The following is a 122,476-nucleotide window of genomic DNA, read 5'->3' on the forward strand; positions in this document are numbered from 1 at the left end:
CCCCCATCTCCTGCTCTCTCCAGTCCCCTTTGCCTGCTAGCCCCAGGGAACCCCACTCTCCCCCAGGTGCTTCTCATTTGACTCAGTGACTAGGCCTTGCTGGCTGGCCTGGGAGTGCCTTGTGGAGGACCTGCAGGGCCTGGACTTCATTAGTATTAATTTCCCAGACTGCAGATACTATATGACCTTCACCTTAGTTTCCAGAGCTCCCAGTCTCCTCCCAGGCCTGGTCAGCTCCAAGTCAGGAGAGCTCTTGCTCAGGCACCAGGAGCCTACCACGGGGTCCATAAAGAGCCAAATCTTCCCCCAGTCCATTGGTTAGGAGGCAGCCTGGGGCATCTCCTACCTCAGACTTCCAGTATCTGCATCCTGTCCCAGTGCCCTAGTTCATCACCTTCTCCTTCAGGTAATCATTTCAGTCCTCTGCAGCTAATCAAGATGGAAATAGGGGGCCTGGATGGGTTTTAGTGTCAGGCCTCAGGCCACAGTTTCTTAAGGCAGATAAAAGCACTGGGTTGGAATAATTGTGAACTACAATAATCATTATTATTATCTTTAAGTAGTTGTACAAAGGTGTTTCAACACTTGGCAGTTTGTGAATACAATGCATCTTGATCAATGTCACTCCTTTTATCCTTCTAGGCCATCAATCCCAATCCTACCCATATTCTCAATTTACTGGTTTAATTTACATATATGTATATTGAATATTATGACTGCATATGCTCACCCTTCCTCTATCTGTCTTCCCTCTGCTGCAAACAATCATTATTATAGTTAAATAATCACCACAGGAGGCTAGGCAGTATTGGCTCACACCTGTAATCCTAGCTACTCAAGAGGCTGAGATCTAAGGATCACGATTTGAAGCTAGTCTGGGCAGAAAAGTCCCTAAGACTTTTTTTTTTGCCAGTCCTGGGGCTTGAACTCAGGGCCTGAGCAGTGTCCCTGAGCCGTTTTTGCTCAAGGCTTGCACTCTACCACTTAAGCCACAGCACCACTTCCAGCATTTTCTGATTATGGGGTACTGAGGAATTGAACCCAGGGCTTCATGCATACTAAGCAGGCACTCTACCACTAAACCGCATCCACATTCCCCTCTTAAGACTCTTATCTCCAATTCAGCAAAAACCTAGAAGTAGAGCTGTGCCCCAAGTGGTAGAATGCCAGCCTTGAGCAAAAACACCCAAGGGAGAGTACAAGACTGAGCTCAAGTCCCAGTATTGGCATGTGCATGCACATGTGTACATGCACATGTGTGTGTGTGTACACACACACACAATTGACATAGAAAAATAGCAGCTGATCTTGAGAGCCTGTATAGCTCTCTGCATAGGGTATAGCACACATTACCTCATTTCATCTCTTATTTTTCTCCATAATGTTGTCAGGCAGCCAACATGATGGTGACAGTGCAGGTCTGTAATTCCAGCACTCCAGAAGCTGAGGAAGAAGGATGCAAAGTTTGAAATCAGCCTAGCTACATAGCAATATCCCCATCTCCCAAAAAAACAAAAGTCTAGTGTGAGTAAGACTGTGTATGGTGGCACATGTCTTGGGAGGCTGAAACAAGAGGGTATCATTGAACCCAAGAAGTTGATACCAGCTTAGTCAACAATTTTTTTTTGGGGGGGGGGTCAGTCATGGGGCCTGAACTATGGGCCTGGGTGCTGTCCTTCAGCTCTTCAGCTCAAGGCTAGCACTCTGCCATTTGAGCCAGAGTGCCACTTCCAGCTTTTTCTGCTTATGTGGTGCTGGGGAATCAAACCCAGGGCCTCATGCACGCAAGGCAAGCACTCTACCTTTAAGCCACCTTATTTTTTGAGCCTGAGTGAAAAAAATAATTGAGGCTGGTATGTGCAGAAGAGTACAACAGGGCTACTTTCCATCATGTGTAATAAGGAACTAGTTTTCCATTTCCAATCTGCTTTTTTGGGAGGAGGGGGGTACTAGTCCTTGGGCTTGAACACAGGACCTAGGCACTGTCCTTCAGCTTTATTTGCTCAAGGCTAGTGCTCTATCACTTAAACCATAGCTCTACATCTAGCCTTTTTGATAGTTTAGTGGAGATAAGAGTCTCACCAGGGGCTGAGAAGGTGGCTCAGTGGCAGAGTGCTTGCCTAGCATACATGAAGCCACATAAACAGAAAAAGCTGGAAGTGGTACAGTGGCTAAAGTGATAGCCATCCTGGGCAGAAAAGTCACTGAGACTCTTACTTCCAATTAACTACCAGAGAACCAGATATGGAGCTGTGGTTCAAAGTAGTAGAGAGCTAGCCTTGAGCAAAAGAGCTCAAGGACAGTGCTCAAGTCCTGAGATCAAGCCCCATGACCAACAAAAAACATTACATTAGAGACCACCAACAACTCTTTCATATGGCTATGTTCTAAATCTTTATAACAAAAGCATTACAAAGCCTTCTTCCTCTACTTGCTTTTCTTTTCTTCTTCTCTCTCTCTTTCTCTTTTTCTATCTCTCTCTCTTTGTGCCAGTACTGGCTGGAACTTGCACTCAGGGCCTGGGTTCTCTTGAGCTTTTTAACTCAAAGTTGCCACTCTACCACTTGAGCCACATTCCACTCTCCTGGCTTTTTGCCAAACAGCCAGAAATAAGAGATTCAAGGACTTTCCTATCCAGGCTGGCTTTGAACCAAGATCCTCAGATCTCAGCTTCCTGAGTAGCCAGGATTATAGGAATGAGCTCCAGCAGCCTTCTCTGCTTCCTTGACCTCAGCCTTCCCCTAACAACATTACATTTTTCTCCCATAGGAACAGTCCAAGCAAACTCTTGAGTGGATTGTAGGGTACTTGGTTTCACAGCTGACACACAGCAGGGACAGGAACAATCATCACTGTTACCCACATAACATTGGATGAGGGATGAATAAAGAGGGAAAGAGGAAATCTATTTTTGTAGCTAATGTGCATCTGGCAAACAATAACCCTCTAGAGCCCTCTGACTCCATGCAGTGAAACGGTACACATTTGTTACAGGCCCAGTTGGAGAAAGACCTAGAATTGGAAATGTGGGCTCACCCAGGTGGGCATGTAAACAGCTCCCTGTTAAAGAAACTGGCATGCTGGATACCAGTAGCTCCTACTTACAAACTTAGCTACTCAGGAAGTTGAAATCTAGGATCACAGCTCAAGTCAGCAGAGGCAGGAAAGTCCAAAAGACGCTTATCTCTATTCAAACAGCAAAAAGCTGGAGGTGGAATTCTGGTTCCAATGGAAGGTAGATCTCTAACTTTGAGTTTAAAAAAAGTTAAAAAGGAGAACTGGGAATGTGGCTTAGTGGTAGATTGCTTGCCTAGCATGCATGAATCCCTAGGTTCAATTCCTCAATACTACATGAACAGAAAAGGCGGAAAGTGGCAATGTGGCTCAAGTGCTAGAGCATTAGCCTTGAGCACAGAGAGGCTCAGGGACAGTGCCCAGGACTGAGTTCAAGCCCCAGGACTAGCAAAAAAGGAAGGAGGAGAAGGAGGAGCAGAAGGAGGAGAGGAGGAGGAAGAAGAGGAGGGGGAGGGGGAGGAGGAGGAAGAAGAAGAGGAGGAGGAGGAGGAGGAAGTTAATGGACAGCTGGGCATTGATGGCTCATGCCTGTAATCCTAGTTACTCAGGAAGCTAAGATCTGAGGATCACAGTTTAAAGACAGCATGGGCAGAAAAGTCGAGACTCTTATCTCCTATTTAGTAAAAAGCTGAAAATTACTGTGGCTTGAAGTGGTAGAGTGCTAGCCTTGAGCACAAAAGCTCAGGGACAGTGCCCAGACCCTGAGTTCAAGCCCTAGTACCAATGTGTGCATGTGAACACCCCCCACTCAACCCCCCCTCCTCTGGCATTATAGCTCAAAGGTAGAGAAATGGAGCCTTTTGCAATACCAGTCATCCCTATATGAAAGTTTGGGTGAGGGTCAGGTTTCCGTTCTCAACCTTTCTACCCTTTCCACACTGTTGCCTCAGGACCCTGTGCTGAATCTCCCTTCCTCCTCTGAGTATGCTTTCTGTCTTTGGAGGGAAAGTTCCTGATTGATGAGAATTGCAAGGTTTCAGAGTTCTATTAGTCAAAATTTCAAAGCCAGAGAATTCTATTGATTGGCACCAAAGAAATATTGATCAACATTCCATAGCCACAGAATTCAATTACTCAGAGTTTCCTGACCTGAGGGTTCTATTGATTTGAATTTCATGGCATCTTCATGTTCCAAGGATGCAGGCTTCCTCCATCGAGATGCCTCTGGTCTCTACTTACACTATCATCTTTCCCAGGAGGCCTTCTCTGTCTGTCCTACTTCAATCGGCCAGCCACCTGATTTGTTTTTCTCCATGGTGTTTATCACCACTTAAAAATATAATTAGCCGGGGGCTGGGAAGGTGGCTCAGTGGTAGAGTGCTTGCCTTGCATGCCTGAGGCCCTGGGTTCGATTCCTCAGCACCACATAAGCAAAAAGAAAAAAGCCGGAAGTGGCGCTGTGGCTCAAGTGGTAGAGCACTAGCCTTGAGCTGAAGAGCTGAGGGATAGTGCCCAGGTCCAGAGTTCAGGGCCCATGACTGGACCCCCCCCAAAAAAAAAAATATATATATATATATATATATAATTAGCAGGGCACTGGTGGCTCACACCTGTAATCCTAGTTACTCAGGAGGCTGAGATCTGAGGATCATGGTTCAAAGCCAGCCCTGGCAGGAAAGTCTGTGAGACTCTTATCTCCAATTAACCACCAGAAAACCGGAAGTGGCACTGTGGTTCAAGTAGTAGAGGGCTAGCCTTGAGCTGAAGAGCTAAGGGACAGCACCCAGGCCCAGAGTTCAAGCCCCACATATATGTATATATATATGTATAATCAGTCAAGCTCCAGTGGCTCACACCAGTAGCAGTTACTCAGGAGTCTGAGATCTGAGGATGGTTTCTAGCCCGGTAGGGCTCTTCGCCTTGAGCAAAAGAAGCTCCAGGACAACATCCAGGCCCAAGTTCAAGCCCCAGGACTGGCAAACATATGTGTGTGTACATACATACAAATATTATATATGATATATAATATATAAACATATATAATATAACCAATGAATTCCTTGCTACTATCACCTTTACTTGATATAAGAAGCTCTATGTTATTTACTGCTGTGTCCTCAGGTTTAGGACAGTGCCTGGCACACAGTAGGATCTCAGTATTTACTGGAAGAATGTTATAAAAGAATTAACAGAGCCAGGTGCTGGTGGCTCACACCTGTAATCCTAGCTGCTCAGGAGGTTGAGATCTAAAGATCATGGCTCAAAGCGAGCCTGGGCAGGAAAGTCTGTGAGACTCTTTTTGTTGTTGTTGTTGTTGTTGTTGTTGGTTGTAGGACCTGAACGCTGTCTTGGCCTGGGCACTATGCCTCCGCTCTTCAGCTCAGGGCTAGTGCTCTACCACTTGAGCCACAGCACCACTTCTGGTTTTTTCTGCTTATGTGGTGCTGAGGAATCGAACTCAGGGCCTCATGCATGCGAGGCAAGCACTCTACCACTGAGCCACCTTCCCATACCTCCATGAGACTCTTTTTTTTTGGGGGGGGGGGATTAGGGGGTCCAGTCATGGGGCCTGAACTCTGGGTCTGGGCGCTGTCCCTCAGCTCTTCAGCTCAAGGCTAGCACTCTACTACTTGAGCCACAACGCCACTTCCAGCTTTTTTCTTTTTGCTTATGTGGTGCTGAGGAATCGAACCCAGGTCCTCATGCATGCAAGGCAAGTGCTCTACCACTGAGCCACCTTCCCAGCCCCTCTGTGAGACTCTTATCTCCAATAAACTACTAGAAAACTGGAAATGGTGCTGTGGCATAAGTGGTAGAGCTCTCTTGCCTTGAGCTGAAGAGTACAGGGACAGTGCCCAAGCCCAGAAGAGTTCAAGCTCCACGACTGACCAAAAAAAAAAAAAAAAAAAAGAATTAACGGGGCAGGTGCTGATGGCTCATGCTTGTAATCCTAGCTACTCAGGAGCTGAGAGCTGAGGATCACAGTTAAAGCCAGCCAGGGCAGAAAAGTCCTGAGACTTTTTCTTTTTGGTTGGTCATGGGGCCTGAACTCTGGGCCTGGGCACTGTCCCTCAGCATTTCAACTCAAGGCTAATGCTCTACCACTTGAGCCACAGTGCCACTTCCGGCTTTTTCGGCTTATGTGGTGCTGAGGAATCAAACTCAGGGCCCATGCACGCCACACAAATATTAAGCCACCTTCCTAGCCCATCCCTGAGACAGTGCCCAGGCCCAGAGTTCAGGCCTCACAACCGGACCCAAAATAAAGAAACAAACAAACAAACAATGTTCCAGGCACCAATGTTTCATGCCTGTAATCCTACTCAGGAGTCTGAGATCTGAGGATCACTTTTTGAAGCCAGCCTGGGCAAGAAAGTCTGTGAGACTCGTTTTTTTTTTGTTGTTGTTGTTGTAGTTGGTAGTGGGGTCTGAACTTTGGGCCTGAGCACTGTCCCTCAGATCTTTAGCTCAAGGCTAGTGCCCTACCACTTGAGCCACAGAGCCACTTCTGGCTTTTTCTGATTATGTGATGCTGAGGAATCAAACCCAGGGCCTCATGCATATTTGGCAAACATTCTACCACTGAGCCACCTTCCCAGCCCTGTGTGACTCTTATCTCCACTAAGACTACCAAAAAGTTGGAAGTGGCACTGTGGCTCAAATGGTAGAGCACTAGTCTTGGGCAAAAGAAGTTCAGAGACAGAGCCTAGGCCCTGAATTCAAGCCTTAGGACTAGCACAGTTGTCAGTGGCCCATACCTGTAAACCTAGCTACTCAGGAGGTTTATATCTAAGAATCATAGTTTAACACCAGCCCAAAAAGGAAAACCAGAAGACTCTAATCTCCAATGAACTACCAAAAAAGTAGCCTTCTGCAAAAATAAAAAGGGGGGAGAGTAAATAAAAAAAAACATATCATATTTAAAAATAATGATGCTAACTTATCTACATGCTTTATCTCCAGTTAGTACTTCAGCTCATGAGTGGATTGCTAAGTTGTGCATTCTGTCTAAAGAAAGATTTTTCATCCTGGGTATGGTGATGCATAGCTATAATCTCAGCTCTCAGAAGACCGAATCAAGAGGTTGGCAAATTTCAAACATATCGCAAAACAAAACATCCGGTGTGCTAGGTGCTAGTGGCTCACTCCTATAATCCTAGCTATCCAGGAGGCTGAGAATCAGGGTTTGAGGCAAACCTGGGTTGAAAAGTTCATTAGACTCTACTTCCAAAAAACAGCAAAATCAGACCTGGAAGCATGGCAAAAATGGTAGATTGTTGTCAGCATAGCAAGCATAAGACTTAAGCTTAAACCCTAGTACCAATACACACACACACACACACACACACATACACACACACACGCGCGCGCGCGCGCGCGCGCGCGCGCGCGAGAGAGAGAGAGAGAGAGAGAGAGAGAGAGAGAGAGAGAGAGAGAGAGAGAGAGAGAACAGATTTCTTCTATGACAAGGAGCTGGAAAAGAATTGAAATTAACAGGGAGGAGAAATCACTCTGGAAGTTGAGGGGAGGGGAAGTGTCCTCAGACCTGGAAGTTCTCATTTTTCCACATCTCAAATGTGACCATCACCTCCTTCAGGAGGTCCTTCCTGATGACAAGATGGATTTGACTCCCCTGTTAAAATGGTCTTCAAGCTCCTCTAGTCTGTCTGTACGTCTTTATGCTATTTGTATTTAGAGATATGCTAGTTGATTCTTTGCTTTGTGCAGACAAGGATCACACCAACTTTTTACTTCTTGCCTAGAGAGATGCCTGCCACACAGTAGCATGGATGCCAGCAGGAGAATAGGAAAAAAGCTCTGCAGGAATCTAAGCGCTGCCAAGGATCCATAGATGTCAGAGAGGACAATCTTCAGGGGACTGAGAGTCTGGGTTCCAGCTCACCTCTGGAGTCAGCTTCTGGGTGAGAGGCCAAGTTGATTTTGCCAGGGCTTTTGTTATAAAGGCACACCTAAAACCTAGGTTGTGCCAGCCATACAGTTTGTGGTTCCTCCGTCTGCTGACACAGCAATCAGCCAAGTACAACATGAGCCATAGACAATAACTGGACTATTTTTTTTGCAATAAAATTCTCCTAATCATACTGAAGTGTGTGCATTTTTATTTAAACTCTCAAAGGAGAAGGGAGAGGTGCCAGACCCTGGTGATAAAGGTTTAAGGTATTGTGGGAGTCTCAAGTGGAGGAACTCTTCCTCTCCCACCCCACCTCAGTGAGCCCCTTAACCATACTGATCCTGGGGCTCCTCATTTGGTAAAGGGCTGTAATAAAAGTCCTTGGTTCCCAAGGCAGTCATGAGGATTAATGCAGTTAACGCCTTCAGCTCCCAGCCACATGGGCTCAGCATGAGCCATCGGATTGCTATTGTTGATTGTAATTATTATTACTATTACCAGGGGGATTTAGGAAGATCGAACTAACGGAAAGACATATGCAAATCCACCAGTGTCTGGCCTGGCACCCAGGAGACCTTCAGAAAAGCTCCAAACGTCCCCCTCGGTCTCTCCTCCCACCCCCAGGCCATTCCAGACAGACCTTCCCAGAATCCTCCATCACCGCCCCCCCAACCCCAATTCTGCAGAGACACGGGAAGCTGCCCATGGCAGCTGGCCAAAGTCGGGAAGAGGACCTGGTGCCCAGGGAGGAGGGTTCCGGCTAGACCCCCTCCCATTGTCTCAGCTCGCCAGCCAGCTGATGTCCCAGGGTCGCCGACACCAGCTGGCCAGGCTTATCCCACCCCCTACCCCCCCCCCCACCTCCTAGTCACTAGGCCTCTACCCCCACCCTCCCACAGCCCAGAGAGACTCTGGGTGTGATCACGGAGTCTGAGCTTTTGTCCCTCAAATCAGAAGCTCATTTGCATTCTTTAGTAATTTGTACTCACCATTCAAATGCTGAGGCTGAGGGAAGGCCTTCCAGGACTTAGAGATTTGTTTAGTTTATTCTAATGAGGTGATTTTGGGTGTTCCCTTGCAGCCTTTGGCACTTCCTTATCCTGGGACTTTAGCCAGGTGACTTTGCCAGTCTGGTCCTCAGTTTCCTCATCAGTCCAGTGGAGACCAGGACTTTCCCTGTAGCACAAAAAGTAGGTTGTGTGCCATGTTCTTGGCATTAAGCCTGTGCTCAACAAATGATAGCTGTTATCATCCAAACTTCCTCCAGAGCCAACTGTTCAAACCTGGGCTGCCCAATACTGGAGCCACATGTGGCAATTGAAATTCAAGCTAATTAAACTAAAATAAAATTGCTGCTTTAGTTCTTCTGTCACCACAGCCATAGGTTAAAGTGCTTTATATATAGCCATAGGAAGAGCTGGGGGCTATAGTTCAGTGGCGAGCTTACCTGGTGTATGTGTGCAAGCCTGACTTTTCTTCCCCGTCCCTCCCCCCACCACGCCATATGTATTGGTGACCCTCATACTAGGCAACACTAATGTAGATTCTGAAAAGTTCTATGGACTAGGGTGTGTACACTCTAATTCCCCCTGAGTAAGTCTTCCTTTCTAGAACCAGGTTTCTCCTCTGCAGCCTTTCTCCCTGCCCCCATCAAGGTAATGACCTTGCTGAGTGGGTGTTCTTTTGTTCTTGGCCAGCCTGCACCTGGGCAGGCGGGTGGAGAACAGGTGTGGAGCTAGGCCTCTTGGCACCAAGGGGGTGGGCTCAATTGTTCCTCTTGTAAAGCAAACAAATAGCACCCAACTCTGTCAGGGGGCCTCAGCTTCTGCCTCTACTCCTGGGGGCAATAGGGGAGGGGAATTGTGGCTCCTGTCAGCACCACCAAGCACAGGCACTTTAAGGTCACACAACAACCAGTCTGGGCCTGGGGGTGATGGGGTTCCCAGCACAGCTGACACCTGGGGAAGGTGCACCAGGTGGGAGGCTTGGAGGGGAGGGGAGAGGCAGGGAGGATTGGCCACCTTCCAATGGCCCAGGCCCAGCTGCAGCTGAAGCTGTGGAAGGCTTGTGTGGGACACACATGGATACTGTTTTAAATCATCCACACTCCACAGCCACTGTGGCTCCATCTCTCACCTGGGGGGAAAATAGTTTAGCAATCCCAGTGGGGAAAATCTTTAGCTCCTTGTGACTGGCTCTTTGCATCCCAAGTTCCGATCCCCACACCAGAACCCTGGCTTTTGGCCCCAGGATGTCTTTGCTCATCTGGCAGCTGCTCCATCCTTCTAGCTGCTCTGGCTCCAAATCTAAGAATTAATTACCTTTTACCTTTGACCTTCTCATCCCCCCACCTCACCCCCCAACCTTACTGCCTCCACCTTCAAAATACCAGGGGAGTTCAATCCCTTCCCTTCTCACCATCTCAATATCTCTGCTCCCACCATGGTTTGGCCTCCAGGGACCCCCCTTCCCTTGCCTTCTCTGTCCTCTTTCCCCTGAGGAGATAAAGATCCAGTCACCACCTAGTCCATAATTGTCTAGTGGCTCCTAAATTGACTTAAAATAAAGCCAAATTCCTTACTATGGAGCAATGAGTCTCCAGCCTTCTTTATCTATCCACTGTTGTGTATCCCCTAGTCCTGCCTCAGGGCCTTTGCTCCTGCTACCCTCTTTTTGGGAGTCTCTTCAGCTCTCATTAAATCTCTGGCAGCTTTTGTTATTTTCTTCTAGTTTCTACAGTGTAAAAACCACCTTAAACAGTTATTCCCAGCACAGGTGGCTGACAACTGTAACCCTAGCCACTCTGGAGGCTGAGATTCTTGGTTTGAAGAGCCAGTCCAAGCAAGAGCATCACTCAGACTCTTATCTCCAATTAATCAGCCAAAAGCTGATAGTGGAACTAAGGCTCAAGTGATAACACGAGCCTTGAACAAAAAATTCTAGGGATAGTACCCAGGTCCTGAGTTCAGGATCTAGTATCAGTGCAAAACACAAACAGAAGTTTCTTTGCCACTTTATATAAAAGATCGCCTGTATCCTCCTTGCCTTACTTGCCTTTCTCTAGCCTGCTTTTTATTATTGTTTATTGACAATTCATCCTAATAGTCCTCTCAAGAATGCCAGCTCCAGGGGGCAGGGATTTTGCTGTCTTATTAATGGCTGCATCCCCAGTGCTCAGGGAAATCCCTGGTACATAGTAGGTGTTCAATAAAGGATGGAAAGGAGAGAGGGAGGAAACCCAGTAATGTGAAGCATGCTTTAGCATCTACTGTGTGTTTCTCATCTACTATCCAGAGCCCCTCTGGTGGGTAGTATTGATATTACAAATGGAGAAATGGGACTCAGAATAGACTTGCTAATAGATTTCTTCTCACTGTGTCTCTTGTTCCACTCTCACAGACAATTACAATGGAGAGCCAAGAAGGTATAAGAGATCAAGTTTGAGACCCCGGAGGATTTGCCTAAGAATGAAATCTCAGACCTACTTGCTCTAAGGCTGTGTGTGCAGCTCTGAGTAGATGAGTCTTTTTTTTTTTTTTTTTGTCAGTTGTGGGGCTTGAACTCTGGGCCTGGACACTGTCCCTTAGCTCTTCAGCTCAAGGCATGTGCTCTACCACTTGAGCTATAGCACCACTTCCAGTTTTCTTGTGGTTAATTGGAGATAAGAGTCTTACAGATTTTCCTGTCTTGGCTAGCTTTGAATCTCCATCCTCAGATCTCAGCCTCCTCAGTAGCTAAGATTACAGGTGTGAGTGACTGGTGCCCAGCCAAAGATAATTTTTGTGTTTATTTTTCAAAAATATTTACACACAGACCAGGGACCAGGATGCAGAAATACGTGTGATCTCAGTTCTGTAAATGTGTCATATCCACCAGTAGGAATAATTTTGAAGAATACACAGTAAAATGGTGACCACAATTTATTACTTATGGTAAAAATTTAATGTATTTCCACCAAGCAGCAGTGTTTCATGCTTGTAATCCTAGCTACTCAGGAGGCTGAGAACTGAGGATCATTGTTTGAAGTCTTGAGACTCTTATTTTCAATTAACCACCCAAAAACCAGAGTGGGGAAGTGGCTCACGTGGTAGAGCACTAACCTAGAACAAAAAAGCTTAGGGACAGTGTTCAGGCCCTGCGTTCAACAAGCCCTAGCACTAGCATACACATAAACACAAAAGTCTTTTCACTTTCCTCATAATCTTTTTGTAGAGTATGCAAATTTCTCATCCTGAGCATGTTAATATTCCAGAATGTAAACCATAATTGATAACTAGTGGACAAGAAACTTAACTTGCTCATTCTCTTCCATTGAGCCCTCTTGGGCTCTTTTGCCTTTGGAGAAAAGGCTTGTTTGTTGGAAGGGTGGCAGCCATGGCAGATATTCCTCTGGCATACATATATAGCCTTTCTAAAGTGCCATGGGTATTGCTGTCTCCTATTTACTTAGCAAAGACCATACATACACTTCTAAGTGGCTTTTCCTCACTGTCATCTGGCCTGGCCTGGTGTTTATCCTTCATTAATGGAAGGGGCATGGCTCGAGCAGATGGCAGGCAGTGTGTACCCCTCTCTTCTGCCACCCATTCTTATTCTGCTGTCACTAGGTAAAGAAAAACATTCATTTGGCACTGGGCACTTGTTTGGGACATGAACATTTCCCCCATCAAACCCAGTACATCCGCCTTGTTAGACAAATGATTTTTTTTTTTTTTTTTTTGGTCAGTTGTAGGGCCTGAACTCTGGGCCTGGGCACTGTCCCTCAGCTCGTCAGCTCAAGGCTAGTACTCTACCACTTGAGCCGTAGTGCCACTTCCAACTTTTTCTGCTTATGTGGTGCTGAGGAATTGAACCTACAGCCTCATGCCTGCAAGGCAAGCACTCTACCACTGAGCTACCTTCCCAGCCCACAAATGATATATCTTAACCTAATTCTCCAGCACTTGAGCCTATAATTTTTTTATTTTTCGGTCATGGGGCCTGAACTCTGGGCCTGGGCACTGTTCCTCAGCTCTTCAGGTCAAGGCTAGTGCTCTACCACTCGAGCCACAGTGCCACTTCTGGCTTTTTTCTGCTTATGTGGTGCTGAGGAATCGAACCGAGGGCCTCATGCATGTGAGACAAGCACTCTACCACTGAGCTACCTTCCCAGCCCCAGTTTATGAGACTGGGGACTCTTATCTCTAATAAACCACCAGAAAAGGTCTGGGAAGGTGGTTCAATGGTAGAAAGCTTGCCTCGCATGCATGAGGCCCTGTGTTCAAGGCCCAGAGTTCAGGCCCCATGGTGGAATAAAACAAAACAAAACAAAAACAAACAATAATACCACCAGAAAACCAGAAGTGGCACTGTGGTTCAAATGGTAGAGCATTAACCTTAAGCTGTAGAGCTGAGGACAGCACCCAGGCCCAGAGTTCATGCCTCAGAAACAAAGGGAGGAACAAAACAAAACAAAACAAAACAAAAAAACAGGAAAGGTGATGGTATATAAATCCATTTAATGAATTAAAAAAAAAGGCAACAAGGGGCTGGGAAGATGGCTCAATGGTAGAATGCTTGCCTTGCAGGCATGAGGCCCTGGGTTCGATTCCTCAGCACCACATAAGCAGAAAAAGACAGAAGTGGCACTGTGGTTCAAGTGGTAGAGCCCTAGCCTTGAGCTGAAGAGCTGAGGGACAGTGCCCAGGCCCAGAGTTCAAGCCCCACAACCAGCAAAAAAAAAAAAAGCCAACAACTTAAGCTACTAACACACAGAATAACAGTTGACTCCAAGTCTATGTTGGCCAAGAGGAACTAAAAGAGACAGGGTAATAGCTTTTGAATTTATTTACAAGCAGTTCCACAAACGCAAGCTGGTGCCCCATGACAGAAAGCAAATCAGTGGTTACTTGGATCCAGATAAGAGATGGAAGGATGATTGCAAAAACAGGGAAAAAATTATTCTTCTTATTCTTGTGCCGACAGTGAGACTTGAACACAAAGCCTAGGTGCTATCTCTGAGCTTTTTGTTTCACAAGGTTAGTGCTCTACTTCCTGCTTTTTTGGTGGTTAATTGGACATGAAAGTCTCATGGTACTTGCCCTGGATGGCTTTGAATAGTGATCCTCAGATCTCAGCCTCCTGAGTAGCTAGGATGACAGGTGTGATCTACCAGTGCCTGGTGAGTGGGAGGAATTTTATTTTACAACGGTCAAAGCTTATCAAATATCACTTTTTATTTTTATTTTTGTCAGTCATGGGGCTTGAACTCTGGGCCTGGGTGCTGTCTATTGGAGAGAAGAGTCTCACGGACTTTTCTGCCCAGGCTGGCTTTGAACTATGATTCTCAGATCTCAGCCTCCTGAGTCGCTAGGATTACAGGCATGAGCCACCAGTGCCCGGCTTATACTTCTTTTTGTTATTGTTGTTGATCCTGGAGCCTGAACTCTGGGCCTGGACGCTGTCCCTCAGCTCTTCAGCTCAAGGCTTGCACTCTACCACTTGAGCCACAGCGCCACTTTTGGCTTTTTCTGCTTATGTGGTGCTGAGGAATTGAACCCCCAGCCTCATGCCTGCAAGGCAAGCACTCTACCACTGAGCTAACTTTCCCAGCCTTTCGAATATCACTCTTTATTTTTATTTATTTATTTTTGTTTTTAAATCTTAAAAAAAAAAAAACAACCCTTAAGTTAGGCTGGCACCGGTGGCTCACGCTTGTAATCCTGGTACTGCGAAGGCAGCCTAGGTAGGAAAGTCCTTGAGACTCTTATTTTCAATTGACCACACAGAAAAAAAACTGGAAGTGGAGCTGTGCTCAAGTGGTAGAGCACTAGGCATGAGCAAAAAAAGTTAGGGGCAGTACCCAGGCCCTGAGTTCAAACCCCAGTACTGCCAAAATAAATACATTAATGAAAACACCCACATATTTATTCCCATGTAAATATCACTCTTTAATAGTTCATTATATCTAAAGTACAGCGGAGCCTGGTGTGGTGGTTCATGCCTTTATTCCTCACTGTGAGCACTAACTACATGGCGTGTATAAAAGCAGCCCTTGAGTCTAATTAAAGAGCTCGGTAATAATGGTAGCTAACAGCTATTAATATTAATATTTTAGACATTCAGAGCACTGTGTGTGGAAGTACTTGCACAAACGCTAAGGAAAAGGCAATCAGGCCTGTACCTGGAGTACTCAGGTGAGACCTAGTTCCATCCTCCGTAGCCTCGCCCCAAGACTCCGCCCTCGCGCCCGGGCGGCTGCTCCGGCCACATCCGGAAGCCCCAGCCTGGAAGGTGGGCGGTGATCGTGACGGGAACACGTAGCGCAGGAGGGGCGGGCCTGAAGATCAAGGAGGAACCGGGATAGGGCGTAGGTTCGCGCGGAAGGGGCGGGTCAGGTCAGGGGGCGGGGTTTAGCGTGAGCCCTCTGTGGTCCGGCTTCCGCGTGCGTTGGTCTGGCGAGCGTGAGCGCGCTCCAGGGGCGTGTTTAGAGGACGGGGCGGGGCTAATCAGGGGGCCGGGCTGCGCGCGGCCTAACGGCGGCGGCGGTGGCAGCAGCCGCGGCGGCGTCGCTGGTATTGGTGAGCTGGGCGCCTGCTGGTCGCGCGGCGGCGCTTGCAAAGGACCTCGGCCTTGGGTCGAGGCGTGTGGCGCGCGGAGCGCGACGTTCTGGGCTCGGCGATGGTGGGCGTCCCTGGAGCGGCCGCCTTCCAGCGTGAGTGAGGCGGGGAGGCGGGCGGTTGAGGGGGGCGTGTGAGGGGCCTGCTGTTCTACCGGCGCGACATGCCCAGGGAGCGGCTGGGGCTCGAGGCCGGGGCGGGGAAACTGAGGCCCGAAGCCGAGCGGGGGATCCAAGGTCACGCGACGTCCCGGTCCCTCGCGGGTCCCCAGGCCACCTTGGTGTTTTCTACGTCGCCGGAGGGTTCGGAGCTCGTGGTGCGAGAGAAACTGGGCACCGCGGCCTCGCCAGCCCAGGCCCGGCAGGCGGCCGTCTGACTTGCTTGCGGACAAGTATTGTTTTGTTTTCCTGGCGCGGGGGCCCCAAGTCCGGTCCGAGAAAGTAGCGCGCCCCTGGGTTTTGAGGGATGTGTGGTGGGTGTGGGTGGAGGGCGAGGCTGGCCTGCCTGAGGGGGCCTGTGAGTTGCAGGCTAAGAGGTGGCATTGCCGGGGTTCGAATACCGCCCCCCCTTTTACTGACCGTGACCTTGGCTCTCCCGGAGTCTCAGTTGCCCTGTCTGAAAAATGGGATTTGAAGAGTCGTTGTTTCCCATTTCCCCGGAGTTGTGGGGTTTAGGGAAGACCAGTCGGACGGAGCAGAGACCTCCCCCCCCCCTCCCGCTCACGTCCACGCGTGAAAACTGTCACCGTCCTAATCGCGTCCTAATCGATGGCATACTGTGTGAACCTGCCCGGGAAAAGTCCGAAATTAGGCTCTGGTTGTGTATTTGATAACGATTTGCATTTTGTGTACGGTTCTATTCTGCAATCCAGTTGTGTTCTAACCTCCATTTCGCCATTCAGGCATTTATCTAGTGTTTCTTCTAGAAATGTGAGATCTTTGGGGGAAGGGTGGTGGTATCTCTTAATAAGTACAATAAAATTTTAATTGCTTCTCGTTTCGGTGGTGGTAATAGCCAGCATTTTTTTTTGAGCACCAGGCATTTTGCCTAAGATTCGTTTAATATTTATTAAATCGCCTCAAGGAAAAAGTACCATGCTAGGCCCTGAGAATTGACCACTCTTTAGGAGAGGGAAGAGACTCACTAAATAAGGAAACTTATTTGCTAAGTCTGTTTCGCATGTTTTCTTCTATTAAAGCCTGATGACAACCTACATAACAATTAGGTATTTGAATGTATCCATTTGGCCAGGGAAGAAACTGAGGGGCAATAAGAACTCTGCTCTTGCCCCTGAGCAAAGTTTTTAAACATTTACATAGTATTGTTTGTTTGTCTGTTTGTTTGGACTGAGTAAATACTGGATTGAAGAAATGGAACGGTAGATCAGATTCATCCAGTTAATGGCTTTTCAAAATCAAGTCTACAGTTGCTGTGTTATAAGGTTTCTTGGTCCATTTCTTGTGGAATTTACCACTCCAGAGAGGCAGACTGGTAACCCTTTCGGTCTGACAGTACAGTAAATGGACTTTTCACTGAACTTAAAATTATGTCCAAATCTTTTGTTGTTTTACTTTTTAATACCCCCAAAGTACAATTTTTTGGTTCTGTTATGTAACTTAAAGAAAAAGTTTTCCTAAGAGAATTCTCTTAAATTCCTAGACAGTGTGCTTAGTGTACTTTTTCTTTTATTTGTTTATTTTTTGCTGTGCTGGCAAACCCAGGCCTTGTACATTCACCACTGAGCTAACATCCCAAACATTTTAACTTTGCCTTTTTTTGGGGGGTGGAGAGAGGAGAGAGGTTTCACTACATATTAGTCCAAGCTGGCATGGAACTCTTGACCTTCCTGCTTCAGCCTCCTGAGTGCTGGAATTACTGGCATGTGCCACCATGCCTGGCTCTACTTTTTTTTTTTTTTTTAATCAGGAAGAATGTATTACGTTACTTTGAAATGAGATGTTATTAACAGAGCTTTTTTTTTTTTTTTTTCCAGTGAGGTTCTTAAGCTGTATTTAAGTTCAAAATTGACCATATGGTAGTCACTCTGGAAGCCTACCTACATTTCCCCTCTTTCCTTCTTATCTTTTTCTTTCCCTTTCTCCTTTTAAGTTTTTTTTTTTTTTTAACGCAGGCCTCTAGTCTATGTTGGGCAAATGCTCTACCACTTAATTAGATTCCCCACTCTGATTATATATGTATATATATATATATATTTTTTTTAAATTTACAGAGGGGTTACAGTTACTTAGGTCAGGTACTGAGTACATTTCTTTTTGAACAGTTGTCACCTCTTTCCTCATTTCCTCACAGATTTTTCTCTCCTGAACCCCATCCCTCCCTAAAAGTGGTGTAAATTCATTTTCAGCATAGTCCTGTCTGGCTTTTATAATTATCTGTAGTGCTGGTGAGAGAGAATGTAAAAAGCAGCTCAGTCCTACATCCTAACTGATATCTCTTGAGAAGTAGTCTAGTGGGCTTATTGCATCAGGAAATATACTTTCATATGCATATATATTAATATTTATTTTGCTTGCTCCTTCCTTTTTTCCTTCTTTCCCTTCCTTCTTCCTTCCTTCCTTGGGTTTTGAACACCAGGAACTCCTTCCTGCTTCTTAGGTAAGCACTCTATCACTGAATTGCATTCCTTGAATATTTATTTTGTATTTAGTTCCAGAACTGGGGCTTGAACTCAGTCCCTTCCTGGGTGCTGTCCCTTAACTTTATTGTTCCAAGGCTGGTGTTCTAACACTAAGATGCAAACCCACATCTGGCTTTTGCTGTTTAATTGTAGATAAAAGTCTCATGGGCTTTTCCTGCCCGGACTGGCTTCTGACAGGGATCCTCAGATCTCAGCATCCTTAGTAGCTGGGATTATAGGTGTGAGCAGCTGATGCCTGGCTGAATATTTGTGTTAAATTACAGTTAACAGATTGGAATGTAGTTCAATGGTAAGAGCACTTTCTTGCTCCAGACCCTGGATTGGGTCCTCAAACTTGTACCTCCCCCCACAAAAAAAAAAAAAAAAATAGAAAAGCAATAAATGAGAAGAGGGGCTCCCCCAGGAAAGCACACTGACAATGTTTCATACTTTCCATTCGTCCTTATCTATTATGCCACAGTGATGTTTTTACCCCTAACCCCAATTACTGAATGAGGGGGAAAGGGGGTAAGTTTTTTTTGTTGTTGTTTTTTGGTCAGTCGTGGGCCTGAACTCTGGGCCTAGGTGTTCAAGGCTAGTGCTCTACCACTTGAGCCACAGCGCCACTCTCTGCTTTTTCTGCTTATGTGGTGCTGAGGAATGGAACGCAGGGCCTCATGCATGCAAGGCAAGCACTCTACCACTGAGCCACCTTCCCAGCCCCAAAAGGGGTAAGATCGAGAGCACTATAGCTGGGCTTTCGTCATTGGCTCACACCTGTAATCCTAGCTGTTTAAGAGGCTGAGATTTGAGTATTGCAGTTTGAAGCCAGTCTAGGCAGGAAAGTGTGAGACTCAATCTCCAATAAACTACTCAGAAAAAGCTGTGAATCAACTCGTGCTGTCCTAATTTGTGACTCTTATATCCAATTAAGCACTCTCCCCAACAAAACACCCTAAGTGGTAGAATGCTAGCCTTGAACAAAAAAGCTTAGAGACAACACCCAGGCTCTTGAGTTCAAGCTTCAGAAATATACAGGGCAGAAATGTACAGGAAACAGACATAATGGTAAGAGTTGAACAGAGTTTGAATTTGAGGACCAGTTGTATTGGGAGTTTTTCAATCTCTGAAACTGATTTTCTTGCTTAAGCTATAAATGGAGATAATTCTACTTAATTATAGTAATAATGTTAGGTGCTGGTATATCTTACATAGCTATTTTTTTTTTTTTTTGGTCAGTCATGAGGCTTGAACTCAGGGCCTGGGTGCTGCCCCTCAACTCTTCAGCTCAAGGCAAGCACTCTACTTCTTGAGCCACAGCACCACTTCCAATTTTCTGAGTGATTTATTGGAGATAAGAATCTTCCAGACTTTCTTGCCCTAGCTGGCTTTGAACCGAGATCCTCAGTTCTCAGCCTCCTGAGTAGCTAGGATTACAGGTGTGAGCTACTGGCACCTGGCACATAGCTCCTTTTTAAATTTAATTAAATTAATTTTTTTGGTCAATTGTGGGGATTGAACTCTTGTGTCTGGGCACTGGCCCTGAGCTCTTCAGCTAAAGGCTAGCACTCTACCACTTGAGCCACAGCACCACTTCCAGTTTTCTGGTGGTTTATTGGAGATAAGAGTCTCACAGGCTTTCCTGCCTGGGCTGGCTTTGAACCTTGATTCTCATACCTCAGCCTCCCGAGTAGCTAGGATTACAGGCATGAGTCATCTACACCTGACTAATTTTTTTTTAATTTTAATTTTTTGCTAATCCTGGGGCCTGGGTCCTGTCCCTGAGCTTCTTTTGCTCAAGGCTAGCAGTCTACCACTTTAGCCATAGCACCACTTTTGGCTCTTTCTGTACTGAGGAATTGAACCCAGGGCTTCATGCATGCTAGACAAGCACTCTATCACTAAGCCACATTCCCAGCCTGTATCTCTTTTTGTAAAGACCGAGTCTTGCTGTGTGTAGTCCAGGCTGCCTTAGAACTTGAGATCCTTCTGTCTCAGCCTCCAGAATTCTGGATTATTAACATTTGCTACAGTATCTGAAGGTATTTGTTTCAGAGAGGCTCCCTGAGGATACTTAATTTCCCATCTTCAACTTTCTTTCCCTAACCTCTCTTATTAATGTGTCCTAGATTTGGAATATGATTTAAAGGTAGCTATGCAAGATCTGTTTCAAAAATGTCTTAAATTGGCCACAGAGATAAATTGGGAAAGAAAAGGCAACAGAAACTTTTAGCAGCCCTTACCAATTCATCCCATATGTTTTCTGATCTTAACAATGAAGCAGATGATTGCAGTGAACATCAAAGGCTCAAGAAATGTCCACATTAATTTTTCATGACTCCATGAGGAGCTGTCAAATATGGATCATCAACTATGGTATATGGACTCTGCAGTGAACCTTTACCTTGCAATGTGCTCCTAAAGATTTGATTCTCCCCCTTTGTTTTAGATTGCTATAATTAAATACAGGAATCAAAGTAAAATTCAGTATAATCTAGAGCTAGATATCCTTCAGTCTGAATTTATAGCTTTGGAGTTGGTTAGACTTTTTAATTAAATTAGTTGATGGAGACAAATATGTAATCTGACCCCTTCAGCAGCTCAAGTGAAATGCTAATATCGGGCATTGTACCGCTCCCTTGACACTCTATTTTGACCTTTTCCTCTCATAAATGTTTCCCTTATCCCTTTGTTAATTTACCCAGCCATGCAGAGGTTCTGCCTGCTTTTAATTTTTTGAAGCCACATGAGAATAGACATTCAAATAGCACAGATTTGTTCATTTTGGCCTCATATCCCAAGAGTGACACTAACCACACCCACATTTCCCTCTAAATCACTTGCAGGGTTTTGTTTTGTTTTGTTTTTTTTGGCCAGTTCTGGGGGTTGAACTTAGGGCCTGGGCACTGTTCTTGAGCTTCTTTTGCTCAAGGCTAGTACTCTACCACTTGAGTCACAGTACCACTTCTGGCTTTTTCTGTTTATGTGGTACTGAGGAGTCGACTCCAGAGCTTCATGCATGTTAGACAAGCACTCTATCACTAAGCCACATTCCCAGCCCTGTTTGTAGTTTTTAGCTAGTTTTACTGATTCTTGACAACTACCAATTTTCCTCCCCTTTCAGATAAAAGCTAATATATACTAGTAACTAGTTCTAATATATATTAGTCCTGGTATTTAAACTCATGACCTGGGCACTATCCCTAAGTTTCCTTTACTCAAGGCTAGTCCTCTACCACTTGAGGTACAGCTCCACTTTTTTTTTTTTTTTTGTAGTTTCTTTTGAGATGAGTCTTGTGAACTGGCTTTGAAATGTGATCCTGAGCTCTCAGCTTCCTGAGTATCTAGGATTACAGGCATGAGCCATCAGTGCCCAGCCTACTGACATTTTTCTCTACTAAAAATGTGACATGGAGGCTCATACTTGTAATCCTAGCTTCTCAGGAGGCTGAGATCTGAGGATCATGGTTTGAAGCCAGCCCAGGCAGGGCAGGAAAGTCCATGAGGCTCTTTTTTTTGGGGGGGGGAGGTCCAGTGGTGGGCCTGAATTCTGGGCCTGGGCGCTGTCCCTCAGCTCTTCAGCTCAAGGATAGCGTTCTACCACTTGAGCCACAGAGCCACTTCCGGCTTTTTTTTCTGCTTATGTGGTGCTGAGGAATCGAACCCAGGGCCTCATGCATGCAAGGCAAGCGCTCTACCACTGGCTACCTTCCCAGCCCTCCATGAGGCTCTTATCTCCAATAAACTACTCAGAAAAAGCTGAAAGTGGCACTGTGGCTCAAGTGGTAGAGCACTAGCCTTGAGCAAAAGAAGCTCAGAGATAGCACTCCCAGGCCCTGAGGTCAAGCCCCAGGACTGGCCAGCAACAACAACAACAACAAAAAGCATCAATTGATTCTGCCACTGCACAAATATCACACAGAGTACTTAAACCTAAGTAATATAGCCCACTGCACACCTAGGCTATATAATATACCCTCGTATATACTAACTACTATTTTTTGTTTGTGTATGCATTGGTCTTGGGCTTGAATTTGGCGTGGATGTTGTCCCTGAGATTCTTTTTGCTCAAGGCTAACACTTGAGCCACCAAACCACTTCTGGCTTCTTCTGAGTACTTTATTGGAGCCTAGACTCTGGGCTGGCTTTGAACCACCATCCTCAGATCTCAGCCTCCTGAGTAACTAGAATTACAAACACGAGTTACTGACACCTGGCTTAATTACCACTATTGACTGAAATGTGTGTGGTATATGATTATTAGCCTTAAGTATGTTGTGTAGATATATGTAGCATAAAAATATTTAAGGAGGGCTGGGAAGTTGGTTCAGTGGTAGAGTGCTTGCCTTGCATGCTGAGTTCTATTCCTCAGCACTATAAGCAGAAAAAAAGTCAGAAGTGGTGCTGTGGGTCAAGTGGTAGGGGGCTAGCCTTGAGCTGAAGAGCTGAGGGACAGCACCCAGGCTCAGAGTTCAGCCCCATGACCAACAAAAAGAAAAAAAATTGAGGATGATGATGAACAATATACAAATACTTTTTATACTGCTTTCCTTTTTTTTTTTTTGGGTCCGGTCGTGGGGCCTGAACTCTGGGCCTGGGCGCTGTCCCTCAGCTCTTCAGCTCAAGGCTAGTGCTCTACCACTTGAGCCACAGCACCACTTCCAGCTTTTTTCTTTTTGCTTATGTGGTGCTGAGGAATCGAACCCAGGGCCTCATGCATGCAAGGCAAGCACTCTACCACTGAGCCACCTTCCCAGCCCCTCTTTTTTGGTACTGGGGATTGAACCTAGAACTTGTACTTGTTAGGCAAGCACTTTGCCACTGAGTTACATCCTAGCCCCTGTTTTCCTTTTTAAATTTTGTACTATGATATAATTTGGGGTGTATAATAAAGTAGTAAGAATAGTTTTAAATTTCTGCAAGCTATTCAGTTAGATTCTCCCAGCTTCTGTCTGTCTGCATATCTGTATGTATCTAGATATCTATCCATCCAATTTTTGTTTTGTGCTAGTACTAGGGCTTGACCTCAGGGCCTGAGCATTGTTCCTTAGCGTTTTCTGCTCAAGGCCGTTGCCCTTCAACTTGAATCATCACTCTTTCCTACTTTTTTGGTGATTAATTGGAGATAAGAGTCTTCTCCTGCCTGGCTGGCTTTGAACCTTGGTCCTCACATTTTTTAGTAGGGAAAAATGACACACACACACACACACACACACACACACACACACACACACACACACACACACACACACACACACACACACACACACACACACACACACACACACACACACACACACACACACACACACACACACACACACACACACACACACACACACACACACACACACACACACACTATTTACAAGTGGGGCTCTTGACTCACGCCTGTAATCCTAGCTACTTGGGAGGCTGAGATCTGAGGATCGAAGTTCAAAGCCAGCACACACACACACACACACACACACACACACACACACACACAGTATTTACAAGTGGGGCTCTTGACTCACGCCTGTAATCCTAGCTACTTGGGAGGCTGAGATCTGAGGATCGAAGTTCAAAGCCAGCCTGGGCAGGAAGTCTGTGAGACTCTCATAGATAGATAGATAGATAGATAGATAGATAGATAGATAGATAGATAGATAGATATCTCTATATCTCTCTATATTTTTATAGTGAAAATTCTGTACAGAGGGGTTACAATTACATGGGCAAGATAATGTGTACATTTCTTTTTTTTTTTTTTTTTTTTGCCGGTCGTGGACCTGAACTCTGGGCCTAGGTGCTGTCTCTCAGCCCTTCAGCTCAAGGCAAGCACTCTATCACTTGAGCCACAGCGCCACTTCTGGCTTTTTCTGTTTATGTGGTGCTCAGGAATCGAACCCAGGGCCTCATGCATGCAAGGCAAGCACTCTACCACTGAGCCACCTTCCCAGCCCAATGTGTACATTTCTTATCAAGCATTGTAGCCCCTCTTTTGTTTCCCTTTCCCATCCCTTCCCATCCTCCCCTTCTGTGAGACTCTTATTTCGAATTAACCACCAGAAATCCTGAAGTAGCTGTGTTCTGTGTGGCTCAAGTGATAGAACACTCAGGCCCAGAGTTCAAGCCCCGTGACCAACAAAAAAAAGAAAGAGAGAGAGAGAAAGAAAGAAAGAAAGAATATTTGCATGAAGTCACTATCTTTTTAGACAATTCATTCTAATAAAAAGAGAAAGCAAGTCAAGTGCTGGTGGTTCACACCAGGATAAAGGTAAGAGTGTGCTCAGGCTCTGAGTTCAAGCCCTAGTATTAGTATAAGAAAATTTCCTTAACTGTATTTATTTGTATGAATATGGGTTATCACCTTTATTGTCTCACTCTGGTCAGTGGAACCCCTTCAAGCTCATTTTTGTGTCCTTTTGACAAGTTCATGTGGGCTGGGAAGGTGGCTCAGTGATAGAGCGCTTGCCTTGCGTGCCTGAGGCCCTGGGTTCGATTCCTCAGCACCACATAAGCAAAAAGAAAAAAGCCAGAAGTGGTGCTGTGGCTCAAGTGGTAGAGCGCTAGCCTTGAGCTGAAGAGCTGAGGGACAGCGCCCAAGCTCAGAGTTCAGGCCCCACGACCGGAACCAAAAAAAAAAAGACAATTTCATACATTTCTAACCTATTTCCTTAGTTTCTTACACAAAAATGTAGTAGTTTGCTCTTTCTTCCTCCTGAGCCATGGAATCAGCCATTTTTCCAAAACTGTTATTCCTCCAAATTTTTTGTAGTGTAGTAAATAAAAACCAAGATCTGAGCCTGACACTGTGGTTTGTGACTGTAATCCCAGCATTCCGGAATGAGTCAAGAAGATTGCAAGTTTGAAGCTAGTCTGGACTACTTATCAAGACTGTCTGAAAAAACAAAATAAAGGTCTGTGTGCCATATGTCTTCATTGCTTTAGGGGTGTCACTTTTTCTGGCCTCTTAATGAGCAGAACATGGAAATGTGTGTGTGTGTATCCATTTTTACACACATACTTTCATATGTATCTAAATTTATTTTTCTACCTTTATCCATATATAGTAAAAACGATAAGTTCATAGTAATACCTTCAATTCCCACCTAATATCTTAAAGTTCATTTAGCTTTTCTCCTATTTATATTTGTCTTTTTGTATTGAAAAGTGACTCATATTATCAATTATGTGGAATATACAAAGAATAACTCCAAAAGTGCTAACTCATGTTACTGTGAAATACCTGTCAATTGACAGTCTTTCTCCCTTCTTCCCTTTTCTTCTGAATGATGTTATATAGTCAGTATATCATGAGACATCTCCTCCATCATAGTTTTACTAATTTTTTGTGCTGCTGGAGATTGAACCCATGGAGTCATGTAAGCTACCACCAATCTGCATCCTATCCTTAGACCTAAGAACATTTAATTAATGTAGTTATTTAGAGACAGGTTCTTGCTATATACCCCAGGCTGGCCTTAAACTCTCAGTCCTTTTCCTTAGCCTCTTCAATCCTGTGATTATGTGTACAACACCAAATTTGGCTGAAATTATTAATTGCAAATCTCAGTATTTTTGGTTCTTTTGGAAGGGCATTGGATTTTTAGCCAATGAGTGTCTTCTTTAACCTGGATCATCATTATTATTATTATTTTGGGTGCCGGCCCTAGGACTTTAAATTCAGGGTATGGATGTTGTCCCTGAGCTTTTGTGCTCAAGACTCGTGGTGCTTTACCACTTGATGTATCTCCTGATGCTCTACCACTTGTCCTATCTCCACTTTCAAGTTTTTGCTGGTTAATTGGAGATAAGAGTCTCAGGACTTTATTGCTCAGGCTGGTTTTGAACAATAATCCTCAGCTCTCAGCCTTTTGAGTAGCTTGGATTACAGCCACCAGTGCCCAGCTTTATGTGTAATTTTTCCCCCATGGGTCGTGGTGCTTGAACTCTTGGCCTGGGTACTGTCCCTGAGCACCACTTTGTTTTCTGGTGGCTTATTGGAGATAAAAGTCTCATGGAGCTGGGTGCAGGTGGCTCATGCCTGTAATCCTAGCTACTCAGGTGGCTGAGATCTGAGGATCTTGGTTCAAAGCCAGCCTGGGCAGGAAAGTCTGTGAGATAACTCCAATAAACAACCAGAAAACCGGAAGTGGTATTGTGGCTCAAGTGATAGAGTGCTAGTCTTGAGCTGAAGAGCTAAGGGACAGCGCCCAGGCCCAGAGTTCAAGCCCCATGACCGACAAAAAAAAAAAAAAAAAAAAGAGTTCAGGTAAGCAGGCTCTGAATTCAAGACCCACAAACAACTTCCCTACCCCCCCCCCCCAAAAAAAAACCCAAACAAACAAAGGTTCTTGTAGGCTAGCTGTTGGTGGCTCACATCTATATATAATCCTAGGAGGCTGAGATCTGAGGATTGCTGTTTGAAGCTAGCGTAGGCAAGAAAGTCCATGAGGGCTGGGATGTAGCTCAGTGGCAAAGCGCTTGCCTAGCAAGTGCAACGTCCTGGGTTTGATCCCCAGTACCAAAAAAAGAAAAGACAAAAAAAATACAGTTAAAAAAAAAAAAGAAAGTCCATGAGACTCTGTCTTCAAAAATCCAGAAGTGGACTGTGGCTCCAGTGGTAGTTTTACCCTTGCCTTGAGCAAAAAAGCTCAGGGACAGTGCTCAGGCCAAGTTCAAGCCCCATGACTGGTCCTCCCCCTCCTCCCCAATTTTTTTTTTTTTAATCTAGGCAGACAGTATGGCTTAGTGAAAAAGAAACATTGAGTTAATTTTCTTAACACTTGGAATCCAGTATTGTGGCTTTAACTAGTTACTTAAACTTTTGTGTGTGTATAGGCAGAGGCACGCTGCTCTGATGTCTTGAACTCAGGACTAAGACTGTGATGCTGAGCTTTTGTACTCAAGGCTAGGGCTCTATCACTTGATCCATAGTTCCACTTGTGGCATTTTGGTAGTAAATTCAAACTTTATTGGAAAGTCACACCAACTTTCCTGCTCAGGTTGGTTTCAAACCTTCCATCCTCAGATCTCAGCTTCCTGAATAGCTAGGATTACAGGTGTAAGCATCTGGTACTAGGCTCTTACTCAAAGATTTATTATATGAAGTTTTGACCAAATGCAGTTATAAAAATAATTTATGTGTGTGTACACAGCACATGGTTCAGTTGATAGGTTTTATATTATTGTCAGTTATGTTTAAGCTCTGTGTTTCCTGAGCAGTTTCTAGGAACTATATACCCACAGAAACCAAGAGTTTTCTGTATTTGTGTTTGGAGGATAAAAGGCATATTTTACTCTCCTTCCTATAAGTGGTGTTGGTTTTAATCTGGGTAATAATGAAAATGCTGACCTGCACTTGTCTGATTTGCTTCTAGCATTGTTCTAACTGTATGGGATGGATGTACTGAACCAGGTGTTTTCCTTTAACTGCAGCTGTACCATCTGTGGGAGCAGGTGGACAGATTCTGTGTCATCAGGAAAACACAGCTGGTGGGACTTAGGAGAAAAGTTAATTGATTGCTTTTCCAGCTCTTCCACATATACCTAAGCAAATCTTTTACCTTGGCACAGGTGTTGACTCTGGTCAGGATATTAAAAGCCAAAGTGTAAATTTAATAGCTTATGTGTGCTGTTTTTAAGATAGTGTCTTATTCTATATCCCTGGAACTCTGAGTCCTTCTGCCTCAGTCTCCCAAGTGCTAGGATTATAGGTAGGTATGCCCCACCATGTCTAGCTCTGTCCTTTTGGGCTGACACTGAGAAAGATAGTTTAAAATTGTTGTATATACATGCATACAATATAGAAACTTCAGTCTTATGGTCTTCTCACAAAACATAATCATAGTATAAAAAATCACCTTGTACAAGAGCTGGGAAGGTGGCTCAGTGGTAGAGTGCTTGCCTTGCATGCCTGAGGCCCTGGGTTCAATTCCTTGGCACCACATAAGCAAAAAGAAAAAAGCCAGAAGTGGCGTTGTGGCTCAAGTGGTAGAGTGCTAGCCTTGAGCTGAAGAACTGAGGGACAGCGCCCAGGCCCAGAGTTCAGGCCCCACGACTGGACCAAAAAAAAAACAAACAAAAAACCGCCTGGGCACTGTCCTCAGCTCCTCAGCTCAAGGCTAGTGCTGTACCACTTGAGCCACAGTGCCACGTCCAGTTTTGTGGTGGTTAATTGGAGATGAGTCTCATGGATTTTCCTGTCCAGGCTGGCTTTGAACTGCGATCCTCAGATCTTAGCCGCCTCAGTAGCTAGCATTACAGGTGTGAGCCGCTGGTGCCAGCTTACAATGTATTCTTTTTTGTTTTGTTTTGTTTTTTGGCGATTGTGGGGCTTGAACTTTGGGCCTGGGCGCTTGTCCCTCAGCTCTTCAGCTCAAGGCGAGCAGCGCTCTACCACTTGAGCTACAGCACCACTTCCGGTTTTCTAGTGGTTTATTGGAGATAGAAGTCTCATGGTCTCTCCTGCCTGGGCGGGCTTTGAACCGCGATCCTCAGATCTCAGCCTCCTGAGTAGCTAGGATTACAGGCGTGAGCCACCGGCGCCCGGCTTCAATGTATTCTTAAACTGTCAGGACACTGGTTTCCAAGTAAAGAATGTTAAAATGTAGCAATCATATAAGGAATTTATGACCTAGTTAAAGACAAACTTTGTAGAAACTTCATAGATTTTATAATAACTAGGCAAGGTAAAGATTAGCTGGGTTTTTGAAAAATTTCTCATCTAATTTCATAATACAGCTTTTATTTCTACCTGTTGATCTGTGGTCACAGCCACTTTTAGAGATTTATTCATTTATTTATGTATGTTGGTCATGGGGCCTGAACTCTGGGCCTGGTCTCTGTCCCTCAGCTCAAGGCAAGCACTCTACCTCAGCACCACTTCCAGCTTTTTCTGTTTATGTGGAACTCAGGGCTTCATGCATGGTAGGCAAGCACTCTACCACTAAGCCACATTCCCAGTCCCCCCACCTCACTTTTAAAAGTATACGCTTGTTCTCTTTTCATACTGGTATGAGCTTTGGACTCTGTGATAATGTTGTTGGAATCTACACTCTGAGGGTTTGAATAGAGAAGTGGTTTCCACATTCTGTTGCATACCATATGGATATGGTTTTGGAAATAACTAAGGGGTTTGCAGTTTGTGGATTCTCCAGTTATTTGATTGCCATGCTACAAACTAGCAAATGTTCTCATTTTCAAATACAATGTTGCAAATTTAGTTCTAAGAGTTACCTCCCCTCCCCACCCCAAGCTGGGAAGGTAGTTCCCTGGTAGAGTGCTTGCCTTACATGCACTGGGTTCGATTTCTCAGCACCACATAAATAGAAAAAGCTGGAAGTGACACTGTGGCTCAAGTGGTAGAGCTCTATCCTTTAGCTGAAGAGCTGAGGACACAGCGTCCAGGCCTAGAGTTCATGCCCCACAACCGATCCCCCCCCCCCAAAAAAAAGTTGCTTTCCCCTTATCCGGATGTTAATTTAAACACTGACATACCACACACACCCAGAATGAATATTCTCCCTTCCTTCCCCCTCTAAGACAAGCTCCTGCTATATATTTCCTATGCTGGCCTCGGGCTTGAGACTCTCCTGACTTGTCCTCTGAAGTACATGCACCACCATGCCTGGCTATACAGTGTTAATAGGGGAGAAGTGTTGCATTTATGCTTGATGTTAAATTACACTTAGGAATTAACACAGTATTGCTAGATTTTGTTTTAATTATTATTTGGTTGAGATAGAGTCTTAGACTTCTAAGTGGGATTATAGGTGTGCATTTCCATGCCTCGACGTTTGGTATTAATTTGAAAAGAAAGTCTCATATGTATAAAACATAGATTAGAAAATGATCTGAAAGCTGGGTAGCCAGTGGCTCATGCCTGTACTCCTACCTACTCAGGAGGCTGAGATCTGAGGATCACAGTTCAAAGCCAGCCTGGGCAGAAAGTCCATGAGACTTATCTCCAATAAACCACCAGGAAAACCAGAAGTGGCGCTGTGGCTCACATGGTAGATGGTAGCCTTGAGCTGAAGAGCTCAGGACAAGGCCCAGGGCCCAGAGTTCAAGACCCACGACCCCAACAACAGAAAAAAAGGTGTGAAAAGTAACTTTTTTTGGTCAGTTAGGGGGCTTGAACTTGAGGCCTTTTTTGCTACCACTCTACCACTTTGAGCCACAGCATTACTTCCAGATTTCTGATTTTTTGTTCTTGTCCGTTGTGAGGCTTGAACTCTGGGCCTGGGTGCTGTCCCAGCCTCTTCAGCTAAGGTGAACCCTCTACCACTTGAGCCACAGTGCCACTTCTGGTTTTTTGATAGTTAATTGGAGATAAGAGTCTCAGGGACTTTCCTGCCCAGGCCAGCTTTGAACCATGAGCTTCAGATCTCAGCCTTCAGAGTAGCTAGGATTACAGGTGTGAGCAACCAGTGCTCAGCTAACATAACTATTTTTAAGTAAATAAACTTATTGAGATGCAGTCTACATACCATACTCTTACTCTTTGGACTTATACAACCTCCAAGAGGTTTTGGAAACTCTCAGGCTTACATCCAACTCTTGAGCTCAAGTGGTTCTGCTGCAGTCTCCTGAGCTGCTAGAACTACAGATATGGTGTACCTCTTGGTGTACCTCTCTGCCTTTTTTGCGGGGGGGGGGAGGAGTCCAGTCATGGGGCCTGAACTCTGGGCCTGGGCGCTGTCCCTCAGCTCTTCAGCTCAAGGCTAGCGCTCTACCACCTGAGCCACAGTGCCACTTCTGGCTTTTTTCTTTTTGCTTATGTGGTGCTGAGGAATCGAACCCAGGGCCTCATGTATGCAAGGCAAGCACTCTACCACTGAGCCACCTTCCCAGCCCCTCTCAGCGTGGGTTTTTTTTTTTTTTTTTTTTTTGGGTCCAGTCATGGGGCCTGAACTCTGGGCCTGGACGCTGTCCCTCAGGCTCTTCAGCTCAAGTCCAGTGCTCTACCTCTTGAGCCACAGCGCCACTTCCGGCTTTTTTCTTTTTTCTTATGTGGTGCTGAGGAATCGAACCCAGGGCCTCATGCATGCAAGGCAAGCGCTCTACCACTGAGCCAACTTCCCAGCCCTCAGTCTGGTTTTAAGTGTACTTTCTATCAGTCAGTCAGTCAGTCAGTCAGTCAGTCTCTGTCTCTGTCTCTGTCTGTCTCTCTGTCTCTCTCTGTCTCTCTGTCTCTCTCTGTCTCTCTCTCTGTTTCTCTGTCTCTCTGTCTCTGTCTCTCTGTCTCTCTGTCTCTCTGTCTCTGTCTCTCTGTCTCTCTGTCTCTCTGTCTCTGTCTCTGTCTCTCTCTCTCTCTCTCTCTCTATGCCATTGGGCTTGAACTCATGGCCTGGGTACTGTCCCTGAGCTCTTTTGTTCAAGGATAGCATTCTCTTACTTTGAATCGCAGTGCCACTTCCAGATTTCTGGTAGTTAATTGGAGATAAGAGTCTCACAGACTTGCCGGGCACTGGTGGCTCATGCCTGTAATCCTAGCTACTCAGGAGGCTGAGATCTGAGGATCCCGGTTCAAAGCCAGCCCAGGCAGGAGAGACCGTGAGACTCCTATCTCCAATAAACCATCAGAAAACCGGAAGTGGCGCTGTAGCTCAAGTGGTAGAGTGCTCGCCTTGAGCTGAAGAGCTGAGGGACAGCGCCCAGGCCCAGAGTTCAAGCCCCATGGCCGACAAAAAAAAAAAAAAAAAGAGTCTCACAGACTTTCCTGCCCAGGCTGTTTTCAAACCACGATTCTCAGAACCTCCTGAGCAGTGAGGTTTACAATCGTTAAGCCCCCAGTGCCCAGCTGAAGTGTACAATTTAGTGGTTTTAAGATATCCACAAACCAGGCTTGTGATTCTATCTTCTTAGGTGGTTGAGATCTGAGGATCATGGTTCAAAGCCAGCCTCAGCAGGAAAGTCTCCACAGACTTTTATGTCCAATTAACCTCTCAAAATCCAGAAGTGGAGGTGTGGCTCAAAGTGTTAGAGCCCTAGTTTTGAGTAAAATACCTCAGGGACAGCACCCAGGCCCTGAGTTCAAGTCCCACAATCAATGAAATAACCACAAGGTTGTAACTATTAATACATCATCATCCAGCACCTAATCTTTCTGTCTCTATGGATTTGCCTTTTTCTAGATATTTCATTTAAGTGGAATCACATCACAATGTCATTTATTTTTTATTTTTTTTTAATTTTTGGTGACAGAGCCTGGGCTCTGTCTCTTAGCTTTTTTGTTCAAGCCTAGTACTCTATCACTTGAGGCACAGCTCTACTTCTGGCTTTTGGATCATTAATTAGAGATGAGAATGTCATGGACTTTCTGGCCTGGGCTGGCTTTGAACTGTGATCCCTAAACCTCCTGAGTAGCTAGGATTATACAGGTATGAGTCACTGGAATTGCACAATACTGTATGTGCCTTTTTTGTAACTGTCTTAAATGTCTTAGCATAATGTTTTTGAGTTTTACTCATGTTGTAGTACTACTTTGCCCTGTCCTCTAGTGCTGGGTGTTATATTCTAGGGTGGCAAGATTATTCTACCACTGAACTATACCCACAGCCCTGTTTGTAATCTTAGAATCAATATGTGGTGGTCATTTATGGACTTGATAAGAGTGGTAAAAAGTTTGAATGGTTCAACGCTCATGTTCCCAGCAAAAGCCAAATGAGGCAAAAACAAGCAAGCAAGCAAAAAACAAAGCAAAACGCCCAGCAAAACAATATATAATAATAATAAAATGAGTTGAGAGGCTGGGAATGTGGCTTAGTGGTAAAGTGCTTGCATAGCATGCAAGAAACCCTGGATTTGATTCCTCAGTACCACAGAAACAAAAAGCCAGAAGTAGTGATGTGGCTCAAGTAGTAGACTGCTAATTTTTTTTTTTTTTTGGTCTGGTCATGGGGCCTGAACTCTGAGCCTGGGTGCTGTCCCTCAGCTCTTCAGCTGAAGAGCAAGTGCTCTACCACTGAGCCACCTTCCCAGCCCTAGGACCGCTAATCTTGAGCAAAAGAAGCTCAGGGACAGTCCCCATGCCCTGAGTTCAAGCCCAGGACTGGCAAAAAAACAAAACAAAACAAAAAAAAAACAAAAAAAGTGAGAACAAGGGTTTAGGGAACTAAGTGTCAGGGCATAGTACAGTATCAATGCCAGGGTACAATGTTTGATAAATGTGCTGAAGGAAGAGTGTAATTGGACAGTCTAAGATGGAGAAATAAAAAAATGTATGCAGCTTGATCTAGACACAAATTCAGGTATGAGGGCAGATGGTTAGCAAAGGTTCAGGAATAGAAAAATAGAATGCTTACAAAATGGCAAGTGATCTCATTTAGGCCAGAATATATCTCAGTTATTATTTTTGTGTATCATTTTCATTTTGTGTTTGTGACTTTGAACTGCATTTTTGTTGCATTATTGCCTCACTAGAAAAAATCTGTTTCCTTGTAGTTCCACATTTGAAGCTGTTTCATCCTGGACTCCATATCATCAGTCCTTCTGAATTATAACAGTAGTCACACTGGACCTGATACGTTTCTGTGCTAAACAAAAGCACACAATCACAAAACTGTGTAGGCATAAATGAGAGGCATATGGGGGTGGTGTAAAAGGAACTCTTAAGAGTCTCATATGCCTGGGTGGGCGAGCTAAACTAATAGCTCCCAGCAGTTCTTCTGAATCAGACATTGTGGAGCCAGTAGTCTAGCGTTTGGAATTCCACTGCCTGTGCAATGGGGTCTGTCTTTTATCCTTGAAACCACCATTTGTTAAGTGGCTAATGACCCAGTGGACCTGTTGACAACAAAGGGAGAGACTGGCAAAGATCAAGTTAAAAGGAAAGAGAAAAGTTCAAAGGTAGGAAAGTAAGATCACAAACACTTTAGTCATATTTTCACCCATTCTCTCTCCTTCTTTAAAGAAAAATTTATTGTGCAGAATTTTAAATACCCAAAAAGTATAATAGTCTAGTGAATTCTCAAGAATCTATTCTCACAGCCCAGCCCAATGAGCTGCCATTTTATCAGACTTACTGAAGGGAAGGAAGCCCAGACTCTGTTGAGCCTTGGGTTTGGTCTATAGACCACACTAGCTTTTGTCACCTTGCTTTTTATTATTTTTTATTTATTTTATTTTTTTTGGGGGGGGTCCGGTTGTGGGGCCTGAACTCTGGGCCTGGGTACTGTCCTTCAGCTCTTCAGCTCAAGGCTAGCACTCTACCACTTGAGCCACAGCGCCACTTCCAGCTTTTTTCTTTTTGCTTATGTGGTGCTGAGGAATTGAACCCAGGGCCTCATGCATGCAAGGCAAGCGCTCTACCACTGAGCCACCTTCCCAGCCCTCACCTTGCTTTTTATGCCATTAAACATCTCTTTTTCTCTGTTTTAGGTCATAGTCTATGCAGAGTATTTTGTTGCAGACCTTGTAATAAAAAAGGACACTTTTTTTTTTTTTTTGGTTGGTAGTGGGGCTTGAACTCAGGGCCTGGGCGCTGTCCCTGAGCTCTTTTTAGAGCTCAAGGCTAACATCACTTGGAGCCACTTCCAGTTTTCTAGTGGTTGATTGGAGATGAGAGTCTCCTGGACTTTCCTGCTCAAGCAGGCTTTTGAACCATGGTCCTCAGATCTTAGCCTTCTGAGTAGCTAGATGACCGACGTGAGCCAGCAGTGTCTAGTTGATTCATCATATCTTACAACTCTCACACTTAGAACCCAGATCTCTTCCCTAAACTTAAGACTTGTTTGTTCAGTTGCCTACATAGCATCTCTACTTGGATATCATATGAAATAATGATGTCCATTTCTGAATTTTAGGACTTCCTTCTCCACATCTCTTCCTTCTCCACATCTCTTCTATCAGTCTTTTAAAACAATTTTATTGTAAAGGTGAGGTACAGAGGGGTTACATTTACATAAAGTCAAGTAATGACTACGTTTGCTCTTCAACAGTGACACCCCCTCACTTATTCCCTACCAGTTTTTTCCCTCCCAATTTCCTTCCCCTCCAAATTGTGTAGTTCATTTCCAATATAGTATCTAGTGGGTTTCACTGCTGAATTGGTTTACCCTTTGTCCCACCATTTCTGTGTTTCTCCTTCTGCTCCCCAAATCAGATCTAGGTCCTGAGTTCAAGCCCCAGGTCTAGCGCCCTCCCCCCGCAAAAAAAAAAATTGAGCTCCATCTGGGTATTGGCTCATACCTGTAATCCTGGCTACTTAGGAGGCTGATATCTGAGGATCAGGGTTTGAAACTAGTCCAGACAAGAAACTCCATGAAACTCTTTTTGTTGATGTTGTTAGTTGTGGGCTTGAACTCTGGGCTTGGGCCCTGTCCCTGCGCTCTTCAGCTCAAGGCGAGCACTCTACTGCTTGAGTCACAGCGCCACTTCCAGTTTTCTAGTGGTTTATTGAAGAGTCTCACAGACTTTCCTGCCCGGGCTGGCTTTGAACCGTGATCCTCAGATCTCATCCTCCTGAGTAGCTAGGATTACAGGCGTGAGACACTGGCGCCCAGCCTCCAGGAAACTCTTATTTCTAATTAACCAACAACAACAAAAACCTGGAAGTAGAACTGTGGCTAAATTGTTAGCGCACTAGCCTTGAGCACAAAAGCAAATTTTTGGCTTGTTAATGGGATTCACAAGTAAATGAAATTGTTTTTTTTTTTTTATGTCTATCTTTTCATAATCTACCAATGCATTGTATTTGAACTCAAAGTTTTGCCGCAGAAAACCAAACATGGAAGACTTGATCAAATATCCAATGTTGAAGCAAACGTAAATAGTAGATACCATATTGGTGCCAACTGAGGAAATATGATTAGACTTAGTCAATAAATAAATCTGTTAACATGATCTGTCATGTGCCAATTTGAATAATGAAACTATTACTGTAGGAGGATATTTCGTTAAATGTCCTACAAGGCCTGTATCTTTTTGCACAAGCCTAAGATGTCCTAGGTATCTTATAATCATTAGTTAATAATAATACTGAATTTCACACCTCTTAAATTGTTTATCTGAGAGAGGAGACATTTTTATATCACACACTAATGTGTCTTTTGGGGGGGAGGAGTGGTGCTAGGGATTAAAACAGGGCCTTGAATGCATAAGTTCTACCACTAGCTACACACACAATTCATAGTCTGCTATGGTCTTATTTGTATTTGTCAGTGCTGGGGTTTGAACTACGGGCTTCATGTTTCCTTAGGCAAGCACCTTTACCCTGTGATGATTTGTTTTTTGTTGGTCGTGGGGCTTGAACTCTGGGCCTGGGCACTGCCCCTCAGTTCTTCAGCTCAAGGTGAGCTCTCTACCACTTGAGCCATAGCACCACTTCCAGTTTTCTGGTGGTTAATTGGAGAACTTTCCTGCCCTGGCTGGCTTTGAACCATGATCCTCAGATCTCAGCCTCCTGAGTAGCTAGGATTATAGGCATGAGCCACTGGCGTCCGTCCAACAGAACCTATATTTTTAGCTCTGAAAAGTTAGTTTAGCTCACTGTGGCCTATCTTGGTACCTTTATTGTGTGTGTGTGTGTGTGTGTGTGTGTGTGTGTGTGTGTGTTTGCGTGTTTGCTTGCGTGTGCGCATGTTTGCATGCGTGCATGTGCGTGTACGCATGCGTGTGCACGTGCGTACTGGTCTTTGGGCTTGAACTCAATGCCTGGGCATTGTCCTTGAGCTTACCTGCTCAAGGCTAATGTTCTACCACTTGAGCCACAGCTCTACTTCCAGCTCTTTGGGTGGTTAATTGGAGATAAGAATTCCTAATTGGGACTGGGAATGTGGCTTAGTGGTAGAGTGCTTGCCTAGCATGCATGAAGGCCCTGGGTTCAATTCCTCAGTACCAATAAACAGAAAAAACCACAAGTGGTGCTGTGGCTCAAGTGGTATAGAGCTAGCCTTGAGTACAGAGAGGTTCAGAGATAGTGCCCAGGCCCTGAGTTCAAGCCCCAGGACTGGCCAAAAAAAAAAAAAAAAAATCATGCAAAGGCTCACCAACTTTTCTTTCTGGGCTGGCTTTGAACTGTAATCCTCAGGTCTTAGCATCCTGAGTAGCCAAGATTTCAGGCATGAGCCCTTCAGGCTAATGTTCAATTCAGCTCTATACCTAGTGGGCTCTCTCCTTTAATTTTTTTTTTTTTTGCCAGTCCAGGGGCTTAACTCAGGGGCCTGGGCACTGTCCTTGAGCTTCTTGTTTTGCTCAAGACTAGCAATATACGGCTTAAGCCACACAGTACCACTTCTGGCTTTCTTTCTGAATAGTTTATTGGAGATAAGAGTCTTATGAACTTTCCTGCCCCAACTGGCTTTGAGCTGAGATCCTTATATCTCAGCCTCCTAAGTAGCTAGGATTACAGGTATGAGCCACTGGTGCCCAGCTATGAGTACATTTCTTTCTTTTTTTAAAAAAATAAGTCTTTTAATTGTGAAAATACTATACAGAAGGTAGTACATTTCTTTTTTAAAAATTATAAATGTTTTTTTTAATTGTGAAAATACTGTACAGAGGGGTTACAATTACATGGGCAAGATAATGAGTACATTTCTTTTTTGGGGGGGGTCCGGTCATGGGGCCTGAACTCTGGGCCTGGGTGCCGTCCCTCAGCTCTTCAGCTCAAGGCTAGCGCTCTACCACTTGAGCCATAGCGCCACTTCCGGCTTTTTCTGCTTATGTGGTGCTGAGGAATTGAACCCAGGGCCTCAGGCATGCAAGGCAAGCGCTCTACCACTGAGCCACCTTCCCAGCCCCAGGAGTACATTTCTTTTAGGACCATGTATACCCTCTCACTCTGCTGTCTTAGAGTTGGTGCTCTACCACTTGAGCCATGTGTCCAGTTCTGGCTTTTTGCTTGTTTTATGGAGATAAGAGTCTCTTGGATTTATTGGCTTGGCAAATTTTGAACTGCAATTCTCAGATCTTAGCCTCCTGAGTAGTTGGGATTATACGTGTGAGGATCTTTTCATTCTTGGTCTTACCTAGGACTAAGCTAAGCCTCTCTTCCATTTAACTTTTTTTCTAAAATATAAGTTCACAAGAAGTTAAAAAAAAATGCCCAGAAAGAGTTCATAGACCTTTCACCTGATTTATTCCAATGGTAAAATCTTTATTTTTTTGGTTTCTCTTTAATTTTTTTTTTTGGGGGGGTCCAGTCGTGGGGCCTGAATTCTGGGCCTGGGTGCTGTCCCTCAGCTCTTCAGCTCAAGGCTAGTGCTGTACCCACTTGAGCCACAGCATCACTTCTGGCTTGTTTTTTCTTTTTGCTTATGTGGTGCTGAGGAATCGAACCCAGGGCCTCAGGCATGCAAGGCAAGCGCTCTACCACTGAGCCACCTTTCCAGCCCCTCTTTAATTTTTTTTAAATCAATTTAAGTTTTATGAAGCATAAAAGGGGACTGATACAAGCACATTTGAAAGAACTTCATTATCAATTGGTAAAATCTTTTTTTTATGGGGTATGTGTGTTTTAAATTGTTCTTATAAAGGTGCTGTACAGAGTGGTTACAGTTTCGTAAGTCAGGTAATGAGTACATTTCTTTTTGGACAGTGTCACCCCTTCCTTTGGAGTTTTTCCCTCCAGTCCCCCCTCACATGTTTTATCATAGACCATTTTCAACATAGTGTCCAATGGTAACATCTTATGTAAGTAAAATGCAATTTTCAGTTATCTTCATTCAGAAGAAATTGATTCAAGCAGTTATTATATACTAGCTCTTGGGTGTAAAGGATTAAACTCTGAACTCATATGGTTCAATCTCTGAGTTTTCAAAAATCTCAAAATAATTATGTCCAAAATGTCTTTTATTCTGGCTGTTCTTTATTGAAATTTATATTTGCAGTTCTTTTAAATGTTAAACATGTCCCTGACATTCTTGTTTGCTTGCTTTTGTAACCATTTTTGCATTGTGTCCTTACCTTTGATTTATAATACTTAACAGCACCAGAACCATGTTGCCTGCATTGTCTTATTTTAGTCACATGTCAATTTGCAGTGCTACCAAGTCTGGATCTGAGAGACAGCTTGTATGAGTCATTTACTTACATTTCTGTTTATATCCCCCAAATTCATTTGCAACTTTTTATATTTTTATGCAATTTACATTAAAAACATTTACAATTCATTTTGTGAAGTAATTTGCCAATGTAGAACTTAAAAATTGGCTCATAGAACAGAAGCTATTAAACAATAGAAAAACTAGACAAGATATAAGACTTTAAATGACAATTGTTAAACATCTCGGTGTTCCCAAAAATGTGAGTCTGTGTGTTTAAGTGTATCTCTACATGTTATTCCATTAAGGAGTTCATATTTAGGTTTTGTACAATATTCTTGCTGTTTTTGTCAGCCATAAACAAATTACACATATTTAACAAGTTAATGTCAGATTGGCCAGGAGCCACCAGGAGGTGTGTACTTAGTGACATCAGCTGGCAAAGAGCCTAGTAACAGGGAGGGCTGGAAGGGTAGTGGAGAGAGGAAGCAGGAGGGAGAGAGGGAGAGAGAGGCTGACTGTATCTGGGGATTCTGGCAAGGTGAAGAGCTGGTCTGTTTGGCAGGACCTTCCCATCTGGGATCCATCTGTGTTTCCCTGGAATGGGACAGGCAGCTCTAGTCAGTGAGAAATCGCAGATGTGAGAGAGCTGACACATGTCCAGCTAATGAAAGGAGGAGGAAGGCTGGTCTCGGATTGGGCTTTGAAGATTAGAAGGAGAAAAAGGAGCTTTTTAATATCTATTTCAAATAAATGTGGTAAAATAAGAATCTGGATTGTTATAATCTGGGCATTTGGGGTAAGTACATTTTACTTTAGTATTGGAGGATAAAATGCACAATTCTCTGCCTTTCCAAAACATGACGATGTGAAATGTTTGTTGATTGATGTTTTCTATGTGTTTAGCTTGTGCTGTTTCATTTTGATCCTTCATTTTGCTATGTTTCTATCTCATTTTTCAGTAGCTACTTTTATATTTGAACACCATGCTTTTTTGAACAGAAAGTTTAGTTAATAATCAGATGGAATATGTGAATTCTACAACTAGAAAAGTCCTACTGTTTTACATTATCCTTCTGTGATGTTTTGAGGGATTCCCCCCCCCCAAGTATGAATAGTACAAATAGAGAATATTAAAGAGCTCATAGAATACCTTTTCCTGTTGTCAGGTTTTATTCCAGTGTAATTTGGCAAATTACAACTAAAAGATTGCTTAATGCAATCTAATATTATTCATTTATTTTTAGATGCTTTTTAGCTATTAAAAAAATCACATTTTGCTCCTTTGTTATTTTCTGTTTACAAAGTAAACATCAAATGTGACTTGAATTGTGAGTTTGGGATATTCATACATATGTAAATACCATGTTCTATATAACCATATTAGTTGTAATGCATATTTATTTTGCTATTTTTGTAGTATATTCTTGTTTCAGAGGCTTCCAAATCTAAACAATCTGAAGAAGAGTTTAAAAGTAGTAAATACTGAATAGCCATTATTCACTAGTTCTCTCTTCTTGAGCAACATACTATATTCTTTTAGTCCCTAGTTTTGTACAGGAAAGTTTGCCTAGCATATAGAAGGCATTCAAATTGTTTCAAAAGTTCCTACATATTTATTTTTCTATTGCAGTAGGTTCCTAAGCCCATTCAGTCTTTGGACTAAGAATGGGTCTTGTCTATCCTGTTTTCAGGTTACCTTTCTTCTGGCTGCATCCACGTCTTAATTCATCTGTGTCTGTTATGTTATATGCCATCTTTGCCAAGTCTCTTTATAACTATTGTTTGGACAGCATACCACGTATTATAATGCAAATGAACCTATTAGACTATACCAGAACAGAAGAACTTTGAGAGTCAGTTTACAAGAACAAGTATGAGGATGGAATTGTATTATTTTGTAACTACACTATTCAAAATATACTCCTATTCCCACAAATGTATGTTTTCACATAGGAAATTAAAAATACTTTGATTTCTTAAGTTCTTCACTTTTTTTTTTTTTTTTTTTGGTCAGTCGTGGGGCTTGAACTCTGAGCCTGGGTACTGCCCCTCAGCTCTACATCTCAAGGTGAGCACTCTACCACAAGCCACAGTGCCACTTCCGGTTTTCCAGTGGTTAATTGGAGGTAAGAGTCTCAGGGACTTTCTTGCCTGGGCTGGCTTTGAACTGTGACCCTCAGATCTCAGCCTTCTGAATAGCTTGGATTACAGGAATGAGCCACCGGTGCCAAGCAAGTTCTTCATTCTTAAATTGAATATTGGATGAGAAAAACAGTACCAAGCTATTCAGTTTTATATCAGACATCTTCAGGTAGAAGAAAACTTTTCTGTGCTGATCTTGAGGCTTAAACTCAGGGCTAGGCTCTGTCCCTGAGCTGCTTTTCCTTAAGGCTAGAGCTCTACCACTTGAGTCCCAGCTCCCATGTCCAGCCCTTTTAGTAGGTTAGTGGACATAAAAGTCTCATAGACTTTCCTGCCCAAGTTAGCTTTGAACTTCAACCCTCAGATGTCAGCCTCTTGAGTAGCTAGGATTATAGGCATGAGCCACCAGTTCCTGGCAGAAGGAACTTTTTTTTTTTCAGTCGTAGGGCTTGAACTCTGGGCCTGGGTGCTGTCCCTCAGATCTTCAGCTCAAGGCTAGCGTTCTACCACTTGAGCCACAGTGCCACTTCCAGTTTTTTCTGCTTCTGTGATGCTGAGAAATTGAACCCAGGGCCTCATGCATGCGAGGCAAGCACTGTACCACTGAGCCACCTTCCCAGCCCCAGAAGGAACTTTTTTTTTTTTTTTGCCAGTCCTGGGCTTGAACTCTAGGTCTGCGTGCTGTCCCTCAGCTCTTCAGCTCAAGGTTAGCACTCTACCACTTGAGCCACAGTGCCACTTCTGGCTTTTTCTGCTTATGTGGTGCTGAGGAATTGAACCCAGGGCCTCATGCATGCAAGGCAAGCACTCTACCACTGAGCCACCTTCCCAGCCCCAAGAAGGAACTTTTTAATGGACCTCTTTACAAGTTTTCCTTTGTACCAAATTAACTGAATGATATTGGAAACACTGTGGGCTTCTGTTTTGATAAGTGCAGTGTTCGGCATCTTTTAGGCTTGTCTGAATATTTGAGAAGATACAGAGTTTATGTTGAATTTACCAAGATATCCTTTCAGTGAACAGTTTATTTATATACCCTTGGGAGAAATATTCCTAGGCATGGATGGGGAGGAAAGGACTAATGTTAAAAGTGTAATACAAGCTATAGTCTGCTGGGGGATGGGGAGGCTCAAGCAAAAAAGGATTTTATTACCACTGTATGCCCATACTAGAAATAACTTCTTCTTCTTCTTCTTTTTTTTTTTTTTTGTCTTTTGTCTTTTTTAGAACTGGGGATTGAGGGAGGGGCAGGGAGGAAAAAATAAAAAAAGAACTGGGGATTGAACCCAGGACATTGTATTTGCCTAGGCAATTTGCCACTGAGCTACATCCTAGCCCCTGAATAGCTTTTTTTTTCTTGGTCAGTCTTGGGACTTGAACTCAGGGCCTGGACTCTGTGCTAAGGCTAGTGGCTCTACCACTTGAGCCACAGAGCCACTTCTGGCTTTTGTTGTGGGGTGGAGAGGGAGTTTTATTGGAGATAAGAATCTCATGGGGACTTTTCTGCCAGGCTGGCTTCAAACAGTGATCCTCAGATCCCAGCCTCCTGAGTAGCTAGGATTATGAGCATGAGCTACTACTGGCACCCATCTCAAATAACTTTTTTTTTTCCCCTGGGGATTGAGCCCAAGGCCTTTTACAAGCAAAAGCAAGTGCTTTACCGCTGGCCATGCCCTGTCCTCATGAATGCTTTTCATGCTGAAGTTTTAAGAAACATAAACAATGATAAATAAATAATATGTATTTAAATATGGGACACACCCAGTGACTATAGATAAAGGTGGTTGATTGGAAGCCCTGCTATTGCTGAGGCTCTAGCTGTGTAGTAGAATACTTGCCTAGCATGCCCTGGGTTCAGGTCCCAAAGCCAAAGTGAAAAATTTCTTCTAGGATCATAACCATTCTGGAGAGTAGTTGTTTGTTACCGGTGTTTATAACCAAGGCATCTCTGAGTTAGGATTACTAGAGGAAATCATACTAGCAGAAATCATAATACTTTCTGAAGGCTATATAAACATTCTAAGATGCTTTATTATTACTATGAAAAAAAGGGAAATATCTTCTAAATTGGCTTCTAGGAATGAATCAATGATTTTTTTTCATAGTCTGTTGTACTGAAGCTAAAATGCAGTAAAACCAATAAACTGGATATGAGGATCATGACATTTAAATAACATCTTTGCAACAAGTGCTTGAGTTTGAATTATCATTTTATGCACTACTAGAAAATTGAAGTGGACCTAAAAGATTGTTGGCTCCATTCATTGATGATTATTTGAAGGTTACTCAGTGCTACAAGTGCTCCTAAGTCCTTTGTGATGACCTGTGGACAGTGTTAGGATTAGGAAGCCTCCTTCTATCCCTCCACCTATCCTTCTGTTCTCCCCTCCTTTCCTCTTCCATGCTGGCTAGATAAGTGCTCTACTTGAGCATACCTCCACACCTATATTTTTTTTGGTTTTCTGTTTTATATGCTACTGACTAGACTTGTTGTTGTTGTTTCAATATGAATTATCAGCCAGATGTTGATGGCTCATGCCTGTAATCTGGATTTCATGAGGAGGTAGCCTTTTTATGAGAAAATAGCAAGACGGGAAGGATTTAGAGCCTCTTGTGAGATGGAAGCATCTTGGGTAGATAGAAAAGTTCATTTTTGCAGATGTTCTTGTGCCTAAGTCAGACTTTGTTCTACTGTGCTTTGAATGAAGCCAGCCTAGCTTTTGCTCTCTTTCAAATCCAATAGCATTTGTTTGCTTCTGACACTTATGCACCTCCATACTCTATACCCTTGAGTTTATGGCTTATGTAACAGTAAGTTCTATTTTTTTTTAATGTTTCCTATAGGCTGGGTACAGTAGCTCAGACCTGTAATCCTAGCTACTCAGGAGGCAGAGATCTGAGGATCATGGTTCAAAGCCAGCTTGGACAGAAAAGTCCGTGAGACTCTTATCTCCAATAAACTTCTCAAAAAAGCTGGACTTGGCACTCTGGTTCAAGTGGTAGAGCACTAGCCTTGAACAAAAGAAGTTCAGGGAGAGTGTCCAGGCCCAGCGTTCAAGCCAAGTTCAAGCCCCAGGACCAGCCCCTGCCCCCAAACAAAAAAAAAAAAAAAAAAAAGGTTTCCTATAGTTGACTGTAGTGACCTTATTTCTCCTCCTAGTTCAAGTCAATAAATAAATTAGTTCTGGCTCTATCTTGAAGAAAAGCAACCTGATACCACTGGTTGTTATTACATAGTCTTACTTGCAAATGGACTTTTCAAACAGTATTTAACTTTGAAGAACGGTGGTTGATTTGATACCTAGCTATGTGTTGATACAGCTATGTAATGATTTTATTACACACACGTGCGCACGCGTGCTCACGCGCGGATTTACTTGGCCAAAAATGGGAGAAAAACTCTTTATACTTTGTTTATTCCTGTGTAGCTTGTTAGAATATTTGACAAAGCTCTATGTAGAGCATACATGCACATATTTTCTGTTGCATTGTCTCTTAGCTGAAGCTTAAAGGATACAAATTTTCATTTGGTTGTGTTAGTGAGAGAAGGTAGAAGAAAGGCAGTGGAAATGCTGTGTGTAGCCTATGGCATTAAGTTGTGTAATTGGGGACCAATTTAATTGTCATTTCTGAGCCTGCTTTCTCAACTGCAAAATGGGAGTAAAACGAATACTAATGACTAAGTTAGTAAATATATGATAGTTGTTGCATGAATACTTGATAAGATTTATCTTTCCTTGGTGCCTTAACACTGTCCCTACGCTTTTTTGATCAAGGCTAAGTGCTCTATCACTTGAGCCACAGCTCCACTTTAGGCTTTTTTGATAGTTTATTGGAGATGGGAATCTCATGGACTTTTCTGTCTAGGCAGGTTGGCTTCAAACTCTGATCCTGAGATCTCAGCCTCCAGAGTAGCTAAGGTTACAGGCATGAGCCACTGGCACCTGGCTGCTTTATTTTTAATATGTCTCAGGAAACTAGCTCTGCTTCCTTAACTAATTCTTGGTCATAAGTTTGTATAGAGAATGAAGCATCCTTTAAAGACTCAAACCTGTTGCTATGTGGCAAGCTGTTAATGTTTAGGGACTTGCATTACTTACTCTGCTGTAAGAACTGGGGGATGGGTCACTTTGAGGGTGACAGATGTGCCCTCTGCTGCTGGCAGGCGCGTGCCGGTTCTGTCCCTTTGCTCCCAGCACCAGGTGCAGCCATTGTTCTGGCTGGTCTCTCTTCATTCGTCCTCGTCTGTTACTCTGCTCTTTCTAGCTCATTGTTTCTGTAGGAAATTAGCATTAAAAACCCATCTGAAACCCCCATGTCCCTCAACTGCAGGTGACTGTTATTGGCCCCAGCTGCCACCCTTGCGCTTGATTACTTCCATATGGGGCTGTGCAAAGAAGTAGTAGCAATTTATTGATTTTCACTACAACCCCCCACCTCTATTACTCAAACTATAATACCCTGAAATCTATTAGACCCCCCAATAGGCTGTATAGCTCAGTTGGCACTACAACTGTGATGAACGTTTTACAAGCAAAACTAATTACACCTTTCTTCTCCCCTCTGTACTATCTATGAAATAGAGAAAAAACAGAGTGTCAAGAGTGGAATGATAAATCTTCTAAATGTTTGGAGATGAATCTGTGTCTTAGTAGTAAAGCTTTTAGAGTTTAGATGGACTTTTGTGGAAAATTTTAGTCACAGCTTTAAACATTTCATACCACACCCATGATGTTCAAGCAAATCATGGCCCAGTGGGTCCCTAGGGTGGAGGTGGAGGGGACACAAATTTTCATCGCTTGCTTTTTTGGCTCATTAAGTTATTTGGGGTGGACAGTATGTTGGGAAAGGAGCTTAATTTAAGTGTTGCAGAAGGAAAAAAACTATATGCAGTTGGTATTACTTAAATCTTTTTGTTTTATATTATCTTGTTGATTCCCTGGTTCTAGTTTATCCCAAATAAATAACATAGTGAGAAGGTTGATGTCCTAGACTTTTTTCTTTATCAATTAAGCTAATTTATATATGCAGGTTTGGTTGCAGTTCTGAACCGAAATAGCAAAGAAGTAATTTAACTACACTCCTTAAAACCCTAAACCTTAATTTAGGAGTGATCTGGAGTTGCTGTTGGCTTGTGATTTGTTCTATAGAAGTTACCAACCCTGGATATCTTGGATAACCGTGGAGGTGACTGCACTTTTGACTGCTGAATAATTAGTTACTGGGCAACAGCTCAGATTTTATCTTTCCTCAGTTTAAAACATTACACTTTAAATTATTCAATAATTCTAACTGAAAGTGACATTTTCATTCATTTAAACTTAGCTATATGAACTTCGGTAGTGGGGTTTGAACTTAGGATTGCATCTTTGCAAAAAGGAATCACTAGTCCCAGCTACCTGGACCTTTTATCATAAACAGTAATGGGAAATGGCCATTTTTGTTAAGAGATAGAGGGAATGTCTTTTTGCCATGGTTCTCTCTTAATTTTCTTGCAGTTCCCCTCATGAGATTCACTTAAGAGTGTCATCTGCATTCCCATGAAGCTTTTTTTTTTTTTTTTTATCTTACTGGGGAAAAAAAAGTCCAACATTTGATCCATCCAAATGGAAAGGGCTTCCTTCCTTTAAAAAGCCAATCAACTTTTGGCTCTCCTAAGTGGCGTATAAAGGCTAATGAATATTCTCTCCCTTTAAAAGTCTAATTTTAATACTAAATAAAACAAACAGCTGGGCCTGGGAAGGTGGATCAGTGGTAGAATGCTTGCCTTGCATGCATGGGTTCGATCTTCAACACCACATAAACAGAAAAGGCCAGAAGTGGCACTATAGCTCAAGCGGTAGAGTGCTAACATTGAGCTGAAGAGCTCAGGGACAGGGTCCAGGCCTAGAGTTCAAGCCCCATGACTGACAAAAACAAAGAAAGAAAACCCAAAAAAACAAAACAAATAGCTTTGTGCTAGAGCACTTGCTTAACTAGCATTGGACTAGGCCCTGGGTTAGATCCTCAGTACTAAAGAGGGATTGAAAACAAACAAGCAGAAAAACAATCTTTTTCTCTGTTTTTGAAAGGTCTCAGGCTGGCTTGGGCCGGTAGTCTAGACTGGTCCTAAGCTTGTGACTCATGTGCCTGTCTCTTAAGTGCTGATGTTATAAGAATGTTTCACCCAACTTGATTTAACATTAAATCTTTGGCCGGGTGCCAATAGCTCATGCCTGTAATCCTAGCTACTCAGGAGTCTGAGATCTGAAGATCATGGTTCAAAGCCACCCCAGGCAGGAAAATCCATGAAACTTCTTATCTCCAATTAACCACCAGAAAACTGGAAGTAGCATTGTGGCTCAAGTGGTGGAGAGCTGAAGAGCTGAGGGACAACGTCTAGGACCAGAGTTCAAGCCCCACACTTGAAAGAAAAAACGTTTCTGAAGAGATTCAGAGGAACTGGTAGTTTCTTTTTGTGAACACCACCACACCCACCTATAGGTTGAGAACTCAGATTATAGATGTGCGCCACTGGTACCTACCTAACTTGAACATTTTATTTGGTACTTATTTTTCTTTCTTTTCCCTCCCTCCCTCCCTCCTTCCTTCCTTCCTTCCTTCTTTCTTTTTCGTTCTTTCTTTCGTTGTAGGGCCTGGGTGCTATCCTTCAGTTCAAGGCTAGCACTCTACCACTTTAGCCACAGTGCCACATCCAGCTTTTTCTACTTACGTGGTACTGAGGATTCAGACCCAGGGCTTCATGCATGCAAGGCAAGCACTCTACCACTAGGCTACATTCCCACCCCCACATAGTCTTTTTTGTTTGTTTGTTTTTCTTTCTTTCTTTCTTTCTTTCTTTTTTTTTTTTTTTTGGGTCCGGTCGTGGGCCTGAACTCTAGGCCTGGGCGCTGTCCCTCAGCTCTTTAGCTCAAGGCTAGTGCTCTACCACTTGAGCCACAGCGCCACTTCCGGCTTTTTTTTCTTTTTGCTTATGTGGTGCTGAGGAATCAAACCCAGGGCCACAGGCATACAAGGCAAGCTCTCTACCACTGAGCCACCTTCCCAGCCCCTTTCTTTCTTTCTTTTCTTTTCTTTTTTTTTTTGGTCAGTCATGGGGCCTGAACTCTGGGCCTGGGCGCTGTCCCTTAGCTCTTCAGCTTAAGGCTAGCACTCTACCACTTGAGCCATAGCACCACTTCTGGGTTTTTCTGCTTATGTGGTGCTGAGGAATTGAACCCAAGGCCTCATGCATGCAAACCAAGCACTCTACCACTGAGCCACCTTCCCAGCCCCTATTTTTTTTTTTTTTTAATTTAAGTACAGCTTCAAATCCAGTAACTTCCCTTTGCAGTATGCTACTGCTGTCTCATATTGTTTCCATTGTATGTTTTGTATGCTAGCCAAAATAATAACTATGGGTCTTACCCCTGGCCAAAGCCAGGGGTAAGAGAATAGTGGTTTTGTTACAGGGAAGAATGATGATACTGGGGTTTGAACTTGTTAGGCAGGTTTCTTCCACTTTGTTTGAATGGTATATTTTGCCCAAAGCAAGATTCAAATAGTGAATGTCTTACCTATGCCCCCCACTCATCTGGAATTGATATGATTACTATGCACAGATATGATTACTATGTACAAAGCTTGTTTATTGAGATATGAGGTATTACTAACTTTCTTTCTCTGCTGATCTAAAACAATCTTTCCCATCTGCCTCCCAAGTAGTTGGCATTATAGGTGTGATCATTTTAGTTTATTTAGGATTATATTGGTTGGTTGGATGGTTTTGAGGTATTGGGGCTTGAACCCAGGATTTCTTTGCACAAGTTAGGCAAATATTATGCCATTGGAGCCATATCTCCAGCCGTTTTACAATATATTTATCAAGTTATTTGCTCATATTGCAACTCTTTTTTTCTTTGTTGTGATTCAACCCAAGGTGTCTCACATACTAGGTAAATACTCTACCATGAACTACACAATCTACCCTCACATGGCATCCATACTACTATGTTTCTTTCTGCATTAATTTTCCTTTTCACCAAAGTACATCCTTCAACAGCTGTAAGAAAAACTTGAGTCATTGTTATCTGAAAAACATCTTTATTTTATCTTTACTTGAACAATAGTTAACTGAAGCTAGTCAGTAGAAGTTTCTATCAGCACTTGGTTGTAGCAGTACTTTTTGTTTTTCTGAAGTTTTTTTCCATTGAAATTGCCTTTTTTTGGTTGGTCATGGGGCTTGAACTCTGGGCCTGGGCACTCTCAGCTCTTCAGCTCAAGGCTAGCGCTCTACCATTTGAGCTACAGTGCCACTTCTGGTTTTCTGAGTGGTTTATTGGAGATAAGAGTTTCACAGACTTTCCTGCCAGGGCTGACTTTGAACCACGATCCTCGGATCTCCTGAGTAGCTAGGATTACAGGCATGAGCCCCTGGCCCCTGGCTGAAAGTGCTTTTGTTCTGCTCTTAGTTATACAATTTTGCTCTCTGCATATTTAAGGTTTGCATTAAGGTTTGCTTGCTTGGCTTGGTGTTTGCCATTATGCCATAATGTTGATGTAATGTGGATTTATCTGTACTGTTTCAGACCTAGTATACTTTATTTGAGGATTCAGGGTTTTATTTTGTTCTGAGAAATTTTCTTGTCTACATTGTATTTGATATTGTTACCTCCATTCTCATTTGTGCTTTTACCTTCTAGAACTGGGTTCATGTTAGATGTTCTTGCACTGGTTTCCATGCATTTTTGTTGTTGTTTTGTTTTAAATTGGTGTGTTTGGGGAGAGGGTGTTGGCTTATATCGTTGTACTGCATTTTAGGTAATTTCCTCAGGTCTATCTCCCTTTCAGGTCTATTGCCCTTTCAACTATGTTTGATGAGCTTTTTCATAATGTCTATTGGGCCCTTTCTAGAAAATTTTCTTCATTCTCTTATAAATACACTTTAAAAAACAACAACAACAATAGTTGGGCACCAGTGGCTTATGCCTGTAATCATACTGGGGAGGCTGAGATGGGAAGATCAAGGTTTGAAGCCAGCCAGGGAAGTAAAGTCTGTGATACTCTCCTCCCCAGTTACGTAACCCAGCAAAAAGCCAGAAGGAAAGCCAGGTGCCAGTGGCTCATACCCGTAATACGAGCTACTCAGGAGGCTGAGATCTGAGCATTGTGGTTCAAAGCCAGCCTGGGCAGGAAAGTCCAAGAGACTCCAATTAACCACCAGAAAACCAGAAGTGGCACATTGGCTCAAGGAGTAGAGCACTTGCCTTGACCTGAAGAGCTCAGGGACAGAGCCCAGGCCCAGAGTTGAAGACCCACAACCAACAACAACAACAACAAAAGCCAGGAGAGCTGTGGCTTCAAGAATCAGAGTGACAACTTTAAGTGAAAAAGCTCAGGAACAGCACTCAGGCCCTGAGTTCAAGTCCTAGTACCAGCACCAAAAAAAGAAAAAAAGAAAACTAGAATAGAGGATAAGATATAAAGCTAGTCTTGCTACTCTTTCCTTTTTCTTTTTTCTTTCTTTCTTTTTATCTTTTCTTTTTTTGCTAGTCCTGAGGCTTGAACTCAGGGCCTGGGCACTGTCCTTGAGCTTCTTTTTGTTCAAGGCTTGCACCCTACCACTTGAGCCACAGTGCCATTTCCAGCCTTTTTTGTTTATGTGGTACTGAGGAATTGAACCCAGGGCTTCATGCATGCTAGACAAGCACTCTACCACTAAGCTACATTCCCAGCCCTGTTGTTGTTAGTCTTATCATTAAGCATAGTAAGAATAGATGTGTGAGTTATATTACACTTTCCTGAGTTTTTGTTTTGAATTAGGGAAGTGTGATTTAATACATAGGTGTATGTCTGAGGGCAGCTTCAGCATGGATTTGATAGGGGCCATCTTAGAGGCAGGAATCATTTGAGATGATTTTGATAGGCCCAGGCAAGAGATGGTTATGATCTGAGCTTTGTTGTAGGTAGAATAGAGAGGGATAGAGAATTTGAACATAGCATTTATGTAATTTAAAATGAAAGCATTAAAACTGGTTTAGAATGAAAGTATTAAACTAATGAGTTTTTGGGTTTTTTTCTAAATGTAGCTGATAAAGCACTTTGTGCTTTCAAAGGGAAGTTAGAAGATGAATAAACTTGAGTTCTATATGTATTTTATTAGACATGTGGGTGACAAAATAATTGCTAAAATATTTCTGGCAGTCTCATTTTCATTTTTATCTGCAGAATGAAAAAGTAAATTCTGGGTTTTTTTTTGATTAAATTAGCAGACCATATGGTGTTTTCACAGGCTGACTGCTTATGTGAGGTAGCTGTGTTATTTTTTCAGGATATGATGCTTTACCTGCTGCCAATGTTCTGAAACATTTATTTTCTAGTCAACAGTATGTTAAGCAATTATTCTAGCCATTGTAGCTTTTCTTGATGCCACTATTTGTATGGTGGTTAACCCTGATTTTAAATAGTGGCTAGAGGTGTGGCTCAAGTAGCAAAGTGCAGAGCCCTAAATTCAGTCCCTCCTCTGGGAAAAAAAAATTTTTTTTGTTGGTCATGGGGCCTGAACTCTGGGCCTGGGAGCTGTCCCTCAGCTCTTCAGCTCAAGGCTAGCGTTCTACCACTTGGCCACAGCGCCACTTCCAGTTTTTTGAGTGGTTTATTGGAGATGAGAGTCTCACAGCCTTTCCTGCCTGGGCTAGCTTTGAACCACGATCCTCAGATCTCAGCCTCCTGAGTTAGCTAGAATTACAGGCATGAGCCACCGGCGCCCAGCTGAAAAAGAATTTTTAAATTTTACTTTTCTGTTGTGTTTTCTAACCTTTTTCGTATCATAGCGCCCCTCCCCCCCCATCCCAAGCTGTACAAATCAGTGTCTCAGTAAACCCAGTCATTCATATGTCTCAGAGTAGCTTGACACCTAATTTGGGGAGTTCTGTCTAAACAGGAAAATGCAGCGCTCAGACCCAGAGTTCAAGCCCCATGACCACCACCACCACCAAAACAAAAAAAAAAAAAAGAAAAAAGAAAAAAGAAATGAATAAACAGGAAAATGTAGAAATCTTTTGTATTGCAGCTGGAATTAGGAACGAGGTATATAGAGTCAGACTATGTAACAGATACTACACTGGGAGCAGTGATCAGAGAGGCAGAGAACTCATCTCACAGAGGTATAAACACAGAAACAAATTACCCATGGGAATATGACAGTATAATATGACCAATGACATTTAAAGGTGTTTGTAAGGAGCAGGTGGAGGAGGATTTAATTCTGTGAAAGTGTAGTTGAGTGGCAGGCAAGATTATCTAAGAGATAGTATTGAGTTGAATCATAAAGTAGAAGTTCCTAATGTACCTGAAGTATGAAAGGCAGAGAGAGCATCAATAGGAAAACCTGTTTTATAGGCTTTATGCCTAATAGGTATTGAAAATCTCTAAATATAAAAGTAAGTATTGGCACTTAAGAATTTGCTCTGATAGCATACATGGTTATTTGCTCTGCCAAAGTGCCCATCTACCTTCCATTTATGTTTGGATTTAGTCCCCACTATATTATAGCCTCAAATTTACATTGTGCTTTTAATTTTCAATGCTTTTTATCCTCATAAAGGCCCTCCAGGGATAGGAAATAAAAGCCAGGTGGTAGTACTTGTATTTTTATGAAGGAGAAAGCTGAGACATCATCATCCTATCAGCATTTTAGTTTTCAGATAAGGCCTTTTTCTATAGCTTGACTGCAAAGTGTATTGTCTAACAGGAAGAACCTCTCTCAATTGGACAACCTGACTGAAGGCTGGCTAAGGCAGCCAGCAAGGGCCTCTGAAAGGCAGGGAGCATGGTTGCTGATCACAGAACCAGTAGCCTAATATCTGTATGCTGCAGATGTACTGTTTTGCTACAGCCTAACTATATTTTGCTCACACTTGTGAAGAACAGAATACAGAAGAATATAAGTTAAATAATTCCAAAATTAGAAATGTTTTCCATCTCTGGATTTATTCTAAATTGAGGGGAATTATCTACTCATGAGATTCCACAGTTGATACTTTCCTCGCTCAGTTCACGTATTGCCATGTTTGGTCAAACATCATACCCATGCCAAAAAAGAAAGAAGATAAAAAGTTGGAAATAAGCTGGGCACATGTGGCTCGGTCCTGCCATCTTAGCTGCTCAGGAGGCTGAGATCTGAGGATTGCAGTCCAAAGTCAGCCGAGGCAGTAAAGTCCAGAGAATTATCTCTAATTAATAACAGAAAAAGGGCTGGGAAGTTGGCTCCGAGGTAGAGTGCTTGCCTTGCATGCATGAGGCCCTGGGTTCAATTCCTCAGCACCACATAAGCAGGGGGGAAAAAAGCCGGAAGTGCTAGCCTTGAGCTAAAGAGCTGAGGTACAGCACCCAGACACAGAGTTCAGGCCCCACGACCGACCCAAGGAAAAAAACAACAACAACAACAGAAAAAAAAGAAGTGTTATTGTGGCTGAAGTGGTAGAGTGCTAGCCTTGAGCAAAGGAGCTCAAGAACAGCGCCCAGGCCCAAAATTCAAGCCCCAAGACCTAAGGGGGGGGGATGCCGAGAGAATTAGAAATAGTGAAGAAATGAACTTTCTGGATGAGGAGCTGGATGAGGATGGGGAAAGGTTGGTATGGAGCCACATATTTTAAATCTTGGCTTCCTTGTTGCTATACCTTAACATGCCTCCATGTGATAATGCCAGTAGGTTGGCTCTGTCAGATGTGTTTGGATTGTCAGTTGAGACATAAATGGGATCCTAAGGAATAGCTTCTACCTTTCCTAGAGTGTGCTTCAGCTATAAACTACATTTATATTCATGTAAAAAAAGAAAGTTTACAAGAATATGAATTCTTTTTGAGGGCTGGGAAGGTGGCTCAGTGGTAGAGTGCTTGCCTTGCATGCATGAGGCCCTGGGTTCGATTCCTCAGCACCACATAAGCAAAAAGAAAAAAACCGGAAGTGGCGCTGTGGCTCAGGTGGTAGAGCACTAGCCTTGAGCTGAACAGCTGAGGGACAGTGCCCAGGCCCAGAGTACAAGCCCCATGACTGGACCCAAAAAAAAAAAAATTTGTGCATGAATTCTTTTTGAGCTGCAATCAATGTTTCTTTTCTCTTAGTAAATTATTATTCACAGTTGGGAATGGTGGCATGGGCCTGGAAATCCAGCACTCAAAGAGACTGAGCCAGGAGGATCTGGAGTTTCAGGCCAGCCCGGGTTACAAAGCCATACCTTCTCTCAAAACTAAACTAAGCTACTCAGAAGGCTGAGATCTGAGGATCTTGGTTCAAAGTCCAACCAGGCAGGAAAGTCTGTGAGACTCTTATCTCCATTAAACGATCAAAAAACAAGAGCACTAGCCTTGAGCAGAAGAAGCTCAGGGAAAGTATCCCAGGCCCCAAGTTCAAGTGTCAGGAATAGCAACTTCCCCCCCCCCCCAAAAAAAAAAAAAAAAAAGAAAGAAAACAAAGATTCTTGGTTACAATGTACTTCATTGTGCAAGGCTAGTGTTCTACTACTTGAGCCACAACACCACTTCTAGCTTTTTTTTTTTTTTTTAAATTGAAGCCAGGCACTAGTGCCTCACACCTGTAATCCTTGCTACTCAGAAGGCTGGGATCTGAGGATCACGGTTCACAGCCAGCCCGGGCAGGAAAGTCTGTGACTCTGTCTCCAATTAACAAAGTAGTGCTATGGCTTAAGTGCTAGCCCTAAGCACAAAGAGGCTCAGGGACAGTACCCAGGTCCTGAGTTTAAGCCCCACAACTGACAAAAAAGAAAAAATTGGATAGACGAGGGTATACTTAGGAATCCAAAAGTGTAATTCCCCTGGACAACCGCAGTACTGTGTTTTATCAAAACAAATAACCCAAAATAGGAACATGGACACAGGAGGAGGCACAGGATTGAAGGGAAGATGGGTGAGCAAATGAATTCATTGTATAAAAAATGAACTATAAGCTGGGCGCTGGTGGCTCACGCCTGTAATCCTAGCTACTCAGGAGGCTGAGATCTGAGGATCAAGGTTCAAAGCCAGCCCAGGCAGGAGAGACTGTGAGACTCCTATCTCCAATAAACTACCAGAAAACCGGAAGTGGTGCTGTAGCTCAAGTGGTAGAGCGCTCGCTTTGAGCTGAAGAGCTGAGGGACAGCGCCCAGGCCCAGAGTTCAAGCCCCACGACCGACCAAAAAAAAAAAACTATAACTTGTGGGTAGAGACAGGAAGAAGAAAATAGGAGAGAAAGGGAAGGAAGAGGCTACATTGACCAAGAAGCATTGTACTCATAACCTGACCTAGGGAACCGTAACACCTTTATACAAGCACTTAATAACAATAAAAATAATTTTGATGGTAAGATTGGTGGCTCACATCTGTAATCCAAACTCTAAGGTTAGTCTGGCCAAATAGCAAGTTTGAAGTTAGCCTGGACTACAGAGTTGAGACCCTGTCTCAAGAAAACAAAAGAAAATTTTGGATGTTTTATTAGGGCATATTATGTAGGATTGAATCAATTTAATACTAACTAATGAATTTCTTTGAGAATACTGGCTTTATAAAAATAGGATACTAGCTGGGTGCTGGTGGCTTATGCCTATGATCCTAGCTACTCAGGAGGCTGAGATCTGAGGATTACCGTTCAAAGCCAGCCCAGGCAGGAAAATCAGTGAGACTCTTCCATTAACCACAAAAATCTGGAAGTGGTGCTGTGGCTCAAATGGTAGAGCATTATCCTTGAACACAAAAGCTCTGGGATAGCACCCAACACACACACACCCAACACACACACACACACACCCAACACACACCACACACACACACACACCCAACACACACACCCACACACACACACACACACACACACACACACACACACACACACACACACACACACACACACACACACACACACACACACACACACACACACACACACACACACACACACACGCGGTAAGGCATTCAAGACTGAATAAAATTTGGGCCTAAAGTTCAATGTGGTAATGGAAGAACAACAGTTTCCATCTATTTGGAGAAAGCTATCATCAAGGGAGTTTTCTTAATTAACTTCTACCTGCACCCAGTTGCTGCTACTCTTCCCTTAAGAGTTTTTAGTACTTTCTCCATATTGCCAGATTGTGGAGTTGCTGTACTCTGCGTTGTTCTATGAGGCAGGCACAGCAACTCTCTGCTTGTAGTGCCTAGAGCTAGCATCTAAAGGGGCCAAACACATGGCAGTGAAGTGTATTTCCAGATGTCATTCTCTGTTCGGATGACTTGGAGTTTAAGAACACTATTTGCTGTTGAATAGGAGGGGGAAAAAACACTTACTTTGGCGTAAGGCCCACCCTGGCACTATTCCCACATCTGCTATTGATTAGAAGTGAATGCTGGTCAGTCAGGATGTAAGAACAGTGGTCCAATTACCAAGCTCAGCTTTCAGGGTAAAAATGCTGCAGGAAAACTGAAAGATGACTTAGCTAGTTGAAGAGAGAATATGGGAGGACCCTTTCATATTGAACAGAAGTGTGATACACAATGATAACTAACCTTAGTGATTTTCACATTATAAGAAATTGGAGACTCATCTCCAATTAACCACCAGAAAACCAGAAGTGGCTCTGTGGCTCAAGTAATATAGTGCTCGCCTTGAGTGAAGAGCTGAGGGACAGCACCCAGGCCCAGAGTTGAAGCCTCATAACCAAAACAAAACAAAACAAAACTCACTGAGGGGCTGGGAATGTGGTTTAGTGGTAGAGTGCTTGCCTAGCATGCATGAAGCCCCGGGTTCCATGCCACATAAATAGAAAAAGCAGAAAGTGGCACTGTGGCTCAAGTGGTTGAGTGCTACCCTTGGGCAAAAGAAGCCCAGGGACAGTGCCCAGACCCAGAGTTCAAGCCTCACTATTGACAAAAATATTTATAATTAGTATTTATGAATTATATTATTAATGAATATTAATGTATTATATATAATTGATAATATAATTATATATATAATTAAGATAAAATACACAGCCAGATCCTGGTCGCTCACACCTATAATCCTATCTACTCAGGAGACTGAGATCTGAGGATCACGGTTCACAGCCAGCCCAGGCTCTCTTTTCTCCAATAAACTACTTAGAAAATCCAGAAAAAAAGTGTACAAGTGATAAAGTGCTAGATTTGAGCACAAAGAGGCTCAGGTACAGTGTCCAGGCCCTGAGTTCAAGCTTCAAGACTGCCTGCCCCTTCCAGTCCCCTCTCCCTCCAAAAAAGAGATAAAGTAACAGACATTGCATGTTCAATTCAGAGAGGTTTTTTGTTTTTGTTTGCCCATCTTGGGGCTTCAAATCAGGGCCTGGGCACCGTCCCTGGCTTCTTTTGTCCAAGGTGCACTCCACCACTTGAGCCACAGCACTACTTTCTGCTTTTTCTATTTATGTGATACTGAGGAACCAAACCCAGGGCTTTATGCATACTAAACAATCACTCTACCACTAAGCCACATTCCCAGCTCCTCAGTGAGGTTTTTCTTTTTTTGTTCTTGTTGTTGTTGTTTTTCTTTTGGTCGGTTGTGGAGCCTGACTCTGGGCCTGGGTGCTATCCCTCAGCTCTTCAGCTCAAGGCTAGCACTCTACCACTTGAGCCACAGCATCATTTCTGGCCTTTTCTGCTTATGTGGTGCTGAGGAATTGGACCCAGGGCCTCATGCATGCAAGGCAAGCACTGTACCACTGAGCCACCTTCCTAGCCCCAAGTAGTTTTTTGATGTTTTGGTCGGTCATGGGGCTTGAACTCTGGGCCTGGGCGCTGTCCCTCAGCTCTTCAACTCAAGTCTAGTGCTCTACCACTTGAGCCACGGTGCCACATATGGTTTTCTGGTGGTTAACTGGAGATAAGAGTCTCACAGACTTTACTGCTCAGGCTGGCTTTGAACCTTGATCCTCAGATCTCAGCCTCCTTAGTAGCTAGGACTACAGGCGTGAGCCTCCAGCACCTGGCCCTCAGTGAGTTAATAACTGTCTACACTTGAATTGTATGATTCAGTGATGTTCCATTTTAAAGTTATAGTATTATTTAGGTATGCCATAATTTCGTCTTTACCTGTTGATGGACATTTAGGTTGTTTCCAGCTTTTGGCTATTATTAAGTAAGGCTGCTATAAATATACCTTGAGAAGATTTTAATAACAAACACTTTAATTTTTCTTGGGGTTAATTATCTAGTCATTGGGTATAAGTTCTGGGGGACTGTCAAATAGTTTCCCAGAAAGTTGTACACTTTTATTTATACTCCCCAACAGCAGTGTTTATCAGAATATTAACTTTCCCTTACATCATTTTTAATTTTTTTCTTTTTTTGAGACAGTGGTTTGCTATATAGTTCAAACAAGTATTGAGTTTGTAATTCTGCCTTTGGCCTCTTAGAGTGCTAGGAATTCATATATGTGCCCTATTATTCACTTTTTTTTTTTTTTGCCAGTTCTGGAGCTTGGGGCTTGAACTCAGGGCCTGGACACTGTCCCTAGGCTTCTTTTTTTTGGGTGCGGTTGTGGGGCCTGAACTCTGGGGCCTGGGCGCTGTCCCTCAGCTCTTCAACTCAAGGCTAGCGCTCTACCACTTGAGCCACAGCACCACTTCCGGCTTTTTTCTTTTTGCTTATGTGGTGCTGAGGAATGGAACCCAGGGCCTCATGCATGCAAGGCAAGCGCTCTACCACTGAGCCACCTTCCCAGTCCCCTAGGTTGCTCAAGGCTAGCACTCTACCACTTGAGCCACACTGCCACTTCCACCTTTTTCTGTTTATGTGGTACTAAGGAATTGAACCCAGGACTTCATGCATGCTAACAAGCACTAAGCCACATTCCCAGCCCTACTCATAAATTTTTGTTTTTATTTTTTATGCCAGTTCTGAGGCTTGAACTCAGCCTGGGTCTTGTCCCTGAGCTTTCTTGTTCAAGACTATTACTTTGCCACTTGAGCCACAACTCCACTCTGGCTTTTTTGGTAGTTTAGTGGAGATGAGAGCCTCACAGACTTTCCTTCCCAGGCTGGCTTTGAATTGAGATCCTCAGATCTCAGCCTCCTGAGTAGCTAGGATTACAGGTGTGAGCCACCAGCACCCAGCTAAAAGCTTTAATTTTTTCTTTTGTTTTTGGTCAGTCGTGCGGCTTGAACTCTGGGCCTGGGTGCTGTCCCTCTTCAGCTCAAGGCTACCATTCTACCACTTGAGCCACAGTGCCACTTCGGTTTTCTGGTGGTTAATTGGAGATGAGTCTCATGGACTTTCCTGCCCTGGCTGGCTTTGAATTGTGATCCTCAGATCTCATCCTCTTTAGTAGCTAGGATTACAGGTGTGAGCCACCGGTGCCTTTAATTTTTTTTTTTTAACTTTAAAAAAAATTTTGTTTTCTTGTAAAGATGCTGTACAGAGAGGTTACAGTTACATCAGTAAGGTAATGAGTACATTTCTTGTTGGGCAAGGAAACCTTAAAAAGTTTTTTCTTATCAAGCCAAATATCATAACAAAAAAAGAGAGTGAAACACAAGGAAAAGAAACCAAAAGTAAAATATTATTAACACTCAAATTCAGTACCATTAGGCATAGTAAATCTTTGGGTCTGTTTTTGTGCCAGTACCATGCTGTCTTTGTTATTATAGCTATATAGTAGAGCTTGAAGTTCAGCATGGATATCCCTCCCATGTTGTCTTTATTCCCTAGAATTGTTTTGGCTATTCTAGGTCTTTTGTTGTTCCATATGAATTTTTGGACTGTTTCTGTATTTCAGTGATGAACGTCATTGGGATTTTAATAGGAATTGCATTGAATTTGTATATTAATTTTGGCAGTATTACCATTTTCACTATATTAAGTCTGCTTATCCAAGAGCATGGGAGGTCTTTCCATTTCCTGGTGGCTTCTGCAATTTCTTTAACTTTTTATAGTTTTCATTAAATAGTTCTTTTACATCTTTGGTTAGGTTAATTCCTAAATATTTTATTTTGGGGGAGGTTATTGTAAATGGGGTTGCTCCCTTTATTTCCCTCTCTTCTTGCACATTGTCAGTGTACAGGAAGGCAACTGATTTTTGTGGGTTTATTTTGTATCCTGCTACTTTGCCGAAGTGATTTATGATTTCTAAGAGTTTGGGGATGGAGTTTTTGGGATCGTGAAGGTATAGTATCATGTTGTCTGCAAAAAGGGATAGTTTAACTTCTTCTTTCCCTACACGGATACCTTTAATGTCTTTTTCTTGCCTTATTTCCCTGGCTGAGGGTTCCAGGACTATATTGAAGAGAAGTGGAGACAATGGGCATCCTTGCCTTGTTCCTGATTTTAGGAGAATTGATTGTAGCTTTCCTCCATTAAGTATAATATTGGCTATTGGTCTGTCATAAATGGCTTTTATTGTTTTTTTGGGGGGGGGTCCAGTTGTGGGGCCTGAACTCTGGGCCTGGGCACTGTCCCTCAGCTCTTCAGCTCAAGGCTAGCACTCTACCACTTGAGCCACAGCGCCACTTCCGGCTTTTTTTTTTTTTTTTTTGCTTATGTGGTGCTGAGGAATCGAACCCAGGGCCTCAGGCATGCAAGGCAAGCGCTCTACCACTGAACCACTTTCCCAGCCCTGGCTTTTATTGTTTTAAGAAATGTTCCTTCTATTCCTATTTTCTCCAGAGCTTTTAGCATGAATGAATGTTGAATTTTATCAAAGGCCCTTTTTGCATCTGTGGCGATAATCATGTGATTCTATTATTATTATTATTATTATTATTATTGTTTTTGGTCTGGTGGTGGGGCCTGAACTCTGGGCCTGGGTGCTGTCCCTCAGCTCTTCAACTCAAGACTAATGCTCTACCACTTGAGCCACAGCGCCACTTCCGGATTTTTTTTTTTCTTTTTGCTTATGTGGTGTTGAGAAATCAAGCCCAGGGCCTCAGGCATGCAAGGCAAGTGCTCTACCACTGAGCCACCTTCCCAGCCCAATCATGTGATTCTAAAAGCTTTAATTTTTATAAAGTATGATTTACCAAATTTAAATTTTTATGGTTTGGGCTTTTTTTTTTTTTTTTTTTGGTCAGTCGTGGGGCTTGAACTCTGGGCCTGGGAGCTGTCCCTCAGCTCTTCAGCTCAAGGCGAGCGCTCTACCACTTGAGTTACAGCGCCACTTCTGGTTTTCTGGTGGTTTATTGGAGATAGGAGTCTCACGGTCTCTCCTGCCCGGGCTGGCTTTGAACCGCGATCCTCAGATCTCAGCCTCCTGAGTAGCTAGGATTACAGGCGTGAGCCACCAGCGCCCAGCTTTTTTTTTTTTTTGGGGGGGGGGTCCGGTAGTGGGGCCTGAACTCTGGGCCTGGGCGCTGTCCCTCAGCTCTTCAGCTCAAGGCTAGCGCTCTACCACTTGAGCCACAGCGCCACCTCCGGCTTTTTTTTTCTTTTTTGCTTATGTGGTGCTGAGGAATCGAACCCAGGGCCTCCTCAGGCATGCAAGGCAAGCACTCTACCACTGAGCCATCTTCCCAGCCCCATGGTTTGGGCTTTTTGTGACCTAAGAATTATTGTTTTCTATGAGTTCAGGAAGATAATCCCTTGTTTGTATCCCTAATGGTTTTATGATTCAATAATAACCAATGATATTGGCTATCTCATCATGAAATAGGGGTTATTGGCTTACTGATCATGAGTAAGGTTTTTGTTTGTTTGTTTGTATTTTTGGTCCTCAGACTTGAACTCAGACTGGGCGTAAACAAGGGCCCAACTGTCTAAGAGTTTACAATTTGAGGGACAGAGGCAAGCTGTTTCTGAAACAAAAGTAAGCAACTAATGAAATTTGGGCCATGTGAGATGAGCAGTTTTTTAATATTCTTCATTGTACAGTTGCTGGACTTAAAGGACTTATATAGGTAATATTGGTATTACAGTATTTTTTTTTGTGAAGGGTAAACAAAGGAGGAGGCTACAATGCTTGGTAAGAAATGTACGCATTATCCTGCCCATGTAATTGTAACTCCTCTGTACAGTATGTTCACAAATAAAATAAAATTAAATTAAAAAAAAATAAATTGGTCATGGAGCTGGACGCTGTCCCTGAGCTTTTCAGTTCAAGGCTAGTGGTCTACCACTTGAGCCATAGTGCCACTTCCAGCTTTTTCTTTTTATGTGGTGCTAAGAAATCAAACCCAGGGCCTCTTGCATGCAAGATAAGCACTGTACCACTGAGCCACTTCCCAGCCCCTATTACAGTATTTTGTTATTTAGTGAAAATATTTCCAGAAGTCATGTTATATAGTATTAACATCGATTGAAATAAATATGTATATAAGTTTATGGTATTCAGTGTTGGTTAGCTACTTTCTCAGGATTGACTTTTTAAAAGTTTCTTTGCAGCACACTTTGATGATATAAATCTATCATCTCAGCTACCCAGGAGGCTGAGACAGGAAGTTTGCATCTTTGAGATCACCCTGGGCAATTTAGTGAGCTCCTGTTTCTATATAAAGTAACAAAGGACTTGGGGATATTAGCTCAATAATATAGTACTTACTTAGCCTAAGCAAGGCCCTGGGTTCAGTCACCAGTACAGCAGTAATAACAATAAAAATTTCTTTACAGTAGCATGTTCTATACCTTTGGTTAGTTTTGTAACTCAAAGTGGATTTTGTAGTGGTGGTTGTTTTGTTTTGCTTTAATCTCAGGGAACCAGAGGTGTTATATCTATGTTTTATAACTGACATTTGGTAGTAGTATAAACAGCTGTCACACTGAATAATTGTCACATCATTATAAAGGTTGCTGTTGCTCACTAATCTGTAGGTATAAGTTTAGATTTTTAACTGCCTATGATTGGTAAAAATTAATTCTTGTTAGAGTTTATGCTGGATAGGCTACCTGCTCCCTACTGCCAAATCAGAATGAAAAATGAACCATATAATTTTCAAGTCAGTGAAATTATGAAGGTGTGCTAAGTAAAATCTCTAAAAGGTGACTGAGAACATATCTTAAGTGGTAGAGTACTTGGGTAGCAAGGGTAAACAATCCCCAGTATTGTATCCCAACCCAGCATTAAAATGGAGGCAATTTAGACAGGTACTAGTGGTATATAATCCTTGCTACTCAGGAGGCTGAAATCTGAGGATCACAGTTCAAAGCCGCCCAGGCAGGAAAATCTGTGAGACTCTTCTATTAACCACAAAAAGCCAGAAGTGGAGCTGTGGCTCAAGTTGTAGAGAATTATCTTTGAGCACAAAAGCTTAGGGATAGCATCCTGGCCCTGAGTTCAAGCCTAGGAATGGCAGCAGGAGTGGGGCTGGGTGGAAGAGGCAATTTTGGGTCTGTAAGTAGGCCCTAGATTTTGTTGTAGTAGCGTAAGTGTATATAGACATACTCTTAGTTGTTTTTTTTTTTTTTTTTTTTTTTTTTTTTTTTTTTTTTTTTTTTTTGCGGGGGGGGGGGGGTCCAGTCGTGGGGCCTGAACTCTGGGGCATGGGCACTATCCCTCAGCTCTTCAACTCAAGGCTAGCGCTCTACCACTTGAGCCACAGCTCCACTTCCGGCTTTTTTCTTTTTGCTTATGTGATGCTGAGGAATCGAACCCAGGGCCTCAGGCATGCAAGGCAAGCGCTCTACTACTGAGCTACCTTCCCAGCCCATACTCTTAGTTTTTAATCTGGTTCTCCAAGGTAGCCATGACCTGAAACAGTATTGAGATACAATAAATATTTTATAGCATTGACCTGTAATCTTACTATACAGGATCTCAAGATTGAGACTTGCCTAAATTACTTAATGAGACCCTGTCATAACATATTCAGTTTGATTACACTGTAAACATTTAGCTGACCCAGATGCTGGTGGCTCACACTTGTAATCCTAGCTACTCAGGAGGCTGAGATCTGAGGCCGTTCAAAGCCAGCCCAGGCAAGAAAGTCCATGAGACTCTCTATCTATTTATATATTTACATATATATGTTTTTAAATTTTTTTATCAGTTGTAGGGCTTGAACTCTGGGCCTGGGCACTGTCCCTCAGCTTTTCAGCTCAAGGCTAGCACTCTACCACTTGAGCCACAGCGCCACTTCTGGTTTTCTGGTGGTTACTTGAAGATGAGAGTCTCACGGACTTTCCTGCCTAGCCTGGCTTTGAACCATGATCCTCAGATCTCAGCCTCCTGAGTAGCTAGGATTACAGGCGTGAGCCATCAATGCCAGCTCCATGAGACTCTCTTTTCCAATTAACTATCATAAAACTGGAAGTGGCGCTGTGCTTCAAGTGGTTGAGTGCTAGCCTTGAGCTGAAAAGCTGAGGGACAGCATCCAGGCCCAGAGTTCAAGCCCCATGACCAACAAAATAAAAACACATTTAGCTGTCCCCCTTCTACTTTAGGTACCTTCTTTTAGCTTTTACAACCAGCTACATAGTGAACTCTAATTGTCATTGCACCTCATGTTATATCCTGAGTACTTGTTATAGTGCCTGGGACATGTTAGCACTTGGCCTAATACTAATACTGATTTTTTAAAAGGACAGCATGTCCAGGTACTGGTAGCTCTCACCTGTAATCCTAGCTAATGAAGAGATTGTGTTTTGAGGATTGCAGTATCTCCAGTTAACCAGCAAAAAGCTGGAAGTGAAGTCATGACTCAAGTGGTGAATGCCAGCTTTGAGTGGAAAAGCCAAATGAGAGAGTGAGGCCCTGAGTTCAAGTCCCACTACTGACATATACATACATACATACATACATACATACATACATACATACATACATACATACATAGTATGGATTGGAGTATGTGATTTAAGTGATAGATTTTAAACCCTCAGTACAACAAACAAATATTTAAAAAATTTAAAAAGCAGCTGAGTGCTGGTGGCACCTGTAATCCTAGCTGCTCAAGAGGCTGAGATCTATGGATCATGTTCAGAGCCAAAGCCAGCCCTGGTTAAGAAGGTCTATGAGACTCTTACCTCCAATTAAACACCAGGAACCCAGAAGTGGCCTGTCGCTGGAAGTGGTAGTGCTCTAGCCTGAACAAAAGAGCTCAGGGATAGCACCTAGGCCTGAGTTCAAGCCCCATGACTGACAAAATTAAAAATGATAATTACATATAGTTGAGAATGAATTAATTTGTTGAATAATCATTCAGGGAGGTTTGCTGAATAGATGTAGGGCCTAAGCCAACTTACTTGGATTTAGGTGGTGACCCAAAGTCTACCAGCAATGCATTTAGAAGTTGTATTTTCTCTGCAGGGAGTTCTGCTGCTGTGTTTTATATATATTCATTCTCAGAACTTTGGGAGAAAAATCTCTCTCAAAAAGCTGGAAACACTTTCCTGTGCGCCCATTTCCCATATGAACTATGCCATGCATTTAATTGTACATGTGTTCTGTAGTTTCCTTTTTTTTTTCAAAATGTTTATTATGTTAAGTGGTTACATAATTTCCCAAATTTCACAGTATTGTGGGATAGTGAAGCTTAGTTAAAAGTCACAAACACATTCTAACTTTCATGGGACAAATTGTCTATTATGGTCTATAACATTTATGAGTTCTATGAGTTTTGCAATACAGTTATTTCTTCCACATTGGGTGATATGTACATTTCTTTTGTTTTGCATAGCATCAGCTGTTCCCTCCTTCCCACTTGTTCCCTCCCTCCCATCGCTGCCATTGAGTTGCTTAGTTCATTTTGGTCAATGTCCAGTGCAGTTAATGGGTCCTGCTGTTGTATGTTTTCCCCTGATTCCCTCTAGTTCTGTGTCATCCTCCTGGTTTCCCTCCGGTGTGCACATATATACCATACATGTGATCAGCAGCATAGGGATTATTTAGTAGTGGTTCGACCAGATGAGTGGAAGTCCTTTGTTTCTTAAGTCCTGTTAATTTTGTCTTATCACCTAACATTTTGGATTTAACATCCACTTATCAGGGAGACCATGTGCCGTTTGTCTCTTTGCACCTGGCTTACCTGGCTCAACATGATTTCTCCTTGCTCCATCCATTTCCCTGCAAATGCCATTATTTTGTCATTTCTAATGGCGGCATAGTATTCCATTGTGTATAGATATCACAATTTTTGGATCCATTCATCTGTGGTGGGACATCTGGGTTGTTTCCGTATCCTGGTTATTGTGAACAGGGCTGCAATAAACATGGAGGTGCATGTGTCCTTGTAAACTGGTTCCTGTTGTTGAGGATATGACTGCAGTGGTATGACTGGGTCATAAGGGAAGTCAATTATTTAGCTTTCTGAGGACCCTCCAGACTGCTTTCCAAAGTGGTTGTATAAGTGTACATTCCCACCAGCAGTGTAATAGGGCTCCTCTTTCTCCGCATCCCCTCCGGCATTTGTTGTTGGCTGACTTGAGCATGTGGGCCATTCTGACTGGGTAAGGTGGTATCTCAGGGTTGTATTTATTTGTATTTCCTTCAGAACCAGGGATGGTAAACATTTCCTCATGTGTTTCTTTGCCATTTTTATTTCTTCATCTGAGAAGTCTCTCTTTAGTTCCCTTGCCCATTTAGTAATTGGTTTGTTAGGTTTAGGAGGGATTAGTTTCTTGAGTTCCCTGGGTATTAACCCCTTGTCTGATATACTTCTGGTAAATATTTTTTCCCAATTAGTTGGTTGTCTTTCTAGCTTGGTTGCTATAGCTTTAGCTGTGCAGAAACTTTTAAGGTAGTCCCATTTGTCAAGTCTCTCTTCAATTTGTTGTAACCCTGGGATTCTGTTCAGGAAGTTCCTGCCTGTGCCTATAAGCTCAAGTGTCTCTCCTACTCTGTCCTGCAGTAGTTTCAGAGATTCAGGTTTGGTGTTAAGGTCTTTAATCCATTTTGAGTTGATGTTGGTGCATGGTGATAGGCTGGGGTCCACTTTTAGTCTTCTGCATGTGGCCGCCCAGTATAGTTTCCTTCTTGATTGTGTACTCTCATCTTTGTTTTAAGTAATGCTCTCTCTCTCTTCTCTCTCTCTCTCTCTCTCTCTCTCTCTCTCTCTCTCTCTCTCCTTCCCTCTCTCCTTCCCTCCCTCCTTCCCTCCCCCCCCCCCCCGGTCTTTCTTTCCAGTTGTGGGGCTTGAACTCTGGGCCTGGGCGGTGTCCTTCAGCTCTTCAGCTTAAGGCTAGTGCTCTACCACTTGAGCCACAGCATCACTTCTGGCTTTTTCTGTTTATGTGGTGCTGAGGAAACAAACATAGGGCCTCATGTATGTGAGGCAAGCACTCTACCACTGAGCCACTTTGCTAGCCCTTTTTAAATTTTGTTTTGTGTTGGTTCTAGGACTTGAACTCAAGGCCTATGGAGTTTTCTGCCTAGACTGACTTCAAACTACAGTCCTCAGATTTCAATCTTTTGAGTTGCTAGGATTGTGGGCATAAACCACCAGTGCCCAGCTATTTTATGTTTTTAAATTGGCACTTTGTTACATGAAGAATGGATTGGAGGGGTCAGATCAGAAGCAGAAAGAATTACTAGGAAGCAGTTGCAGTTGTTGAGGTAGAGATGACAGTATGCGAAGTATTAACCAGTGGAGGTGGAAGAACTAATATATTGTGAACGTTTTCAATTTGACTGTTGGCATTTTTTTGTTTGTTTGCTTTTTGTTGGTTGTGGGGCTTGAGCTCAGGACCTGGGCACTGTCCCTAAGCTCTTTCCCTCAAGACTAGCCTTCTACCATTTGGAGCCATAACTCTACTTCTGGTTTACTAATGGTTAATTAGAAATAAGAGTCTCATAGACTTTCCTGCCAGGGCTGGCTTTGAACCTTGATTCTTAGATTTCAGCCTCCTAAGTAGCCATGATTATAAGTGAAAGCCATCAGCACTCACCTACTGGCAGGATTTTTTTTTTTTTTTTTTTAATATCATTAGTTGTGGGTCTGGAATTTGGCCTGGACCCTGTCCCTGAGCCTCTTTGTGCTGAAGGCTAGCATTCTACCACTTGAGCCACAGTGCCACTTCCAATTTTTTTGATTGGTCAACTGGAAATAAGAGTCTCACAGGGGCTTCAGAGACTTTTCTGCCTGGGCTGGCTTCGAACCACATTCCTCAGATCTCTTTCTCCTGAGTAGCTAGGATTACAGGCGTGAGCCACCACATCTGACTCTGTCAACATGTTTTTGTTTTTGCTTTTTTTTTTTTTTATGCATTTGTTCTGGAAGGCTGGAAGGTTGTCTGTGTCAAAGACATAGTAGGGGAAAAAAAGGACATAGTATAGTAGTAGCACAGATGCATCAGTGGCTAAATCCAGAGATATCTATAATTAATGATAGGAAAAATTGATAGTATTTCTGTTTCAACTAAAAAAAATGAGGATTATATTTGACCAAGAACACTAGAGTGTTAGCTTATTCCCTGATACTAATTTTTACTCTGTCTTTTCTAATTTTGTATACATTTGGCCAGGACAATAATGCTACCCAGTGCTTAGAAGATGAGGTCCAGTAGGATTAGACTGATAGAAGAAGCCTTTATAAGAAAGGTATTTGTCCTTTCTCTTTATGTGAAAAATAATTGCCTTGGCTGGGACTTGAGGTAGATGATTATATGATTGGAGTAGATAACTATATTATTCCAAATAAACATTTGCTGGAGCTTGAGAGCAGCAATCCATATTTCACTTTTCCCTATTTAAATTATCAGGTCAACTGTGTTGCAGCTGCTTTTAACTTGCATTAGGATTTTGATGTTGGTAGTCTGATTATATCATATCTTTAAATATTAAAACCCTTAGCACTAGAAGAGAACCTTTAATTATCTTAAATACAGTGGCACAATGACTGTCAGTGAATTTGTGATAGAGAGCTAATAACATCCTTGAATGGTCTAACATGAAACTTTCTTTTCTGTTACTTGCCTTTCAATACTTCCCTCATCTCCATTTTAGAGATGAGGAAACCAATACACTTAAGTGGCTTGTCCAGAATTCTGCAATAATTGATAGATTACCTGAGAATCAAGTTTCAGGCACATCTTCCAATTTCATGCCATCTTCTTTTCCTTTAATAGCTTTGCTTTTGACCTTTTAAGAATATAAATCCAGAGCCTGGCGCCGAAGGCTCATCCTAACTATTCAGGAGGCTGAGATCTGAGGATCATTGTTCAAAGCCAGCCCAGGCAGGAAAGTCCATCAGACGCTTATCTCCAATACACCACTAGAAAACCAGAAGAGGTGCTCTATCAAGTGATAGAGCCCTGGCCTTGAGCTGAAAAGCTCAGGGACAGTGCCGACGCCCAGAGTTCAAGCCCCACAACTAACCAAAAATAAATAAATAAATAAATAAATTTTAAAAATACACATATACACATATACAATCCACATACATATGTGGATTGGTTCATTTTTTAAACTACCCTGTGTCTTTTGTATGGCTCAGATTTACTAGAACTCATGTTCCTATATTATCTCTAGTAGCAAGGGTTATGGGTATGTTTTTACCACACCTGACAAAACAGCCCTTTTTATCTTGTGTACAAACAAGCTTGCTTGCTTTATGTATGTATGAATGTATGTATGTATGTATGTATGTATGTATGTATGTATGTATGTCGGTCCTAGGGCTTGAATTCTGGGCCTGGGTGCTGTCCCTCAGCTGTTCAGCTCAAAGCTAGCTTTCTATCACTTGAGCCACTGTGCCACTATGCTTTTTATATTATTCTGTTTCAGATAAGAAATTATCTTAAGTTGAGAAAGGAAAACTTTATTATTTATTTATTTATTTATTTATTTATTTATTTATTTATTTATTTATTTATTTATTTATTTATTTATTTATTTATTTATGCCAGTCCTGGAGCTTGACCTCAGAGTCTGGGCACTGTCCTTGAGCTTCTCTGTGCTCAAGGATAGACTCTACTACTTGAGCCACAGCACTACTTCTGGCTTTTTCTGTTTATGTGGCTAGGCATGCACTCTATCACTAAGCCACATTCCCAGCCCTTTATTTTTATTTTTTGTCAGTCTTGGGGTTTGAATAGGGCCTGAACTCTGTCCCTGAGCTCTTTTGCTCAAGGTTAGTACTTTACCACTTGAGTCACTTCCAGTTTTCTGGTGGTTAAGTGGAGATGAATCTTACAGATTTTTCTGCCTTGACTGGCTTTGAATCTTACTCTCAGATCTCAGCATCCTAAGTAGCTAGGATTACAGGTTTGAGCCACCAGTGCTCCACCTTAGTTGCTTTTTTTCTTTTTCTTTCCTTTTTTCTTTTTTCTTTTTGTCAGTCGTGGGGCCTGAACTCTGGGCCTGGGTGCTGTCCCTCAGCTCTTCAGCTCAAGGCTAGTTCTCTACCACTGAGCCACAATACCACTTCAGTTTTCTGGTGGTTTACTGAAGATAAGAGTTTCATGAACTTAAATGCTTGGGCTGGCTTTGAACTGTGATCCTCAGAGCTCAGCCTCCTGAGTAGCTAGGATTACAGGCATGAGCCACCAGTACCCGGCTTTTTTTTTTTTTTAAACTTTGTTTTTTTTTGTGTTAGTCCTAGGGCTTGAACTCTGGGCTTGGGCATTATCTCTGAGCTCTTCAGCTAAAGCAAGCACTCTACCACTTGAGCCACAGTACTGCTTCCTGTTTTCTGGTGGTTAATTGCAGATAAGAGTCTCACAAGCTGAGCACCGGTGGCTCAGGTCTGTAATCCTAGCTACTCAGGAGGCTGAGATCTGAGGATGGAGGTTCAAAGCCAGCCTGGGCAGGAAAGTCTGTGAGAGTCTTATCTCCAATAAATCACTAGAAAACCAGAAGTGGTGCTGTGGCTCAAGCAGTAGAGTGCTCACCTTGAGCTGAAGAGCGCAGGGACAGCGCCCAAACCCAGAGTTCAAGCCCCACGATTGACCAAAATAAAAAGTCTCACGGACTTTCCTGCCTGGGCTGGCTTTGAACTGTGATACTCAGATCTCAGCCTCCTGAGTAGCTAGGATTACAGGCATGAGCCACCAGCATCCAGCTGTAGCTGCTTTTTTAAAAGTGCCTTTTCTACATTCTGTCTTTGATGATTTTTACATGTAAGAAAACTGGAGAAGCTGAACCCCAGTGGCTCACTTGTAATCCTAGCTACTAAGGAGGCTGAGATCTGAGGATCTCAGTTCAAAACCAGCCCAGGCAGGAAAGTCCATGAGACTCTTTTTTTTTTTTTTTTTTTTTGTCGGTCGTGGGGCTTGAACTCTGGGCCTGGGCGCTGTCCCTCAGCTCTTCAGCTCAAAGCGAGCGCTCTACCACTTGAGCTACAGCGCCACTTCCTCCATGAGACTCTTATCTCCAACTAACCACCAGAAAACCAGAAGTGACTCTGTGACTCAAGTGGTAGAGCTTTGAGCTGAAGAGCTCAGGGGCAGAGTTCAAGCCCAAGGACCCACAAAAAAAGAAGAAGAAAAAAAAGAAAACAGATCTGTCTTTGAACCTCTATTTTGTATTCAGTTCTTAAAGATATCTCATCTTAGACTGGAAATAAGATCCATACACAATTACTTGTCAACATTTAATTACAAGGTATGTTTTCCACTCTAGGCCTCTAATTGATTACCTGCTATACATTTCAGTTAATCCTGATCTCCAAGTGTCCATTGCTATCTCCTATTACCTGCTTTTCTTGTAAATAACACTTCTAGTCTTCCTACTGCTCAGGCTAAAGGCCACAGGATTGTTCCTTGATCTCTGTCTTTTATGTAATCTTACTTTTTTTTCTCCTTTTTTTGTAGTACCTGGCCGGGGGTGGGGGTGGGGGGAGGGGGGGGTGGTCGGTCGGCGTGAATTTAGATTTAGAGCTTTATACTTGCTTGGCAGTTACTCTGCTGCTTGGACACTACCCCAAGCCCTTTTTGCTCCCGTATTTTCTTGAAGGTAGAGTCTTCCATTGCTTCTCCTATTTCCCCAGTATTGTCTACAACCCCCATATTTATTCTTCCCACAAAGTTGGGAAGACAGGTCTGGGATACTACCTCTGGTTTATGTTTTATTAGTAGTTTGCTTTTTGTTTTGTTTTTTTTGGTGCTAGTCCTAGGGCCTAGGTATCCTTGAGTTTTTTGTTGTTGTTGTTGGGATTGAACTCAGGGCCTGGACACTGTCCCAAAGCTTTTCTGCTCAAGGCTAGTACTTTGAGTACTGCTCCACTTGGTTTTCTGGTGGTTAATTGGAGATAAAGAGTCTCAAAGACTTTCTAAGATCTTCAGATCTCAACCTCCTAAATATCCAGGATTACAGGCATGAGCCACCAACACCTAGGCCTGAGCTTTTTTGTATATAAGACTAGGGTTCTGGGCTGGGAAGGTGGCTCAGTGGTAGAGCGCTTGCCTTGCAGGCATGAGGCCCTGGGTTCGATTCCTCAGCACCACATAAGCAAAAAGAAAAAAGCCGGAAGTGACGCTGTGGTTTAAGTGGTAGAGCGCTAGCCTTGAGCTAAAGAGCTGAGGGACAGCGCCCAGCCCAGAGTTCAGGCCCCACGACCGGACCCAAAAAAAAAAAAAAAAAAAAAAAAGACTAGGGCTCCACTACTTGAGCCACAGCTCCATTTCAGATTTTTTGCTGGTTAATTGGAAATAAGAGTTTCACAAACTTCCCTGTCTGGTCTGGCTTCTAACCATGATTCTCATGGTCTTAGCCTCTTGAATAGCTAGAATTACAGGTGTGAGCCACCAGCACCTGATTTCCCCAGTTATTTTATTGAAATGAAGTTTCATTCCTTCTGCCCCCAGTGGCGCCACAGCGCCACTTCCAGCTTTTTTCTTTTTGCTTATGTGGTGCTGAGGAATCGAACCCAGGGCCTCAGGCATGCAAGGCAAGCGCTCTACCACTGAGCCACCTTCCCAGCCCCATGCCCCAGTTCTTAACTGGCCTGAAACCACAATCATGATCTATACTTACCCAAATAGCTAGTACTATTGCATGTCTCTGTCTCTCTCTCTTTTTTTTTTTTTTTTGGCCAGCGCACAGAGCTTGAACTCAAGACCTTGAGCTCTTGTTCAACTTTCTTCTTCACAGAGGTTGCTCTGCCACTTGAGCCACTCATGCAGAGGCAAGAGCTTTCCCATTAAGCTATGTCCCTAGTCCCTCTGATCATTTGATAGTCCAAGCAATGATATTTGGTGGCTCAAAAAGATTTTCTTCTACTAGAACTTTAAGGTTCTCTGTGATTAATAAATACTCAAAAAGGTGTGGGTACTTTCAATACAACACATATAAGAAATGTAACACATAAATTATCAGTTTCATAAAAATCCAGAGAACAGTCATTTTTAACAATGTTGCAGAGAGCATATAATAGCTGTCTTCCTGTGTGGGGTACTCTACCTCTGCTCTTACCCCAAGCAGAGTTTAAAAGGTACTTTGGAAGGTTCCCTTTACTCACCATCTAAGCAACTTCTTCCTGAATATGTCAGATTGTCAGATTATACGTAAGCTAAATATCTTCCAACACCATGAAGTACATTTATTCCTCTCACCCTCTAATAAAAATACCAGCTTACGTTGTACTTGGTGCTCTTCCAACTATTAATTATTGGATATTTTCACACAGTATCTCTGAAGTTAGATGGATAAATTGTTGGTGGTATATCCATTTTCCATGGGAAACGTGCTACAATAGTAGCTTAGGCATTATTACATGGTTAGTGAAAGAGTAAGTCCTGAATTTGATATTAGCATTCAGTATTCTGATTATCATGTTGTTTATTTAGCCCCTTTTTATGTCTAGCACTAGTCTTGAAATTATCTCTAGTCCTTTTATCTTTGCTGCCAAGATATTTCCTGCCATGTTGCAATGTTCAAAAATGAGCCAGGCATATTAGAGGATTATGGTTCAAAGCTAGCCCAGGCAGAAAAGTCCCTGAGATTCCATCTCCAACTAACCAGCAAAAAAATCTGGGCTGTGGGCATGGCTCAAGTGGTAGAATGCCAGCAAAGAAAGGCAAACAAGAGCATAAGGCCCCTGAGTTCAAGCTGTGGTGTGAGGATGGGGGGCAAGGTGAGAGGGAAGACCCAAAAAGGTGTAATGGTTTACTAAAATTCATGTAGATTGTAAAGGACAGGTGAATAGTACAGTTTTGTTGCTGTATTACTGCTTGATACACAAGGAATAATGCTAGTTTTTCAGGTTTGTGGATAGTGAACTGAGCAAGAGATTAGTGATTTTGTCTGTAAGCAGAATTCTCATAGGTGAGTTTTTGCCTACATCTAAGCTTTCATTTGGGAAGAACATACAATTTAGTGTGCTGAAGGGGGCTGCTCCACCTTTGTTATTCTGCCAAATGCTGAATGTTAAAGCACATCTGACAGCTAAGCTCTCCTCAGGCCTTTGGCGCCCTTGCTGTAAAGGCAGGTGGTCTGAAGAAAGGCTCCCTCTAGGTTGTTGCACACTGTACACAACACATAGCAGTGCGAGACAACTGTCATTTCCTTCCTTCCCTCTCTCTACCCCTCCAGAAAACCGGGCCCCAGATGGAAGAGCTGGAAACATGTCAACTGTTCTCTGAAGGGCATTGAGAAAACACTGTCAGGGAGAAAAAAGGCAAGCGCAACAGCTCATTAGTCCACTAATCAGACAGGACAGCCATCAGTTTCACAAAAATGTCCTGGACAGAGAGATGGCAGGGGCTGACAGTTTTGCCCACATGGTTCTCAGAGGACTGCATATCCTTAAGAGGATTTGTAACATGGGGACTTGGCATCCTTGACTTTCTTTCTTCATTATATCCCTTTCCAAAAATAAGGCCACTGCAAACTGAAATGTAAAATAATACTTGGGGGATTTTTTTTCCTCATTAGAACATGTTCTGTGCAGAGAGATGCCTTCTGGTATCATGAACACTTTGGTATGGGTTGTCTTCATAGATGTGACTTCACAGAAAAGAAACTGCCTTTACATTCTCATTTCATCCTCTCCTGTCTGTTCCTTGCACTTTAAATTGAATCGGCAGTTACTGAGATTGAAGACCTGGTGCTTAAGTGAAAAGCTTGGAATTACTAAGGAGCATTGATTGATATAAAGTGTTTATGTGTGTGTACTTAAGACAGGATCCTGAGGGCCACATGCCAGGGGCTCATATCTGTAATCCTTGCTACTCAGGAGGCTGAGATCTGAGGATCTCGGTTCAAAGCCAGCCTGGGCAGGAAAGTCTGGGAGATTCTTATCTCCAATTAACCACCAGAAAAAAAAAGTGGTGCTGTGGCTTAAAGTGGTAGAGCACTACCTTTGAGTTAAAGAGCCCAGGCCCAGAGTTCAGGCTCCACAACCAAAGGGGAAAAAAAAAAAAAGATCCTGTTGCTATGTTTTTCTGACTGACCTCTAACTGTTGGGCTCAGTATCCTGCCTCAGCTTCCCCAAAAGCTGAGACTACAGACACATACCATTTTTTATGTTAAAAAAAATAACTTTTTTGCTAGGCACTGGTGGCTTATGCCTGTAATCTTACCTACTCTGGAGGCTGAGATCTAAGGATCAAGGTTTCAAGCCAGCCCAGGCAGGAAAGTCTATGAAACCCTTACCTTCAATTAATCAACAAAAAGCCAGAAGTGAGTATGTGGCTTAAGTGGTAGAGTGCTAGCCTTGAGCTAAAGATGAGCAAGAACAAGAGGTCCTGAGTTCAAGCCCTAGTACCAGCACACACCAAAAAACCACAACCCCCCCCCCAAAAAATCCCAAAAACCTTAAAAAAGATAGTAGAATATTATCAAACATTATTTAGTCTTAGTCATATCAATTAGGACCTAATTAGAGATACTAATTTTCAACTCTCCTTACTTAGTTGGTATGTATAAAAATTTAGTACATTGTTACTGGTAGTAATTTCTATATAACTGATTAAGAGTCCGTTCCATGTCATGCAGTTGAAACCTGGTCTAGACTCTAGAAAGTTCCTGTGTTCACTTCTTTCTCTAATTTGCTTTTTTTTTTTTTTTTTTTTTTTTGGCCAGTGTTAGGGTTTGAACTCTGGACCTAAGCACTGTCTCTGAGTTTCTTTTACTCAAGGCTAGCGTTTTACCATTTAAGCCACAGCACCACTTCCAGGCTCCTCCTCCTCCTCCTCCTCCTCCTCCTCCTCCTCCTCCTCCTCCTCCTCCTCCTCCTCCTCCTCCTCCTCCTCCTCCTCCTCCTCCTCCTCCTCCTCCTCCCTCCTCCTCCTCCTCCTCCTCCTCCTCCCCCTCCTCCTCCTCCCTCCTCCTCCTCCTCCTCCTCCTCCTCCTCCTCCTCTTCCTTCTTCTTCCTTCTTCTTCTTCTTCTTCCTTCTTCTTCTTTCTTCTTTCTTCTTCTTCATCATCATCAGACATAAGAGTCTCATGGACTTTTCTGCCCAGGCTGGCTTTGAACTATGATACTCAGATCTCAGCCTCCCAAGCAGCTAAAATTACAGGTATGAGCCACCAGATCCCAGCTCTGTCTGAACTTCCAATGGCTGCTGATAACCCTTAGCAGGTATTGGTTTGTAGGAACATTACTTCAGCCTATGCCTATATTCTCAAATTTTTTTTTCTGTGTGACTGTCTTCACATCTGCCCCTCTGTGGATATTTCTGTCTTGTCTTTAAGGACACTATTCAGGTTGGATTTTTCTACCTGCCCAGATAGTCTATGGAGATTTCCTGAAAACCCTTAAGTATATCTTCAACCCTCCTTTTTCCAAGTAAGGTATCATCAGAGATTTAGATGTTTGGTCATGGACACATGCACTCATTATACTAAGCATCTTCTCTTAGTCCTCTCGGAAAGCATATTGGTATTTCAAATTGTTGTTGCTATTTTTATTATCTTACAGAACTCTGACTTCCCATTTCTCTTATTCTCTGCAGTTGGTTCTGAGAAAAAAGTGCCAGCAATGCCTGGATCGCCTGCAGAAGTGAAAATACAGTCACGATCTTCACCTCCCAGCATGCCACCCCTCCCACCAATAAATCCTGGAGGACCGAGGCCAGTGTCCTTTACTCCTACAGCATGTGAGATTGCTTAATTACTTGGATTTGTATTTTAGAATAATTGAATCTCTCATGACTGACTTCCATTGTCTTCCACATATACTAAATAACATTTTCAAATTGCTATTCAAATATAAAGGCCAAGAATGGTGGTTCATATTTGTAATCTCAAGAGGCTAATACCAGAGGATTTCAAGGCCCAGTTCAATATATTAAGGTAGTACAATTATAGAAATAAGTATTCAGAGTGAGGCATATCTCAAGTGGTAGAGCACCTGCCTAGGAAGCACAAAGTCCTGAGTTCAAACCTTAATATTCCTATCACTCCCCCCCTCCAAAAAAAAAAAAAAAGGGGAAAAGGAAAAACTACATGGTAGCTCAAGCCTACAATTGTACCTACTTGGAAGGCAGAGACTGGGAGAATTATGCTTCTAGGCCAGCCCAGGGAAAAGTGTACAAGACTCCATCTCAACCAATTGTTAGTATAGTGTTATGCACATATCGTTCCAGCTATACATGGACAAATAATTCAGATCAACCAGGATATGAAGTGAAACAAAATAATGTAAAAAGGGGTGGTGGACTGGCTCAAGTGACAGAGTGCCTGCCTAGCAAGCTTGAGTATGTGAGTGCAAACCTGAATACTTCCAGCAACTGCTGGTTATGGAGATAAAATTCTTGGTGATTTATATGCCCTGGCTGGCCTCCAGTCTGAATACCCTCTACCTCACTTTTTTCTTTTCCTTCCTTCCTTCCTTCCTTCCTTCCTTCCTTCCTTCCTTCCTTCCTTCCTTCCTTCCTTCCTTCCTTCCTTGCTTCCTTCCTTCTTTCCTTGCTTCCTTCCTTGCTTTTTTTTTTATTGTGAAAATACTGTACAGAGGGGTTACAATTACATGAGCAAGATAATGAGTACATTTCTTAGCAAGCATTGTAGCCTCCTCCTTTGTTTCCCCTTCCCATCCTCCCCCTGCCCCCCCCACTCCCTACCCCCACACCAAAGTTGTAAAGTAAATTTTCGACATAACAACTTGTACATCTCATTGTTGCAATGGGTCCACCTGTATCCCTATTTAAACGATTTGTTTTTCCCCTTCCCCTCCACAAATTATACTGACATCAAATACAGTGAAAGCAGGGGTTATACTGTAGGGGTGGGACATACAAAGCAACGAAGAAATAATCTTATAAATGTGTTAGAAACAATCGCATGAAAGAAAAAAAACATTTGACTTGCTTGCTTTTTTTGCATAGTGTGTAGGCTAATTTCAAATCCAAGATCTTCCTGCCTCAACAGGAACTGTAAGTGTACTCCACCACACATTGCTTCTCTGCTTTTACAGCACTATACATTTCTGGGCTACTTTTTGTTAGGTTGCTTATTTTCATTATTGCCAAGCTGTGATCACACTCCTGGGCTCTATCAGTCCTCTCTACTCAGCCTCCCAGTGTCTGGGACTATAGGTACCTGCCACCACAATTTGCTTTACATTTTTGTTTAACAGTTTTTTTAAAACCACACAGTCTGTCTGAATATAAAGCAATCTTACTGAGAACAGAAACAGAATACTTACTTAACATCTGCTTTGCAAAGTTTCAGTGAAAGAAAACAGGAGAAGAAATCAACCAGTGACCCTTGTATTCTGCACTTAAACTCAGTCATTTTGGCTCTCTTTTAGTAAGCAATGGCATCAGCCACTCTCCTCCTACTTTGAATGGTGCTCCTTCACCACCACAGAGATTCAGCAATGGTCCTGCCTCTTCCACATCATCTGCACTAACAAATCAACAATTGCCAGCCACTTGCGGTGCCAGACAACTCAGCAAGTTGAAACGCTTTCTCACCACTTTGCAACAGTTTGGCAATGACATTTCCCCTGAGATTGGGGAGAAGGTTCGGACTCTTGTTCTAGCATTGGTGGTAAGTACACTACAAAGTACAGCATCACTGTTGATGGCTGCCTGAGTTCATGGCTCAGGTCTACAGGCAGCAGAGAAATTGTTTTTGCTTGTTCCCAAACCTGTAGAAATGTGGTAGATTCTACAGACTAGATTAGTTAATAATAATTTTATATATATATATATATATATATATATATATATATATAGCAGTTGAATTGGCTATTTCATGATAATAGTGCATTAAAAAACAAAATCTACAATGATTTTCTTATTGCTTAAGGTACTAATTTAATGTCAATAAGCAGTTTTGAATTTGTCTTAAAACTATTTTCAACAATCCTGCTGAGATCCAACCAAGTTAATGCAAGGTTTTTTGTAATTTAATATATTCGGTGGCTGGTGCATTATTTCCAAACCAAAGAGAATAAAAAAGTAGCCATTTTAATTTTTGAAATGATTGGTAAAATTGTAAGTTTCATAGTCTAAACATATAGTATCAAAGTGATTACATTGTTCAGCTCCTCATGTGTGTGTGTGTGTGTGTGTGTGTGTGTGTGTGTGTGTGTGTGTGTGTGTGTCTTTATTTAGAATTTTCAAGGTATGTGTGATTTTCTTTGGTACTGATCATGGTGAGGCTGTACTATGAAGGATGATTTTCTGAATTGATTGAGGAGAGAGATTTAACTCTGAATTTAGAAGGGAAATGTTATCACTTTTTAATGTTTTCAAATCCCCAGTACATTACATCGTCTATGCTCTTTCTTGCTTGGTGCCTCTATGCATGGTGAAAAAAATAATAAACCAAGCCTTTAAAGTCTCATTTTTGGCCAGGTGCCGGTGGCTCACACCTGTAATCCTAGCTACTCAGGAGGCTGAGATCTGAGGATTGTGTTTGTTTAAAGCCAGCGGGGGCAGGAAAGTCCATGAGACTCTTATCTCCAATTAAGATCATCAGAAAACCAGAAATGGTACTTTGGCTCAAGTGGTAGAACACTTGCCTTGAGCTGAAGAGCTGAGGGACAGCACTCAGGCCCAGAGTTCAAGCCCCAGGACAATAAAAAAATGTCTCATTTTTGAAAGTGTAATTCAAGGGAGACTCTTAAGGTTCCCATGATCCTTAGGGAGGTCTAGGAAAAAACTACTTTTATAATGCTATACTAAGATTTACTGCCTTTTTATTCTTATTCTCTCAAGGGTGGGCAGTGGAATTTTCTAGGGACTACAGGACATGAGATATTACAAAGTAGTTAAATGCAGATAGTAGAATCAAGCTGTCCTCTATCATGCTAGAGGGCTGGCAGCTCATGCCTATATTCCTAGCTACACAGGAGGCTGAGATCTGAAGATTAAGGTTTGAAGCCAACCCTGCCAGGACAGTCTGTGATACTCTTATCTCCAATTAGTCACCTGAGCTGCTCAAATGGTACAATGCTAGCCTGAAGCAAAAGAAGCAAAGGGACACTGCCCAGGTCCTAAGTTCAAGTCTCAGGATCAGCAAAGGAATGAATGACTGAATGAATGTTTAGATACACTTTTCATAACCAGAAACAGAATCACTGGGTTTTTTTTTTTTGTTTGTTTGTTTTTACAGTTGAGCTTCTAACACTTCTTTTTACTTTGGAAATTATCATTAAGTACAGTCCTTACTTAAAGTAATTTGCTGCTGAAATGGGCATAACATTCAGAGAGCTTCTACCATTAAGGAAGCAGTTTGGTTAACCTTTGAGTGAGGTCTCAATTGAGGGTTCAGTATTGTGAGACTGTATTCAGTTTTAGAAACTGAACATTATCTTTTCAGAACTCAACAGTGACAATTGAAGAATTCCATTGCAAGCTCCAGGAGGCTACAAACTTTCCTCTTCGTCCCTTTGTGATTCCATTTCTCAAGGTAACAGTGGGAACCACAGAACATAATTTATCTTCAGCATTTCCTCAGAATCTTCCTGATCACTGTTCTGCCATGCAAATCAGGGTAGCTCTCTACATTTTCATATGTTTGTTTTATTTTGGGCTGGTAGAGAGGTGTGAGTGCAATCTGTAAATAACTCTCCTGCATGATGAGATGCAGATTGCAAAAGCCTTGAGTGTGGTCTGTGGGCAGACACTGTTGGTAATGCAAAGAATAAGAACAAGCAAGTACTAGAAGAAGGAGGAGGGGTAAGTAGTCTGGAGGTGGAAAAAGTATGGGCTTTATAACAGAGTGTGTTATGTGAGAGGAGAGGCCTGTGCATTTGTGATTTGCCACAAGGATAGGAGGATGTGAGAAGGCAGTTTTTTTCCTCCCTAAGCCCCAGGTAACCTAGTCTTACATTCATGTCCTCTGGAATTTCATTTCCTGAATAAATTTTTAGGTTACTGTTTTAAATCATTGTGTTTATTTACCTGTTATAACTGAGGTAGTGTTACATTTATACAGCTGACCTTTTAAAAAGCTTTTATTTTGGGCTGGGAATATGGCTTAGTGGTAGTGGTAGAATGCTTGCCTAGCATGCATGAAGCTGAGTTCAATTCCTCAGTACGACATACATAGAGAAAGCCATGTGGCTCAAGTAGTAGAGTGCTAGCCTTGAGTAAAAATAAGCTCAGGGATAGTGTCCAGGCAGGCTCTGAGTTCAAGCCCCAGGACTGGCAAAAAAAAAAAAAAAAGAAAACCCAAAACTTTTATTTTGAAATAATTTCAAACTCACAGATGAGCTATAAAATGGTATAATAAAACTTCTATATAGCCTTTATCCACATTCCTTAAATGTTAACATATTATTACATTTCATCATCATTCTCTGTTTTTCTCCTGAAATACTTGAGAATAAAAAAGCTACAGTCGCCGGGCGCTGGTGGCTCACGCCTGTAATCCTAGCTACTCAGGAGGCTGAGATCTGAGGATCGCGGTTCAAAGCCAGCCCGGGCAGGAGAGACCATGAGATTCCTATCTCCAATAAACCACCAGAAAACCGGAAGTGGCGCTTTAGCTCAAGTGGTAGAGCGCTCGCCTTGAGCTGAAGAGCTGAGGGACAGCGCCCAAGCCCAGAGTTCAAGCCCCACGACTGACAAAAAAAAAAAAAAGCTACAGACATGATTAATGTAAATACAACTATCCAATCAGAAAATTAAGTTTTGATTCCACACTATTACTAGTCTATGGACTTATTTATATTTCATTAGTGTCCCACTTATGTGCTTTATAGCAAAACAAAACTTTTTCTAGAAGTTCTCAGGTTCAACCTTAGGGACTCATGCATCCTAGTCAGACACTCTACCATTTGAGCCACAACACCACTTCTGGCTTTTTCTGCTTATGTGGTGCTGAGGAATCAAATCCAGGGCCTCATGCATGCAAGGCAAGCACTCTACCACTAAGCCACCTTCCCAACCCATGTTTTTTCTTTTTGAGATAAAGTCTTATTATATAGATCATACTATCCTAAAACATCATAATCCTCTTGCCTCAGCTTACCACAGATAGTGATTACAGGTATATACCACCATGTCCAACATAATGCCACTTTTTAAAAATGTTTTGAGGGGCTGGGAAGGTGGCTCAGTGGTAGAGTGCTTGCCTTGCATGCATAAGGCCCTGGGTTCGATTCCTCAGCACCACATAAGCAAAAAAAGAAAAAAGCCGGAAGTGGTGATGTAACACAAGTGGTAGAGCGCTAGCCTTGAGCTGAAGAGCTGAGGGATAGCACCCAGGCCCAGAGTTCAGGCCCCATGACTGGACCAAAAAAAAGTTTTGATCCGGGCTCTGTTGGCTCATGCCTATAATCCTAGCTACTCAGGAGGCTGAGATCTGAGGATCATGGTTCAAAGCCAGCCTGGGCAAGAAAGGCCGAGAGACTCTTATCTCCAATTAATCACCAGAAAACTGAAAGTGGCACTGTGGCTCAAAGTGATAGAGCACTAGCCTTGAGCAATAGAGCTCAGGGACAGCACCCAGGTCCTGAGTTCAAGCCCCACAACTGACCCAGAAAAAAAAAAGTTTAGAATTGGCTCATAGTGGGCATATAGAGGAAGATGTACAGGCTCATGTGTGGCTATATTCTAATACTGTGCAAGACCCAGCTGCTCAAAGCAGTCCTTGAAACTTTTCTAGTTCTGAAACAGCTGCATGTCAGAACCAGTAAACAATTATTCTCTAAGATTCTGGAATCAAGAAAGATTCCTGAAATTTGTATTAATAGAAAATAATTTGTGCTTTTCTTTCCTTCTTTTTTTCTTTTTTAACCAAAGGACATATGCCACAAATGCAAACATAACTTTTTTTCAGTTCAGTTTTTACAGGTGCAATAAGATTGTGGTTAGAGAATAGACCTAAAGTGTTTTATATTGTTAAATTCTCTATTCTTAACTCTGTTATTTTGGAAAACAGCATGAGGTAGGTTGTTATGGCAGCTTTTTGGCTAGCATTTGGGGTTTTGTCAATTTATTTCTGCTTTAAAACAGTCGCTAATTATGGGTGCCTACCAAATTAACCCTCACCAAGGGGATGACTACTTGCATGTATTAAAACTCCTTTTGCTTGCTCATCTGTCCCTTGAGAATAAACTTCTGTTTCAGGCTCAGCCTGGATTATGCTTAAATAGGGAAAGAAAAATATTGTTCTTTTTTTTTTTTAATAAAAGAAATATAGGGAACATAAATCCTGTTTTTTTTTTTTTTTTTTTTGGGGGGGGGGGTCCGGTTGTGGGGCCTGAACTCTGGGCCTGGGCACTGTCCCTCAGCTCCTCAGGTCAAGGCTAGCACTCTAACACTTGAGCCACAGCGCCACTTCTGGCTTTTTTTTTTTTTTTCTGTTTATGTGGTGCTGAGGAATCGAACCCAGGGCCTCAAGCATACAAGGCAAGCGCTCTACCACTGAGCCGCTTCCCAGCCCAAATCCTGTTTATGAAAGTAGAATTCTGTGGTTTAAAAGATACATGGAGGGCTGGGAAGGTGGCTCAGTGGTAGAGCACTTGCCTTGCATGCCTGAGGCCCTGGGTTTGATTCATCAGCACCACATAAGCAAAAAGAAAAAAGCCGGAAGTGGCGCTGTGGCTCAAGTGGTAGGGCACTAGCCTTGAGCTGAAGAGCTGAGGGACAGTGCTCAGGCCCAGAGTTCAGGCCCCACAACCGGACCAAAAAAAAAAAAAATAATAAATAAATAAATAAAAGATACATGGAATTTTTTTTGTGTGCCGGTCCTTGGGCTTAAACTCAGGACCTGGCCGCTGTCCCTGAGCTGTTTTGTTCAAGGCTATAGCGCTCTACCACTTTAAGCCACATCTCTACTTCTGACTTTTTTTTTTTTTTTGTAAGAACGAATGTATTTTATTTCACTGATTAGTGATTTTCCAATAATATTTTAATTAAATCACCATAACATACTGGCTTTTTGATGGTTTATTAGAGATAAGAGTCTCACAGAGCTAGGTGCTGGTTGGCTCATACCTGTAATCCTGTCTAGGCTTAGATCTGAGGATTGCAGTTCAAAGCCAGCTCGGGCAGGAAAGTCCATGAGACTCTAATCTCCAATAAACCACCAGAAAACTGGAAGTGGCACTGTGGCTCAAATAGTAGAGCACTAGTCTTGGGCTGAAGAGTTCAGAGACAGACCAGGCCCAGAGTTCAAGCCGCACAACCAAAAACACAAAAACAAAGACTTAGGAGATCCAGAAAATCATGATTCAAAGCCAGACCAGGAAGAAATCTCTCTTCAAGACTCATCTCCAACATAACCATCAAAAAGCAGGACCAGAGTGAGCAAACTGAACAAATTCTAGTCCCTGAGTTTAAACCCCAGTACTACACAGAAAGGAAAAAAGAAAAATGTATGTTTTGAAATTATGTGGTCAACAAATCTTTTTTTTTTTTCTTCTGGTCATTGTGGGACTTGAACTCAGGGCCTGGGTCCTGAGCTCTTTTACTCAAGGCTAACCTTTTATCACTTTGAGCCATGGCTTCACATCCTGTTTTTTGATGGTTAATTAGAGATAAGAATCTCCCAGACTTTTCTACCTGGACTGGCTTCAAACTGTGATCCTCAGATCTCAGACTCCTGAGTAGCTATGATTATGGGTGTGAGCTACCAGCGCCCAGCTGGTCAACAAATCTTTATTAAGCTTTGACTCTGTACTAGTCCACAAAGGTAGATAATTAAATTATAGCCTCTTCCTTAAGGGGGTTGACATCTTGTGCAAGAAACAAGTGAACCAGTAGTTGAGATATAGAATAAGAGATGTCACTTTACTCACTAAAATGTCTGGTGAAAGTCAGATTAGTCGGTGGAGAGGATTGATACTGCTTGGTAAGAGCCCTTTGAGGTGCTAATCCCTGTGAAGTAGGCTCAGTACTATTTCTGCCCCTTCTTTTCAGGCCAACCTGCCACTGCTACAGCGAGAACTGTTGCACTGTGCCCGGGCTGCCAAGCAGACCCCATCCCAGTACCTAGCGCAACATGAACACCTTCTGCTCAACACCAGCATTGCGTCTCCAGCTGACTCTTCCGAGCTACTCATGGAAGTACATGGAAATGGGAAAAGGCCCAGTCCAGAGAGGTGAGCAGAAAGGAGATTTGTTGACCTTGGCTTTCTGGATCCACTGTGACTCAGCCCTTTGCATGTGGAAGAGAGAATTTGATTGCTGGGTTGTAGCTATATAATATCTCAGACCTTCCAAGATTGTTTTCTGCTTTGTTCTAACAGTGCTGAACTCCTGATGAGAAACTTTGCTCTGGATAGGTCCACTACTGTGGAACCAGCACAGCACTCAGCTTCTTCTATATTCCCACTGAGCAGTCAATATACTGTAGAGTTTTCCTCCTATACATCAAGCACAGTCCATTCTGGTTGGACACTAGTTGATTGTCCTTCCGTTGTGACACTAATACCTAGAGATAAAACAGCAGACAAGTTCCAGGGCTCTGTCTTCAGGACGCTCTCCTTCCTTCAGATACCAGTTTCAAATCCTGGGTTGTGATTGTGAATACTGTCTGTTCAAATAAGCACACCATTTTTGTGCTTTCCTGTTTCTAGCTAGTGTAAATCAGGCTTTCTGCAACCTTTCTCAGTTTTGATTAATTTGTTCTGTGGCTCACAGGTCTCAGGAAGCACTAGCATGTACTGGATTATTATAAAGGATATTACAGAGCACTGATAGACATGGGCTGAGGAGATACAAAGTGCAAGGCATGGAAGAGGAAGGACATGGAGCTGCCATGCCTCTCCTTGTGAACTGCCATTCATTAGGAACCTCCACAGGTTCAGCTCTCCAGAAGTTTTTTTGCCTGTTCTTTAAGTTTGTATGTAAGAGATAATGATTAGATGGCTGTGAACATCAGTAGAAATTCTGTTATAGGTGAAGCTGATTGACGGAAAACTCTAGTCACAGAGGATTAATTGCATGATTTTTTCCCCCAATAATTATCCTCCACATTTAGAAGTTTAATTTTAAAATTTTCCTAAACATTGCTGGACACTAATGGCATATTCCTATAATCCTAGCTACTCAAGAGTCTGAGATCTGAAGATCAAAATTCAAAGCCAGCTTGGGCATACAAATCCAAGAGACTCATCTCCAGTTAACCAACAAAAAGCCAGAAGTAGAAATGTGGCTTAACTAGTAGAGCAGCACCAGCCTTAAACAAAAAGAGCTAAGCAAAAGCAAAAGGCCCTGAGTTCAAGCCCCAGTTATCAGCACAAAAAACAAACAAAACACTAAACATCGTTGAGCCCACAATCCTCCATATCTCTATTATAGGAAAATGCTGTCTTTTAGACTAATAAGGATCAGATGGGTTTGCCTAGTATATGGATTTGACCTCTCTTTAGCAATTTGCAGTTTGTAACTAGTCCCTATAGATAATTTAGTTCATGCCTTATGCCAAACTTTTCCTAAGCCTCTGCCACATATTTCCCTTTTTTGGTGCCAGTACTAGGGCTTCAACTCACGGTTTCTCATTCTTAATTTCATTTATTAATTTTGTTTATATGGTACTAAGGAATCGAACCCAGGGCCTCATGCATGCTAGTCAAGCACTCTACCACTAAGCCATATTCCTAGCCCATATCCATGAAACTCTTATCTCCAGTTAACCACCAGAAAACTGGAAGTAGTGCTGTGGCTCAAAGTGGTGGAGTGCTAGCCTTGAGCAAAATTGCTCAGGGACAGTGCCTAGGCCGTGGTACATAAAGTGCATAGAGGGAGGCTAGGAAGGTGGCTCAGTGGTAGAGTGCTTGCCTTGCATGCATGAGGCCCTCAGTTTGATTTCTCAGCACCACATAAGCAGAAAAAGCCAGAAGTGGGGCTGAGGCTCAGGTGGTAGAGCACTGGTCTACAGCTGAAGAGCTGGGGGACAGCGCTCAGGCCCAGAGTTCAGGCCCCACAACTAACAAAACAAATAAAATGTATAGAGGCCAGGTGCTGGTGGCTTACACCTGAAACCCTAGCTACTCTATAGAGGCTGAGATCTGAGGATTTCAGTTCAAAAACAAAAAACAACCTGGGCAGGAAAATCCATGAGACTTTAATTTCCAATTAAGCACCAAAAAATCAAGAAATGGTGCTGCACCTCATTGATAGAGCACTAGTCTTGAACAAATAGCTCAAGAACAGCACCCAGGGATTGAGTTCAAGCTCCAGGACAGGTGTGGGGGTACACAAACAATCGGTGCTTGGAAATATAGGTACTTGCTCACATGTTCAGATGTGCACCTCTGGTTTTTCTGCAGAAGAGAAGAGAGTAATTTTGAAAGAGATACAATTCCTCCTGAGCCTCCTGCCAAGAGAGTATGTACCATCAGTCCTGCTCCTCGACACAGTCCTGCCCTCACTGTGCCCCTCATGAATCCTGGGGGCCAGTTTCACCCAACTCCTCCACCTCTTCAGCACTATACCTTAGAAGATATTGCAACTTCTCACCTGTATCGGGAGCCGAACAAGATGCTAGAACATCGAGATGTTCGTGAGAGGCACCACAATCTTAGTAAGTGACTTATGCGGCATGGGAATGCTTTAAGTACAGGCAGAATCTAGGAATTTCTTTTCTTCTCATTGATAAAGCCAAAGAATAGCATTGCTTTTTTTTTTTGGGGGGGGGGGGGACCAGTCATGGGGCCTGAACTCTGGGCCTGGGCGCTGTCCCTCAGCTCTTCAGCTCAAGGCTAGCACACTACCACTTGAGCCACAGCGCCACTTCCAGCTTTTTTCTTTTTGCTTATGTGGTGCTGAGGAATCGAACCCAGGGCCTCATGCATGCAAGGCAAGCGCTCTACCACTGAGCCATCTTCCCAGCCCAGCATTGCTTTTTTTTAAACTACTGGTAAAATAAAACTATTGTACAGCCAGGTGTAATAGTGCACTCCTGTAAATTAAGTGCTCCTTAGGAATAAGGATCATAAATGCTAGGCCATCCTGGGCTACATAACAAGTTGCTTTCCAAAACAAACAATACATAAAAGGGATTATTATAACTGTAATTTATCCTATGTGGTATTTAGCTCCCTTTTTGTTTTGTTGCTATCCTCATTACGATATTGCTAGAAATAGAATATTATCCAGATGGAAATCTGAAAAGTAAGTCAACTTTTAAAAAAATAGGAAAGTGAATACATTGGTAAATGTCAACCGGATGTGGTGGTGCGCACCAATCCAAATACTTGAGAAACTAAGGCAGGAGGATCATAAGCCTTGACTACATAAGCAAGACCTGTATCAGATCTTCCAAAACAAAAACCAAAATGAACAAATTCTATGTAATACACTGGAATAAAGAATAAAGTTGTCTGGTGTTGTGGTGCATATCTGTTAAAAAAGTAAAAATATGTTGTCTTTTGAGGTAGAAGTACCAGTCCCACCAAAAAAAGTAAAATAATGATCAACTCTTGATTCAAAGTAGCCTGATTCTGAGATACTACATTCCTAGAAATTGTGTAAATACATTAAATATTAGTGATACTCAGCTGTTTCCAATCCACTCTGATTTTGGTTGTTAAACAGTTCATATTGCAGCAGAGAGAGAGATTAGCTTACAGGCATGAGCCACTAGAACTTGGCTGTCCCTGAGATTTTTTTGCTCCAGGCTCTAGTTTTCTACCACTTGAGGTATACACAGCTCCACTTCTGGCTTTTTGGTTGTTAGTTGGAGATAAGAGAATTACAGATTTTCTTACCCAGACTGGCTTTGAACAGCAATCCTCAGATTTTTGCATCCTGAGTAACTATGATTACAGGTGTGAGCCACTGGTGCCTGACTAAACTATTCATTTTCTTTCTTTTTTTTTTCTTTCACTGATACCAAGACTTATACTCAGGGTCTTGTACTTCTAATAACTAACACTCTAACACTTAAGCCATTTCTCCAGCCTTTTTTTTTTTTTTTTAATGCTGGTCCTGGGTCTTGAACTCAGGGCCTGGATACTGTCTCTGAACTTTTTTGCTTTAGTTTAATGCTACAGCTCTACTTCCTGCTTTTTGGTGGTTAATTGGAGATAAGAGTCTCATGGACTTTTTTGCTAGGGTTGTCTTTGAGCTTCATTCCTCCTGGTCTCATCCTTCTGAGTCAAGTTCCATCATCCTGAGTAGCTAGGATTGTAGATATAAGCCACTGACACCTGGCTCTGTTTGTTTTTATGGAACAATTGATTTGTTGGAGTAGATGCCCCATTCCAGTGCTGGGGATCAAATCAAGGATCTTTTGTTTTCCCCTCCCTCTCCCCTGAAACCAAGGATCTTATACAATAATATAAACTAGTCAAGCATTCTACTACTGAGCTATACTCATAATCCCTGACTTTGTTTCATCTGAATACTGACCCTTTGTTATTATATCATTTTGTGGGTCCCACACCCTATTTTGAATCATTCTCTTAATAACATGCTCTTAGTTGGAAGTAACGTGTATTTATTTAGCCTGATAGAATCTGGTTCTCATTATTCTTCCTAGTGTCCTCAAATGTAATCTCTAATTTTTAATAGGTATAAATGGAAGCTATCAAGATGAGTTGGTAGACCACCGTTTGACAGAAAGGGAATGGGCTGATGAATGGAAACATCTTGACCATGTAAGGATTATAGCTTACAACATGTTTAATTTCCCTAACGTTCTAATTGTTAATGTTACCAGTCATTTAAATGTGCTTGAAGTTAACGTAGCAAGAGCCATTTTTAACAAAAGCTGGTTTATGCACTATTCATTCAGCTGGAGAGCAACAGAATCACTCTCAAGTCTTGATGGTGAGGTGATCTCTTCAAGTCATCAGACAAATTGTCATATAAGAAATAATAAAGAAAAGGCTTGTGGCCGGGCGCCAGTGGCTCATGCTTGTAATCCTAGCTACTCAGGAGGCTGAGATCTGAGGATCGCAGTTCAAAGCCAGCCTGGGCAGGAAAGACTGTGAGACTCCTATCTCCAATAAACCACTAGAAAACCGGAAGTGGCGTTGTAGCTCAAGTGGTAGAGTGCTCGCCTTGAGCTGAAGAGCTGAGGGACTGCGCCCAAGCCCAGAGTTCAAACCCCACGACAGACAAAAAAGAAAAAAGAAAAAGAAAAGGCTTGTGAGTTCAGCTTTGCTGATTCTTGCCTTTGTTTTTTGTTTTTTTGTCGGTCGTGAGGCTTGAACTCTGTGCCTGGGCATTGTCCCTCAGCTTTTCAGCTCAAGGTGAGCACTCTACCTCTTGAGCTACAATGCCACTTCCAGTTTTCTAGTGGTTTTTTATTAGAGATAAGAGTCCCACAGACTTTCCTGCCCAGGCTGGCTTTGAACCGTGATCCTCAGATCTCAGCCTCCTGAGTAGCTAGGATTACAGGCATGAGCCACCAGCACCCGGCTTGATTCTTGCCTTTGTGATCAGAATTAAAAGTCCTTTTTGCTGTTGTTATTGTTTGTGTGGGTCTTCATCTCACGCGAGGTCCCTATCCTTGAGCTTTTCACTTTTTCAAGTGTGGTAGGGGGGCTGGGAAGGTGGCTCAGTGGTAGAGCGCTTACCTTGCATGCAAGTGTGGTAGGCTGGTGCTCTACCACTTGAGCCACAGCTCCACTTGGAGTTTTTTTTTAAAACAAAAAAACAACAATTGGTTAATTCGAGATAAGCATCTCCCAAATTTTCCTGCCCAGCTGGCTTCAAACTATGATCCTCACCTCAACCTCCTGAGCAACTAGGATTACAGATGTGAGCCATCAGTACTACCTAGCTATTTTTTCTTTTTTCTTTTCTTTTCTTTTTTTTTTTTTTTTTTTTTGGGGGGGGGGTCCGGTCCTGGGGCCTGAACTCTGGGCCTGGGCGCTGTCCCTCAGCTCTTCAGCTCAATGCTAGTACTCTACCACTTGAGCCAAGCGCCACTTCCAGCTTTTTTCCTTTTGTTTATGTGGGCCAAGGAATCAAACCCAGGGCCTCATGCATGCAAAGCAAGCACTCTACCACTGAACCACCTTCCCAGCCCCTAGCTATTTTTTCTTCTTAATATTTGTCCCTGGTCCGTATTACTCAGGCCCATTGCAGTACTATAAAAATCTGTTTTTTGTAAGTGGAGCTGTGGCTCTGGGTGGAGTGATAGACTTGAGCACAAAAACTTAGAGACAGTACCCAGGCACTGAGTTCAAGCCCCAGGACCCTCACACCAAATTTATCAAATAACTGGTATATTTAGACAGATATTTAGTATTATTAATCATAGTCTTTTTGGTTGTTTGTTTGTTTTTGTTAGTCATGGGCCTGAACTCTGGTCCTGGGTGCTGTCCCTCAGCTCTTCAGCTCAAGGCTGAACTATACACTCTACCACTTGAGCCACAGCACCACCTCTGGCTTTTTCTGCTTCTGTGGTGCTGAGGAATTGAACCCAGGGCCTCATGCATGCAAGGCAAGCACTCTACCACTGATCCACCTTCCCATCCCTAATCAATCTTTAGTAGACCATGTTAATAATAATAATAAAAGGCCATGTTATAATAAGATTGTATGCCTGCATTTACCTTGAAGAATCCTAAGAAGCATTCTGAAATCTGAAAAGCAAAGTCATATCATAATAACTTTTCAGTCAGTGATAAGTTAGATTTAAGAAGGTAAGGGGCTGGGAAGGTGGCTCAGAGGTAGAGCGCTTGCCTTGCATGCATGAGGCCCTGGGTTCGATTCCTCAGCACCACATAAGCAAAAAGAAAAAAGCCGGAAGTGGCACTGTGGCTCAAGTGGTAGAGAGCTAGCCTTGAGCTGAAGAGCTGAGGGACAGCGCCCAGGCCCAGAGTTCAGGCCCCACGACCAGACCCAAAAAAAAAAAAAAAAAGATTTAAGAAGGTGATCTCTAGCTGGGTGCCAGTTGCTCACACCTATAGTCCTAACTATTCAGGAGGCTGAAATCTGAGGGTTGTGGTTCAAAGCCAGCCTGGGCAGGAACATCCATGAGACTCTTTATCTTCAATTAACCACCAGAAAACCAGAAATGGCACTGTGGCTCAAGTGATTAGAGTGCTTACCTTGAGCTGAAGAGCTGAGGGACAGAGACCAGGCCCGGAGTTCAAGCCCCACAACCAACAAGACAAAAAAAAAAAAAAAAAAGAATATGATCCCACAAGACTATATCTTCTGCTAACAACATAGCTGTCTTTGGGTAAACACTCTGTGATGTTCATACCACAAAGAAATTGTCCAGTGATGTAATTCTCAGAACATATCCATTTCAGTGTATGTGTGCACACAATTGGCTCTCTATCCACAGATTTCACTTCCATGAATTTGATACTGGGCAAGTTAGCCAACTATGAACAGAAAATATTCAGAGAAAAAGCTGAATGTGATATCTTAAGCTTATGATCCTTGAAAGACAGGGAGTTGATCCTGAGTAGAAGCCAGTCTAGAGAGTCTTTTTTTTGTTGTTTTTTGTTTTTCTTTTTTCCAGTCCTGGGTTTGAACTCAGGGCCTGAGCACTGTCCCTGAAGCCTCTTTGTGCTCAAGGCTAGCACTCCACCACTTGAGCCACAGCACCATTTCCAGTTTCTTCTAAGTAGTTTAGTGGAGATGAGAGTCTCATAGACTTTCCTGCTGGGTTATCTCTGAATGGTGATCCTCATCCTCATGAGTAGCTAAGATTACAGGCATGAGCCACCAGCAATTCCCTCTTAATGAATAATAGCTTCCCTCTTTAACATGGCTTCTCAGTGACAGAGAGAAACACAAATAGGATCACAGTCCAGACGAGCACAGCAGTAAAGCAAGACCTTTACCTTGAAAATAATGCAAAAAGACACTGGCAGAACATCCCCAAGTAGTAGAATGCCTGCTTAGCAAGCATGAGGCTGAGTTCAAATCATAGTTTGAAAACGAAAAGAAAATATTCAAAGAAAAAATGAATTTTTATTCCTTAACAGCATAACAATTACTTTCATAGTGTTTATATTAGGTAATCAGAGCAATCTGCGATGTAAATATATGGGAGGGAAATGCATTTTATTTGCAAATGCTACATTATTCACTTAGCAACTTGAATATCCATGACATTTAGTATCTGCTTTGGGTCCTGGAAGCAAATCTCTGTGGATATGAAGGGATTTCTGTATATATTTAGCTAGAAGGTATAAGAAAGGCTGTCAGATGTATACTGCTATAATTTCTTATAATTTTTATATTATTTAACCTAGCTTTGATTTTTCAGTATTCATTGTTAAATTTCTTTGTCCTATCTCTAACTTCCTCCATGGTTCAGGCTCTGAATTGCATTATGGAAATGGTAGAGAAAACGAGGCGTTCCATGGCAGTTCTGAGGCGCTGTCAGGAGTCTGATCGGGAAGAACTCAACTACTGGAAGAGACGATTTAATGAAAACACAGAGATGAGAAAAACGGGAACGGAGCTGGGCTCCAGGCAACACAGCCCTGGGAGTGCAGATTCTCTCAGCAATGGTAAGGGCCAAGGCCTAATGTGGTGGGAAGCACAGAAGGAATAGCAGCCTGTAGATTCCACCTAATAAGGCAAACGGAGGGTGTGGTTTTATTTATTTGTTTTTTGGTAGTACTCAGTGTAGACCTCCGGGCCTCACACTTGCTAGGTCAGCACTGTTCTTTCCATTTTGTTTTGTTTTGTTTTTAAAACAGAAAGTTGCTTTATAGCTCAGGATGGCCATGAACTTAAAATCTTCTGCCTCAGCCTCCCAAATGCTGGGATAATAAGCAACCCAATAACCCAACCAGCAAGTCTGATTTACTTTTTTTTTTTTTTTCCTGCCAATCCTGGGGCCTGAACTCAGGGTCTGGGCACTGTCCCTGAATTTTTTTTTTTTTTTTTTTTTTTTGCTCAAGACTAGCACTCTGCCACTTGAGCCACAGTGCCACCTCCAGCTTTTTCTATGTATGTAGCACTGAGGAATTGAACCCAGGGCTTCATGCATACTACTATAGGGCACTCTGCCACTAAGGCACATTCCCAGTCCAAGTCTGATTTACTTTTTTTTTTTTTTTTTTTGGTTGGTCGTGGGGCTTGAACTCTGGGCTTGGGCGCTATCCCTCAGCTCTTCAGCTCAAGGCAAGCGCTCTACCACTTGAGCCACAGCACCACTTCCGGTTTTCTAGTGGTTTATTGGAGATAAGAGTCTCACAGACTTTCCTGCCTGGGCTGGCTTTGAACTTCGATCCTCAGATCTCAGCCTCCTGAGTAGCTAGGATTACAGGCGTGAGCCACTGGCGCCCGGCTGATTTACTTTTTTTTTTTTTTTTTTTTGGGTCCAGTAGTAGGGCCTGAACTCTGGGCCTGGGCGCTGTCCCTCAGCTCTTCAGCTCAAGGCTAGCACTCTACCACTTGAGCCATAGGGCCACTTCCGGCTTTTTTTTTCTTTTTGCTTATGTGGTGCTGAGGAATCGAACCCAGGGCCTCAGGCATGCAAGGCAAGCACTCTACCACTGAGCCACCTTCCCAGCCCCCGGCTGATTTACTTTTAAAGCAAAGTAGTGCTGAGTTGTGAAGTCAGGGAACCTTAGGTGGTTATGCAAAGTAAAGGAAAATTAAATATAGGCTTGGAAGACATGGTCAAGAAATGTATATTTTTCCTTGTCTCTACAAGGAATATTCTTAAATATTCATATTGTTTATGTGAATGTTTGTGGTTTAACAACTATTTTCTGTATATATGGGGAAAATGACACACGTATACCATGCACAAGCTAAGTGACAAATACGACGTTCCGTTGTTAAATTCAGCCAGGCTGAAGGTACCACCCTGCCAGGAAAAAAAAAAACACTGTTGATTTGTCCTCCTCTGCTCTTATACCACACTCAACATGGACTCCTTTAAACTGCAGATGTATGGGGATTTCTCCCCACCAGCAAGCAATCCTGCAGACATAGACACAACTGAGTAAGGTGTCCTGTCCTGCAGTTCTCTTTTGGCACTATCTACCTGCCTGTAAGACCACATTGTACATTACATTTTTTGTTGTTGTTGTTATTGGTCATAGGACTTGAACTCGGGGCCTCCCTGAGCTGCTTTTTGTTCAAGGTTAGCACTCTATCACTTTGAGCCACAGCACCACTTCTGGTTTTTGAGTGGTTAATTGGAGGTAAAAGTCTCATGGGGACTGCCCTGGCTGGCTTTGAACCTCAATCCTCAGATCTCAGCTTCCTGAGTAGCTAGGATTACAAAAGGCAACTGTACTACAAAAGGTCTAGTTAGACCAACCTGGATTTGCTCATCTTGCTTCTTCCCAGCCTAAAGTAGCATAAATTACAGTAGTGTTTTTTTCAAGGATGCATGCAGGAAGCCAGAGTTACCCCTAAAAATGTTCTATCAGTTTAACCCAGTAACTGAAAATGTGCCTCATCCAAAGGCACAGCTGAAATGATGGGCCATCTGTGATCACACTTTCTCCACCCACCCACTTGAAGTTCCCAAATGTTCATCAGGGAGGATGAATTTCTTCTTGTTACAGACCTAACATGTTCCATAGAGGACGGCTGTTAGTCTCGGGTGGGGAGGGGGGGGGAAACCTGCAAGAAAATTTTGAGGCCAAGCCAGAAATTATGCCATGTGTCCAATACTAAGTAGCTAAGGGATCCCACTTTTCCATCCCACCCACAACCTTGGATCTCAGGCTAACCATAGCTTAGCACCATTTTATGTGGGATGTCTAGTGTAACAAAAGATTTTTTTTTAAATTACTTGGTGTGATTCCTTTCATAAAATCTTCAAAAACAGACAAAGCTAATCTCCAGGTCTCTGGGGGGGTTGTCTTTGTACCAGTACTGGGGCTTGAACTCAAGGCCTAGGTATTATCCCTGAGCTTTGTCACTCAAGGCCCTTTTCACTCAAGGCTAGTGCTCTACCCCTTGAACTAATGTTCCACTTCCAGCTTTTTGCTGGTTAATTGGAAATAAGAGTCTTACAGACATTCTTGTCCAGGCTGGCTTTGAACTGTGATTCTTAGATCTCAGTCTCCTAAGTAACTAGGGTTACAGGCATGAACCACTAGCACCCTACCCAAATCTTTTTTTTGGGGGGGGTATTCATTGTGGGGCTTGAACTCTCAGCCTGGGCACTGTCCCTCAGCTCTTCAGCTCAAGGTAAGCGCCCTACCACTTGAGCCACAGTGCCACTTCTGGTTTTCTGGTGGTTAATTGGAGATAAGAGTCTCAGACTTTGCTGCTAATCTCAGACTCATGAGTAGTTAGGATTATAGGCATAGGCCACCGGTGCCTGGCTTTGCCCAAATCTTTTAAATATCCAGCAGGTTAGAAGACAGCTAGGATTACTGGTGCTTGCCACTGGCCTTGGGCAATATGTGCCTAGAATAGAAAGAAGGAAATTAGTAACTTCGAGAAAACAAGCTTGGGGGCTGGGAAGGTGGCTCAGTAGAGTCTTGCCTTTCATGCATGAGGCCCTGGGTTTGATTCCTCAGCACCACTTAAGCAGAAAAAGCTGGAAGTAGGGCTGTGGCTCAAGTGGTAGAGCACTAGCCATGAGCTAAAGAGCTGAGGGACAAAGCCCAGGCCCAGAGCTCAGGCCCTACGACCGACAAAACAGAAAAAAAGAAAAAAAAAACTTTTCAAGAAGATAGATGTAAAACAAAAATCATAAGAATTTTCTTTTACAGTATTAGGATTTTCATTTACTATTGATGTCACAGAATTCAAGTGACTATTGAGAGAATGAAAGGAAAGGAAGTATACATGGAGAGAAGTTTACACCATGGCAAGTCAACAGATAATGTCTACAATTGGAAAATCAAGATGTAGTAGAATCAGTTATATGGGAATACCCCAGGAAAAAATGCCAGACTATCCAAGAAAGGACTAGAGGTGTACAATACATAACCTAGCAAGCACAGGGCCCTGGTTCAAACTCTATCCTACAAGCCCAAAAAAAGATTCGCTGAAAGTAGATTCCCTCTGAAGGCAACAGTTGGTACTACTTTTTTTTTTTTCTCTTTTAATCAGCATTGTAGAATTCTTGGAGTTCTTATACTACTTGCATTTTTTTTTTTTTTTGGCGGGGGTGGTGTGGGGAGGGGGTACTTCATGGGGTTTGAACTCAGGCCTGGGCTCTGTCCCTAAGCTTTTTTTACTCAAGGCTCTGCCAATTTTGGTTTTCTGGTGGTTAATTGGAGATAAGATTCTCATGGCCTTTCCTGCTCAGATTGGCTTTGAACCTCAGTCCTCAGATCTCAGCCTCCTGAGTAGCTGAGATTACAGGCACCTGGTTTATTGGAATTCTTATATTTGTTGTCCCTTAAGGTAGAAGCTGATTTTTTCCCCTAGTATCTAGGATTGGAGTCATAGCCTTGCACTCATCTGGCTTGCTCAGCTGGCATTCTACTACTGGAGACATGCCATTCTAGCACTGCTTTTTTTTTTAAGTTGTTTTGGAGATGGTGTCCTAGAAGATTTTCCTATTAGCTGCCTTTAAACCACTGTCCTCTAGATCTCAGCATCCTTGAACAGCTCAGATGACAGGTGTGAATCACAGTGTCCAGATAATGTGTGTGTGTGTGTGTGTGTGTGTGTGTGTGTGTGTGTGTGTGTGCACGCGCGTGCACGCACGGGCACATGTGCACTTGCATGCACATGCTAACACTGGGGTTTGACCCTGGTGCCTGTGTACTGTCCCTGAACTTTCATGCTCAAGACTAGCACTCTGCCACTTGAGCCACAGCTCCTCTTCCATCATTTTAATTGTTGGAGATAAGAGTCTCATAGATTTTTCTGCCTGGGCTGACTTTGAACCTTGACCCTCATATTTTAGCCACCTGCATTGCTAGGATTACAGGTGTGAGACACGGGCACCCAGCTCAGCTTAAAAAAACAAAAACAAAATTTTCCGGGCACCAGTGGCTCACACCTGTGAGCTACTTAGGAGGATAAGATCTGAGGATTGTGGTTCAAGCCAGCCCAGGCAGGAAAGTCTATGAGAGACTCTTATCCCAATTAACCACCAGAAAACTGTAAGTGGCGCTGTGGCTCAAGTGGTAGGGTGCTCACCTTGAGCTGAAGAGCTCAGGGACAGTGGTCAGGCCCAGAGTTCAAACCCCACCACCAACCAAAAAAAAAGTATCACATATTTTCCTGCCTGGGGCTGGCTTTGAGATCCTCACATCTCAGCCTGCTGAGTAGCTAGGATTACAGGCATGAGCCACCAGCACCTTGCTTTTCTGTTTTTTGTTTTGTTTTGTTTTGTTTTTGTCAGTCATGGGGCTTGAACTCTGGGCCTGGGCGCTGTCCCTCAGCTCTTCAGCTTAAGGCTAGCACTCTACCACTTGAGCCACAGTGCCATTTCCAGCTTTTCTGCTTATGTGGTGCTGAGGAATTGAACCCAGGGCCTCATATATGTAAGGCAAGCACTCTACCACTGAGCCACCTTCTCAGCCCCTTTTCTGTTTGTGTGTGTGTGTGTGTGTGTGTGTGTGTGTGTGTGTGTGTGTGTGTGTGTGTGTGTGTGTGTGTGTGTGTGTGTGTGTGTGTGTGTGTGTGTGTGTGTGTGTGTGTGTGTGTGTGTGTGTGTGTGTGTGTGTGTGTGTGTGTGTGTGTGTGTGTGTGTGTGTGTGTGTGTAGTTTATTGAAAATAAGAGTCTCACAGGCTTTCCGGCTGAGGCTGGCTTCAAACTGTGATGCTGCTCAGATCTCAGCCTCCTTAGTAGCTAGGATTATAAACATGAGCCACCAGCACCTGGCTCAAAGCATTTTTTTTTTTAATAGAAGTTAGGCCATCCGGGGCCAGTGGCTCACACCTATAATACTAGCTACTCAGGAGGCTGAGATCTGAGGATTGTGGTTCAAACCAGCCCAGGCAAGATGCCCGTGAGACTCTTTTTTTTTTTTTTTTTGTCGGTCGTGGGGCTTGAACTCTGGGCCTGGGCGCTGTCCCTCAGCTCTTCAGCTCAAGGCGACCGCTCTACCACTTGAGCTACAGCGCCACTTCCGGTTTTCTGGTGGTTTATTGGAGATAGGAGTCTCATGGTCTTTTCTGCCCGGGCTGGCTTTGAACCGCGATCCTCAGATCTCAGCCTCCTGAGTAGCTAGGATTACAGGCGTGAGCCACCAGCGCCCGGCTTCCTGTGAGACTCTTATCTCCAATAAACTACCAGAAAACTGGAACTGGCGCTGTGGCTGAAGTGGTAGAACGCTTGCCTTGAGCTGAAAAGTGCAGGGACAGCGCCCAGGCCCAGAGTTCAAGCCTCACAACCAGCCTCCCACCCTACGCGCCCCCGCCCCCCCAAAAAAAAAGTTAGGCCAGAGGACGGCAAGTCCTCTAGGGACTGCACGTGGCCCTGGGTTTGAACTCAGCACTACAAAACAATACCCAATAAATACCATTTTATTTGTGTCCTAACAATAAGGTTCCTTATTAAAGACAATTTCTGACACTGTGCTTTTTATCACTCTTGTACAGATTCTCAGCGGGAATTTACCAGTAGACCGGGAACAGGATATGTACCTGTGGAGTTTTGGAAGAAAACAGGTATGTGTGTCTCTTCACCTAGGCTGCATGTACTCACTAGTTGGTGCAAGCTGGGAACACATACTGGGGGAAAGGTTGGTAACAGGCCCTTTAGTTATTTAATAATGTCTTCCTCATGGAGTTGTTGATTCCTGCTTCTTCCCTTCCAACTGATCCTGCATATCTCCTGACTATCTGTTGTGTCACCCTTTTACACCCTTCTCCTAGGTTACAGTGAGGCCTGAAGTACCCAGCTGTTTCCTTCCTTTTGATAAAAGTTGAATTAATCTCTCCTGCCTCACACAGTGTGTTCATGCTGCCACCACATTGGCTTCATTCAGCTCTTGGTGCAGCTTTTCAATCCCCAGTTCATTTACTCTCTATCCTAGTCAGGACTGTTCTTGGGCTAGAGATATAACTCAGTGGTGAGGCAACATTTGCTTAGCATGTGCTAAGCTCTGGGTTCAGTCCCCAGCACCACAGAAAAAGAAATGTTAACAACAGTGAATCTAGTCAGATTCTTCACTTTCTTTCTTTCTTTCTATCTTTCTTTCTTTCTTTTTGTCAGTCCTGTGGCTTGAACTCAGGGCCTGGGCACTGTCCTTGAGTTCTCTCTTTTTTTTGGGGGGGGTGTCCGGTCGTGGGGCCTGAACTCTGGGCCTGGGCACTGTCCCTCAGCTCTTCAGCTCAAGGCTAGGGCTCTACCACTTGAGCCACAGCGCCACTTCCAGCTTTTTTCTTTTTTGCTTATGTGGTGCTGAGGAATCAAACCCAGGGCCTTATGCATGCAAGGCAAGCACTCTACCACTGAGCCACCTTCCCAGCCCCAAAGAACGTTTCATTTTTCTGCTATGGTTTTCTCTCTTTTTTTTTTTCCTAGCGCTGTACCACTTGAGCCACAGCGCCACTTCTGGCTTTTTTCTTTTTGATTTTGTGGTGCTGAGGAATCAAACCTAGGTCCTCAGGCACGCAAGGCAAGCGCTCTACCACTGAGCCACCTTGAGTTCTTTTGCTCAAAGCTAGCACTCTACCACTGAGCCACAGTACTTTTTCTGTTTATGTGGTACTGAGGAATTAAACCCAGAGTTTTATGCATGCTAAACAAGCACTCTACCACTAAGCCACATTCCCAGGCCAGATTCTTCATTTTCATGTGAAAGTTTTTGAACATTTCTTTTTAAGACCAAATGGTCCAGATTGAAATACAATTTGTAAATTATAAACTGTTTTTTAGGGCTGGAGGACTAGCTCAGTGCTTCCATGTGTGAAGCACTTCTAGTCCCCTGTACTTCCTCTCCTGTCTAATAAAAGATAGCTTTTTAGTATATTCTTGGGGAGAGGCAACTTGCAAAATGTCCAAAAATCAGTTATTAGTTACATTAGTTTATAGTTTTCCAAAGTTATTATTTTACCATGTGAAACAGTTTAAAAAACTTCATACAACTGGAAAAGGGAAAATGTACATTATATTGATAAGTGGAGTAGAATTATGAGAAATGAAGCTGTTGTAAGGTAGAAAGAAAGATTATCATATACATGATCTCCTTGTAATTAGTAACTGACTGCTTAGGGCGGTTTTAGGTTACGGACCCAACTTTGATGTTGAGCCAACTAGATAAAAGTCCTTGCTCAATTTTAAAAGTGCTATCTGTTAATATACATGGCCACCAATAAGGCAGATACCCAAACTGTAATTTTTATCAATTCATCCGTAAACTGTGAGGGTAAATTCTGTTGATTCTAGAAGTACTCACCATGAGATCTGAGAATCAAGGTTCGAAGCCAGCCCAGACAAAAAGTATAAGATGGGAAGGTGGCTCACTGGTAGAGTGCTTGCTTCACATGCATGAGGCTCTGGGTTTGATTCCTCAGCACCACATAAAAAACTGGAAGTGGTGCTGTGGCTCAAGTGGTAGAGCCCTAGCCTTGAACTGAAGAGCTGAGGGACAGTGCCCAGGCCCAGAGTTCAGGCCCCACGACTGGACCAAAAAAAAAAAGACTCATTTCCAATTAACCAGCAAAAAGTCAGAAATTGACATGTAGCTCTCAAGTAGTAGAGAGACAGCCTTGAGTTCAAGCCTCAGTAACAGCACACACACACAAAAAATAATAAGTATCACTCACCACATCTAACCTCTAGTGTACCTGTGGTGACCATAGTGGGTCTGTGTAGCTAGCCTGAGGAAAAGAAGTCAGTAGTCCTTAGCCTATGGGTAAGGCTTTCTTAAGGCTATAGCAATAAGATAGGAATTTATAGGGGCTGGGAAGGTGGCTCAATGGTAGAGTGCTTGCCTTGCATGCATGAGGCCCTGGGTTTGATTCCTCAGCACCATATAAGCAGAAAAAGCCAGAAGTGGGGCTGTGGCTCAAATGGTAGAGTGATCACCTTGAGCTGAAGAGCTGAGGGGCAGCATCCAGGCCAGAGTTCAGGCTCCATGACCAACCAAAAACAAAAAACAAAAAAAAAAAGAATTTCTAGCACAGCAGTCTTGAACAGAGTTCCTTAATCTTTGTTGTGTAGTCCTATGGACTCACATGAATTCACATTTTCATTTGACTAATGTCAAAATGCAAAGAGCATATCATGTGGCATGCCCATGAGGGCTGGTCATAGGTAACTGGATAGTAACTGCCAAATCTAGATATCTAGCTATCTAGCTCATCTTTTTTTTCCTTGTTGTTGTTGTTGTTGTTGTTTGTCATGGGGCTTGAACTCAGGGCTTGGGCACTGTCCCTGTGCTTTTTTTTGCTCAAGACTAGTGCTCTACCACTTTGAACCACAGCACCATTTCTGGTTTTCTGGTGGCTAGTTGGAGGTAAGAGTCTAACAGACTTTCCCTCCTGGTCTGGCTTTGAACCATGATCCTCAGATCTCAGCTCCTGAGTAGCTAGGATTATAAGTGTGAACCAACAGCGCCCTACTCTAACTCATCTTTTTTTTTTTTTTCTTTTTTTGCAAATTCTTCATTGTGATTAAATGATTACAAAATTGCACCAATTTCACAGTATTGTAGGATAATGATGCTTAGTTAAAGTCACAAACACAAGGCTGGGAAGGTGGCTCAGTGGTAGAGTGCTTGCCTTGCATGCATGAGGCCCTGGGTTCGATTCCTCAGCACCACATAAGCAGGAAAAAATAGCCGGAAGTGGCGCTGTGGCTCAAGTGGTAGAGCGCTAGCCTTGAGCTGAAGAGCTGAGGGACAGTGCCCAGGTCCAGAGTTCAGGCCCCACAACTGGACCCAAAAAAAAAAAAGTCACAAACACATTCTCACTTTCATGGGGCAAATTGTCTATCATGGTCTATAAAGTTTATGAGTTCTGTGAGCTTTTTTTTTTTTTTTTTTTTTCTTTTTGATTGGTCGTGGTGCTCAAGGCGAGCATTCTACCACTTTAGCCACAGCACCACTTCTGGTTTTCTAGTGGTTTATTGGAGATAAGAGTCTCACAGGGGCTGGGAAGGTGACTCAGTGGTAGAGCACTTGCCTGGCATGCTTGAGGCCCTGGGTTCAATTCTTTAGCACCACATAAGCAAAAAGAAAAAAGCCAGAAGTGGAGCTGTGGTTCAAGTGGTAGAGAGCTAGCCTTGGGCTGAAGAGCTGAGGGACAGTGCCCAGCTCAGAGTTCAGGCCCACGACTGGAGTCTCACAGACTTTCCTGCCCAGGCTGGCTTTGAACCGCGATCCTCAGATCTCAGCCTCCTGAGTTGCGAGGATTTACAGGCGTGAGCCACCAGTGCCCAGCAAGTTCTATGGGCTTTGACAATACAGTTCTTTCTTCTACATTGGGTGATATGTACATTCCTTTCCTTTTGCATAGCGTCAGTTGCTCCCTCTTTCCCACTCATTCGTTCCCTCCCATAGCTGCATTGAGTTGCTTAGTTCGTTTTGATCAATGTCCAGTGCAAGTTCATCTTTATTTGCTGTGAGAAGTCTCCAGAATCAAAATCTCCTCTAGTCACTTATTTGTCCCTGTATACTCCAGGGACACCTCACCCTATCACTTGTTACTATGCCTGCTCTTGGTATATTACTCATCTCATTGCATAGCATTGCCATTCTCTTTCCTTCACCTCCACTTTATTTATTTATTATTGATTGATTGATTGATTGATTGATTGATTGATTGATTGATTGTCCGGTTGTGGGGCCTGAACTCTGGGCCTGGATGCTGTCCCTCAGCTCTTCAGCTTAAGGCTAGCCCTCTACCACTTGAGCCATAGTGCCACTTCCGGCTTTTTTTTTTTTTCTGCTTATGTGGTGCTGAGGAATTGAACCCAGGGCCTCATGCATGCAAGGCAAGCACTCTATCACTGAAATACCTTCCCAGCCCCACCTCCATTTTAGATAGATACTTTGGTACTGCCAGTATCATGTTCCCTGATATGCAACCTGTTTCTTCTGCTTTGTCCTTCTTAGAAATGCTGGGAAGGGGAGGGGAAAGATTTCCCGGCCAGTTGATTTTACTGTCACTTTCTTCCAGAAGAAGCTGTGAATAAGGTGAAAATTCAGGCCATGTCAGAAGTACAGAAGGCAGTTGCTGAGGCTGAGCAAAAAGCCTTTGAAGTGATTGCAACAGAGAGAGCTCGAATGGAACAAACCATAGCAGATGTCAAACGACAGGCCGCAGAAGATGCCTTCCTTGTGATCAATGAGCAAGAAGAGTCAACTGAGGTCAGAGTTCTACTAGGCTATGGTCTGGGCAGGGCAGTAAGACAGAGAGCCCACTCTTGAACTAGACAATATTAATTTTTAGCCAGTTACAATAGAGTTTTTCACTTGTATGCATGACATTTAGCTCTGTATATGTACTTTCTTTTTGGTTTTCACAGTAACCCAATAAGGTAGAGATTATTGCTTCTTTAATTTACAGTAGAGAAACCTAGCTCAGGAGATTGAACTGACATAATCCTGAAATTCTGAAGACAGATACTGAAGTAAGAAAAGCAGGGTAGGGCTGGGAAGGTGGCTCAGTGGTAGAGCGCTTGCTTGCATGCCTGAGGCCCTAGGTTCGATTCCTCAGCACCACATAAGCAAAAAGAAAAAAAGCCAGAAGTGGTGCTGTGGCTCAAGTGGTAGAGTGCTAGCCTTGAGCTGAAGAGCTTAGGGACAGCACCCAGGCCCAGAGTTCAGGCCCCACGACTGGACCCAAAAAAAAAAAAAGAAAGAAAAGCAGGGTACTGGGCTGGAGATATGACTCCCATAGGGTGTCAGCTGAAGAAGCAAGCCGATTGATAGCACAAGGCCCTGAGTTCAAATTTGAGTTCTACAGGGAAAAAAAAAAACAGGGCTGGTAGCTTGTACCTACAATTCTAGCTACTCAGGAGGCTGAGATCTAGATAATAAATCTTTATTGAAAAGTCCATGAAATGGGCTGGGAAGGTGGCTGAGTGGTAGAGTGCTTGCCTTGCATGCATGAGGCCCTGGGTTCGATTCTGCAGCACCACATAAGCAGAAAAGACCAGAAGCAGCACTGTGGCTCAAGTGATAGAGTGCTAGCCTTAAGCTGAAGAGCTGAGGGACAGTGCCCAGGCCCAGAGTTCAGGCCCCACGACTGACCCCAAAAAAAAAAAAAATGTTCATGAAACTTTATTTCTAAATAACCAGTAAAAAGCCAGGCTGGAGGGATAATTTAAGTGATAGAATGCCAGCCAAGCAAGCTTGAGGCCCCTAATTTCAAGCCTCAGTTCCAGCAAAAGGAAGATAAAACCACAGTCCTATGACATCTAGTCTCTTTACAAATAGGACAGCTCTTATGAGCTGAAACACATTAGGCAGACCTGCTAGTGCCTATGTTGGGCAGAGCACATGATGATGGAGACAAAAGGAAGAAACTGAAAAGGAAAACACATTTGATAACCAGGCATGGGTGGCTCATGCCTGTAATCCTACCTTTTCTGAGGATAGGGTTCAAAGCCAATCCAGGCAGATAATTTCTAGAGACTCTTATCTTCAATTAACCACTAAAAGCCTGGAAGTGGAAGTGTAGTGACAACTTTGGAAAAAAAACAAGATATATAAGAGTATAAGGCCCTGATTTCTAGCCCTAATAACACACAAAAAAAGCATATGACAGTAACATTTTAATAATCCTGACAGTACTTTTGAATATCATGAAGTTTTTCTCTAACTTTCATTGTAGTTATTTTTCAGGCTTAAAAATTTTGAGAAATGGGCTGGGAAGGTGGCTCAGTGGTAGAGCACTTGCCTTGCATGCGTGAAGCCCTGGGTTTGATTCCTCAGCACCACATAAGCAAAAAGAGAAAAGCTGGAAGTGGTGCTGTGGCTCAAGTGGTAGAGCGCTAGCCTTGAGCTGAAGAGCTGAGGGACAGTGCCCAGGCCCCAGAGTTCAGGCCCCACGACTGGACCAAAAAAAAATTTTTTTTTTTGAGAAACAAGCCTGGTAATTCTCTTCTGCTGAGGCACTAATAGCTAATTTTAAGTCATTGTCTTAAAATAAAATACATTTTCATTTTTTTGTTTTTGTTTTTAGAGTGCTAAGGTTCAAACTCTGAGCTCTACCACTGAGTTATACTCCCAGATCTGGGTTTTAGTTATTTTAAAATTAAACAAGTTTGTTGGGGTTTCTTTGTGTTTGTTGTTGTTACTCGCGCGCGCGTTTGTGCGTGTGTGTGTTTGTCTGTCATGGGGCTTGAACTCTCTGGGCCTGGGTACTGTCCTCAGTTCTTCAGCTCAAGGCAAGCACTCTACCACTTGAGCCATGGCACCACTTACAGTTTTCTGGTGCTTTATTTGAGATAAGAGTTTCATGGACTTTCCTGCCCAGGCTGGCTTTAAACTGTAATCCTCAGATCTCAGCCTCTTGAGTAGTTAGTAGGATTACAGGCATGAGCCACTGGCGCCTGGCTAAACAGTACAAGTTTTATTTTTTCCTTGTTAAATGAATCCATTTAAATACAGTGATGCCAAGCATAGCCAGGTAAAGACAAATTTGCTTTATAAAAGACCCTGCATGTGAAAATACAACTTCTTTAAGCCTTCCTTTCTCCTTACCCCTCCTACTTTTTCTCTACAATTATTCTGTTTTGTTTGAAACAGGGTGGCCTCAAACTCAGTTCTCATGCTCAGCCTCCTGAATACCAGGATTATAGGTGTAAACCACCATATCCAGTTTGTAGAGTTGGTTGTTTTTTTTTTTTCAGTGCTGAGGTTCAAACTCAGGCTTGTATATGCTAGACAAGCATCCAACCACCGAGATATATCCTCAGTTTTTGCTTTTGTTTTTGAACTCGTTAGGTAGATGCTCTTATTATTTGCATTTGGCCTCTTTTTACATGGGTTGTTTTTTAGGTAGAGCCTCACTTTTTGCATTGATGAAGAACACACACACACACACACACACACACTTTTTGCATTGATGAAGAACACACACACATACACACACACACACACACACACACGTACACACGTCGCCATAGTGTTTTGAGGATAACAAGCACATGCCATCAAGCCTAGACTTTGTCTGAGATGGAGTCCTATGAGCTGCTTTTTCACCAGTCTAGCTTCAGACTGTAACCTCCTGACCTCTGCCTCCCAAGTAGCTAAGATTTTAACATTGAGCCACCATGCAGACTTCTGTGTTTAAAGAAGGAATGGTGATTTTTGGTTGAGGGTGAGTTCTAGACTGCATAGGTTCAAATCCTAAGCCTGTATTTTTTTCTGCCACGTGTCATTTGGATGTTTATAACATCATTCAAGGAACCACAGAAAATCAACACAGCAGCCAGCCACAGGCATCAACAGTAAGCCTGTATGTGCATCCTATCATATACCATAAGCATGTATGTCTATCCTATCATCTACCAAATGATTACAAATGGGAACTTCCTACCTCCCCATTTAGAGATTTTTTAAGAAGCCTTTACTTATTTATTTTGTGCCAATACTAGTTTGAGCCTGGGCACTGTCCCTTAGCATTTCCACTCAAGGCTGGTACTCCAGCTCTTAAGTCACCTCCACTTCCAAGAGGTTATCTTTTTTTTTTGTCGGTTGTGAGGCTTGAACTCTGGACCTGAATGCTGTCCCTCAGCTCTTCAGCTCAAGGCTAGCGCTCTACCACTTGAACCACTGCACCACCTCCGGTTTTCTGAGTGTTTTATTGGAGATAAGAGTCTCATGGACTTTCCTGCCTGGGCTGGCTTTGAACCACGATCCTCAGATGTTAGCCTCCTGGGTAGCTAGGATTATAGGCATGAGCCACCAGCGCCTGGTGAGGTTATCATTTTTAAACCATTTATAAAGTGGCCTAAGATGAAGCATACACCAACATCTACCCCAGAAACCTTTCCGAAACAGGGATGTATGTAGAGTCTAAGCTTTTGTTTGCATTGACTAGGTAGAATGGTTTCCTGGCATTTCACTGGTGTCTGTGCAGTTTCTCCTTGTCCTATAAGAAGCCCTTTGGTAGGGGGCTTGAATTGTAATCCTCTTCTAGTCCCACTCAGCATTCATACTGAAAGTCATCCTCCCTTAAAGAATCAACTTTCTTCTCTCTCCAGTGGATATAGCAGCCTCTGTCCTGTTACCTTGGTAGTTTGGGGCTTTTGGAGGTTGTTTGTACGTTTGTTTGTGGTACTGGACTTTGGACTCAGGGCCTCACACTCATTAATAAGCACCCACCCCACCACTTGAACCAAACCTCCAGCTGAGACCTGTCATTTTTAGGAAGATAAAATGAATTCTTGGTATGGATCCCATTCTTCCTGGTAGTTTCATCAGAATAGTGCATAAGACTTGTCTGTCAGCAGTGGGTCCTGGAGTCCTTGTGCAGAGGGCACGTGCATATCACTAGTGGCCTGAGCCTGTGCTGGGCTGCACTGTGGCCACCTTTATTCTAATGTGCTCTTCTCTCCTAGCCAACTGAGAGAGGCATCAAGTTGTCTGTCTGGTGACTGTAGTGCTGCTTTCGGTTCTCCCAATGCCTTGATTGGCTCATGTGTTCTGTAATAGAATTGCTACATTCTCAGCTGATAGTTTTGCTGAGCTCTGGTAGTACCTTCCCCCTCTGAAAAAGTTCAAGAAGGAATGAGAAAGTGCTATCACTTCAGAGCTAAGTTTCCTTGAGGAGAGACAGACCTCTTTCTCCCCAAATCCCAGGCCGTCAGCAAAGGAGAATGGGCAGCACAGGCGCCCAAAGCAGAAATACACAGTCACCTCCCTCTTCCCCATCCATCCCAGTTCCTTAGCAGGTGGCTTTTTGGGAAGAGGTCCACTTATACAAGGTGGCTCATGCCTATAACCTAGCTTCTCAGGAGGCTGAGATCTAAAGATTGATATTGGAAGCCAGCCCAGGCAGGAAAGTCTGAGGGACACTCATCTCAAATTAACTATCATAAAGCCAGATGTGAAACTGGGGCTCAAGTGGTAGAGCACTAGCCTTGAGTGAAAAAGCAAAGGACAGCACCCAGGCCCTGAGTTCAAGCCCCTGTGCTGGCGCGCACACACACACAAAATGTTAGTAAAAACAACAGGGCTCATTCCTCCATTGGAAGGAATGAGTGTACACCTATGGTGTGTTTAGAAGGTGTCTGTTGCAGGAGCGCTGGGGATGAGGTAATTTACTCTCTGAGAAGCCAAGCAGGTGTCAGAAGATAAACCTGTGTCTTAAGCTGGAGGAGGGCTTGTGCCTGCCCAGGCTGCACATGTACCCTGTATCTTTTTTTTTTTTTCTTTCGGTCAGTTGTGGGGCTTGAACTCTGAGCCTGGGCGCCGTCCCTCAGCTCTTCAGCTCAAGGTGAGCGCTCTACCACTTGAGCCACAGTGCCACTTCCGGTTTTCTGAGTGGAGATAAGAGTCTCACAACCTTTCCTGCCCGGGCTGGCTTTGAACCATGATCCTCAAATCTCAGCCTCCTAAGTAGCTAGAATTGCAGCCATGAGCTACCAGCGCTAGTCCCCTATGTCTTTTGGGTAGTTTTCCTGCTCTGCATATGAAGGACATTCAGAACAGGGTATGTCTGTCTTTCTCATGGTTGAACTAGTAGCAAGGAGTACCATGTAGGTAACATTGACAAATGAGAAGCCCACCCCTTGAGATCCTAGCAGCTACTAACTGATGCCTATGTCTTGCAGAACTGCTGGAACTGTGGCCGCAAAGCTAGCGAGACGTGCAGTGGCTGCAACATTGCCCGGTACTGCGGCTCTTTCTGCCAGCACAAGGACTGGGAGCGGCACCACCGCCTCTGTGGCCAGAGTCTGCATGGTCAGAGTCCCCATAGCCAGAGCCGGCCGCTGCTTCCTGGAGGGAGGGGCTCCTCAGCCAGGTCAGCTGACTGCAGTGTGCCTAGTCCGGCCCTAGACAAGACCTCGGCCACCACCTCACGTTCCTCAACTCCTGCCTCTGTAACAGCCATTGATGCCAATGGACTCTGAGCCCCAGACTCCACCCACCCTTATGGCCACTCCATGTGACAGAGCCCTTGCAGCAAGGATTTGGCTGTTGGATCCAGGAGCTGTTGGGTCATTGTCAAGAACTGAAGTGAAAGCAGGACTTGACTAAAGCTCCCTGCAACTTGTCAAGAATGTGCAGAAGAACTAGTATGCTGGGCTTTGCACACAGGTGGCCTGAACTGCCTCCTCGGTGGCTCTCCCATGTTCCTCTCCCAGTCAGAGCTGGCTTAGCCAGCCCATTCAGTGCAGATCACCAGCTCCCCACCTTCTTCACTGGCAGACTGTCACAGTGCTGGCCAAGCTGGCTGCAACTCACCCCTGTACTATCTAGTTCCTGCTCCATCCACGGGCCTCATGTGCCAGAGGCCAGGACGCAGACAGCAGGCTGAGGAGGCCTCTCAGCCTCACAGGGACTTGGGTAGGCGAAAAGCTGTGCTCAGGACTCATCCTCTGCCCAGAAAAGGGCAAAAAAGAAGCCAGTACTTCAGTTGAAGCACTCCTAATGCTAAGAAGGAATAAAAATAAGTTTTCCCTGACATTGAAAAGTATTTTGGACTAGTTTCCAACCTGGCTGGCTCCTTTCGTTTGGAACCCATTTTTCTTCCATATCTCACTTGATTTTGTGTGTGCAGAAAATAGTTTCCAGCACTTGGACTGGTCCAAGAGAAAATGGGACTCCTTTGTGTTAGTCTTCTCTCTGAGCATGCTGGCCAAACTAGTATCATTAAATTACTGAGCAGGCCATCTCTTGGAAGTTCAGGGCCCTCTGCCACTGCTTGACTGTTTGCATAGTCATCTTCTACGTCCTTTTCTCTCAGACCGCGTATGACAGACTCTGGGCATTGTCTGCCTGTGGGCTCTGGTTAGTACTGTTAGGCTGCAGCAGTTACATGAGCTGTGCCGGAGTGTGAGGACTTAGCAGAACAGGCTGGTGTTAGCTGAGCAGCCCTCTGGACCTGAAGAGGCTCCTCACACCTGGTTCCTGGCTTTATGGCTATGACATCAATTCATTATCAGGCACACAGGCTCAGTCTCCCTTCTCACATGACCTGTTCAGTACATTCCTTCAGCTCAGGAAGATTGTATGACATGTAAGAGCTGTTTGGGAAAGCTTTCTACCTGCTCCCCTGGCTGTCCAGCCCCTCCCTACCCCCCAGAGTGGTGGGTGCTACTTCATACCTTCTCTGCCAGCACAGGGACCTACTCCCACTTATTCCCCACTAAGCTCCAGCATCCTCCCCTGTCCTGTGGAATCACTTGGGGTGAGTTGCTTGACCTTGTTCCTGCTGGCTTTTGAAAGCCATGGTTAGATTGCCACTTTCTGTGCAGTGACCTAATCTGAATTAAAAGCCCTATTGGTCCCATACAGGAAAGTGATGGGCATGGTGGCATCAGCCTCCCATATAGTTGTAACATACTTAAGAGCTTTTAAGTCCCTACTGTACTTTAATCAAAGATTTTCAGTTTTTCAAAGAAACTTGGTACAGGGAACCTTAAGACTTGCTGGAAGCCGGGCGCTGGTGGCTCACGCCTGTAATCCTAGCTACTCAGGAGGCTGAGATCTGAGGATCGCGGTTCAAAGCCAGCCCGGGCAGGAGAGACCGTGAGACTCCTATCTCAAATAAACCACCAGAAAACCGGAAGTGGCGCTGTAGCTCAAGTGGTAGAGCACTCGCCTTGAGCTGAAGAGCTGAAGGACAGCGCCCGGGCCCAGAGTTCAAGCCCCACGACAAAAAAAGACTTGCTGGAGCTGGGAAGGTGGCTCAGTGGTGGAGTGCCTACCTTGCATACATCAGGCCCTGAGTTTGATTCTCTACACCACATATGCAGAAAAAGCCAGAACAGCAATGTGGCTCAAGTGGTAGAGTGCTAGACTTGAGCTGAAGAGCTGAGGGACAGCGCCCAGGCCCAGAGTTCAGGCCCCACGACCAACAACAATAACAACAACAAAAAGACTTGCCAGGCACCAGTAGCTCATACCTATAATCCCAGCTACTCAGGAGGCTGAGATCTGAGGATCACAATTTAAAGCCAGCCCGAGCAGAAAAGTCCCCATGAGATTCATCTTTAATTAACCACTCAAAAATCAGAAGTGGAGCTGTGGCTCAAAGCGGTAGAACATTAGCTTTGAACAAAAGAGCTCAGGCCCTGAATTCAAGCCCTAGGACCAACAAAAATATCAAATACCTAGACTTCCATTGTATAAAGTAAGGTGGACCCAGAGAATGAACAGGTAATTACGCTATTTTAGCATGTAATACAAGACCTAGAGCCCTTCAGTCTGCCCAGTACAGCCTGGCCTTCCTCTCCCCCATCTATCTCCTAGAACCTCTTCCACTGGGAGGTCACTGTCTCAGGGGAAAAATCAGTTAGCACAAGAGTGTCCTGGGTCTGTCCTTGGCTCACTTTCTTCATTTAAAGTTGTCACTGACCACAAGACTAGCAGTGTAGCTGTTGTACTGGTTAGAATAAGAGCCAAAATCACTGGGCAGTGGAGATGCATGCCTATAATTCCAGCACTCAAGGCTGAGGCAGAAGGATCCTGAGTTTTAACACCCATGTCTTTTAGTGGGGGAAAACAAAACAAACAGAACCAAGACTGTTATTAGGATCTTGTCGTGGTCTTCCACAGGGAAACTCAGGTGCAGAGCCTGGCCTACTTTTGTAAGCTATGGTTCCAGTCCAAAGAGTTTCTGTTTGAGTCTGTAAAGCCATTCCAGACTGCTTGGCTCCTGTGCTCTAAGAGTCCATCTGCAATCCTAGGCAGGACTCCATACCAGTTCAATTCTCAGAGCTTTTAGTCTGTGTGTGTGTGTGTGTGTGTGTGTGTGTGTGTGTATGTGTGTGTGTGTGTGTGTGTGTGCGCGCGCGCTAAGAGTCCATCTGCAATGTGTGTGTGTGTGTGTGTGTGCTAAGAGTCCATCTGCAGTGTGTGTGTGTGTGTGTGTGTGTGTGTGTGTGTGTGTGTGTGCGCGCTAAGAGTCCATCTGCAATCCTAGGCAGGACTCCATACCAGTTCAGTTCTCAGAGCTTTTAGTCTGTGTGTGTGTGTGTGTGTGTGTGTGTGTGTGTGTGATTGGAGGTAGAAATCAGGGCCTCATGCTAACTAGGCATGTGCTCTGCCACTTGCCTCCAGGCCCTTTATGCATCAGTTATTTCCAAGGCAGAATCTCTACATCCCAGTTAGCCTGGGCTGCTATCTTCCTACTTGTGCTTCCCTGTGTCACTGGGGATGCTACCCTAGGACTATGATCTTCTGATCTCTTTCCCAAAAGGATTACAGGCTTGAGACACCACATTCAGTTCCCTTTCAATGTCACACACAAGGCATGGGCATCATCCATGATTTCCCTTTCTCCAACTCCATTCTTCAGCTCCCTGGACAGGAGGAAAAGCAGCATCTGGGTGAGGTAGGAGCCATTCTAGACTCCCCACTTGGTTTCTGGTCTCTACTGACCACTTCTACCAGTTTGGGAGTGGATGGACAGGCTCCCATGCATCTCCACTGGGATTTTTAGGAAGTATTAGAGTCAGGCGGCTTAGAGGCATGGCCTCTACAGTTGATCCAAATGAAGAAGGCTAAGAGTGGCTGGAGTGGTTCAGAAGGTGGCAGAGCATGTCCAGAGGAGAAGGCGAGCCAGCCCTTGGTTTGCTGAGGGGTCCTGGCGGTGGAGGGGCTTCACAGTATGAGGACAAATCACAGGAACCAGCAGACACCAAGGGCAGCCCACATGGGAGCCATCTTTAAATGTTTTTGGTGGTTCTCTGGGTGCCAGTCCCCCTGTACTTTCGGCTCATGCAGTGTTGAAGGCTTGGGAAGAAGTTGAGTGGTTGCACCTCACGGGGTGCCCCTGCTCAGTAGACTTGCTCATGTGTAGCTGGGGAGGGGGCAGGTGCAATGTGTTGCTCTTCTTGAGGCACCGCTGAGTCTTGTCTTCACAAATCTACATGTGGAAGCGGCTGTATGGGCCTTGGCTGTGGCCCTCCTTCTGCATTTTGGGCTCCGTGGTCCATCAGGGCCTGTTGGTCCACTGGGAGCACATCACTTCTTGCCATCAGCTTGAGCATCTTCTGCTTCCAGACAGAAAAATTCCCATTTTGCTTCCCAGCCCCGTCGCCTCCTCGCAGAGGTATAGACAGTAGGTCTTCAGGATGTCTCGTCATGTTTGCTTGAAGCTTCATGACACAATTGCAATTGTATGATAATGAATTCTTTGGAGAGAAAATATAAAGGATGTCCAGATGGCCATTTGTCCAAGAAACTGTAGGAGGGATTGTGGACTGAATAAATCATTACAAATAGGACACATCTTGAAGGCTTTCTTAAGAACTGGACTAGAACCAAGGTTTCCAGGCTCCTGAGTCAGGAGAGCAAGCCAATGCGGATGGTTTTTAGCTATTTGCAGAGAATTGGGTGGTGGCATGTTTGAACCAAATGTGAGAAAAGCCAGAAGGACCTGGACTGCTCCAGCATGGGCCAGATGGCCAGCTGTCAAAGAAGAGCCCTGCCCCAGCTGGCAGGGACAGCAGGACAGCTGCTCAGCAGAGCCCTTCTGGCTCTCGAGAATAGTTCTGTGAAACCAAAATGCTCACTACCTGCCTCTTTGCCCAGTGCATGGACATGAATTTTCCAAAGATGGTGGAGCAGGTAACCAGCCTATTCTGAGCCAAGAGAAAGTTGGGAGGCCTGAAGGCAGGCCTGCAGCCAACCCTCCACCTCCCACTCCACAGCCCAAGAGGAGGCACTTCGCGCACAGACCCATCTGGTTAGGCCTCAGACTACCCAGGGTGTGCTCCCACGGATGCTTATACCAAATAGGGCGTGTGCAGCTGGTGTCTGTAGGGGACAGCCCGGCCCTGCCTTGTAGTTGGCGGAAAGAAGCAGCAATAAGCATTGGGTGAATGGTGAAAGGGATATTTAGCTTTCCAAGTTCCTGATGAAGCTCCAAAGGCTCCATCCATAAAAGAAAGGCAGTGATGTAAATAAATAGAATCTAAGCCCCGCGTGCGGTGTCAGGGGGCTGCTGAGTGGGAGCCGCTGTGGGATGCGCCAGTCTGCTTCTGTATTCACCATTTGACTCTGATAAGAACTTTTGTTACTCAACTGTGCATAACTTATTTAAGGTACTGTATAAACGAACCAAAACCGTTAAATATGTATTTAGTTTGTTCTACTTAGTCAATAAAAAGGCTATATTCCTTTTCTGACTCAAGCTGGATTGGGCTGGGAGGCTGGCGTGGTGCCGTGGTGGGCTATGCGTGGTGGTGGCCTGCACTAGGCCTGGGTCCCCTTCCCACTTCGAGTCTTGGTGCTTGAACCATTCTTGCTACGTCATAAAGATGGGGCATGCGTGCACTCAGACCCTGGAACCGCTCTGTGAAGCCAGCGACAATGGCTTGTCTGTCCCAAGTGGGGCTATGTCCATCCAGAAAGCCTGCAGTTAAGCTTCACCAACAGCTTAGGGACACTCCTGTCACCATTAAATGACTTTTGGCAAGGAGATTTCAACCAAGGTCTGAAAAATAAAATAATGGATGTAGGATCTTTTTTCTAATAACTCCTCTTTTGTTTTTCTTTTTGCCGGTCATGAGGCTTGAACTCTGGGCCTGGGTGCTGTCCCTGAGCTCTTTTTGCTCAAGGTTAGTTCTCTAGCACTTTGGCTACTTCCAGTTTTCTAATGGTTAATTGGAGATATGAGTCTCAAGGTCTTTCCTGCCCAGGCTGCCTTCCTGCCCAGGCTATCTTCAGATCAGCCTCCTGAGTCGCTAAGATGACAGGCATGAGCCCCCACCAGCTCCTGCAACTCACGTATTTTCTTTTTTTTTTGGAGGTGGAGAGGGGCCCGGTCATGGGGCCTGAACTCTGGGCCTGAGAGCTGTCCCTCAGCTCTTCAGCTCAAGGCTAGCACTCTACCACTTGAGCCACAGCGCCACTTCTGGCTTTTTTTCTTTTTGCTTATGTGGTGCTGAGGAATTGAACCCAGGGCCTCATGCATGCAAGGCAAGCGCTCTACCACTGAGCCACCTTCCCAGCCCCAACTCATGTATTTTCATACCAAGTTTTTTTGTTGTTTTTGTTTTACCAGTCCTGGGGCTTGAACTCAGGGCCTGGACACTATCCCAGAGCTTCATTTGCTCAAGGCAAGCACTCTACCACTTAAGCCATAGCACCACTTCTGGCTTTTCTGTTTATGTGATACTAAGGAATCAAACTCAGGGCTACATGCATGCTAGGCAAGCACTCTACCACTAAGCCACCTTCCCAGCCCTCTTACCAAATTTTAACACAAATATTAACATGCTTAGAAATATGACTGTTGCGGGGCTGGGAAGGTGGCTCAGTGATAGAGCGCTTGCCTTGCATGCATGAGGCCCTGGGTTCGATTCCTCAGCACCACATAAGCAAAAAAAAAAAAAAAAAGCCAGAAGTGGTGCTGTGGCTCAAGTGGTAGAGTGCTAGCCTTGATCTGAAGAGCTGAGGGACAGCGCCCAGGCCCAGAGTTCAGGCCCCATGACCGGCAAAAAAAGAACTACAACTGTTGCGCTGGGAAGGTGGCTCAGTGGTAGAGTGCTTGCCTTGCATGCGTGAGGCCATCCGTGGTTCGATTCCCCAGCACCAGATAAGCAGAAAAAGCCAGAAATGGCGCTATGGTGCAAGTGGTAGAGCGCTAGCCTGAGCTGAAGAGCTGAGGGACAGCGCCCAGGCCCAGAGTTCAGGCCCCATGACCAGCAAAAAGAAAAGACATAGACCAGACCTACGTGATTTCTCTGTTCGCCTTTATTTGCCTAATGGTAGTAACCTAACTGAGGCTATAGTTGTCTTAAGAGTTCACTTCCTGTTTGGCAGTCGCTTGTTTGGCATCTTCCCCATCTGGCTTACTGAAGTGTACATTGTGGAATGCACTCACGCTTGCAGTGCCCTCAGCAGCCATGTGGCACTCTGCATGGCACAGATGGGTGTGGACACAGAGCACCTGTGTATGGTGTTGGGCCCATGCGCTGAGCCTGTCCATCCAAGCCCGCGCCAGGCTCCCAGTCTTTCCTGTCACAGAGTGAATAGCAACATCTCCCTCTACATGCCAGGCAGTGTCATCCACCATCTAGAACAATACAGGGTCCCAGGCATGGGGCTCCTATCAAGTAACAGGAGCTCCTTGTATAGCTGGAGACTGAAAATGCTTTCCTTCCCACCAGATGGCAGATACATGTACATCTTAACTGCATACTGAGGTGCCAAGTGAGAAGATACAGGAACTCCCCCCCAAGGACCAGAACAAATTTTAATGTTTTGTTTGTTTTTGTTTTCTTGGTTGTGGGACTTGAACTCTGGGCCTGGGTGCTGTCCTTCAGCAATTCAGCTCAAGGCAAACACTTACCACAGTGCCACTTCCCAGAACAAATTTTAAGAATAAGGCACCAGTGGCTCACACCTGTAATCCTAGCTACTCGGAGACTGAGATCTGAGGATTACTGTTCAAAGCCAGCTAGGGCAGGAAAGTCAGAAACTCTTTTCTCTAATTAGTCACCAGAAAACCAGAAGTGGCACTGTGGCTCAAAGTCGTACAGCACTAGCCTTAAGGTGAAAGTTTCAGGGACAGTGCTTAAGCCTTGAACTCAAGTCCTACGACCGAGAGGAAAAAAAAAAAAAAGCTTGAACCAAAGTGGTAGTTGAAAAAAGAAACCTGTACCACTTGGGGGTGGAGAGAAAAATTGCAAGATGAACTGCCTGAGATGGGAGGGAATGGGAGATTGGGCTCTGAGTGTTCACTCGTCAGCTCCTCATTCCCAGGATGGCCTTTGGCCCTGAGAAAAGGCAACAGGAATGATGTCTACGGTGGAGACAGAAACATGTCTTTCCTGCTTGAAAGACAGTGTAAGCAGTTCCCCTATAGATAATAACTTAGCCCTGGGTCTGGGTCTCAGGTTTATGTTACACCAAGGGTCTAAGAACTCCAGAGAAGCTGGGGCCTGGCTAAAACAAAAATATGAATCGAGGGAAAAGATCATAAGGCTCTTCAGCAATCATAGAGAGTGTCAGTCATAGGATGAGCTGCCCACTCCTCCCCCAAAATAAATCACTGAACCATGAGCAAGTCAGTAGGAACAACTGTTGAGACCCCCTGACTCAGATGTGGTAGCTAAGAGAAAAATAGATTAAACCTTAAGAGGAGGTGCTGGGGGTAGGGCGGGGGGGAGAGTGAGCAGGAAGAGAGGAGACAAGGTGAGGAGCATACTTGAGAGTAGAATTTGGGAAATGGCTATTACTGAAAGTGCATTCATGAAGTCTAGAGAACTTAGTGGCACATTTCCATCTGATTCTTTGTCATGGAGAGACAACCAGAGAGAGGAAACCAGGAGAGTGGTTTTTCTAGAAGGTGAGTAGAGCCCATGTATATTTATCAAGGGTGAAACCTAATAGCCTAGTAATAGGGTTTTTTTTGTTTGTTTGTTTTTTGTTTTGGTCAGTTGTAGGGCTTGAACTCTGGGCCTGGGCGCTGTCCCTGGCGCTCTTCAGCTCAAGGCGAGTACTCTACCACTTGAGCCACAGCACCACTTCCAGTTTTCTGGTGATTAATTGGAGATGAGTCTCATGGACTTCCCTTGCCAGGGCTGGCTTTGAATCACAATCCTCAGATCTCAGCCTACTGAGTAGCTAGGATTATAGGCCTGAGCCACCAGTGCCCAGCAATAGGTCTTCTTATAGTGATAAAGGGAAATTAACCTGAGCTATCAGGATGGGCAGAAACATCGATCCACTCACATTGCCTGTCTGTGCTTGTTTCTGAGAGCTGGGGTTCCAGCATGGTGAATTAGCTGTACCTTCTGAGTCTGCCTCCCTCCCAAGGAGCTGGGCAGCCATCAGTGAACCCTTCTCCACACCTCCCTCTGCTTCGTTGCCTGGTGTCAGGCGCCCTCTGGTGGACAGACCTGGGCCTGATGCGTTGATACAAATTCCTACCCAAGGTAACATTCTGGCTACTTTTGCCTTCCTCTATGCAGCCATTCTTTCTGAGGCTCCCCTGTCATTCTCTTGATCCTCCCAAGCTTTAGAAAAGGTCAGGGCCTTTTGCAGACCATAGGGCCTGGCTTTGAACCTTTCATGGCAGCTTCCCTTGCCTCCTCCAGCCAGAGCTAGTTGCTGCGTCAGATACGCCCTCAGCATTTTTCACACTAGGCACCAACTAACTGCTAGTGGCAGGAAGTAGGTGTGGTCAGAGCAAGGCACTATATTCTGAGCTTTGTCTTTTGGAATTGGACATGCTACTGATGCCCCTCCACACACACACACAAATGCAAAATGTTGATCATATGGAAATATGGAAATGGTACATACACACACACACACACACACACACACACACACACACACACACACACAATCTTGAATCTAGGAAGCTGCTATAAACACAGTTGCCCTTATAATTTCTCAGCCAATTTTTTTATGAACTTCAAAACGAATATGATTTCTTATAGGTTTGTCTGTCCTCAGTACTCTGCACGGAGCCTGTATGTCTTGCTCAAGTAATGTCCATTTCAAGAATGGTTTCTTGCCAGAAACTGGTGACTCATACCTGTAATCCTAGCTACTCAGGAGGCTGAGATCTGAGGATCGCACTTCAAAGCCATCCCAGGCAGGAAAGTCTGTGAAAGTCCTATCTCCAATTAACCACCAGAAAACCGGAAGTGGTGCTGTGGCTCAAGTGGTAAAGTATTTGCCTTGAGCTGGAGACTCAGTGATAGCATCCAAGCTCAGAGTTCAAGACCAACAATAACAACAACAACAAAAAGTCATCAGAAGTAGGGCACTGAGAGCAAGGGTTGGGGCGGAGCCAAGATCAGGGCTTCACCTGCTGTTGAAAGGCCAGGACAGCACAGTTCTGTGCTGACACTGGTGAGAGAGGCCAGGGAGGAGAGACCAAGGATTCACATGGCCCAGTTCAGCCTATGACTGAGGGAGACATTGCTAGGAGCTTGAATGCCAGGATAAGAAACTTGGCTGGGGCTGGGAAGGTGGCTCAGTGGTAGAGCGCTTGCCTTGCATGCCCGAGGCCCTGGGTTCGATTCCTCAGCACCACATAAGCAAAAAGAAAAAGCCGGAAGTGGTGCTGTGGCTCAAGTGGTAGAGCGCTAGCCTTGAGCTGAAGAGCTGAGGGACAGCGCCCAGGCCTAGAGTTCAGGCCCCACGACCAGACCCAAAAAAAAAAAAAAAAGGAAATTTGGCTGGGCCCTGGTGGCTACTCAATAGGCTGAGATCTAGGCTGAGGATCATGGTTCAAAGTCAGCCCAGGAAGGAGTGTCTGTGAGTGTCTGTGTCCAATTAGCCAACAAAAAAAAGCTAGGGGAGCTGTGGTTCCTTGAGCATAAAAGCTCAGGGATAGCACCCAGGCCCTGAGTTCAAGCCCCAATCCTGGCACCAAGAAAGAAACCAACAATGGTTCTAGTGCTGGTGGCTCCTGCCTGTAATCCTAACTACTCAGGGGGCTGGGATCTGAGGATCGCAGTTCACAACCAGCCCAGGTAGAAAAGTCTCCAATAAACTCCTCAGAAAAAGCTGAAAGTAGAGCTGTGGCTCAAGTGGTAGAGCACTAGCCTTAAGTTAAAAAAAGCTCAGGGACCATGCCCAGGCCCTGAAGTCAAGCCCCAGAACCAGCTTCCACCCCCCAAGAGAGACAGAGAGAGAAAGAAAGAAAGAAAGAGAGAGAGAGAGAGAGAGAGAGAGAGAGAGAGAGAGAAAGAAAGAAAGAAAAAGAAAAGAAAGGAAGAAGGAAGGAAGGAAGGAAGGAAGGAAGGAAGGAAGGAAGGAAGGAAAGAGAGGAGGAAGAGAGGAGACAAAAGAAACTTGACTTCAAGTGGGGGCCACTGCAGAGTGCTAGTTGGACGGATGTGGTCACCATGGCAACATTTGAACGCCCCTTGGGCAACTGCTTCACAGAGATGGTCCATGAGGGGCAGTAGAACCCAGAGAAGTAGTTGCTGCGTTAGGCTACCCGAGCTCTCGGTGTGGTGTGTGGTGTGTGTGCATGTGTGTGCGTGTGTGTGTTTGTGTGTGCACACACGCACACGCACGTTATAGTGTGTGTGATGTGTAATACGAGAAGTGGTTGCTATATGAGGCTTCCGGAGCTCTGTGTGTGGTATGTAGTATATGTGAGGCACAGTGTATGCATGAATAGTTTGTGGTGTGTGTGTTGTGTAATGTGTGGTATGTAGTGTGGTATATAGTGTGTGTGTGGGTGTATGTGATGTGCAGTGTGTGTGGTGTGTAGTGTGTGGTGTGTGGTGTATAGTATATGTGATGCGCAATGTACGTGTGTGCTATGTGGTATGTGTAGTATGTGGTATGCAGTACGGTGTAAAGTATGGTGTGTGGTATGCAATGTGTGCTATGTAATGTGTAGTGCATGTAGTATATGTAGTCTGTGGTGTGTGGTGTATAGTGTGTGGTGTGTAGTATATGTGATGCACAATCTATGTGCTGTGTGGTATATATAGTATGTGGTATTCAATATGGTGTGTAGTGTGTGTGGTATGCAATGTGTGGTGTGTAATATGTAGTGTGTGGTATATAGTGTGTGGTGTGTGGTGTGTAGTATATGTAATGCACAGTGTATGTATGTGCTATGTGGTGTGTGTAGTGTGTGGTATGCAATGTGTGGTAATGTGTGGTGTGTGTAGTGTGGTGTATGTATGTATAGTGTGTAGTGTGTATAGTATGTGTGTGTGTTACAATGTGGTTGGCAAGACAGAGATGAAGATAGGCTTGTGAGTCTGCTCTGACATTGGAGAGCCTCCATCCTGACTCCCGGGTCCTCCTGTACTGGGCCTCCAGTCTTCTGTCAGCACTTCTGCAGGGTGCCGCCCTGCTCGCCTCCTCCTCTGACCCTCTGACCTTCCTTTCTGAGCCCGGTCTGCAGCTCCCCTCCGGCCTCCCACACTCTCTCCTCCCCCCTCCCTCCCCCCTCCCTCCCCCCCCCCCCCCCAGCGCAGGTCAGACGTGTCCTCTGCAGTTCCCTGTTGATCCCCTGGCCAGGGCTGGTGGAGGTGACCCAGCCGCCATCCTGCATCTGCTCCACGTCAAGCAGCAGTGTTCAGGCCCAGCCTCATGGGGCAGCTTCTGTACAGGGAGGGGTTTCTCCATAGGAATCCAGCCAA

The 122,476-nt window shown here is 43.8% G+C and overlaps 1 protein-coding gene across 4 annotated transcripts; it reads left to right on the forward strand.

The window, feature by feature from the left end:
* The first annotated feature begins 15,485 nt into the window (after positions 1 to 15,485).
* Positions 15,486 to 115,509, forward strand: Cbfa2t2 (CBFA2/RUNX1 partner transcriptional co-repressor 2). Of its 4 annotated transcripts, XM_070007082.1 has the most exons (12): positions 15,486 to 15,620; positions 74,653 to 74,737; positions 77,016 to 77,159; positions 78,815 to 79,056; positions 80,836 to 80,925; positions 85,386 to 85,567; positions 87,740 to 87,993; positions 89,985 to 90,070; positions 93,703 to 93,898; positions 99,871 to 99,939; positions 104,398 to 104,588; positions 110,006 to 115,509. In XM_070007082.1, exons 3-12 carry the CDS (start codon positions 77,042 to 77,044, stop codon positions 110,303 to 110,305), a joined length of 1,728 nt encoding a protein of 575 aa, XP_069863183.1. In that variant the 5' UTR covers positions 15,486 to 15,620; positions 74,653 to 74,737; positions 77,016 to 77,041; the 3' UTR covers positions 110,306 to 115,509. The 4 variants fall into 4 exon arrangements, with proteins under 4 accessions (XP_069863183.1, XP_069863181.1, XP_069863182.1 ...); XM_070007080.1 differs by lacking the exon at positions 74,653 to 74,737; XM_070007081.1 differs by lacking the exon at positions 74,653 to 74,737 and having other exon boundaries at positions 104,401 to 104,588.
* The last annotated feature ends 6,967 nt before the right edge of the window (positions 115,510 to 122,476 follow it).

The sequence above is a fragment of the Dipodomys merriami genome, unplaced genomic scaffold (assembly GCF_024711535.1).
Source record: "Dipodomys merriami isolate MVZ:Mamm:240054 unplaced genomic scaffold, mDipMer1.0.p SCAF_7, whole genome shotgun sequence".
NCBI lineage: Eukaryota > Metazoa > Chordata > Mammalia > Rodentia > Heteromyidae > Dipodomys > Dipodomys merriami.

Excerpts from the sequence above, each read along its gene's own strand:
- Cbfa2t2 (XM_070007080.1), top strand. The coding sequence starts at position 15,587 with ATGGTGGGCGTCCCTGGAGCGGCCGCCTTCCAGC. Across the intron at positions 77,160-78,814 it reads GTCCTTTACTCCTACAGCAT|TAAGCAATGGCATCAGCCAC; the intron begins GTGAGATTGCTT and ends GCTCTCTTTTAG. Across the intron at positions 90,071-93,702 it reads AATGGAAACATCTTGACCAT|GCTCTGAATTGCATTATGGA; the intron begins GTAAGGATTATA and ends TCCATGGTTCAG.